We start from the raw sequence: 144179 nt of genomic DNA on the forward strand, positions 1-144179 counted from the left end.
TGTAAATAGACAGTGCCAGGAGCCAATGGGAAAGATGTATTTGTTTGCTGCAGAACATTTAGCACTGCCACTTTACTGAAAGTGTTTGTAATAATTCAAGAAAAATCTTTTAAAATCTTTTTTAGTGTTTTTTAATGGAAACTTCAATGAAAAATTGTGGACATTTATTGTTTTTCCCCCGAATTGAAGATAGTTTACCTTAATTTTATATATATATTTTTGCCAGCCATTGTTTTTGGCAGTTTTTTTTTACAGTGTAGTGAAATTTACAGCTGTGAAATTTACCCTAGAATTACAATGAAAAAAAAACTTTCAGTGTTAGTACAGACACAAGCTTTTATACAATTATCTGCATGTTTAATTATGGATACTCTTTTAAAAAAAGAGAGATAAATATACTGTGTAATTCTTGGCATAAAACTTAAAATAACAGTTGGATTGTTCATTTACAGAGAATACATGTTTTTTACATTCACATGATTTTGTAAACAAATATAAATGATTGAAAACTACTTTTGAATACTACTTAAAATTTTTGAGTTCCATTTTTTTACAGTGTACAGGTTTAGCGGCCCAGGAAACACTCAGACCAATTGCATGAATTGTACATATCACATGTGGCACTGTAGCCAATCAAATCTACATTATGAGGCTTGACCTACCTTCCTTTAAGATCCATGGAAGACAAGCATCCAGGCCTTTTTTCTTTCAGGGTCCTGTAGTGGTGGAGCAAACATTTGCTGGGTGGCTGAACGACTGAATTACTTGCTGTCCTCAAATGTTGCCTGAAGAGCTGCTTCTTGTAGTGTATGTAGAGTATCGTGGTCTCCATACTGACTTTTGTATTTAGTAGCGTCCAAAGATTAGGGAACCTTTGGATACTAACATATACAAAGTAGCTATGGGTGTTTTTTAAGTAAACAGCAAAGCACTTTTGTAAGACCCTTTGGATAAGAGTATCTGCTAACCATCATAAATGTAAATGTAAAAAGGTGGAGCACAAAACCCTCATACCCTCATACACGGAAATCCAAACAGGACAGACTTATTAAAATAAAAAATATATATTTTTTAGAGTCTTTATTTATAAATATTTCGATAATTTAGAATGATATATAATTCATCAAATTCAGTCAAAAATGGAAAATAAATATTGACATGTATTGACAAGTGTTGATATAGCTTCTACTTCAGTATACAGGCTATGGCACTGAATCATAATGCTAATGTAACATTAGACATTATAATGTTCTGGACCTTGGCTTGAGTAAATTTTCTCGGACTGGGCCTTATTAAATTTTAATTAAATACCCTTTGTCTAGACATATTAACAATTTGCATAATATACACCAAAAAATGCATCGCCATAAAAATGTCACATTGCTATTTTGTCGACCCCTACACTGTAAAAGGGGGAAATGCCAATATAGATTTGAAGTGTTTCTGAGGTTTGAATCCTGCTAGATGTAGAATACTGCTTGCTAAACAACAAATTTGGGAATTAATTTAAGTTAAATGAAACCATTTAATGTTTAAAAATGACAAACCATTTTTTCCCAGCATATTACAGCTATTAAAAGGTGGCCAGTCACTGTCTACTGAAGCATCCATGTTAAATCACTAGGCTACTTATAAAAAAGCTTGTTTGACCACTGTCCACCTAAAGTAAAAAAGGCAGAATTGGCTCGCTTAAAGCTGTTAATATCCCTGCATTACGGATTCATCACAGTTCAGACTCTGGTTAACACATTTCTCTTAGAGACATATGCGCACAGAGGGTAGTTCTCAAAATAAGCCCTTGTGGAGGGCCTAAGCACTGTAATTTATAGTAAGGCTAATTAGTGAGTAGTGGGTCTTGTCTCCATAAACAGAGGTAATTACTCATGAATTTGTGTGGAGATGTCCACTGAGAGAGCAGCTGCTAAACATCTATCAGAGATGAATTAGCCTCCACGCAATGTAAACTTCTCAAACTGCTTTTGGACGCCACTTGCTATCCTTTTGTCATGACACAGCACTTGGATCTGTTCTACCAGGTGAAACACTGCATGCTGTCCCATTGTGCCACATGGGCTACATATCCACGTGCCTTGACTGCTTTAGGATGTGTTTTGGTTCTGTCGGAATGATAAATCCCTCAGCTGTTTCTGACTAACCTTGCCTTTTGTTTATCCAGAAGCTGCTGTGCTGTCGGATTCTCACCTTCACAGCCAAGTTTCCCACTGCCAAGGGACCAGTCTCATGTATGTTAATTAAGGTTTAAGCAGAAGGCTACAGTAGTTTCTGAGAATGTGGTGATGGTGAAAAAAAGAGCTGTTACTATGCCAAGGTGTGACAATGCTTTGTAGGAGCCCTACTCATAATTACATATATTCATTCTGTTGTCCTGCAGCCTTCATTGTTATAGCCATATTTCACTTACGGGAAAGGACCTGGTTGATGCCTATCACAAAGAAAAGTGCTTATCTTCATTTTCGTGTTCTATTCAGATCAAAATCACCCTTGTTCACTGTGTTTGTATCTAATACAAAAGAAGGTTATTTTACAGAGTGCTCTGGCATTGGAAGGATCTTACCTTGTGCTTATGGAAAGGCAGTTTTCACTCTGGTAATGATACAGTGCACTGAATGACCTGCGTGTTATACAGTTCAACACTGAATTCTAATGTAGTCCTCACTGGTTGGCCTTATACCTGTAACAGGATTATGTAATAGTATAGTTATGATGATAGCAAATATTAGGGGGGGTCTTACTCTCATTTAGAACTAATCACATGATCAAACTCTTTTTGCTTCATTAGTAAGCCCAGCAATTTGTTTATTAATTGCAAAAAAATTAAAATAGCATTTGGCTGTTTACAGAAAGTCAATAACTACTAGCATTATTATTATTATTATTATTTATTATTATTATTATTATTATTATTATTATTATTACTGTTATTAAATACTGAGAACATCCAGTCAAGCATTAAACATCATATAGAAGTGTGCCTAAGTGAAGGTAGCCCTAGGGAAGAAACACTTTGACGGTGAGTGGGTGAGTGTCATTGACACACCCTGTATGTAAGCAGATGGTGCGAGGAGCCAATGGGGAAGGTGTATTTGTTTAGGGGATGTCTGATTAAAAAAAAAAAAAAAAAAAACATCTGTAAAATCGGTGGTTTTGTTTTGCAGGCATTTGTTTTTATATACAACTAATGAAATTTACTCTAAAATGACAAATAATTAAATTACAAATTAATTAATAAATAATTTGTAATAATTGACTGTAATTTAAGAAAAATACTGTATAAATAATGTAATTTGTAATTATTGGCATAATACTTAAAATTAAAATCAGTAGAATTTGGACAGTGTACACTTCTCAACTGTAAGGCGAGCCGAGAAGCAAGAAATGCCAATTTTTCATAGTATTGCTTTAGCAAGCTATAAAACAGCATCCATCAATATGTCACTACTGACATGCTACTATTAATGCGCTGCTTTTAGCATGCTACTATTTTCATGCTATTAACAAGCTACTTCATATGCTACACTATTTTCTATTAACATTAATGCTAACGTTACCATTAACACAAAACTGACCTCCCACAGGCTTAAAGAATCAGTTAAAAGAGATGAGTCCAGCCTGTAGGACATCACATCAAGGAAAATCAGTATAATGGGTGCATTGAAGTCCTGCTTTCTCTTATCAGCCCTCCACAAACAAAGGCTGGAATTGATATGTGGCTGCTTAGGTGTTGCTGCAGAGATATTGGCCTTCTCCTGAAGGATTTGTCTAGCTAAGCTCATGAAACATTAAGCAATGACAGTTTCATAAGATCAATAGCGAGCACAAACACTGATACCTTTACAACACTCCTCCACTTTCCTCACCATTTGTGATTCAGACATGGTCTCACAATTGCAGCCTGATCACGTTCATTTTATTTGCTTTTATATTGCCAGTTGTTATTATAAAAATACACATTAGAGTATAGCATGTAGCTCACTCAAAGGTGCCTTCAAGAAAAGATGGAACAAGTGGACTAGATTAATAAAGATTGAAATGTCCTGTAAGTAGAGGTGAGCAGTGGCTAGTTTAATATATTTAGTTAGATGGAACCTGAGCAAATGTAACATATGGGTGGGCTTCTACTCACCATTTTAACCATTAATATTTAGTTGAATTTTAATTCAATTCATTTCAGTTCAATTTCGATTCTAAAGTGCTTTTCACAATGAATGTTGTCACAAAGCAGGATCCGGGTCCGAGCAAAGCCAAAGGCGACAGTGGCAAGGTAAAACACCCTCAGATCGAGAGGAAGAAACCTTGAGAGGAACCAAGACTCAAACGGGGAACCCATCCTCCTCCATCCTGTGGAACATGTGACATCAAGCCAGAAATTATGAAAATGTGAGAGAAATGTGAAAGTCCATGCAGGTAAACAGTCATAGCAGTGGGCAGCAGGATGGAGGAGAGCCAGGTTATATGACCACATCTGTACTGTTTTGCAACTGGTTTCCTTTCTCATCTCACCAAGAACTCTCCAAACCTTCAAAAAGATGGAGCCTAACAAACATCAACTCCTGTGCTGATAGATGCTGAATGTGTGAAGGATCAGTCTAGCACTGCAGTTACTCAGAGCTTAAGTAGATTTTAGACTTGCTGTGAGTTTAAGCTGCTCTACCCACCTCCTGTTGTAACAAATACACCCAAATCATGTTGATTGCTGTCTTTCCTGAGGTGAGTTCTGTGTGTGTTATCTATTGCATTATTGCTGGCTGGGTCACATTAGGAGGACCTTGTATTTACAGTAGTGTGAGAAAATGTTGCATTAGCCTGCTTAGGAAATAGCAATGCAGCACATTATGTAATATGCATTCTTTGTTTTACAGTAACAATCCTGATGAACAGCACTGTCTTCTGCATCTCTCCATTCATTCTCTGTTGTAAGGCAGCACGGGTGCGCCTGATTCGACAGTTCAGATGCTGATTTATTGACTCAGGTGTGTCAGTGCTGTGTTAGAGCAAAGCAAAATCTGCAGTGTACAGTCTCACATAGACTCTCAAAATGCATGACTGTAGGCCTATATGACTTTTGCTTGTGCAGCATGTGGTACATATCGTGTGTACATTTTCTCACCCCAAGGAACAATAGTCATCATTGCCACACCATAAAGCCACAGTTCTGTTCTGTAAATGGAGGAACAGCTCTAGAATACATTAAAACGGCTTTGTATGAAGCATAGCGTGGCGTCCCCTGACAGTCCGGATTATACACAAAGCAGTCCGTTCAGAGTCGGCTGGTTTTGGGTTGGGCTCCCTGAACTCATCTCCTGAAATTACATCACTTTATTGGCCTCATCAGAGCTAAACGAGGCGTGCTGGCCAAAATCGATGCCCCTCCCGAGACGGTGTACTGCAGAGGAATTGATGATAGTCCCCATGAATAAAGGATCAATACATCTTGTATCGTTGGACAGACAGAAGGTGAGGGCCCTCCTGCCCTAAGAGAAGGGGTCCGCTGGCCCCTGCTGAGCTCAGGCCTTTTAAAACAAGATCCTTGTTTGTGTTGGCTAATCATGTATCGACTGAGACGAAGCGACAGAGGCAAATAAGGACTTCCAAAAGCTCTGTCCAACCCAACTAATACATGTAGACCCTAAGGGATGGTGTGGACAGTACAGCAGCCTGATATGTCTCTGTGGTCATGAACTTTTTATACAACAAATCAGATACACATGAATTAGCCTTGCATTTGTGAGCTCTACAGCAGGATTATAGGGCATTTCATGCAGTTGTTAGAATGGTTCATATATAGTGCAGTTTCACTGCTGTAGTAATAAATGTATAAGGATTTTAAAAATAAATTAATAATAAATAAAGGAAACAATATGATTGATATGTTCTTCTGTCTCTTCTGAGTCACTCTCATTTATTGTCTATCACCAATATGCACTTCTATGATCTCTGTTGGAAGGCTCTAATTTATCAACCATAACAGAAACCACTGTCAATAAAACCACTGTCACTATTCTGAACAAGATAACTGCAGCCTTCCAAATAAAATGTATTTTTCAGAGCCAAACCAGGGCAGTCTGGGCAGTCTGGGCAGTAGATCATTAAAGGTTCTGTAGAATTAAAACCTTTTTAACACATAAATATGTAAAGAAAAATCTAATCAAACCAGATTCTGCAGTACTAAACAGTATGTACAAAAGCAGGCCTACGCTACCATTAAACGTGCATTCATTAAAATAATACAGTATAGAAGTATATGGTTTTTCTCACAGTCTGGGTCTGGATTTGTGAATGCCGTATGTTTGCTTAGTCGCAAACTATAATAAAAAAAAAATATGTCATGGACCTGACTTTAGAGGACCTCACCAAAATCCTCCAAACAAACTGAATGAGCAAGATTTGTCAAATGGGGTTAGACTGTGTTGGTCAGGGTTGACTACTTTTTAAGAAGCAGGTGTTGCTAATGTGTTGCTACCATGTCTAAAAGGTATCTTCCTACACATTATCTACATTTCTGCCACTTGGCTGGCACTCCAGAGTGACTTACACAGTTGCCTAGCCAATCTAGAAAGTCTTGACTAGGGACTCCTAAGGTGCATTCCAATCACCCCAGCAGTTCCCTGTGAAGTGGATATTTTAAGTGAGATCCCAAACCATAGGGAATGAAAGCGTTCAGTTCAAAGGGAACTTCAGGACTCATCACTACAGGAAGTCAACAGTAATCAGTAAGTTAACCCATCCATCATTGTGTGTCTTGGGGGTCAAAACAGCTGGTGCATCATCTGAGAGCATCACAAGCAATATAACACAATGTGAACACAACATAAGCCTGTTTTCTGCCCATACAATCACATTTAGTCCCATATTACATACATAATATGATACATGGCTGCAGTTAATTAATTAATTCATAATTAATAAATAGATTGCTGTCAATGTAACGTGTTGGCTCTTACATGATCAGGTCATTCAAAATAAATGGCTTTAAAACAGTACAGTGTTAACTGGCATTTCTTGCTCCTGGTCTTCTACTGCAGTTGTGAAGTGTAATATTGCACTTTGCATAAGACGTGGGTTACACAGTTCTTGCAAGCATTGTCCAGCCTGCTTCTCCAAAGACGTATCAATGACAGTGACGCTATGCCCCCATATTACAGGTCAGTGGAGCTTTGCAATGATTCTGAAGTCATTTTAAGGTCAAAATGCTACATAGTCAGCTTTTGCCAAATGAAGTTCTCCTAGCCTATATCACATGATCAGTGCATAGGGAATACAAGCGCACTGCTTAAGGACCCTGTCGTGTTGCCCACTGTGCTACACCCACATCATGGATGAATTTAGCAATATTCATATTTCAGCTTCCACAAAAAAAACCCCTCATAATTGATACAGTGCCAGTGCCAGGGTTTGGAACAATTTTGCTAACCAGAGGATGCAAAACCAGCGATTTCTCAAAACTTACTTCATTTCTATACAGAAATCCACACGATGACGCAGTACAGAGGTATAAAATCCTAAAATGAAACATAAAACTATGTCTAGCATTACTCTACTTTCCTCATAATCACACATTTTACCCCACTCTCCAACCTGGATGTCATGAGCATATGACAGATTACACCATGTTAGCCAGCGCTAGCTTATCTGGACCAGCTCTCATTTAGCGGCCTAGATTAATGTGATCATTTCTAGGTCCTGTGAAATAAAGTAGGATCTATAAAGAACACAGTGCCACTATTTCTGCAGCATGTTTTATGTGACTGAAAAATGCCAATTATTGCAAAAATGGCTTAATAACAATTTCTAATCAACAAAAAAAAATCCTGAAGCAGTTTGACATCACCATCTCTGACACAGAAAGGGCCGGGGATAAATCCACTCAAATTACTCGGTGGAAAGAATAACATTGGCATTGCCAGTGGTGAGACCAAGCCCGTGGAGACACTGTTCCTACATTAATAAAACATTCGTAAAGATGCTCAGCTGATAAATAAGTAATTAAATAGATTTGTCTGGTGGCTGATGCAGCACTGACGCACCACACAGTTCGGATGGAGCTGCTGCGCCACCCGGTGGCTCCAAATATAACTGCAGGCTCATTTCAGCTCGCTCTGCAGCCTGTCTGAAGGCGTGTGCTCCTCTATAAACATTCACTTATTCAAAGACAAGCTCTGCGTTTAAGCTGATAGATGTATAGGTGAACAGTCGATGGGCTGCTTAATGTATTCCAAAGGGCTTATAATAGAAATCCACAGGAGTATGAAGGACACGTAGTTGCGGCCAAATGAAGATGTCACTACTGCAACACATCCCTGCTTTATGAGGCGACAGTGAGAAATAAGTCTTCGACTGGTGTCCAACAGGAGCTGCCGGACCCTCCGTCCGGGGACTCTCAGTTTAATGCTGCTCTCATCAAATTCACCCTGAACCTATAATAGCGTGATAAACACACAAAGCATTGTGCTGACTGCAGGAGAACCGGGCACTGTTAAGGCGTTAACAAATCTCAGCAAATTTCAGCTGGCCAGGGGGAAATACTTGTGGACTCTTGGAATCCTGAATGTGCTGGTAGCTCTTTTGTCTTTCTCTAAAGTGAAACTAATAATAATAATAATAACAAAAATACCCTTTCTGAAGACCTACATTATCCCACTAACTAACTCACTGACAACCTTACTCATTCAATACACAAATAAACCTTATGTATGCATATGGCCACACCATATGTCCAAATATTTGTGGACACCCCTTATAATGAATGCATTTAGCTACTTTAGGTTGCACCAATTGCTGACACAGATGTATATATATATATATATATATATATATATATATATATTTACACACACACACACACACACACACACACAGCTTGCCTAGTCATTGTAATATCTGGAGCAGGTAAACATGAACCTATTGGCACCATGCCCAATGCCAGGTGTGGGCTAGAGGGGTTTAAAGGCCCCCAGGATTTAGCTGTGGAGCAGATTTTGGGATGAGTTGGGGATGAAGAGGGGTGGCGATCATCCAACATCCTGACCTCGCTAACGCTCTTGTCGCAGAATGCAGTCAGATCCACAGTCGAGTAGAAAGCCTTCTTCCCTGGACAGTAGAGTTACTCCAGCAAAAGCAGGATAAACTATTTTTAATGCCTTTGATTTCAGGAGAAACAGAAAATGAGCAGATGTCCCAATACTTTTGTGTATAAAGTGTTTGCATATGCCTGGCCTCAAAGATCCAGTCTCTTCTGACATGCAGCAGCAACATGTTCTGTAGCATGCATTGAGTTTAGTGAAATGGTTAAATGTAAGGGGTTTACCTTCTGAATCTTCCATGAAGGTTGTGGAAACCACAGGCTGGCTGCCTTATGCCTTATGGGCATTGATTACTATATTTTTAAATGTTAGGACAGTTGTTTGAGGAAGCCCATGCTTTTTGGATGTCAGCACAAGGTTTGAAGGCGTCAGACAATTTATACAGTTTGGGATTTTGATTCAGCTCACAGTTCCTAAATACTTATTAAGGAGACCTTGTCAAAACAAATCTGAGCCAAGGCTTAGGGTGTCCTAAGCTTTTGCCCAGGCCACATTGATTATTTAAATGTCTTTGTTTTTTTTTTACTAATCCGTGAACGATAGAATTTAAGTGCAAAATGATTTGCTGAAAAGGTGCCCAAAATTATAATTATAATGTAAAATAAGAATGGACAATTAGCAAAGATAAAATAAGCACATTGTAAAACATGTATATACATTTTATTATGTATGTTGGTTTCCTTTATTAGTTTTCAATTTTTTTTTTTAACAAAAAGGCTGTCCCCTACTTTACTAATTTTAGTTTTATTTTATTGTAGTATTCAAACATAGAAAATCAATAAATAATAATATAATGTTATCTAACTATACATTTCAAATTCAGCAGGTCGCTTAACCTTGTAAAGTGACAGGAAACAACTGAGAGTCTAATAAACTACATTTCCCAGAAGCCGCAGCTCTCTCTGATTGGCTAATCTAAAGCACGAGGCAACGTCCAGCCAATAGGCCGGAGCTTAAGTCGGAAGTTGTTTTCGGGGCAGCATGTATGTCCTGAAACCTAGGAAAGAGATATCTGGAGTTTTATTTAGTTTGTAATCCTGGATTAACGACAGTGAATTTACCTTTTATTCTCATGACGAGTTACTGACTCCCACTGAGCGCTACAATGCTAATAAGCACGTTAACGTTATTCCGCAGAGCTGCTTCTGCATCATGGTTGTGTCCGTGTGTCATTGGCAGTAAACAGCACTACTGCAGCTCTGCTAGGAAAATTAGGATCCGGGATGCTCTGTCCAGCCTGGAAACTGGCTCTAACATCAGAATACAGGTAAGAACGTGTTAACAGAGCTGTCTGAGGATTGAACTTCATCGATAAATCAGCTGATGTTGTATTTTCATTGAATGGTTGGTCTCTTTAGGGCTGGGTTCGTTCTGTCAGATCACAGAAGAACCATCTCTTTCTACACGTGAGTGATGGAAGCTCCTTGACACCTCTCCAAGTAGTAGCCAACTCAGACCTAAATACTAGGTAAGAGATCTCCCTACCCATTCAGTTCACTATGCATGTTCTGAACTGCTAGACTCCAGTAGCAAGTCCTCTTCAGCCTGGAGCTGGATTTAATTGGTTTCTGTGTCTTTCCATGTTAAGAGGACTTACATTTGGCTGTGCTGTTGACATTACTGGGAGCTTGGAAAAGAGCCCCAGACAAAACCAGAGTGTGGAGTTACAAGCCAGGCACGTTGAAGTGGTCGGGGAGTGCAATCCTGTGGCAAGTTATATATGTTGATCACTTTCAGTGAATTGTCCAAAGAAGTAACTGCTGGAGCTAATGGTGACCCGTAATCGGGATACTGACACAATTGTAAACACATGACTCGCATAAAGATGAGCAATTCTAATGTTAGTGGTTCCAGTTAATTAATTTATCCAGATATGCATCATTTTATATGACTATTCTCCAACTTCTCTTTACTCCTTTGGTTAAACAGACTGATTTTGTTGCTGTGCATTTAAGACTGATATGGGTAAATGATATCTGTTCTGATTGGTTACCCTGAGTGTATTTTGTCTCATTCAAAACCAGTCTAGATCTTGCTGGTTGGCTGTGTGTTTCTTAAATTAATGCAGTGACTAGACTGCTGTATTGCCTTCCTCATGGCAGACTAGGGTTTGATTCTCTGGCCAAGCAAGCTCCCCTCACTGTCCTAATAAGTGTCCTTGGGCAAGACACCTAACGCTAAATTTGTCTACCTGTGTAACGTGATTCAAATGTAAGTAGCTCTGGATAGTTGTGGCATGTAAATGCCATGAATTTAATAAAATGCTAAATATGACGCATAATTATTGTGATTCAAACAGGTAGTCGAAACACAAAGGTTTAGGTGAGGTTTGAAGTGAGTGAAAGCAAAATAGATTTGAATTTCTTTATTCATAGAAACCCAATTATTTAAAAGAGGGCCTAACTTTGATATTGCAGTTAAGGCAGGGTGTAACACAGCTTCTTTTGCAGGACTTTCCTTTTAAGATCAAGGAACGCCATTCTCTGGAGTACATCAGACAGTTTCCTCACCTGAGGTGCCGAACCAATGCTTTCAGCTCCCTACTCAGGATACGCAGTGAAGCCGCTGCTGCCGTCCACTCATACTTCAGGGTAAAGTTTTAGTCAGTTATTTCTTAAGATGCCTGTTTCAATGGCTGCAGGTATTCCTCCTGTACTGAATATCATCATGCTTTTTGTTGCAGGACAATGGCTTTGTGCAGATCCACACGCCTATAATTACTTCAAATGACTGCGAAGGAGCAGGAGAACTCTTCCAGGTTGAAGTAAGTCTTCTTCTGTACTGCCGTTCCCGTCACTGGTCTGATGCACAAAAAACTCATAACTAAAGATAGACCAATCAGTGTTTTTCAAAGCCGAGTTCTTTCAGCTCAGTCAGCCGATCGAGTGCTGCATGCCTCATTAACAGGCATTACTTATTAATGCATCATTGTGCAGAGCTTCTGTAATCTTTTGAGCATTGTCTCTTTACTTTTTTGCAATCAAACACATTTAAACGCTGTTGAACTCTGAGCACTCGCTGCGAGAGTCTGCAAGTCCCAAGTGGAACTGCACTGTGCAGCCCAGTGTGGTTAGCTGTGTTTGCTAGCTCTACTGATACTCACTATACTGGGCTTGATGCTGTACTCTTGTGAGGTGTATCCGATTAGGGGCGAATTTCTACTCTGGATTTAATGGTTGTCTGCAGCCTGAGTGTATGAGAGTCCATCTTTCCATCTCGCAGTTGAATGAGGAGCTGCAGGGTCCAGTGACCCTGGGCATCATGTAGAACTGCAGAGACTCTTATGAATCATATAATCTGACCAGCTCTCAGGATTGGCCAAATTATCCGATCAGCAATTTTGTAATTTGGTTGAATATCGGCCGATACTTCTCTACTCATACCTCATAATGCAGTTACATAGTTTGTGCTTGTGATTATATGCTAGGGACAGCGGCTCAGTGGTTAGAGCACTGGGTTATTGATGGCAGGGTTGTGGGTTTGACTTCTGGGTTTGCCCGGGTGAGCAAGTGCCCACAGTGGAGGCTGCTCTGGGCACGTTTGCACACTAGTGTGTATGCGCGTGTGTGTGTTCATTGCACAGATGGGTTAAAGATGGAAGTCCAATTCCATCTGTGTCCGACAGTACTTTAATTGTTACTTTTATGGCTGTAACAGCAGTTATGTAGCCAATAACTGACCACTAAAGGCCTTTAAGATGGCCAACAGTGGCAGTAGATGAATTGGATTAGTAAGCATAGTGAATCTATAATGTAAATGAACCTCATAAGGTAGTCCTTAGCCATGATCTCCTACCTTCTAAAGAAGTATGAGTTACGTAACAGTTTCTGAAGGTAATCACATTGTGTGTGTGTGTGTGTGCTAGGGATAAAGCTTATTGTCAATGAAACCTCAAAGAAAGAAGCACTATGGTTGAAAGGAGAGGATGGCATATTCTCAAGCAAGAAAAGGCACATCAGAAAGGCTTTGTGATCCATGGTCTGCACTGCGGTTCTTTATGATTTTAGGCCCTGGATGTATTTTTCTTTGCCTCCATCTGTCTAGCATGACAGTGAGCCTGTCCTTCTTGATGAATGGCCCAATTTTTTTCAAGAAATGATTTAGAAGGTGTAGAGCTTTTCTTCCTAGAACCCTTGAAGCTGCTATGAGGACAAAATGCAGTTCTTTTTGCTAATAGATAGATCTATTCCTCTTTACTGATTCTGTATATTGCCTGGTATTTCTATGATGTTATCTATCGTCTTAACTGTCCTCTACTCACTCTAAGCTGAACATTTTATCTGTTCTCTTGGTAGCCTGCAGGCAACGAACACAGCTTGGATAAAGAAAATCCTCATTTTTTCTCGGTGCCCTCCTATCTCACTGTCTCTGGGCAGCTGCACCTGGAAGTAATGACAGGGTAAGGATTATTAGACTTCAAAGTTTTACTTAGGGTTGTATCAGTAGAAGAAGGATAGACCAGGCAAAAACTGAAAAAGACCATAACAATAAAATGATTGGACGCTGTTGGCTGTTCAAACTACTGTCCATCATCAAAACTACACGGGTAAGTACATAAGTCTAACATGGAACTTTATTTATTGATCATGGATGCTCATTAATTTATCAATAGGTTTTTGGCAAACATTGTCTAATGTAGTCTTCTGAAGGTGCTTTATTTTTTTAATGAGCTACAGTTGTAGTGAAACTGGATATTTGGCTTCAGAACAATAGCCTTATAATTCAGAAACCCAGAGCAGCAGAACAGCTGGTTAATGGAAATTGCTGTTTTCCATGAAATATAGATGAACAAAATCCTGGATTTGACTTGTCAGGCATCTTAATTACTCCATTCATTGAAAAATTAAGATGTTTTTGTCTTTCTCTTATATTTGCCATTTTGGAGATGTGAGGATTTTGCTCTTCTTGATCTTGTAGTGGTTCAAGTGTTTTGTTTTTAATATTTTTTTAGTCTATCAAATAGACAAATAGTTTGGACATGAGAAGATAAAAATTAGGGATGTCCTGATCCCATCCAGGCATATTTTAATAAATCGAGTATCGACTATTTTAAGTTAATTCTGTTACCATGGTGGTCAGAGCATCATCTTGTGTTCTTGATGCACCGTTAACAGACATTATTGTCCAGCTGGCAGCAGTGTGGACATTCTCAGAAGATAAATGAAAGAGTTGAGAGTTGGCAGTGTGGAACTATTTTACAGTGGAAGATGAAAACAGACCATAATATCTGAAACTTTATAAAACTATCACTGAATCGCTCTGTTTTAATGACGGGAGAACCACTTGCCTTTCTCTGCTTTTAAACCAGCACTGAACAACGCGTTCAGAACCGTGTGGAGGCTAGCACTAATGCTAATACACACACGCTATAGAAACCCCAATCACATCACATTCACCATCTACATTCACAAAGCCACTTGCAGTGTTTTAAAGGAACTGGGAGCTGATTGGTCAGGGATGTGCATCAGACTGGGCTATGAAATATTAAACATTTTAAGAGAAGTTTCTACTAAACTAAATCAATCAGTCCAGAATGTCTCATTATAGAAACTTCTAGTAAAAATAAAGGGATTTTACTGAATGTATTAATCAGCAGCTCATCTTATCTTACCGGATCGGTAATGATCGCATCTCTAATGAAAATGTCATTCTAGATGAAGATTCCCTTTTAATTTATCTAGTCCACTGAACTTCACAGAAATTCACACTACATGGGCAGTCCAACAAAATTAAATAAGAGGTTCAAAATAATTAAGAGTTTCAGCTAAAAAAAATCTTGTGATTAATGTTGATAGGAAGTTTAAAGTTTAGTATTTAAATGTACAAGTACATCTCTGTTCTCATTGTTGTTACTGTTCATTTCACTCTTGAATACCGCAGAGCTTTTCCGTCTGTCTACACGTTTGGCCCAACATTTCGAGCAGAGAATTCCCAGAGCAGGAGGCACCTGGCCGAGTTTTATATGGTGGAGGCAGAAATCTCCTTCACAGAGTCCCTGGAGGACCTTATAAAGGTCAGCCACTGAGCCTTACTCAAGTCTTAGTGAATAAACAACACCATTACAAGACTTTGGTGTGAACTTTACCAGCTTATAAGGAAATATTAAACATTAAAGGCCAATAGGACTAAAAATTAATAATAGCTACTGTGGGCTAGTTAGCATTTCATCTGCATAATGCTAACTGGCCTCTAGTACCTCCCATCAATTATTAGCAATGTTAACGTTTTTTTAGGTATTCTCGAGCTATTATTCATTTTCTGTTTTATATTCCCTTGGAAGGTTCTTGCAAGTGCTTACTCTGTGTTGGGTTTGTGGTTGCTATTATATAGTTTGAATGTGCAGTGTTGTAAATGTACTGTGGGTTTTAAAGGGCTACTCTGTTTCATAGCTCATGGAGGATCTGTTCAAGACTAGCACAGAGCATCTGCTTTCTCACTGTGCAGAGGATGTGGAGCTATTTCACAAATACGTCTCACCTGGTCACAGGGTAAGACACGCGGCTCTTGTGAGATGACATGTAATGGTTTTGAAATAGAAGAAAAGTGTTTTAACTTTGTCTCTTGTCTGCAGGAAAAAGTGGACCTCATTCTGAAAAGAAACTTTCATGTGTATGTATAGTTCTCCTTACCCATATTCATATTCATGATCGGGTCAAGTCAAGAGGCTTTTATTGGCATTTCACCTGTGTACAAGTAGGAACGGAAAAGTCACTTAGGCCCTGTCCACACCTTTCCCGATATGTTTTGTCTGCGCGTTTGCCTCACGTCCATAAAAAGGACAAAGTCAAGATTTTTAAAAACTCATACATTCATACATGTTTCTGGCTGAATCTCAAAGACCTCCTTACTCCCTATATAGTAAACTACATAAGTAATAAAACTCCAACATTTACACACAGATTTCAGATTTCCACATATGAATAAATGTAAAATCTGTTCTATTACAAATATATAATTATTTAAAATCTGTAATTTCGTGATATATAAAAATATTTGGATATGTGTGAATTGGGCCTTAGTCAGCTAATTGTTAAGGCCTTCATAATTTGAATATGACTTACATATGACAATAAATTTTTTTGTTGTTGCTGTTTTTTTTAATGTGACTTATATCTGACATGTCATGCTCCTAAAATGACACACATGCACAAAAGAGCAGTGTTCCTTTGTTTTATTTATGAAATATACAATATTTATAATAATATAATAATAATGATGATTATATATTATTAAATATATTATTATTATTATTATTATTATTATTATTGAATATGCCTGATATGTCTGTTACCTCCCTCAGTGCAGTTTTCCCTTCTCCTCCACATCCATTTTTGACAAATGTTGATTGTCACATGAATTCCGATCTGGCTGTTCAGACTAAGATTTCAATATCACATATAAAAGAGTCCCAAATCTGAACTGGAAATTCAGATTCAGTGTGTTTTTTTTGCTGTTAAAAGAAAAAAAAGATTGGATTTGGGCCACTTTTACCTGCTGTGTGGACATTTTTCCCCCATGTCAAATCTCTGAAAAGTCAGTAACATAGCTATGGTTTCAGATCTTGAAAAATATGAAAACTAGGCTTTAGAATATTGTCAGGCAATATCCTAGATCTTTATTGGCCAGTGGAATTTAGGAAACAATTGCTGATGACTCTTATTACAGTGTTTAAATGCTATTTGATGTTAATGGTTGATAATTGCTTTGTGTTCCGTAGCATTTCTTATACAGAGGCAATAGACATTCTGACTCGCAGTTCCCAGCAGTTTATCTTCAAACCAGAGGCAAGTAAATCATAAATGGTTTCCTTTTACTGAAAGCTCTTTTCTTACTTCTCCTGACATAGTAAAGTGCATATCTCATGCTCTCTCTTGTTTTTTTTCTCAATAGTGGGGCAGTGATCTTCAAACAGAGCATGAGAAGTTCCTAGTTAAGCATTGTGGGGAGGTTCCAGTCTTTGTAACTGATTACCCCTATGATCTGAAGCCTTTTTACGCAAGAGACAACCAGGACGAACCTCAACACACGGTAACATTGACCGAAGAGCTACATTTACCATCAAAACTGGAAAAAAAGTGTCTTTGTACTGGCCAAAATTATGTGAACATCCTAGCTGAGCTTGTTGCACGTCCCATTCCAAAAGTATTAGGCATGTTTGCGGCTCTAACCGCCTCTGTTCATTTTAGAAGGCTTTTTACAAAGTTTTGAAATATGTCTGCGGGAAGTGCTGGCTTGCAGTTGAATGTCTGGATTGCAAGTGAATTCATCCCAAAGGTGTTCAGTATGGTTGAGGTCAGGGCTCCCTGCAGGTTCACAGAGCTCCTCGGGTTCTCCTCCACACTAAACTCTTCATGAACTCGTTTTGTGCACAGAGGCGCAGTCTTGCTGGCAGAGTAAAGGGCCTTCCCCAGACGTCCATTGAAAGTGCATACTTGTCAAAATGTTTTTGTCTGCTGAAGCATCAACATTAACCCCTCACTGGAACTGGAGTCCCAATTCTGAAAAACAGCTCTAGACCATTATCCCAGACCATTATCCCTCCTCCACCATGCTTTACTGTTGGCACTATACTGGTAGGTAGCATTCTCCTGGTCTCTGCCAAACCTAGATTAGTCCATCAGACTGGCAGATTGTGAAGTAGATTCATCATTGTAACACATTTTCACAGCACAAGAGAGTCCACAGTCGTGCCTTACACCACCCCACCCAATGCTTGGAGTGTGCATAGTGACCTTAGGCTTGTGTGCAGCTGTGGAAACCCATTTAATGAAGCTTCTAACTCACAATTCTTCCATGTCGGTTTGCTCTGTGTAACTCTAAAGTACAATTATGCAAAATGCATGCAAAGGAATCTGTGCATATTAGTGGAGCTCCCAGTAAGGGTGGGTTGTAAAGTTCTATTTAAAGGGCAAGGTGTCCACTGTGATTAATAAGGACCACAGGTCTGAGGAAAATGCTGTTAGCATGTCTAGTTGTGCTCACTTCGGTAATACTAAGTCTTCTACCAGAAGGCAGTGGTTCAAAGAATTGATATCCAAAGTGAGTGCTTGACCCTGTTGTTATTAATGTCCTAAATGGCAGAGTATACCTGATTATGTGCTGGAGTTGGCTTGTTCTTGTGAGATGGACAATCAAAACCAAATGTTTTTGCATGATGTGTGGATGAACTGAGTGATCACTGTATAGAACTGGATCTTTAGGCCCTGTGGTGTGTTGGATTTCTTCAGTTGCTCTCTAGGTTATCAAGATTAACTTGATAACTCCCTGTATATCTATAGAATCTGGCTCAAACTCATATGTTTGTAGACTGCATAAAACTAGCATGCCTCACGGGGAAGCAGAGTAAAGCCTTTTAACACCACTAACTCTTTAGAGAACACACGTGGACAAAATTGAAAATAGTCCAATGTTTTTCAATGTTCAATGTTTTGGTCACATTATTTTCAGGGGTACCATCATTTTTATCCAGGCCTGTTTAATTAGTTTACTTTTTAAAAAATATTTCTTTTGAAGCATGGTTCAAAATCAATGTCGGACTTTCATTTGTTCATTTTCATAGAATTTTTATTCATTATTACTTTTGTCAGATTCAAGTTATTTCTGTGACCAATGTTGGGTTTTTCTTTCATTAACCGAGGGGTACCAACAATTTTGTCCATGTGTGTACATTACTCAATCCAGTACAGTGAGTATCAGAACGCTGCAGAAAAGCTTAGCTGAGAGATGATCTGAGATTGATATCGGCCTCAAACACCGGTCCATTTCTACTGGATATGGTGGGGCAGTATATGATGCTCCACAGTATAAATCCCTAAGCCATTAATGTTGATGTTGAGGATGTAGAGAGGGGGTGTCTGCTGAACCAGGACACTAGCTGCTCAACATCCTGGCTGTAGATAACCAATTTCAGGATCTTCACACTTCACATTAAAGTCACTGGTCTTAAGACCAGGTCTGTTTTCCTAGCTACACCTTTCCTCACTGTTTGACCTGCAGAAGCTCTGTCGCGACAGAGTTAAAAGCCAAGCTGAAGTTGGCAAACTGAACTTTAGCGTTGGTCAAGTGTTGGACTGTCAAGGTGCTGTAGCATGAACTGCAGGGCAACATTCACACCCTGACTGACAGCCCTGCCGGCTCTGTATGCAAACTGAAGGGGTCCAGCAGAGGGTCTGTAATGACTTTCCAGTGGGTTAGAACCAGGTGCTCAATGCTTGGTTGACTTGAAATATGTGGTAACAGAGTAAAGTTCCAGTGATTTGTTAAAATGGAAATGCTTTTATTTTACAGTACTAACACTTTCAGGTCACTGGGCTGATGTAACAGGCCAAATATTTCATGAACTGACAGAAGTGGACTGTGGACTCTGTGACTGTGCCATGGTTACACTGGCTGAGGTTTTTAACACGACCCAGGGACATGTCATGCAGCCAGGTGTCGCCAGTTCAAGAGAAACAATGTTTGAAGAGCTAAAAGTCTGATGACAATGCACACTTGATTCCATCTGTACCTGGTAACATGAATTGAATATCATTATGTATGTACAGTATATGGACAAATATATTGGGACACTTGCTTATTCATTGTTTTTTCCAAAAGGTTTAAAGAATAAAAAATGAAGAGTGTATCCTTCCTTTGTTGGAGTAACTGTCCAGGGAAGGCTTTTTTGAAGCATTGCTGTGAAGATTTAATTGCATTCAGTGACCCACCTCACCCTCAACTCCCTGTCTTAACCCACATGCCAAAAGTATTGGATGGAGCACTATCATTCCAGACAGCATAGTTCCTCTGCTCCACAGTTCAGTGCTAGGAGGCTTTATACCTCTCTAGCCTATGCATAGCATTAGACATGGTGCTTATAGGTTCATGTTTTATTCTTTTGCCAATACTACTCTAAAGGGACTGGACAAGCTGTGTGTGCATCTGTATATCTGTGTCAGCAATGGGTGCGTTCGTTTAAAATGCATTCAGCTGAATGCATTCATTAAAAGGGGTGTCCACAAACATTTGGCCATATAATGTATATTACAAGTTTATTAGATTTATTGGTAATTGCAACTGTGTTCTCATGAAACACTCATAGGACTACTACATTTTTGCCATAATCAGATCACCTATCCTGTTTGCTTTACCTGACCATTTAATTCAAGCAGTTATTTCTGATAATTTTGTTCTCAGGCAGCTGCTGTAGACCTCTTGGTGCCCGTTGTGGGGGAGCTGTGTGGTGGTTCTCTCAGAGAGGAAAGACCAGAGCTATTAAAGACTCGGCTAGCTCGGTAAGAGAAATGCAGGTTGCTGTGTAATGATTCAGATGGAGAGGTATAGCTGTTACCTATCTCAGTTATTTGTAGTATCACTGCACAAAAGGGTTGGATGCTGTATAGAACCATAAACAAAAGTTTTTTTTTTACCAATATAAAAAACTTTTAACCTGGCAAAGTTAGTCAGTTAAGCATTTGAATGGTTCTTTTGAATTGTCAAGGCCTTTTGTAGAACCATTGCCTTTGCTAAAGAATGCTTGAAGAATCAATTTATCCTTTTTAATTCAGGATAAATAAGGTTGCCTAACTTGATGTATTATTTTATATAATCTATAAATTTGCAGTTAATGACCGTGCATCTTTAAAATGGTATGATTTAATAACTGTTAATGACTTAACACTGCTGTTTCTAATAATGACAAATGGTTTGAGTGCCACTTAGCTTTGTAAGCTGGATCCCAGCTGTGTTTAAAAGCATAATAGGTGATGGGCAAAAGTATTGGGACACCTGCTCATTCATTGTTTTCCTGAAATCAAGGGTAAAGTAACTTTCTCTACTGTCCAGGGAAAAAGGCTTTCTACTAGATTTTGAAACATTGCAGTGAGAATTTGATAGCATTCAGCGCCAAGAGCATTGGTAAGGTCAGGATGTTAGATGATCTCACCCCCCCCACAGTTCCACCGCTCCACATGCTGGGGGGCATTATACCCCTTTAGTCTACGCCTGGCATGAGGCATGGTGCCAATAGATTGATTTTGATCTGTTACTGACAGTCCTATTCTATTTTGATTCATGTAATTTAGCAAAACACACAGGCAACTGCTAGAAGTACAGACCAAAGTCTGTTGTACAAAATGCAAATCAAGTATACAACAATAAATAAATAATAAATAAATAAATACAGTAAAATAACAATAGCTTTTGACTTCTATGGCTTAATTGTTTGTGTACCATGTTTGCAATATTTTTATACACTGCTCACACTCACTAATTAAAATGGTTTACTCTTCTTCTGTGTTTCTTCAGGGCTGGACTGGAGGACACATATGCATGGTAGGGTCATGTTTAGGTCCGAATACATTTCAGAGCTCAGTATGAACCACATGTCCCACTACGCACTTTGTCTTTTCAATGTTTTTTTTTTTTTGTTTCTTTGTTTGTTTAGGTATTTGCAGCTGAGACAGTTCGGCTCAGTCCCTCATGGTGGCTTTGGGATGGGCTTCGAGAGGTACCTGCAGTGTGTTTTAGGAGTCGACAACATCAAAGACACTATTCCATTTGCACGCTCTTCACGCTCCTGCCTTCTATGAAGGAGCCTGGAAGAAAATTGTGATAAAATGATGGAACGGATTTGTTATTGTTGCATATGTCCGAATAGTGTGACTAATGTGGCCAAATGGTGAGGCAGAATCACGTGTCTTGAATAATGCCTTCTTAATGCATAGAAGCAGATGGTGAGAGATAGTAAATTATTTCGGATTTCATTAAGAATTTTGTGGTGGTTTATTTTAATGAGAACATTCAGGCTCCTTGACAAATCTTTTAATATGCAATAAACACCATCTCTTGTAAAAATGAGAAAATATGGAACCTATGGAATCTGTGGGGCTGAAACGATCAACGTCTACATCACAAAGCATATTTCCTAACTCAGCAGTGCGCAGTCAAGACGAGCATTTTCACAAGCTATGCAGATTTTTACCACATTTGCCACAACTTCAACCTATTATAGGGTTGCTAGAGAGCCTGAAAACACCTAACTTTAAATTCGAGGTCAACCGGACAAAGTACATTTAGTGCAGATGTTCTGCTCAGCTTTGAGGATGATCATTTAATTATATCTACAGATATCAGTGTTCCCGTTCAACCTTTCAGTCATATTGAATTTGGGAGAGAACATCTCTGGTTGCAAGAGGAAGAGAGCATAAGCACCAGAAAGTGGAGTTCCCAGCACACTGTTTATCGCATGATCAAAGGTGTGGATCTGTTTTTATTTGCAAAGCAGGAGGTGAATTCCTGAAAGCTGTTTTGTGCCATTTGTGGTCCATAATGTGAACACAACTACAGCATGCAAGTATACACTGTTGGAGCATAGATCCATTAGTGAACTCAGCTGCTTTAAGGTGCACCCATGGCTGACACTGGCTTTCAGTTTTCCACCCACAAAGCTTGTACAGTATAATCTTTTTTAAAGAGCATTTTCAATAGAACGGCATGGCCTGGAGCTGCCATACATGAGCCTCCCCAGCCAACATGTGGGGTTCACGTGGGTGGTACGTGGGTGGCTAGGTGACCCTGACCCTGGTGGGCATCCATTTATGGGGCTAACATAGAACCTGAGGACAAAGCATTTTGGTTCCCAGTTGGACTATCCATACAGGGCCCACATGGATATGTTAGCTGGGTATGGTCATCAAGCCAAGTGCCGAGCATTGCATAAAGGCCCCAGGCATCGGGTAGTGGAGCAGAACTGTTTTCTCTGGAGTGATGGAGCTCCATTCAGTAAGTTTGGGAGGGGTTTGAGTATGATGATGTATAATTAATGATCCAGCAATCCAGCATCAGTCAGTACCCGACATCACTAATGCTCTCGTGTCTGAATAAAGTAAAATCCTCACAGCAATGTTCTGACATCTAGTGTGAAGCAAAGGAAGGACAACATTCCTGATTAATACCCTTGATTTTGAAATAAATGCATGTAGTGCAGGCGCATGTACTAGAGCCAGTATGGGCTTCAGTTTGTTTATTGTTAAACCTATAGTAGAGATTTCTTCTTGAGGGAACAACAGATTGTCAACAACTTGTCAGAAACAGGGTAGACATACTCAAGCCACACTACTCTAGTTGACCACTAGATGGTGGCTTTTTCTAACCATCTGCTCTGTAGTTTTTTATTACAGTTCATTGGTAACCTATTTGCATACTACATGTTTACCTTCATTTTAATACTACACTATAAATTCCCACATGGCTTATCTGATTAGCTTGAAACACTAAAAATAAATGCTCTGCAGTGATTCCCTCCTCACAAGTTCATACTGAGGATGGAAATGAGCAGGTGAAAGTTATAAAAAGGTTAAAGATATTACATTTATAAAAAAAATTAGTAACAATTAAGGCTACTTTAACTTGAATACTTTCTTGCCATATTAACCTCGAGGGCGCTATGAGTTTGCTATAACACAAAAAGCAACATTAAAACCAAGGTAAATGTGCATTAAAAAATAACTAAAAATAGTTAGGATATATAATATAAATATTTGTTTAAAACGGTGCAATTTCTTAATTGCGTCAGTATTTAATTCCCTCTTAAACTCTGGGACATGATGCCACACCTCTCGTAATCCAGGTCGTCCCTTCACTTCGCTGGGCGTGGTGTGACGGGGGAAAACCAACGTGCGCCCACTTTGTTTCACACCCGTTTTCCGCATAGCCCCGCCTCCGCGCGCTGTGATTGGCCAGTAGTTCATATTAATAAGAAGTTGGACCGCTGGTGAGTTGGAACTATTAGCCAATTGGATGGCAAGGAGGGGTGAGGAGGGTCAGAAAACGGGTGTGAAACAAAAAACAAAAATAACGCCTTTTCACGCCGCTTTCCACACACAGCCCAGCTCGAGCTACGCGCCCGTCAACCGTCCCTGGTTTCCCGAAGCGGAGAGCGTTACTGGCCCAGCGACTTTAGCGGCAAGTTCAGGGAACAAATGGCCCTTGGTCCTGCTCGTCTGGCACTCTCGGGGCATCACTGAACGAGGCAGCAGATGGCTCTCCCTAAACGGCACCGCATCGTCTGATGAGGATACTAGTAGTTGTGCCCGTGTGAGAGAACCGTAGCCATCAGTTGTTGCCGAACATGAGTGGCGGAGAGATCATCTGCCAGGGCTGGCTGAGGAAGTCTCCACCGGAGAAGAAACTTCGACGATATGTAAGATATCATTTTTTTCGTTTCTCCATCGTGTTTTCCTCACTTTCTGTCACTGAGTATTTAGCTACAGTGACAGAGACGCTGGTTTCAACTGTTGCTCGAAATCTTATTAAGATTAGCTGAAGTGATTGCAGTGGTCTTTTAAACGTCTGAGGTGTCCCTTTGCTTTCAGCACCAGCAGGTGCGCCCTGCTGTCCTCCACTCTTGCTCTGCCCCCTAGTCCCAACTCCCATAAACAAGCTGCTTCCCTGTCCTGAGCGAATGGACACACTAGTGAGGATAAGTTCGGTGTTATTATCTGGATTTAAGGGTGTCAGTGCTGGAGCTGGGTGTGTAGCACAACAGGGTTTAAAGATGCCATGGAGCCACCGTCTGTCCCCTAATTCTGTTTGGGACAGCTGGCCTCACAACTGTTCCTGTTAAGGAAGCAGGATCTGATGTAGTAATGCTGGTAATGGTGAGGTGCATGCAGGCTGTGGACCATTCTGCCTTCCATCCTGCCATGGTGTCTGGACACTGGGGACTAACTGACTGTTAGTGCTTTCCGGTTTGCCGGAGCAGATAATGTTTTTTTTTTTTTTCCCTCTTTGTTCTTTCTTACTTTTGGTTTTTTTTTGGTTGCAAAAGCAAGGAAAGGCCTGCAGCTCCCGCTCTCATAAATACAGCTGTCCGGTGTTTATCTACAGGGTTACGTTACAGAATCTCTCCATCCTCCTGCCTAACTTTGCCATGATGTCATCCCTCCCTCTCTCTCCTCTCTCTTTCTCTCTCTTGCTCTCTCCTCTTTTTACTTTCTTCCTCTTTGTTGGTTTCATTGGGAAGAAGCCTGTATCTTCACATCTTCACAGATGACTAGGTCATTTCCTCATTGTCTTCCATGTAAAGCTTCCTTGTCTAGTGTGTAGCTGCTCAGGAACTGCTCATGTCAAAACAAACAGGCCAGCTGCAGTCAAGAGGAGGAAAGCTGTATGACAACGCCATAGAGCTAAACGCCAGCACCACCGGTCCCCCCTCACAGCCTTGCAAAAGCTGCGGGACAGCGGAGGTACAGTACACTCGTAAAAATAGAGGACAATTTTCAACTCATTCACTTCGCAAAAGACAACAACAGAGCAGAAAGCAGATGCGGAGACAGAGCCTGGCAACATCGTCTGCAGTAATCGTCCCATCGCAAAATTCCTCCCACTTAAATGGGCTTGGATGGCTAGTGGTGGACAATGCAGGCCATTTAGCAAACGGGATTGCTGTCATCTGACATTGCTGACATCCTAATGTAGAGAGATATTTTAAGCAGCTGTGGACTTCGGCTTTCCACCGCTGAGGTATCAGCGTATCGGCTAAAGCAAGGCTCTGTGTTGCCTACATTCCTCCGACAATATTAAGAAATATATCTGTGACCCACGGGTAGTGATTTTAGTGTGATGTACAGGTTGTAGTATCACTTTATTTACATCCAGTGTCTCGTTAAACAGGGATGCACGATGAGACCAGAATCACATCAGTGTGGGCAGATAATTGCTTCAACATATTACTGATATCAGACAGATGTTTTGAGTTCACAGATATTTCAAACCAGTATTTGATTTGATGTTTCTGTGATGTTCGGCTACTGTTCTAAAATATCTGCAATAGTTTTTTTTTTCTTTTTTAGCACATTTGTAACCCTACAGAAATACCTGGAAATCAACTGTTTATGTATTGGTTACGAATGCTCTTAGACAAAGAGGTTCTAGTAGTATTAAAGAAATAGATCAATGAAAAATCAATCTTCCAGCTAACGTTTCAGGAACATTCAGCAATGTTTTTAAAAGGGTTCAGGAAGGCTAGTCTGTAGCGTTACAGAAATAATGTTCCAGGAATGTTCTGAAAACACTGGATGTAAAAATGGTTTCATCACAACGTTATTAGAACATTTCTTACACAGCAATCCCAGGTAGACAAAAACGAACATAACTTGCCAAAAATTACAAAAAACTACAATAAATAAAATACAATACAATAAAAGCATTTGATGAAACTGATACATAATCACAGTTATATTACACTGATACATAAGCACACTGATAAAAATAATAATATTTAATGAATCTGTCATGAATTTTAGCATTTATATAAACATAGAACAGAATATTTTCTAAATTTACACTTTACGTTTAAATGATGGGCATGCATTAATTTTTGAAATATGGCTACCAAATGTGAAAAGCCCATATTTATAATCAGTTATATTAAGTGAGAATAAACAAATGCATTTTCTAGGAACGTCCTGAAAACTTCACAGATTGGTCGAGATCTGAAGTTTGCTTCTTTAGTTTAGAATGGGAGAGACTCATCTCATCTGTTGAAAAGAAAGTAAAATGACTAACAATTAGGCTACAATTGGTGATGCCTTATAATCTGCATAACGTCCTGCTTTGTATTATTCCACTTATTCTGCAGTGCATGGAATAATACAACATATTTGCTAAATCTATTTTCGGACTCGAGGCATCAGGTCTCACAGACTCTCACAGACATATGTTCTGTGACCTGTGGTTGCAGTGATATAAAAAGGGGCCAAAGAATGGGGACTTTGCTAGTTCCATGATTTTTTGTTTTTGTTCATGTCCCCAGTACCATGATGGGGTTATTCCTTAGTATTCCAAGCAGCCTTTCTGGAACTTCACATAAAATCTGCATTACACCCTTTACAGGCCCAAGACATTTATGAGATAAGTTAGCAACATTAGCCTAGCATCTCCCATTCTAAACAAATGAAGCAAATGTCAGATACCAAATATTTTGTGTCTTGGCTCATCACCTGCATCTGGCGTACATGGTAATACATAATGATTCATGTTAAATTTATATTTCACCAAATGTATCCTTTAAAAACTCTCAAGTGCACAATGCACTTGTCACAGCAGTGGAACCACATACAGTAGGTGTTCTGTCATAGAAAAGACCCATTTAAGCTAAGTGCTGTATATCACGCTTCTACTTTAATGAAAGAAACCATGAAGAAACTCCCATGTTTTTAAATGGTCAGCGTTTGTCTGCTGTGTTTTAGGGCTTGTACAGAAATGTGCTTTGTAGCTCCACGAATACAGACACTCACCGTTAACTGGCTCCGTCTGATTTGTTCATTAGCACCCTCTGTATCTGTTTGAAGTATTCTTTTAGGGCACTGCCATGCTTCATTTTGGTCTACTGGGTACAATCAATACGACCTCATTGTTTTTATACTGAGTCTAGAAACTGACTTGTTTTTTTTGGCTTGTGCTGGAGATCCACTATATCTCCAGCCTTTACCGTCTCAGTGCTGTTGATGGGTATCAGGAACAATCCCTATTTGTAACTCATGCACGTCAAGAGCATGTTTTCTTCTCTACAGTCCAAAGCACTCTTTATGGGGCAGCCATACGTGAAGTAAGCCCACACGTCATGTCACGTCGTATTTCACAAGGTATCACCTGAACCTTAGTCATGCCATGCAAACGGCATGCAAATCTACAGCACAAACACTTTTGGCAGTTAGTGCCCTGTAGCAACCGCTTGAAAAAAATGGAGGAATGTGTTGTCTTGAGAAGCAAGACTGTTTGCTAAAGGAACACTTCACTTAAATATGCTAACAGTGAATGACAGTTAGGCATATCTCAGTTAGCATGACCTCACTTGCCTTATTTTGAGCATGGCCCGTATTCATGGCATTTATTACAGGCCGTGCTAGCATTTTTGGGTGAAACACAGGAGGCTCCTCCTGCATGTTGTAACTACAGAAGATGACAGTGGGCTAAGGTGATGCATGCGTTGTGGTTGTGCGTATAACGTATGGCTAACCAATTGATTGTGCTTGATGTCAGAGGGGGAAATGTTGAGTGTTGGCATCAGCAGCGATCTGTGGAAACATGAAAATAGATGACTAATCCCGTGGCATCCCATTCCATGGCATCAGAGGAATTTACTCATCAGTGATGGGTCTGGAATCATTCCTCAGAGGCCTGTGACCAGCAGCACCCCCACTATGGTTATTAGAAGGAACATGCCATAACGTCTGGGTCTAAACAGTAGTTTGTGGTGGTGATTTCAGAGGAAACATATTTGTAGGATTATTTAGTGTTAGTACTTAAGATTGCCACAGGCCACTTCCATGAAATCAAATTTCTCCCTCCCACATATATGCATGACATCACACAGGTGATTCATTGTGTTACCCTTTACTTTGTTCTGTTCCTATGTAGCAAGATATGAAGATTTTGTGATCATATTCCATTACTAATACAGTCATATCGACATATCATGCCACACAGACAATGAATGCTGCTGGCCCTGTTGATGTGCAGCATGCACTCCTAAAGGTGATTTGAATTTTTTGAGTATTTGAGTATTTAAGTTGTTATTGATATAAATAAATAGTACATATGTGAGTCAGTTTTGGTTTAACAAGCCTAGCCTAGCATTGTTTAGTAGCATAGACCTGTACTAAGAAATTGGAAGTATGTTTTTTGTAATTAATCCTGAGTCATCCTCGGTAGTGTTGCTGTCCTCTCTGGATCCTCTCAGTGTCCAGACGGTCCAGTGTGTGATTAGGTATCGAAGAGATTTTAGTAGAGTCTGAAAGGGTTAGCTTTAAGCCGAGCACCTGGCACATACCTGGCCAGCACTTATTCTGGTTGGCAATTCTCCGAGCAGTGCTTCCCCCGGATGCCTAGCTTTTGCTTGTTGCCTTTTTAGCCTCACTTCCCCTGCTCTCCTGCGACTGTTATGAGGATACTTGCAGCACCGCTTCCTCCGCTCGGATATTCTCAGAGTGGACCTTCACCCAGTCAACTAGCATTAGCTTTTAGCCTTTTTAGGCAGATTTCCATATTCTCCCGATTTTGCTGTTGCATTTAGTCTCAAAAGGGCCGTAAATAAAACGAATCAAGACTGTTACTTAATTGGTCTGTTTTACTGTGCTGTTTCACTGGGTTTTGCTTTTGAAAGGGTACACAACAGTGTTTGAGATTCATGGTATGTTCCTTCCATGTGCCAAACTCTCATTGTTCAGCTATGCCAAGTTAAATACAGTGTTCCATTCTAGGGCCCCTTTAAACAGTATCTGTTGATTCCCTCTGCTCAGAGGTTGAATCTGTGAAGCTGTGCCACGGACAGCGCCGCTGCCACACTAGCTATAATAAAACCAGAGATCGGAAGTGGAGGGACAGTCCTGGCATTTCCCACAACAACAGCTCTCCATTTCCTCTTCCTAACCCCATTGTCGCTTTACACCCTGCCCTGTCCAGTGAGAAAGCAGTTATCATTTTGCAGCTGTTGATGAATGTGATCGTAAGATCTAAAAATACAAAAAATTTAAAATACAAAAATAATGTGAAACTGTTAAAATGAATATAAAAGGTTACATGAGATGAATTTAAAATCTGCACCATATAAATACAACATATCACTATTTTTTTTGTGTTGCTGAAAGGCTTTTAAAGCTACGCTCTTAAATTGTTCAAGAGCTTCTTTTTGTGGCTCTGAAAACGAATCATCCAGTCTCAGCCGTTCCTGATGGGTCTCTAAGAGAAGTCTCTAATGTATTTCTGAACTAGCAGGCGGTGAAAGTGTGTAACCTGAGTACCCAGCAGCAGCACTAGTGTTAGCGGCTGCCGCCCACTCTCCTGGTTCTTCTACTGACATCACTTCACAAACACGTCTGTTTGCGTAATTCATCACAGCATTCCAGACTGATCATATCGGGGGCAAGGTGAATGCAGCCCATCTTCTCTCTGCTTTGTGCTATAAATGTGTCCTTCCAGAGTGCTGGCGCAGCATATATGTGTGTGTGAGTGTGTGTGTGTATGGCAGTGTAATGTCTCACTGGGGTTAGTGTGCAGAGGAAGTTGTGTTTGAGTGCAGGCGTACTTTCATCCAGGGCTGCTTTTGTGCTTGGGGTTGTGTGTCTGCACATAGAGGTGGGCAATGGGATGATGTGTTCTCACAGTATGCTTGAGCACATCGTGAAAAGTGATCAGTGGGATTTGTAGAACAGTGGCAATTACATGCTTCAAATTACATGCGCTCTGCCCACAAATGCTTTCATCGCAACTGTTGCTGGGGGAATATGGTGTTGTTGATACTAGAGAACAGCACATCATCACCAGACTCTGCTAGATATGGGAATATGGGTTGCTATGCGAACCAGACCTCCTGATTTTTTGCTGGCTTTTCCTGTGCCAGTGTCCACAGAAGGGGAGCTCAAACTTGGCCTATAACGAAGTGATCAACACCAGTGTGTGTGTTCACAAAAATGCTTTTTGGGACATGTTGTTATATCATAGCCACAGTTCCACTAGCATACTGTAGCTTTATTTTTTGTTAGTGTTGTTGTAAGTGGCGCCACTTCTACCTATTGGCATGGATGGACACACACATACGAAATCAAAGTATTATTCTTTTTTTCTGAGGCTGAGTTGAGGGCCACAGTTTCTCATCAGGTTGAATGAGATTTTTGTCAGTGTTCTGTCATGCCTGTCCAAGCTGGCAGCAGTTGCCACACAAGAATGTATTTGTGGGTGCAGCATGGATAGGTCAGCTGTAGAGAGCCTGTGGACAGTGGGAAAGCCTATGCTGCTTTAGTACATTTTGTTAGTAAAAAACGAAACATGTGATGTGTTTTGTGGATCATAAAGTCTTGAAGTATGCCAATATTACGTTTTTGCAGTGTCACCCCCCACCCTTTTGTGTACATACTTGTGTCTGGGTGGGGGTCAGAGAGTTTCGACAGCGAGCAGAAGCAGGGCTGTCCGTGGCAGCTGCCGCCTGCGCTCTTGTTTTGCTGAGGGTCGCTGGGAAGGTCTTACCCCTGGAGGTCAGCAGTGAACACCTCCCAGTTCCTGCTTTGACAGACAACATCGCGCTAACACAGACGTTTTCCTTGTTCTACTTCATCAGAGAAGCCAAGGATTTGCTCCGGTTCCTGAGACTGCACAGACACAGTGCTGTGTTGGTGAGCACTGTGAAAAAATCAAAGCACTTTCATTCCTCAAGCATCTTTTCTGAGCAAACTTCAGTGATCAGCATTTAGAGTGTGTGTGTTTAAATATGTAAATATTAATTCTGTTTAAAATCTGTTAATATGAGGCCTTTTATACAATACAGTCAACTAAGAAATAAAAACATATATAAATATATAACATTATAAATCTATATTTATATTTATAAATATTATAAATCTGTATTTATATTATTTTAAGACTTAATAGACTCATTTAAGTCTATTAAGTATGTAATAATTGACCTTTTACCCGTTTTATTTATTATGCCATAAGGAAAAGCATCCTCAACTGGGCCTCTGACCTGACACAGTTTCTCCCTGACCCCACTCCAACCAGGATGTTACAGCAGACATGTTTGATCTTTATATAGCATGGAGTCTGTCCTTCAGCGCGTCCTGCGGCCGTACCTGTTTGTGTGGCTGCCCGAAGCTGAACTGCAGCGGTAGCAGGCTCCAGACTTCCTCTGGATGGCACCTACAGGAAACACTGCACCGCAGTGCTTTCAGAGGGAGGAAAACGAGCGAAAACGTGTTCACAGGGTTCCTAGCAGTCGTAGTTCTATTCTCACTGTTTGTTCATTTGGAATCTCTGAAACGAGGGCTTTTAATTGTAGGAAATGAGCTCCTCATCGGTGGCCGCTCTCGTGATTCAGAACAGAAAGCAAGGCTGTGGCCTGGCTTGAACTCCTATCATCACATTCACATTAGGAAGGCGGAAACTTGCCTTTGAGAAGGAGCGTCCGATCGTAATTGAAAATGCTGTTTAAGCGGTCATTCTTCTTTTTGTAGCAGCAGTATGAACATGGAAATAGATTGTTATGGCACATAAAACTGGCAGAGTGTTGCTTTGAGCTGTGCTAGTGCTTTTTTTAGGAGCTAATTTACAACTGGGTGGCGTTCATTTAACACATGGGAAGGTCTCCAGAGAATGCTGTCTCCAAATTTGTTAGGTATGCTGACTCATTATGGAGCCATTGAGCTAAATTAAGTGCACTAGGTGTTTTATTATTAAGCTCACAGATTTGGAGCAAATTGGTACAAAACAATATTTGTTCCACGTTGCTGCTATAAACGGCAGGCGGTAAATTTGATTATGCCAGAGCAGATGGGTATTTGGTGGACGGTTCCCTACATTGAGCTCATGACACTCATCTAAATTGGGTCACGACCTCAGATGCCCTTAGCTCTTTGCACACTATATCAAAATCTATCAGTAACATGGTGGAAGCAGGGCAGGATGCTTGAAGGAATGCGTACAAGAACAAGCCCTCAAGCGCTCCCATGCTTTGTTAACTACATTTTTGGGGGGAAAATATTTCTTTGAAGATGATCATCTGACACAGCATTTTTGTTTCTTCTCAGATATGGGATCACTCTTAATGCAGTATGATGTCACATCACCCTGACCACTTTTATACAACCGATTGCTAAATAAATCTCACATTCAAGCAGGGGTCTCAAGATCTGAGCTCATGCTTCAGTGGCTGTTTGCATCATAAAAGTAGTCCAGGGAGATTACTCAGAATGGTTATGTGCAAAGTCTTGGATTTTTCGCAAGTCAAACATTTTCATCCTTCACCAGAAACAGTCTTGTACTCGCTGAACTTCCTGGGAGCAGAGCATGTCTCTTATTAAAAATGGGAAATGCAGTAGCATATTATGCTGAAAAACCTTTAAAATGCCTTTGTCCGTCAGTTCCTACGTGCATACTGTGGGTCTCTAGCAACAGGTAATCTTTTATCAGATATGTGACAGAGTATCAAAACACTACAAGCTGCCATTTATAGTATTTTGTTCTTGGCAACAGAATGTTTTTACAGTTTTACACAGTCGTGGCTAGTTGTAGTTTACAGACCAGGTTGCATTCCAGATAAATTGGGCTATATGATGATGTTTTATTGTTATTGTGATAAATGTCAGTACTGGGATACACAATAAGGGTGTAATGGTAAACAGATGTTCTGGTTTAGTTCACACCACGATTTGAACATGAAGTCCAGCATATATATATATATATATATATATATATATATATATTACCCTGATATGCAAATGCAAAAGCTTTCTTGTCATGTGTTTTGAACAGAGAGTAGTGCAGGTTACAGTTTGTTCCACCTAGTATCATGTAGCCCAACTTGAGGTCGTTTGTACAGCCTGTAGTGTGCAGTGATATGTAAACAGTGAACATACACTGTCATTCAGGTCATACTTTTCTGTAGAGCTGATAAAAAAACAAAAGACACACAATTGGCTACAAAACTGAAAAGCTTTTCTCACGTTATAAAATAAAAAGAATCACAAATTGCATTAGGAGGAGCAGTGTTTTCCTGGATGAGCAGTGCTTCAGTTTGCACCAGGCTGAAGAAAAAATCAAAGTGTTTTGATCAATGTTTGTAATAGAGGTCTGAGTATGAAGAACCTTTCTTTAAAAGGTTCATTACACTCACACATCACCGTTACAAATATGGTTCTTTTTGGAACTGAAAGTGGTTCTTCTACGGCATTGCTCAAAGAAATACGTGTAGCACCTTTATTTTTAGGAGTGTAGATCATAGGTGTCGATTTGTGCTCGCCATAGTCAGGCATCAATCATCTTGAGCTAGGCTTAACATGGCATGTTGCTAACTGATTACAGCTTAAGGTATAATTGTTTGTGAAATTTGGTTCAACATCTCTCTCTCTCACACACACACACACACACACACACACACACACACACACACACACACATGTAAAGAATACTGATTAACTGATTAACAGATTTCATTACAAAAAAAGTCAGCCCTATTTAATTGAATGAAGTGCTGTGTATTTTGAGTAAAAATCACAGTACTTAGTGTGGGAGAGTAAAAATATCTTTAAATAGTGTGATGTTTACCATGTCGCCCAGCTCTATTCTCAATAATGAAAAAAAGAACAACATCAACAAATACCTGGTTATTTAGATAAAGGGTTTAAATACTATTCAGCAAAATGCCTCAATATTATTTTTGTGATACTACGCAGGCAGGCCACTGGAGTGAATTAGCCAGTTGAGCTAAGAGGTGCCCTACCGCTCTCAAAGAACATGCATAATGAGGGCGAACGTCATAAGATTTGTTGGCCTGTTTTGACAGCCGAGGGCTCTATTACAGGTGATGTCATCTTGAGCCTGTTATATGGTATTGGACAAGCCCAGATGTGTGTGCGCAAGTAGGATCAGGCGCATGCGCGTAAATACGTGCACAGCAGATGACTGAGGTCACATGGTAGACAGATTGTTAAGCAGGAGGGCCTTGCTTGATTAAAAGTGCTTCATGCTGTTTCTTCATGATGAGAGGCAGAGCAAGCCTTGGCTTAGCTCCATCCCTCCCTGAGCCTGATGTCCAAGACAAAGCCCCATCTTCCTTCAGGCACTTATCTCAGGCCGGTGTGAAATATTACCTTCCCAAGCAAATGACTTCAGCTCGACCACAGCTTTAAAAGGGTGTGAGCAATCCAGGGAATGGTTTGCGTTTGATTATGGTCATTATAATTATGAGGAGTTTCTCAGTAATGGAGCAAAACAGATTATAACAAGAGCATCAAACCACATGTATAAATACATACCTTCTAAAGCTATGAAGGCCAAACCTCTGGAGCTGCGTTGTTACAAATTATTCTCACTGAGCTCGTAATGATTTTTCACATTAAGCTGTTGTTTCTCCATTGCACGATTGTGTTGTATGTGTTTAGGACTGGACTTGTATATTTAGGAATTGAGAATTGTATTGAAGTCATTCAGGGACAATACACACTGCTAAAGGCTGATCCTAATGTGTGCACATGTCAACAAGTGAAAACACAGCAGGATGAACCCAGTGCACTCGAAAGTTGTTGATGGGTGTTCTGGATTTCAGTGTATCTGTTACCATACAGTGATAATGTCTCCATGCATAGTAGCACTGATTTACACTCCATAAAAAATATAGTTTTTAAATTTCATTTCTCAGCTAAAGCTGCAGAAATTAGTTGCCAATTTGAAGGACAGTTGCCTACTAAAGAGAGCAGCAGTGGGATGTAGTTGCATGCATGTATTTGCCACATTTTTTGGAATCTTCAAGACAACACATAGTTTGCTATTGTTCATTTGAGTCTGTTATTACTGTATAACCATATAACCAAATGTTCAGGTTGCCAAATAATCATAGTGCACCAAAAAAATGTTACATGATACAGAGCAGAGTTTAATATTGTTAATAATTAAAGGTGCCATAGAATGGAAAACTGTACTTAACCTTGGTATAGTGAAATAATAAGAGTTTGATACATGGAAATGACACTGTGTCACTGATACAGTCAACCTTAAACACTGTTGTTTTTCATTGAACCAACAAAGCCAAACCAAAAAAGGTCTGTAAAACAAGTTAATTTTAAAACCCCAAAACTGTGACATAACAGTCTTGCCTTGTTATATTTGCAAACAACTAGCTCAAGCCTTTTGATGCTAAACCAGTGGATACTTAAGGAGAATATGAAGGCAAGGCTAAAAAAAGGCTACAAGCTTATGCTAAATTGACTAAAGAAGCGAAATTTGGACGACCTGAAGGAATTGTTGCTTCAGGGAGCAGTCCCAAGGCCAACCAGAGATTGAAAAGGGGTCGACCAGAGGAAGCCAGAGAAGCAAGGCTAAAAGCTAATGCTAGGACACCAAGAAGACAGCAGTTTATCCAGTAAGACTTATTTATGGATTTACTACAAAGAATATTTAGCCTACAGATTTCTTGCTACAGTTCTAGGCTATGCTAGGCCATGGTCCTGTGGGCTGGGCTGTCACAGTGACGGAAAGCAGCCAGTAAAAGCAGAACTCATCATTTTTATTCATGAGGCCACCATAAAAGAGCAAATAGTAAGTAGACTTGTAAAATTGTGCCTTTTTTTTTTGCTAAAACCCAAGTCACACATTTACTGCTTATACATCAACTATACATTGTATAACAACTGGAAATCATCAACAGATGCACTCTTTGCAACATCACCTTTAGAGAAAACTGTTATTGCGGTGAGAAAAGGATATGGCATTATTTCCTAGTTGAAGCAGTGTTTAGAAAGTGGTTAGAAGAACCGTTGAAGGTTCACTGTAAATCCTGAAACAGTGGACATCTTTTTGATCTGACATAGGAAGGTTTGCTAATAAAGACCCTCAATTGTATGATGCTTTTATTACATCTGAATACATTGCTGTGGCAGCAGGGATCCCTGTCTGGCATATGTTTATTTTTTTTTTCATTTTCAGAATCACCTGCCTGTTTAAAAATGCAGATGTTTGGTGACATTTCTTTAAAGCAGACGTTCTAAACTCACTCATGCATTTGTCATCAGTGGAAGATCCTGCTGAACTTGTGTTTGTAAATCCTCTCCATGTGTGAAGGAGTGAGTGAACATAGACACCAGATGGAGGAGGCCTCAGAAAAAAGGGGCTTTGTGGTTCAGAATGCTGTGAACACATTTTTAGGGTAATTGAATAACTCGGCACGTCAGACATACCAACGAGAAAGTAAGTGAGTGTGTAAAACATGGCTTTCATACGGCTGGTAGACTCATAATATTGTTCCATAAAGTGGCATGTTGTAACACTGCTGTTTGAGTATGCTCAACGTGAGGGTCTGTTAGGACTGTTAAATCTCATGTAAGACTGTGTGGCTTTTAAAAGCATGGAGTGTTGAAAGCTAGGAGATACAGACTGTGGTAATAACTCTTTGTGGCTGAAAGCGATACTGGGTTATTTTAACTATGGCACTGACACATAGCTATGTAAGATAGCTTGGTAACACAGTCTTGGTTAATTCCTTGCCTAATGTTCTCCTGTAGTGTATACAGTTTATACTATGTACTCACAAGAGCATGATGAACCTGAGTAGAACCAAAAACCTTGTTTGTAATAGAGACTTGTGAGAACCTTTACTTGATTACTTATTTGAAGGTTCTTTACATTCATACATCTGTTTTGTAAACATGGTTTATTACGAAACCGAAAGATTATTCTATGACATCGCTTGTGGCGCCTTCATTTTTGAGAGTGCAGGAGAAGATTAAAAAGGTTCTTGACTTGAAGGTACAGCCAATGTAATGAGATGTTATTTCAAGTCATTTCTTTGGACCATTTGTATTTTCCATCTGTTATGAAATATTCAGACCCTCTTCAGACCCTGTTTTCAACTAGTATCAAAGGAAAGAAGACATGGAGATGTGAGGTTCTGGTCTGACAATAGCAATAAGCTATTCTATCTACAAAGGGTTCTATAGCGATACAATAAGAGAGCCATTTTTGTACAACAGATGTGAGCTTGAAGAACCTTAATGTTGATAAAGAACCTTTACACTGAGTTCTTTAAAGCTTTAACAGGTTCTTCACACATAGCTCTTTTACAAAAAATGCTTCTTCATGAAACCAAAAATGGTTCTCCTATTCACTCAAAGAATCCTTTGTAGCACCTGTTAGAAATCTGGCATACAGGAGGCAGATTCAGGAGTCAGGAGACTGGATCTTTAGCGTTGGGAGTTTATTCACGTGCAAAAGGGGCATATTTTCTCTCACACCTTTCATTTAAAAAGTGAAGTTATAGACGAAATTCATGGTTCCTACAAGCTTCTATTTGCTGGAATTCTTTTTGATATAACTACATGTTAATAGTCTATTGTATACGTGTGTTTGCATCAGTGTATGTGTGTGTGTATGTGTGAGAGAGAGAGAGAGAGAGAGAGAGAGAGGGAGGGAGAAAGAGAGAGAAAGGGGAAAAACCTGCTGTTTGATCCCATCTCCCATTCGTCAAAGTCAGAATCACTGACATTCACTCCCAGTCCCCCCACTGATTCCAGTACAGTTTTAGAACAAAAACGCAGCGGCAGCACAGATGGCAGGGTGGCATAGGAAGCGGCACAAAGAGTCGTGATTAACCAGAATGCCGTGCTGTCACTCATAGCGCTAGCCTGAGCGGCTTTATGAATGAACGCGAGAGCCCATTCACAGCTACGCTCCTTTTCTCTTTGTGGAAGTGGCTGCCTGCAAAATAGGTCTGATTGGACTCAACTCTCAGCATTTGGCTGCATCATTCCAAGCCATTCATCAAGCCAAGAGAACAAGACTCAGATCTGGTGCATTTAATTCCAGCCTTTCTCTCCATGTCTCTCACTCTCGCTCTCTCTCTCTCTTCCTCTCTTCCATCTCAGAAGATTCACTCACCCTTTACTGCCTTTGCTTTGCCCACATCCCCTCCATTCCCCCACTCCCCACAGTCTGATACAAAAGCCTTTCCTAAGGTATTCACTGCAGTGAGTCGCTATATGGAGTTAGCTGATATTCAGCATACTCTGCATGCTTCATACTCTGCACTGAAGCACTCTGTATACAGCTGGCATACTAATAAAAACCCATGATGGCCTTGCCATGCAAACAGTTGTGTGTGAGCGACCCGCTATTATGTGTGTGTGTAAGGCTGTGTGTATTTTGTGTGCCTATACAGTATATGTCATTACAGAGTGCCGTTGCAAACTGTTCATCAAGCCAAGAGAACAAAAAGACTAAAAGAACTAAAAGACTAGTCCATATATATGACTAGGTTTCACATGCAGGCAGCATAACCTCATGTTGTCTGACTGTCTGAAATGTCCCTTTGTTTATCCACATGTGAGTTTTCTACTTTTCACAAAGGTGTGTTTCATTTATTACTTGTAAATGTCTTAATATCTCATTAAAGTGAAGTGTCTCTTCCTCCCTACACAAGCACTTGCTTTTTCTTCTTTTCTCACTCGTTTGTTTCAGTGTCATAAACCTGTCATCACTTGTAGGGTATTGCGGGAAGCAATGATATGAAATTATATATATTTACAATATCATTAAACAGCCCAAATTCCCATGTCCAAAAATATTTCATAGAGCTTTTGAAAGGTTTTAGAGTCAACTTTGATTCCACACAATTTTTTCAAAGATTACATGATAAGAAAGGGGATCTGACAATATAAAAAGTACAATAGCAATTACATACATACTGCAGTATTGGAATTGATAGTATGAATGAACTGAAAGTATGACTTGCATATTAATTTAAGATGATCCTATATTAGTTGTTCCTCAAAATAAAATAAAAAAAGTAGTAGGTGTGTTGCATTTTTCCAGCAGTAGATCTGTCTGCTGACATATTCCAATATTTCATTTTATACCATTCTAGAATAGATTGTTTTAAAATATCTAATGTTATATAGTTATAAAATAGATGTTTTTTGAAATTGTCTCCCAGTTTTATTGTCTTATAGTTAGGGCTAGAGATTAAATTTTTGCCTTCCAGTACCAATACCTAGTCCTCAAGTATACCAATAAGAACTCTGCACCCCCCCCCCCCCCCTCCCCGACTAGATGCATCAATATCAGCATTGATATTGAGGCAGCATTGTAATCGGTGCAACACTTGTTAAGTCAATATAGGCCACATATTTAGTAACACAGAAATCATCTTTAGACCTTATTCGGACACTGATAGTTGAACCATGCTGTTCATTTACATTTCTTTACCATTTGGCTGACGCTCTTATCCAGAACAACTTACATCTGAATCATGTTACACAGGTATAGGAATGTAGCGTTAGGAGATTTGCTCAAGGACCGGACATTGAAGGCTGTGTTGTTACCCACTACACCAACCACTTATATGATCATACACTATATGGACAAAAGTATTGAGACACCTGCTTATTACATTTACAGGAGCTTTCATGACAACTAATTCTAACTTCACAAGCATTAATATGGAGTTGGTCCCCCTTCGCAGCTCTAACAGCAGGTTTGGAACTCTGCAGTTATTGAGTTAGCAGAGCATTGGTCACTCTTATGCACTATGTGTTTGAGCTCAGCACTCAGCGAGCCTCCTCTGTAACTTTTAGTGATCTGACACCTAATGGCTGAGTTGCTGTGGTTCCTAAACGCTGCCACTTTTCAACAATACCACTCACACTTGATGGTGGAATATCTAGGAGGGAGGATATTTCACCGACTGACTTGTTGCAACGATGGCATCCTATTACATGCAGTACCTGTTTCTTAAGGTCTTCACTGCAGTGTGTCGCTGTGTGGAGTCGCCTCATATTCTGCATACTCTACATGCTTCATACTCTGCACTAAAGCAACAGGCTCCTATGTACAGCTGGCATCCTTGTAAAAGCCCATGATAGCTTCACCATGTGAAGCCTGTTATGTGTGGGACACACTGTGTGTTGATACATGTGTGTATGTGTGTGTGTATGTGAGTGTGTACGTGTGTGGGGTGGTTAGCACTTTATATCCTCACGTCAAACAACACACAGCTGCTGCTCTTCCCAAAGCTCTGTTTTGACTATTGGGGAAGCAGAGGGGTTTAATGGGAGCTGCAGTGGGACTCTAATGCATCCGCCCCAGCGAATACTCTCCGTCCCTGTTCTCTCCACCGCTCTGTGTAATCTCTTCTCCTGTTTATTTCCTGGGCTACGTGAGATGGAACACTGCCATTACCAACCAGAGCGGCTCTGGATCTTTTCAAGGCAGCAGGAGGATTACACACGAGAGCTGTAAAACCAGAGAGAGCGATGAAGCCGGTTTGTTGGCCCACTGTTTGTCTGAGCGACAATGATGCAATTAATTCATTGAGAAGTGTGTGTGTGTGTGTGTGTATTTGTGTGTCTGTCATAAAGCATGGCTACAAGGGGTTGTCTGCTCAGCCACACACAAATATAGGCTACACACCATTATATATCTGGACTATATATAAACTATTTGCCTTCTTTACACTGAACACACTCACGTCCAATAGGTGCAGAGTTTATTTAACCTCCTGATGACATAAACCCATGTCACTTATGTAAACATAGATAGATGACACCTGCTCCATATGCAGGAACCAGCCCAGCAGACACTGGATCAGTTCTGCACAGCTACGTGTGTGCGAGAGAGAATTCAGCATATTGGAAAACATTATAAAACATATCTAAACTGCAGTAATATGTATTTAACATTTAAAAAATCAACAGCATGCCCAAACTTTGAGTAGAATAATGATACAGTCTGCCAAAGCTTAGGCACCCCTGCTCAACATGTGTTTTTTAATGTGTATATAAGTTCACATCCTTTAAAAGACACTTCTGCACATTTAAAAGCAAAAATACAGTTTACATGACTAATTTAACATTGTAACATTGCACAAATAAAACTTTTAAATGTGGTGTGTGTAAAAATCGCACATATATATATATATATTTTTTCCTTCTGTGTTAAATTCACAAAAGAGAAGAAATTGTCTTTCCTGTAGTCTTTATTTATTATCAACTAGAAAATGAAAAGGGAATTTTTTTATGGCACTGTTTGGGTATCACACAAAAACCTTCCATCTCTTCTATCATCCTTACAGGAGAAGGTAAAAACCTAATATAAAATATATACAATTATGTAATATATACAATGTATTACAATTGATACAACCCTAAATAACATTCGTTAAATAGTCAAATACTTCAGAGAAAAAATAACTAGATCATGGCTGCTATGTGAAGGCTCATAAATCAAATGAAGTGAAAACAAGTAATAATAGAAATTATATAGTCTTTCAATTGGTTCCATTATTTTTTTCCCCTAGCTGTTATTTGCAGCATTCTAATCCCTATTAACCTGCCGGTCTGTCTGCTAATTTAGAGTGATCTCAGTCTCAGACTTGTTTTGCTTAACAATTTCTTGAGAACAGGAACACTAAAAATAGACTACTCATAAGATAACCTACATCTGTTTCTAATCGTTTACCGTTTGGTAGGTATCATAACCACTGCTGGGAACCAAAGAATCTGCCACAGCAAGTATTTAAGTGGCTTTTTATTTTTTATATTATTTCTCTCTCTCTCTCTCTCTCTCTCTCTCTCTCTTGTTTTTGTAAAGTGTGTGACTGTCTGTAAATGTTCTCTCCTGCATCTTATTTTGTCAGCGAGATCTGTTCATATGAGCAGTCCAACATAGAAACGTGGGCTCTCACCACTGACAGGAACTCTATTTAAACACAGAATGTGCACATTGCGCATTTAGCCCAGATGTTGTTGTGACCGAGTCACGATACACATCTGTCATCTCTGATGAATCAGAAAGTTTAAGGGCAAGCAGGCTGAGTAAGCTGAACTAAAATTAGTTGGACATCATTTGTTGAATAAACAACTAAAGGCAGTGTGTCTTATTTAAAAAAAAAAGTGCAATACACTACATGTCCAAATGCTGCTGTTGCTGAATGCAATCAAGTCCTCACAGCAATTACACCAAAAACTATTAGAAAGCCTCTCCTGGACAGTAGAGAGTTACTACAAAAAAAGAACCAAGGATAAACCCTTTTAATACACTTGATTTCAGATAAATCAATGAATGAGTGGGTGTCCCAATACTTTGTCCATATAGTCCATGTTATAAAGTTTTTAGAATTAGCAGAACTAGAGCACAACACTTGCTGATCTATTGTTCAAATATTTATATCATCATTTATATGATAATATATGTAAAAATATATATAAATATATGAATAAATTTTTTATATGAAAATGACATTTAAAGGGTCCCAAATCAGGGAAAACCAAAATGTAATTGACTGTCATACTGTGTTATAAACCACAATGATATGTTTCTGTGAACTATGTCTCTGTTAATGCACTTTAAGTGGGTTTAGAGATATAATTGGGCATTTGTTTACATTAAAATATGGTATTGGTGACAGTCTAATTCCAGTGTTTGTTAGCAGTGCTAGCCTAGCATCACCCATTCTAAACAAAAGAAGAAAACCTTACATTTCAAGCCTGTCTTGGCTGGTCGACTGCATCTGGGGTAAGTGATAAATCATGTTAATGAGATTTTATGCCAAACTGTTCCTTTAAGGTGCCACACATTAAGCAATACGTCATCAACTGATTTGGAAAGTGATGCAAATTCTGAATGTACTTGAATTGCTTTTCCTGAGCTGGATCTATAAGAATCGTTACAGCCTCGAGGCTCTGTGTGAAACTGCTCAAAACCAGAACGTTTAATCTGTGTAATGGCAACTGCTTGGGCTGTAATCCAGTGAAATCTTGTACCTTCATTGTTTTTCAAAACCCGAAACACAAGCAACCAAATGCCTCATACGTCTCGCCCGCTGCAGCGAGGCCTAATCTACATACAACAGGCTTTGTTACAGGACAGAGCAGGTAGATAAATAGGAGGGGTCTGGACACCCAGCTTAACCTCAGCTTGCAATTGTGTTTGCTCAGCTGTATGCGTGTGTATGTTTGTACAAAGCAGGTAGTGTGTGTGTGTGTGTGTGTGTGTCTGTGTGGGTGGGGGGTTAAGTACAACCTGAATCATGTTCCTCTCTTTAAGAGTGGCTATAGTGTTTATACACAAGCACACTGACTGTGAAGACTGTGCTCTTTAAGACACGCACATCACTGTTTGAGTAGCGTATTTGTTCAATGTGCATGCAAAAACATGCTGACTGATCTCCCCGCTGTTTACAGCGCGGCTCTCCATTTTTGTTGCAGGCTATAACTGCCGTCGACTAATTCAAACCAAATGAAGGTAAAGGGTAATGGTTTGTTCATTTTAGCTCTGCTACAATGTACATTTCTCAATGTTAAGAAGGACCAGACACAAGAAAACCATGCAGTGCTAATGTGCACATAAAAAATTACTGGAGAACAGTCAAACTATCCATAGATCAAGGATCTGTATAGTCACGTAAACCATCTTTCCATTGCTGGAGCACTGTAATGTGTGGGCACATGTAGACTACTTCAGGAACATAAGCTTTACTAATGTTCCTTTGGGTGTTCTTTAGTAAAGGTAATGGTTCTAAATAGAATCAAGACAAGTCCAAGAACCACTTAAATGTTGAGACTTTGGAGCTCTTTGCCTAGTTAAATGGTTCTTCTCTATGATGGAAAACATTGTGTTTGCTGTTTTAATATGCTAAAGAGACTCACATTTTATGGCATAGGTGAACTTTATTTAATTAAAAACATGTCATCTTGGCCCATGCTTCAAGGCTGTCATCAGATGGTACATCTATAGATCACACACACACACACACACACACACACACACACACACACACACACACACACACACAGATCTAATGAAGGCCTTAAAGCACAGGCCGTAACGCCATGTTTTAAATGAAATAAAAAGTATGACTTTCTTTAGCCTGTAGAAAAACAAGGGGATGCAACCAAAATAAGTTGGAGCCAGGAATGATACACATATGTGACGTGTTCCAGTTATACATTCCAGTAATTGTATACTATTTCAAAACATTTCCAAAAACATATGAAGCATCACATATTTTATAGATTCAGTACAGAGTCAAGCCAAGCCTGTTTAAATGGTTCTTTGCCTGGTTCTTTATGATGGAAAACATCATAGCTGTGTCCAAAACTGTGCCTTATGTATTGTATTCACTGTACACTAAACACACATGGCATACTCATAATCCATTGCGTTATTTGGCTTAAAGATTCACGTCCAACTTCTCTGAGGAAGACTGACCATCAGATTATTTATGTCATGCAATCTACTGTCACACAGGTCTGGTTTACAAATGCTTCTATATAACATCTAAAAGGGTTCCACTATGGTTATGAGTGAGAGAACCCTTTCAGTACTCTATTGAACCTTTTTTGCTCGCATTGTAGGTTGTTTTTAAACTGTATATAAGTCAAATGTATAGCATTACACTACATTTGGTTACTAAACTACTTAAAAAGACCAATTTAAAAGAAAAGTAAGAATTTAAGTAAGAAGAAAAAGACCAGCTCTTGTCTGAGGGCCACATTTTAGCGGGCACTGCATTAAACTGACTGAGAAAAAGAGGAAAAGACAAATTACTGCAGTAGTAGAAATGCTCTCCTGTTCATTCCGAGTATTTTCTCTTTATAAATAGTGGCAAACTGCATTTATCCCACCTGTATAAAGTGATATCTGCTTGTGATCTAGGCCTATGGTTTGCAGAACCAGCTGCCCTGTATTCTGTCCTCCTCTTTAGATGCCCTGAAGGAGTTCATCCCTTTGTTGTTTGTTGCTCTTCCATTATTGTTTGTGCTTTCTAAGAATAGGACTTGTGTTGACTTTTCAACATAAGAGAGTCAAAAGGCTTCAGCCAGAGAAAGAGCAACAACGTCTAATTATAGAAGTCGATTCCTTCCAAACAATTTTAGTCTCCTTTGTCCTCACATGGTTTCCTCGTCTGAAATAGATGTTGTTGTTGTCAGTTGTGATGGTTCATGTGTCAGTATGGTTTGGTTGCTAGACATAAACTGGGTTTGACTGACTACTTCACAAAATACACTAATATTGCTTATGCAAGACAAAGGAAATCATTAAGCATTACGGAAATGAAATCATATTAGTCTACAGTAGCTTACAGTGGCATTCAGATGTTTGGGCACGCCTGGTCAAAATGTCTCTTGCTGTGAATAGCGAGTAAAATGTTGATTTCCAAAATGCAAAAAGTTCTAATATTTCAAAATAACAAAAAGGGAAAAACGACCAAAGCAAACGTCTGGACATCCTGCATGGTCAGTACTTAAAACCACCCCTTTTGGCAGGTATCACAGCTTGTAATCACTTTTTGAGCTCTATTCACAGATTTTCAGTGATGATTAGGCCAGGGGTAATTGTGAGGCGACTGTGAGGGGACTTTGCACTACTCCTTGCACTGAAGGATAATGGATGGATAATGGATAATTAGTCTGCTGTAGAAGCCATCCTCTTTTTATTTTCAGCGTTTTCAGCACAGTGTGGTGTTTCCAACATTTGCTTGTATTTAATGGAATCCTTCCATTCCTCTAACAGTGCCACTGGCTGCAACACAAGCACAATCGACCCCCCTGTGTGTAACAGCTGGAGAGAAGCCCATGGCTGCTTGAGACAAGGGTTAAGGAGTGTTTTGTAAAGCTTTGAAATTTGCATCACCAGACCTTTCCTAACAATGGTCATGAACAAACCCTAGCCCTAACAAGCTAATTGCGGTCTGAGACCTTGGTAAATGTTATCTGAGACCTCTTAAATCTCTTGGGATGCCCAAATGTTTCCTTTTCCCCTGTGCAATTATACCAGACTAAATAAATACACGAATGGTTGCTTTTAATATTTAAATGAATATATCATCTTTAACTTTATCTCTTTTAGAAATCAGTTCATTATCTACTCACTTAACAGGGGGTCCAAACCTTTGTACACCACTTGGCTCTGCTAACAGCTTGGGAAGAAGGATTTATCTTGGAAAACAACAGAGTAAGGATAAAGAAGAGGGATTTGTGAGTACATGCTCCTAACTAGTGATGAGAATGCATGGTCTTACCTCTTCTAAGCTCATTAGTTTCAGGTTTGGCATCAGCTGACAGTTCATCCATTCCTCCCATATTGCTGTGAGGAGGAGTGCTTTATCAGAGGCGAGGGGTAGAATTCATGTAATTCAATTTCACAGAGTTTAGCACCATGGTCCTGAATATAATGTCTGTTTAAGGATTATGGATGGATGGTCTTTGTGGTGGGAGTATGGTTTTCTAAAGGACTGTATGATGGATGAGGTGAAAGGAAAGTTATATTTCAAAATGCTGATAACAACTATGTTTTGTAGAACCTGCAGAAGGAATCAGTTCCAAGCTCTAGCTGGGAATAAAAGCATGTGGCTATTATTGATGACTGCTGAATAGCTTTGTTTCTAATGACTATGAAGAGCATGCTTTTAGGCCCAAAACTAAAAACAACTGAGCTTTACTGATTTAATGGAATCTGCTGTGATGTAAAGTTTATGCAACAAAAGAGCTAATAGTGAATGAATCAGTAGGATTTGATCTGCATACTAAGAGCTTAATTCTTCCAATTAGCTTTTGTACATGAAGATCAAGGCTAGCCTTTGGGTGAGCTATTTCCTTTAAGACAAAACGAAAAGCAACAGAAAAATTCGACCCTGTCTGCCAGGGGCTTATCTCAAAGGGAAAAAATTAACAGCAATAGAATAGTACCTTACATGGGATGTTGGGTCTCTTTGGAAGACTTTGGAGCTCTTTGGAATGCTTTGTCCCTCAGAGCATTACTACCTTGACAAATGCTGAATGTCCTCTCATCAGGTTTCTTGCCCCCAGTGCCCAGGAACTCCCATGGGCGGCTAGCAAAGCCCAAGGACATGCGGGGGCAGTCAGAGCTCAATTTCAGACCTTTACTTCACTCTTCTCTCTGCCTGGCTGACTTTGATGGATGAATCTGGGGTGAGGAGGAGGATTAGCTTGTTTGTTGTCCGTTTTGTTGATCCAGACCTGGGTCTCACGAGGGCTTTAGAGGGAGAGGGCGAACAAAGGCAGACTCCAAGCTCAGGTCTGAGTGAACTTCATCGGTCAGCTGGACACAATTCCTGCCATAGACCTGGGACATTTGAGTGGTGCGTGTATTTTGAACTTATGTAAGATAAAGGAAGCTAAATAAGAAAGCAAATATCATGGCAAAAACTTTCCTTTCTCTGAAATGCTGAATTTATAGCAGGTTCTTTTGTATAAAAAAGGAAAAATGCAGTCACAAGGTTGCTTGTTACAAACCAGCATTAATTGGTTTTGATTTCTACATTGATTGGTTATCAAAATGCTCAATACCAAACAGTACTTTGGAGAAAAAGGGCTGGTTTTCTGGACATTAGTTAACCCCCAGGAGAGTTTTGCAAATTTTCTTAAATTCACAAAGTTTAAAAAGTAGTGGTCCAAGTAGTGGCAGTTGCATATAAGATAATACCCACATTTTTACACACACCTAGAGCACTGTGTGAAGAGATACTCTGTCAGATTTTTAGAAATTCTTCATATTTCCTGTGAAAACGTCTTTACTTGTGTGGATGTCATTTCGGTCTTTGAAATGGGTCTTAGGTACAGAAAAGTAGTGGAATATATGAATAGAATAGTGTCTAAATGGTGAGAGGCAGACTGATACACAAATCCACCTATTACATATGAGAAGCCGGTGGCTGACACACAAATCCACCAGTTAGACGTGGTGAGGTGGAAAAAAAAATGAAAAAAAAAGTAAGCAAGTGCTTTAGTTCTTTACTCTCATAACTACAATACTGTCTTAATTAACATCAGATTCATAAGGCCCAAAATCAAGCTCTGTGAGACTCCACAAGATTAGCCAAACTGTTACCAAATAATTTGCAATAGTTTTGCATTAGGAATAATAACTGAATAATAATCCAAGGGCTCAAGGGGTTAAATAACCTTGTTAATAATAGAGATGTGGAAGTGTTCTTCAAACGTCCGTGTCTCTATTAAAAAAATGATTCTTTTTGGGACTAAAAGTGGTTCTTCTACAGCATCACTCAAATAACCATTTTCTACCTCAATTTGTATAAGTGTATTGAAGGTTAGCGTGTTGAATTGCTTGCTAATTTGCAGTAATGAAAAGTCATTTGTGCAGCTCTAACAGCGACCATATGAAGGTGCACGCCAGTGCTGGAGTTTCTGGAATGTTACATGTTAAAGTAGAACTTTCTTTCCTGCTTTCTTTCCAAGTCTAATCTAAAGCATCCAGGGCTGCTCTGATGTTGGCTGGGTGGTGATGGTAGTGGTTAGTGCAGCAGGAATGAGCCAACACGGGTCATGGTGACCTCCGTCCACTCAACTGGGCACTGCTCCAAGTCTCATTAAGTCATGTTCCAGCTGTGAGACTGCCATATACTATTTCAATGAGAGATGGGAACAGTAAAGTGATTGCCTCCACCCCGTCCCCGTCCCTCTCTATCTCTCTCTCCCCCTGTTTCATTTTCTTGTTTTATAGTGAAGACCTAGATCAAATCGAGGCTGCTTGCTTGCCTGTCGTTTAAGGCTGTGTGTGGATGTGTGTGTGTGCGAGTGGGCTGTTTGTGTTATCATGTCTGTGTGTTTGCAGTGCGTACATGGTGGCGGTTTAGAGTGGGAGTGGACGCTCTGAGGTGGGGCTTCGGAAGTCGCCAGGCCACAAAGCACAAACAAGGATCCACCACGGATGCATTTAGACAACAAAACCCCTGTGACCAACGTACTTACTGTAGTTACTGAACTCAGCTGATATACTGTATATTATGTCATACCGCTTCTGAGGTTCTAAAGTCCAGAACACCACAATAACCACAATAACAGATACAGCAGTATATTTACAGAGCGTCTACACCAGCCATGAAGGAGTCCTGTACAATCTGGCACCAAGAGTTAGCAGCAGATCCTTTAGGCCCTGTAAGTTAGTAAGTGAGGTGGGGCTTGCATGGATCGCATCAATGAGCCTTGTGGGGCCATAACCCTCTCGATGGTTAACCAGTTGTCCTTCCTTGGACCATTTTTGGTAGGTGCTGACCACTGCATGGCAAAAACAGTCCACATACCTGTATAGTGCTTTGGACATACACGGTCATCTGACCATCACAGCTTGGCCCTTAGGTCCTTATACTTGCTCATTTTTCCTGCTTCCAACACATCAACTTCAAGAACTGACAGTTCACTTGCTGCCCAATATACAGTATATCACAGGTGCCATGGTAACCAGATAATCAGTGTTATTCACTTCACCTCTCGGTGGTTTTAATGTTATGGCTGATCAGTGTATGGTAACTTACACAATTAAGTTCCTGGATGTTTCAACTAATTAAATAACCCTTCCTGAGTTGAAGTGGAAAGGGATTAAGGCTAGTCTGAGACTAAACTGCAATGTCAATGGTGTTTCATCATTAAAATCCCATTTAATCCAGGCTTAGGCTTAACCTGAGGTGAGCAACCCAGCCCTTAGACATTTGAAATGCTTGAATGCACAAATCTGGTTCATATCTCACAATACACAGAATGGCAAATTACAGTAACTCTGTTCCGGGGACAGTAATTATGGGTTTTAGATGTGTGTATTTCATTAGGAATGCTATGTAGTTATTCAAAGGCAAAGTGACGTCTGGCCTGGATCTGAAAGGCTTTTAAGCTCCGACTGCTGTTTAATTACTGAGAGGAATTTGCTGTCATTGCTGCTGCAGTGCTAAAGGGAACAGTGGGGTTTGGTTTTGTCAGCAGTGATAAAATGTTGCTTCACTCCCCGTCCTCGGTCCATCAGCGGCGCGCACAGCCTCTAGTAGCTGTCATTTATCAGTCGGGCAGAAACTAAAATGAGAAACATCCTGGCAGGCTGCTGTAGGAACGCATAGATGCTATTACTTAGCTTCGAGCTTCTTCTTCTTCTTCTTCTGGCTGTTTGGCAGCTGGTACAGAAGGAATTGCTGCATCCAGTAAAGATGCTTTTTCAGTTTATCTATTCAAAGTATTTAAAAGCTACTGTTTAAAGTAGACAACAGTCAGTAGCTGCCAAGCACTCTGAAAATTAAAATACTTGATGCCCACAAAGCAGGAGAAGGCTAGAAGAAGATAGCAGGACATGTTCAGCTGGTTGAAATGTCAGTTTCTTAATGATTAATTGAGACAAACAGAAAAACTGAACAGAACACCCTGCTGACCTCCATTTAGGATGTTTTGTGTTTGTGTCTGTTGGTGTTTCATTGACTGACCTAATTAACACACAGTTAGACACTGTGTCAGTCAGGTCTGAAGATATGGGTCAATGTGGAGCACCACTTTCTATGAATATCCAGAATCACTTACTATCAGAAAGCATATAGGTGAATCACAGTAGATCATTTTGATCAAGCCCTCTCTGTCATGTTTAGGATTCTAGGGCTGCACAATAGGCACTAAATGACTTTAGTATACAGTGGCATTCAAAAGTTAGGGCACCCTAGTCAAAATACCAGTTACTGTGAGTAGTCAAGTAAATAGAAGATTAACTGATGTTAGTTAAATACTTACAATAGTCTAGTCTAGTCTGGTCTAGTCTGGTCTAGTCTAGTCTAGTCAAGTCAAATTATTTGTATAGTGCTTGTGGACAGTGGTGGCTCAGTGGTTAGAGCACCGGGCTATCGATAACAGGGTTGTAGGTTTGATTCCCGGGCTTGGCACGCTGCCACTGTTGGGCCCTTGAGCAAGGCCCGTTACCCTTTCTGCTCCCTGGGCGCTGGAGTTGGCTGCCCACTGCTCTGGGTGTGTGTGTACTCACTGTCCCAAGTTCACTACCATAGATGGGTTATAGGATTTTTGAGTATTTGGTGAAGATAAAAGTGATGAGGTTAAGTGTACTTAAATATCCAAGATACATACTCAGCAGGTATTATTAAAAAATGGAGAATAACAATGCAAGTGCAGCGGCAGCTGCAGCTGGAGAGTTTGCAGTGATGTATGTTGGCATAGCAACGCCTCAGCACTTCCTGTTAGTACAAAACCAGTTAGTATGTTAATATTTTGTGTACTGACCTGCCAAACATGCACTAATAAGGAATTAGGACGCAGCCTCTGACTCCTCAAACCTTCAATCAGCAATCAGCAGCCAGGGGCTCCTCTAAGCAGCTGCCTAGCACTCTGACAATTCAAACAATTGATGCCCTCAAAGCTGGAGAAGGCTATCAGAAGATAGAAGATTCACATCTCTTAAATCATGCAAATACATGAGTTCATCCAAACCTCTACAGAAACGTCAAAGATTTGCTTAAGGGCAACCGCAGCATGCAACAAAGCCCGTAGTGATTAGTTAGAAGCTCATTTGCATATTGCAACCTGCTGTGATATCAGTGTAGTGAAGGGTGATGTCAAGATAATGGAACACAGGCAGTGCATTGTGGAGATGTTGGTTCTTGTTTTGCACAGTAAGACAGTTAACCCATCTCTGCTGCTTGGAATCACTTGATAATGGACTTATTGTGACAGTGCGGGCAGGAGCGGGGTGTGAGAACAGCGATTGAAGGGGAGGTCAACAGCAGGCTTGAGAAAACACAGGATGTGCAGCGGGATCCGTTTTTCCGCTTCCTGCCGGCCGGACAGTGGGACTGAACGAAGGAAGGGGAAGAGAGGGGGCGTCCGTGTGTATGTGTGTGTGCCGAGGGGTGGGGGGGTCAGTGGAAAGAGTGTCCTTGGTTCCCTGTTTTTTGGTGACGGAGGTCCCTGTGTGTGTGTGTGTTGATGGAGGCTGGGGCCTGCAGGATCCTGTGTCAGAAGTGTGTATGTATTTATGTGTGTGTGTGTGTGTGTGTGTGTGACACAGATAGAAAGAAAGAGAGAGAGAGAGAGAGAGAGCGACTGGACGGAAGTGGATTGCTGGCAGTGGGCCAGAAAGTGTCTCTCCATCATCTAGCCGTCTGTCTCTCCCTCCCTCCCTCTCTCCACTGCAGAAAACATTCCTCCCTCGCCCAGTGTCAGACACTACTCCCCACACCAGGCATCTCAAACATTCAAATATTTAAGTCTGCGCAAAAGCTGTGTTAACCTTCGGACTCTGCGGCCTTTTCTGCTTCCCACAAGCGCTGTTAATGTAAGATTAGCTTGCTTAAGATCTGGAAAAAAAATAGATTATATAATCTGCTCACGTACGCGTTCTTTAACAGCAACTGTTGCAAGGCTGTTGAGCAGGCTTTGCAGAATGCTGGCAAGCATCCCTAAAGAGAAATTGTAGATTTGTGTACAGTATTGTGTAGACATTTTAGGCACCTGTAAAAAATAGTCTGGAAAAGCTCCTGATCTGGCTAGTAGGTGTTTATTTACTCTACTAATATTAGAATAAATACGATTAACGCTCACTGTGTTCATTGGCCCATCTCCAAAACTCTCCTCATGGGAGTTTATTCATAGTTCTATTATTCATAGTTCTCATCCAACACCTGGTTTGGTAAATCAGTGCTTAATGATGGTAAATCAGGTGAGCTGGTGATGGAATTAAACACATAAACACTGTGCTGGCTGGGGGCGTTCAGGAGAAACCTGCAACCAAGCTTAGCCCACATCATATCACCTACTTTCTTCAAACAGGAGATGCTATGCTAACCTTTAACTAACAAACACTGGACTGTCAACACATTTGGCTTCGTAAATACAAGCTCAAATCTTCATTTATTTGCTTCAACATATGTGAGAAAGCTTCATAAACAAATCTCTAAGTGGCTCCGCAGGTCTAATGTGCTACCACTATGGTCCAGGAGTCATGAGTTCGAATCCTGAGCCATCCCGCTCTGCCATCAGCAGCCAGAGAAAAAGGGAAAAAATGATAGCAGACAGAGAAATGATAGAGAAATTCTTGCTACTTTTTACTGGATGTATGTTTACCTACATCTGTTCTAATGTAATGTTTACATGCAATAACTCTCTCAATGACATGATGGGTGCCTAAAACGTCTGCTCCGATCTGAAATAGTTAAGATAGATAAAGTGAGGGGGGAACAGGTCAGGGAAAAATCTAATTAACATAATATGTCAATTGCTCCAGATGTAGCCGAGCTGCCAAGACATGGTTGGTGTATGGTTTATCCATGCTATCAGTTTTTTCCCTGGCTTCTGATGACAAAGCGGCATGGCTCAGGATTCCAACTCACGACCTCCAGACCATAGCGGTAGCACATTAGACATTAGACCTGCGGAGCCACTTAGAGACCCCCTTATTTATAAAGCTTTCTGACTTGTTTTGTTGAAGCAAATAAATGAAGATTTGAGCTTGTATTTATGAAGCCAAATTTGGTGACAGTCTGAGTTCAGTGTTTGTTAGCGATGCTAGCATAACATCTCCTGTTCTAAAACTAAGAAACAAACTTCAGATATGAAATTTCTTGGCTGATGGACAGCATCTGGGCTAAATGACAAATCATGTTAGTTTGATTATTACTCCTGAACTACTCCTTTAATGTTAGCATGGTGGCAAATGCATCTATGTTGTTTCCAGCCTGGGTCCAGTTTTGTGGCAGAGAGACAGTATTCAGTGGGATGCTTGCTTAACCAATGAAGGATCAACTTTGGGCTAAGGTGCTTTCAGGAAACCCAGCCCTGCCTTGTTTTGGTAAAAAACTACAAACAATGTGGTCCTGTTTGGTAGCGTAGCAGTTTAAACTGGCAGCTCAGGAGTGAGTAGCAAATAGAAACTGCAACTTAAGCCTATTAAGTTAAATGTGAACCAACTTTGCGACAAAAGAAAGTATTAATGGGTGGGGCACGGATAAGTCAATTGATCCTTCACGTTTTGTTTCTTAAGGCTTACTGGGTGTGTGTGCCACACTGGTTTTACTAATCATATTTATAATTATATGGATGTCTTACTCTTTGACAGTAAGGTGTGGATTTGTCAGATGTGGTGGGTGCATCTGTTTATTTACATTAGAACTAATGTCCCCCCCACCCCCACCCCTCCCATCATTCGACCAAATCCAACGTATTCGTCTGTGTTGCTGAGCGCATGATTACTACAAACACAATCTGATTGGCTCACAGTCAGACTGTAACCTCGCAGGTGTGTTTACCGGGGAAGCAGTTGCCATGGCGGTGTGGCGTGTGTTTGTGTGTGTGTATGCGCGTGTGCCTGCGCGTGTCTATGTCTGTTTGTAGTGTGTGTTTACCTCCTCTTCAGCTATATCTGAACAGGAAACAATATGGGGGAGTAACACCTGTCTCAGATAAGCCACATGCAGTGTGTAACACACATACACGCACTTCTACACATTTCCTTAGAACTTAATCTAGGTTTCCATCAATGTGATCTACACACTAACTGAAGTCTTTCTTATTATGAAGTCTTGTTTATTTTTACTTCTTTTTCACTTTGCTGAAAAGCAGCTACAGTTTCAATGTTTCAAAACTTTCTTCTGAAAAGTTTAAATGAATTATTGCCACTTATTTATCTGTTAAGATTGTTTATTAACCTTAGATTATTTTTTAAAATTATGTTTATGTGATGCTAAATTAATGAAATGTGGTGATATCCCAAACGTTTGACTACAACATGTTTGAAATATTAAAGTTAAAGCGTTGTTCAGCGAAAAATCAGATTAACACCATTTATAATTGACCTCAGATACAGTCTATCAGCCAAGATATATTTGAAATCTCACTTGTGCTTCTTTGGTTTAGAACGAGAGATGCTAGGCTAATGTCGCTAACAAACACTGGATTTAGATTGTCACCGGTTGGCATAAATATATGCTAAAATACATTTGTTGAAAAGCTGTGTAAATATTTATTTAGTATTTATTATTTATTTTATTATTTAGCAACACAGTATAAATATTCCTTCAAAACATTTAAGCTAAATTGGAATTACATAATCATCAGCATAACATCCCTTTTTGTACTATTATTTATTATTTAGTATATTAATATATACTAGTATATAGTATATTTAGTATATTTAGTTCAAACGTGCCAGGAATTATAACATATTTTTCTGAAGCAAAAGTGATTTCAGTTACTCAAAATGTGCAGAGCAGAGCAGAGAGGGTTTTTTATAGACAAAGGTCATACTGTATTCTAAAACACATTGATTTATCTGAGAGGTGTTTTTGGGAGTGTATTTATAGAAATGAGATTGGTGATGGTCTAAGTACAGTGTTTGTTAGTAGCGTCAGCCTAGCATCTCTGTTCTAAACCAAAGAAGCAAACTTGAGATGTTGAGGCTGATCTTCTGTATTTGATGCAAGTACAACAATGGTACAAAAAAAAAAATTGGGACTGTTAGGATCTCTGTTTATTTTATTTTCATTTGAACAGAACGTTGTGTAAGATACCGTCTATCCCATCTAGTGCTGTGTAGTTCCCGCTGAGGTAGTTAATACAGCCTGTAGTGTGTTAATTATGCAGTGCAAACATTAGCATGTTCAATGTGTTTCCACTCAGACACACACAATTCCCCAACACATTGTCCTCGTCCAGTCCACCATGATTTCATGAGTTGGAATAAGATGTTTAACCCAGAATTTCTTTGAAATACTTGTTTATGTTGTAGTCGTTTCAAATTCCGAAGGTGAAAACAGTGAGGGATAAAGAACAAAGAGAGATATTGAGTGTAAAAGTCAGTCTCTCTACACGTGGCAGCAAGAGGGGGAGAGACGAGAGAGAGAAGGAAAAAGGTTGGGTCGGGGGGGGGGGGGGGGGGGGGGGGGGGGGGGCAAACAAGACTACAGTTACCATAGTGATACTCCTAAACCACTACAGCTCCTGTACCAATACTGTGCAAATCTAACATCTCCGGGTCCGGGTGGCACGCACACCTGGGAAAGCACTGTATATAACCTGATGGTGTGTATGTATTTTGTCCATGAACCCCCTTACCGTGACAGTTCAGTATAATTGCACATACTGTTACACAGTTATTTGAATGTCCATTTCATTTCCTCTGATATTAACAGATTGTCTGTTCTTTGTGTCAGTGTCCCGTCACATATTATATACAACTGTTCATCTTCTTGTTTACTCATGTTTAAATGTGTCGTTACATTTACATTTACATTACATTAACCTTTAGTTCAGTCTTAGAAGCACTTTGAAGCACTGAGAGTCTGCATACGTAGACGGTCCTGTGAAGGTGGAGTTATTGGCATCAGCATTGTTGTTCTCCTCTAATCTGGTGTTATCGTGTTCTTCAGGCCTGGAAGAAGCGCTGGTTCATCCTCCGCAGTGGACGCATGAGTGGAGACCCAGATGTGCTGGAGTACTACAAGAGTGACCATGCCAAAAAGCCCATCCGCATCATAGATCTGCACTGCTGCGAGCAAGTGGATGCTGGCCTTACTTTCAAACGTAAGGAATTTCAGGACAGCTTTGTGTTCGATATCAAAACAGCTGAAAGAACCTTCTACCTGGTGGCAGAGACGGAGGAGGAGATGAACCGTTGGGTTCGTTCTATCTGTCAGCTCTGCGGATTCAACCAGTCTGAGGACAACCATGGTAAGCAAGCCATTTATGAGAACTTCACAAGATTCAGACTGTGCAGCTCATGGTTGCTTTTCAGAGTAAATATGATATTGCAATGTCAGTAACTACTGCAAAATCATTAAATGGTATCTTTGGGGGTACAGTATGATTCAATATAGGCGGCAAGTCTGTGGAAAAGCTCTTAAAATGAAAGGAGCCAGTGGTATTGTTTCTGGGATTTATCTTTTATTTGATTTATTTATATTATTTTCAGGGTTCAAAATACTATCACTTGATGACCTGTCCCTGAGTGATCACTTAAATAGTCTTTAATGACCAACAACACAACAAATAATGGCCTACTTTCCTGTTACATTATAACTCTTATTGATGCTGTTCTTGCATTGTTCTATTAGACCTTCCAATATTTGGGCTTTATTTGAAATTGTGAGATGAATTACACTATATGTCCAAATGTTTATGAATACTCCTCCTAATAAATACATTCGGCTGCTTTAAGTGCACCTATTCCTGACACAGATGTAGAGAAGCATAAGAAAGGCAAAAGAATAGTACTCTCTGTAGTAGATAAACATGAACGTGTTGGCACCATGACTAATGCCAGGCATGGACTGAAAGGGTATAAACCCCCCAGCATTAAGCTGTGGAGCAGTGAAACTGTGTTCTCTGGAATATGGTTGGTACTGCATCCAATACTTTTGGGATGAGTTGGGGAGTTGGGGATGTTCGGGATGTTCTTGTCATGGACTGCATCATTTAGTAGAACACCTTCCCTGGGTAGTACAGTCAATTGCTCCAACAAAAACAGGATGAACTTAATAGACATGATTTCGGAAGAAACAATGAATGAGCAGGTGTCCCAATACTTTTGTCCATAGTGTATTTCTGCTGTAGAGTGGATTAGTTCCTTACTGAAAACTGCAAAGGTTTCTCTGTGTGCATATTTGAACTGCTGCTAGTAGGGGCTTTTCTATGGCTATGAAGGTGTGTTCATGACTGGAACATTAACTGGCCAATGGACTGGAACTGTTCTTTTGTGTAATGTATCACAAGGTCATGAGAAATTTCTGCTCAGGTCAAAAATCTCTTCACTACTGTATACAAGCCATTAAACTGGGCATGTTGTCTCACCGTCTGGAAGGGTTATTTTGTGGTTCACTGGGGTTTTGCTCTAGTTAAATCATGTTGTCTTCTTATTGTTAGAGCTCTCATAATGAATCAGTTAGACTTGATTATTTGCTTATAAAATCACAGATTCTAATTTATCTTCACAATTAATTGGCAGTGATATAATATTTTTGGAGAGTTTGGTAGACACATGCATTACATGCATTTTTTTTGCCACAGTTTGTATACTGTCAAAAACCTTCTAACTCCAAAATGGCAACTTTACAGGAGGATAAAAAGCCATCTTTACTTGTAATGGAAGACAATAAAACTTCTATTCTGAGTAAATTTGGAACCTTTTTTTATTTCCATTTCTTTCATCATGTAAGTTTGACAGGTTTTAAAGGACAGCTGCCAGATTCAGATTATGTTTAAATGTGGAAAGAAACAGCAGAAATACAGATACAAGGTTTTTGTGACAGTCATAGTATGCTTATATAAACACTATCTGGCAAATAATGTGTATAATGCATATAAATGGTATATCTTGTTTAAAGGATGATTTTATATGATGGAAAAGAATCATTTCCTGCCAAGCCCATATATGAAAACTAATCTGCAAAACCAATTTTAAAGCACTCAATTAGGACAGAGATCATTTACAGGAGATGAAGAGGTTGTAAAATCAACCTGTAAAATGAAGCAGGTATAGCCTGTGAGTGGTTTGTTATTGCTCCGTTAAGTCTATTTCTTTTGTTTGACCTTATTTAAAATGTCTGTAAAAAATACCCAGTAGATTACTTCAAAGAAGTCTTTTCTTCTTTTTGATTGGTTAGGTTTATAAGGACAACGAGATCCATCATTATAAGAGCAGAGCTATGAACAGTTCTGCAGTTTAAAAACACATCCTTAATCTGATGTAGACATTTAGGACTTTTCTCTAGAACAAATGTAAGTAAATTCATAGGAAGATACTGGTGTGTGAGGGCCATTGTTGTTAAATTAGTTCTAAAAAAATAAATAAATAAAAAAGATTCTCTTAAAAACATGTTTTTTAGTGTTTATGTAGTAATTTGTAGTCTATCCTTTTATCCTGCATCTTACTATAAATGTGAAACACATTTTCCATTTTCATTATTCAGTTAAATCCATAAAAAGTATGAAAATCTGAATCAAACCATACATGCAAAATCTTTCCATAAATAAGAGCAGGAACAGCAGGAAACTAATCCTCCTTGAAATATGTAATACATTTTTTTTTCTTATATAGACACTGACAGCACTTTAAGAACAATCTTGTTCAGCTAGACATTAGTTGTAGTAATTCAGCTATTTAAACTGAACTCTTATCTTCTGGTACCTTCTGAAAGGAAGATTTTATGATAAATAACATTGTATCATAATTTTGCTTTTGTATAAAGAATTCCTGATTTGGGTGATGGTCCTTTGAATAGAGTTAGAGCGTTTTTTTTTTTTAAACTGTAGAAAGGAACATATTTTTGCATTACTGTTTCTGTGCTTCTGTTCACCAGAGAAAGGCAACACCCTTAATGAAAGTGTTGTTTTCCTAGTCACATCTAATCTATAGATATGTTAAGGTGTTAAAGTAGTATGGAATTTGCATGTATTCCGGAGTTTAATAGGTACATTCCCTGGCCTAGAGGTCCATGCTAATGTTCTCTCTGAATTGATGAAAAAGTCAGATAAAATGCACTAGAAGGAAACATGATATCATGGTGTATTGCGTTCATTATCCCCCCCAATGCTCCTCATCTCTGTTATTTGAGAAAGTTGGGCTGGATTGAGCGTGCTAAATGGATGCAGCATCTGAAAGGTTTATTGATTTTTTTTTGCCTCTCTCTCCTTTGTTTTGTTAAAGAAAGGGAGTGATTGCTGCCCATCAAATCTGGCACAATGGCAGTGCTTATATAGAAGACAGTCTTTAACGCTGCCTCTGGGAGGAATAAAGAGAACTTTGTGTTGTAGCGTTTGTGACAGCTCGCATATTTCAGCCTGCACTCTCAGATGTGTGCGGAATGAACAAATCTGCGTGGTCTGAGGAGGACAGGGTTTTTTCCTGGTCATTAGGTGTAGCACCAAGGTTGATACACAGTGGAGCCTATATTACAAGAAACGTATTAGATAAGTTCATTAAAACTACACTTTGGGTCTAGACAGGCGTTGACTGTAGGACAGAAATATTAGATAATATTATTTAATAACTATCAAAACCTCTTTGCATCGCTGTGACGAAATTCGGTATTCGAATACAGCCTCCGAAGGATGCAGCCCCTGAATTGGGACACATCTAGAGAGGACAGTAACACTACCTAGTTTTGGGAAGATTGGGAAGAAGGAATAATTACAAAATATGATGACTGTGTTTTTGTTATAGTGTTGAAAACTGTGCTTTGTTATGCAGCTGCTGTAATCCATCACAGCACCGTAAAGCAGCCAAAGAAGCAGAGCTTATCGGTTATTAAAAAAAACAACAACAACAACAAAATAATAGGCTTGTAATGCTAACTGAGTGGCTATTACCATCTCGTCTCCCCAAAGTCCACTCTGAGCATTTATCGTCCTTAAAAACTGAATAAATGCATTTTATGGCACCTTTTGCCTTAAATTTACTGTGTTTGAATGTTCCTAATTAGACTCTTTTATTATGCTATAATGAAACATCCAGTTGGTGTTTATTTTAGAACTGACAGTATTTACAGTATAATTAGGGGAGTCTTTTTTTCACAATAACAGAATGTATTATGATATTAATAAAATACTGTCATATTGCCCATATTTATTTGTGATGTACATATAATTAGCCTATGTACCTGCTGTGTACCAGTTTTTAATTACTGGGGTTCACATATCTGTCTTGAATAATGATTCAAGAGTATCAAGTAAGTATTTTCTCACTGTCACACAAAAACCTCATGTCTTTAAAATGCCAACTTTACAGAAGAAAGAAAGACCCTTTATAACTTTCAGTGAAAGTCACTGTAAAAAGCTTTTATTCCAAGTCATTTGGAGCATTTCTATTGACCCATTCATCATGAAATTTTGACACAATGAAAGGAACAACTGCCAAAACAACAACACTGGAGATACAAGTTTTTGCTTGACTTTTTTGTAACTGATGTTTGCTTGTAAAAATGTTTTTTCCCCACACATTTTAGGAAGGCTCTGCATGTTTTTGATGGCAGCTGATAATGTGTGATTTAATACTAGATATAGCAAATCCAGATGTTTTCAGAACACACACATGCACATACCTAAAAAAGGCCCCACATTGCTTCATTTTGCCTTGAAATGGGGGATGGATGATTTGTACATCTTTGCTGTGTTAGCTAATGTCAGGGCTGGGTGGCTGTCTCTTGTATGGTTTGTGGAGTTGAACACTCTGAGTGTGGAAAAAAGGGTTTTACTGACGGATGTATTTGGCACTTTGATCACACATAAAATCATGGGTGGTCCCTCAAGTGAAGTTTACTTCCTTAACCGCTTTCGTAACAGTAGCCGAACTGCAATTATTTTTTTTAAATAGTCCCAAATTGCTCTTCAGATATCCTTACTCGCCTTACTTAATTCCATGTGCCGTGATACAGGGAGAGCTGACACAGTCTATGAATCACACACAGCAAGAACATCACACTTCTAATGTTGCTCTGTGAATCAGTCAAACCGCTCAGCCTAGAGCTATGGCTGTGATCTACAGGCCTCATGTGTAATGTATGTTTTAACTACAGAAGAGGCATTTGTATTGTCTGTGTCCCCTTCATTCCTTTAGGTGATGTCTTTTCAGCTAAAGTCACTGGTAACATGACCTCTGAAATGGTTGGGAAGTGGGATTCACACTTTGAGCCATCACTAATAGACACATTTTTTTCTGGAAGAGCTGAGAGATACAGGACCATCACTGAAAGTGAAAGAAGCATGTTGACTGAGGTGGTAGAATAAACCACACATATGTGGGTTACACAGTGTTACACAGTTATCCTGCCAGATTCTCCAAAGTTGCATACTACAGTTAGCCAAGTAGCAATGACAGCCACGGTTAAAATGCTACATATTGTTGCTGTAATGCATGTTAGTGTTATAGCATGTAGTAAGTATAGACCAGCTGGCATTAAAAAAATGAGAAGAGTTTTAGAATACATGGCGGGTATGTAGTACTGTGCTATAGTCATATCTATAGATGATTAGAAGATGCAGAGAAAAATGGGACGCCTAACACCCACTCTAGATTTGGAGGAATATCAGATAAATAGCACTTAAAGTTTTGAGAGAAATACAAAAATCAAGCTCTACTCTCACTTACATTTACATTTACATGTAAGGCATCTTGCAGACACTCTTATCCAGAGTGACTTACAAAAGTGCTTTGCTATTTACCCAAGAATAACCTCTTTTGCATAGACTAAAAATTCAAAGATCCCTCTAAGCTTAGACACTACTAAACACAAGTCAGTATGGAACAGGTGTTACTGTAAAGGGTGTAAAGATTCACACAATTCTTGTGTTATTCTTGTTAATTCTTGTGTTCTTGTGTTATTGTTATTATTAATTCGTGTGTGTTATTTGACATCATACATTTTAAGATACAGCAGAAAACAGAAGTGTCTGGCATGTTGCCGTATGTTTGCGATTCTATTTTTAGAAACAAAACCTGTGAATTTATTCTGTTTTAACACTCACAACAGTCACAAACTACTATGTTAGAGCCAAATTAACATGCTAGTTATAATACAAATGTGATATATTGTATACAGTGATGGATGGTATTATCAGATTCATCCTTCCACTTTGGGAATAACTGGACACTGTGGGTCTAAGAGGTTGTTAAGCTGATCAAAAAAAAAAAAAAAAAAGAAGCTTTACAAATCACCTCTTAGTTTTTCATAGATTTCTGAGTTTGATTAAGTGTAACAATGTTAACAAGCTAACTGAGCTGAGGTGTAGAGTGCCAGGTTAGTATGAACAGAATGTTCTTCCAGGTCGTCAAAAGGGAGGAGCCAGAAAGCAATATTACAACAAGGGTGAGAACATCGTTTTTCACAGCTTCCAAGACTGAACTTTGGTATATTTGAAAAACTGAGCGCAATTCTCTCTGAAAGAATGATAATTTTTGCTTGGAAATTAAAGTATAAAGACGTATGACCTCTGATTTCACACAGCACTGTGTAATTGGCACTACTTCAAATATTATTTATCATTGCTATTGTAACATTCACCTCTGAAATATGCAAACAAATAGCAGAGGTATGCTAATTAGAGCTCTAAAAAGGACAGAACCGAGGTTTTATGAGCACTCAGGCATATGAAAGTGTTCACTCAGTCTAACAAATGTGCCTTATTTCATTAAAAAAACACCCAGCCCTGTCTTAATTATACCGCAGCATGGGTCCGGCAGCTTCATCACATTGCATTAGCATACTGTATCGCAATGAAAATGTGTATGAGATGTATGAGATGTTGTCCATGTTGTGCCGTTATTTGCAGTTTTATGACGCTCAAATGACTTGAGTGGGTTTTTACAGCATCCTTTTACTGAAAGAGCTTTAAGAAAGCCATTCACTTGCTTTTTCACCTCCCAATACAAACCTGTCCCGATGACCTCCCCAGGCTGATTCCGTAACTTAAAGCAGAGCTGTTGTTTTTTATAAGCTGCAGTCCTCGCCTTCTCTAGAGAATAAAACACACATAGAGCGGGACTGCAATGTAGATCAGAGCAGCTCTCTCGCTCCCACTCCCTCTCCAGATGAATGCTGTGGTTGACCTCTCATTTCCCCCAGCTAGTATCAAGTTGTCAGCGGCACTGTACGGCATGAAAAATGGGACAGAGCAGTTTGCCTCTGAGGGACAGCACTGATAGTTGCTCACCCGTCTACCTATAGTATATACTGTGTACACAGGACATTTTAAGGGATTTCGGTGGTGAAGTCTTGGACATGTATGTTTTAGAGGTTGTCACTATTGATTTAACAAGGAAGCAGGTATTCTACCGATTATTTTGATGGGTAATAGATGATTGCTTAATAGGTCAAGCAACACAAACTTACCTGAACATTAACAAGCCTACAAAACAAGCTTACAAAACGTTGACATTGCTCTAATATCTAATATCTACATATGTACTAAACTTTTTCAAGGGAATGACCTATACCTGACGTTAAAAAACCCCTGAAAAAAGTAGATTTGGGCCACTTTACCTGCTGTGCATACATAGCCTTACTGATGTGGGATAAAATAGTGGGTTTTAATGTACTTAACATAATAGGTTTTAATGTAACAAATGCAGAAACAGATACATTCATATTCAAGTAGAACGTGCGTCTTCTTTACTTCTTTACGTCTTCTTTATATATATATACACACACATTATTTGCCAATTTTGACAGCAAACAAGAAGATATTTCTCAATATTATCATCATGTGAAGGCCATCAGATATAGTTGTCTATAGCAAATGTCTATAGAGTAGTTGTGTGTCAAAGACGTGGCTGTGGTCAGATGCTGCTCCATCCCATGAGGTGAGGTGGTGATAATCCAGCATCCTGACTTCACTAACACTCTTGTTGCAGAATGCAATCAACTCCTCACATTTACATGTACTGGTTCTTGCTTTAAAAAAAAAACATACAAATCTTGCTCAAATGTTCCTAAAAGTATTCTTCAAAAACATAAGCACTAGGTTGTGTTTGACAGTTTTGCATATAAAGATGTTTGGAAACAATAAGGGTTGTTGCTAAACATTTTTATTCCATTAATTATTATGATGTTAGTCTTAATATAACAAATATCATGATATCAGATCATACACAGAAACCTGACTTACTTTAAATCACTTAACATCAGAGTCAAGCTGTGAAGTTAGTGTTATGTCTTTCAGTCTAGTTTCGTCTGTAGATGTGTCATTGTAAGCAAACAAAGATGCGTTGTCTAGACTTCAACTGTAATCATAGTCAGACATCTGTTGGGAAAACAAACAACAACAACATACTCAACACTAGTGATTAATGCACCTGTTTTCGGGGGGGTTTGGTTTAGCTCCAGCGACTCTACATAGTACCGAAAAGAATTTTGGCCCCACCAGTCGCACAGCTGCGGGGGGATTCCAGGGATGACAAAGCTTGTAGATGATTTCGTTTTTATTTTTGAGGGCCCAGACAGTTCAGATGGAGGGCACCACTCTGCGTCAAGCATAGTAAAAACAATGATTCACAGCAAAGATTTTAAAAGTCTGACTGGCCTCCTGTCTGTCTGAGCTTTCGGCCCCTCGCTTAAACACTGAATCAGGTACTTCTTTCTCAGAGTGCAGCCAGAAGAGCGCACGTCATCTTTGTGAGTGAATCCTTATGCATACTTCTTTTTACTGCATACTTACTCTGTAACTGTGTGCTGTGTGATGGAGGGAGGGGGCTTTTTAGGACTTCGTTTTCAGGGAAAGCGTGTGTGTTTGTGGTGTGTAATAGAAGCACGGTGGGGGATGGTGTGTGGCAGCAGCAGCAGGCTGGTATCGATGCTCTGATCTGTCTGTTATACTCACTGTGCAAGGTTAGGCTGCATGAGGAAGGGAGGGGGCGAGCTACTCCTGGGACACACACCAAGGTTATGCAAGGGCAACCTAGACAAACCCCCCTGTACCCGCTCCAAACGCACATACACACTCTCGCTCACACACACACACGCAAAGTGCCCTTCACATCCATCGATTTTGTTTGAAATAACGAGACGCCATGGTGCTGGGGGGTCAAATTGCTGATGCCACTCAGCTGTCTGCCTCGGACTGCTGCTGCTAAAACATCCCAGAATACCCAAACACATCACCACGGCAGCGCACACCCTGCAGCACTGGGCCAGTAAACTTATATTGCCTTTTCTTATCTCGCACCCTTTAGAAATATTGCCTTTATTGAAAAATTGGCAGCTTAATAAAAGTCCATGTTGGAATGTTTCTGACGGTAGTTCAAATGTTAGTCTGTCCTGAAAGACCTTTTTTATGAGGTTTTTCACCGTTTTCAGTGTGATCAGAGATTAAAGGAGCATGCAGAACCTTTTCTGAGAAATAAGCTGTACTCTAACAGGAGCATTTGTTAAAAAATAGGCCACATAGCCCAGATATCACTTTCATGACACAGATGGTATGAAAAGAAAGTGTTACTGGGCTAATTGATTAGCATTCATGTTCTCATGTTCCCATGGTTCACCACCACAACCCTGCAGGCTGAGTTGAACGGCAAGAAGGTTGTGTTGCTTTTAAAACAGGGAAACAATATAAATCATTAAAATTTGGTGCTGAAAAACATTAAATATGTTGTTTTTCATGTGTTTGCTTTTTTATGGCAAAATCAAAAACAGGGAAAAAAAAACAGATAGCCCAAGATTAGATTACCCAACCCACTCATTAGTACTCTCCCCCATCACATGTACACACATGTAATGCTCCCCGACACTGGGAGGGTGAGGACTGACACATGCTCAACCAGCCACCACCTCTTTTCAAATGGCTAACATAATTATACTGCAGTAATGTGAGGAGAGAGAGAGAGCCATCTGCCCACCCAGCAAGAGCAAGGCCAATTGTGCTCTCTCAGGCTCTGGCTGCTGATGGCAGGAAGCATGACCCGGGATTTGAACCAGCAATCCTCGGGTCATAGTGGCCGCACCTTAGGCTGCAAAACTAAACAGATTAAATATGAAAATCAATCAATTCAGTCCCTGGTTATTATTTTTTTTGGATTCTTAATTAAGTATATATATATTTTTTATATATTTTATTTGTTCAGTTTGTGTGACCCCTGACATTTCTGAATTCTTCATGTTTTACGCTTAAGCAGTATTCTTATGAGTAATTTGGTATGGACACTATGTCTGTGCACCTTGTAATTCACCCTTACTATGAGATCCAAAAGGCTAAAATGTCTGTCGTAGCAATTATGGCTGCATTGCTTCTATTGGTGATACAGAGACTGGGACAATCTTTATAATGTAAACAGTGAGGGAAGGCGGGTAAAATAATGCAAGTCTGTGCTATTTTACAGAATAGCGTCATCCCAGATTAAAGATGAAAATCAGGTTTGGCCCCTGGTCAGTTTTTTCATTTTCTATTTTAAGCATTAAATCATAAGCATGAAAACTAGTGATACTCAGATTTATATCGGCATTACATCAAGGGTATTGTTTATGATACAGCAGTTTTACCCATCAGCACTGATGGATATCTACACTGTCAGGAAAAGAGGATATTTCACAGATATGCAGGTACATAATGTCTCCAAAGATAAAAGCAATGTAAAAGTACAATTGTAGCTGCTTTACTTCCCAGTAGTTTTTCATTACTTGAACAGTAAGTTAAACAGTAAGTTAAAGCATATAATAGCATACGAAGTTCTTAAAAATGTATAGGTACTATCCTGATTTAAGCCTGAACAATCAGATTTGATTCCACACAACCCCCAGTGCTCGAATTTCATCCAAACCAGGCCTGACTGCGAATCATCTTGGCTGAAATTGGGACTAGTTTGTATCCAGTCCCAGTAGACCAGGGATGCCTACCCCCCTCCTGGAAGCATGCCTACAGAGATTACTTCCAATCCTAATCTAACACATCTGATGCAGCTAATCAAAGTCTTCAGGACTTGGATATTAATGCAGGGTGTGTCATATTACTAGCTGGAATGCCCTGCTGTAGAAGAACAGGCTTCCATTTGCAAGCCATTTTAAGGTTCTTCTACCAGGTTTTAAATGTTCCAGTATGCTTTCATTTTTGTGTCAGCATATGACTGATTTTGCTTTTTTACTTCAAGGCTGAATATTGTTTTTCATATTTCATATGGCTTTCATATATAAGCAACTGGCCTTATTATATGTGTAGCATCTGCTTAATCACTTACATGCAGTAGTCCATTTTAGTGATGTTTCAGTCTGTTACCTTGATGCTGAGTATCGGCCTGATCAGATCTAATCTCCATGTTTCTAATATATAATCTAAATAATAATGCAGCCACACAATTTAGGTAAGTTGTCCTTGATAACTAATACTGAAGTAAAATTTCTCTGTTTTTAGTAAACAGGTTACTTAATGTGACACTCTGTAATGATGTACACTATATGGACAAAAGTATTGAGACACCTGCTCATTCGTCATTTATTCCGGAATCAAGGGTACTAAAAAGAGTTTATCCTGCTTTGTTGGAATAACTGTCTCTACTGTCCAGGGAAGAAGGCTTTCTAGATTTTGAAGCATTGCTGTGAGGATCTGATTGCAGTTAGTGACTTTTAATTGCATTCAGCAACATCATCCCAGAAGTATTGGATTGAGCACCACCATTCCAGAAAACATAGTTTCACGGCTCCACAGCTCAATCCTGGGGGGCTTTATACCCCTCTAGCCCAGGCCTGGCATTAGGCATGGTGCCAGTAGTTTATTTATCTGCTTCAGAGAGTCCTATTGTATTGGCAATGCTTCTCTACAGGGACAGGGACAAGCTGTGTGTGTGTGCATTTACAAATCTGTGTCAAAATGACCATTTTATAGTGTGTTTAATATCTTACAATCCAGTTTGACTGACCTGCCTGTTCGTTGAATGCGCTGCAGTGAAACCACTTCCTGTTAGATATGTGTGTACAGTGGTTTGTCGACTACTAGTGTAAAGTGTAAAGTTTTATGGTCTGATGAATGCTCTATGATTTGGTTTTCTGTAGCGAGTGCATTAGTCTACTCCTCTCGATTCTGAACATGCTGATCAGTGCTGTTCTAAAACTAAAGAAAGTTCCTCTGCTGGTTCAAAACGGATCATGTCCACAAGAGTTTCATTTCTAATCAGCCATGATCAGGAGAAATGGTGGGATACTGCAGCCAAAGCACTAGAACTAGAAATTACATTACTATTTCATTTATCACTGTAAAATAGTTAAACACTACAGACTATAAACTGCTCTGTTAGTTTCTAAAAACACTCTTATACTTATACACTCTCACATATAGGCTGTGAATAATGTCCGTTAATTAAACCTAGAGAACACTAGAGGGTGCTGAGCTAGAGTGGTAAAAACAAAGGATTGGAACTGGATCTGGCTTCAAATAGCCAATACCAGATCCTTTAAAACATGCATAGATTGGGATCAGGGATTAGACTGAGACATTTTTAAACCATTTCATTGCTCAGCTGGGCTTATTGGTGACATATCATCAGGCTGAATAAAGGCAGTCCTGTGTTTTCCCCATTTCTGGTTATCATGGCTATCTTTGTATGCTAGATGTTCCATTGATCCATAGTTCTATTTAACTCCTATGTAGACACAGGCAGGTCTGCTGAAGATGTGCCACCTCTCTAATGTTCTGCTTCTAAAATACTAATGATGTTCATAACATGAGCTATTAGGCTATACTCATGAGGTCTAGAATCATGAGATCATCTAGACACCCCTCTTGAGTCAAGCAGTTGATAGACTGTGGTTAAACTGTGGTTCAGCCTTGTCAAGCATTACACACTATCATTCCAGTCCCTGCTTTTCTCAGAAAAATCTGTGCATAATATGGTTTTGGTTATCAATACCATAAAAGGATTCATTCTCTTAAGCATATATTTGCTTATTGTTAGCTACAGCCTGTGGACAAAAGTATTGGGACACATACACTTTACACCTACAGGAGCTTTTATGACAACCCATTCTAAATCCATAGGCATTAATATAGAGTTGGTCCCCCTTTGTAGCTCTAACAGCAGGTCTGGAACTCTGCAGTTATTAAGTCAGCAGGGCATTGGTCACTTTTATACACTATGCCCCTCAGCACTCAGCAAGCCCCCTCTATAACTTTACAGGGTCTTCCACTCCACACAAGCCTGAGTTGCTGTGGTTCCTAAATGCTTCCACTTTTTTAATAATACCAATCACAGTTGATGGTGGTAGCATCTTATATACAGTGACACACTGGAATTCAGTGAGCTGTTTAGGACGACCCATTCTTTCACTACTGTTTGTATAGGCAGACTGCATGGCCTGATTGTGTACACTTGTGGCAACAGGACTGAATGAAACACTTAGGTTCAATGATTAAGAGGGGTGTCCCAATACATTTGTGTATGTGCATGTGTATGTTTGAACTGTTCCTTAAATACACTAATTCCTCATTTCATCTTAACTGGAGTTCAACCTATGGCACACTGGAGTTAGCACCCAAGACTTTTCAGTCAAACTTTATCTAATTACGACACGTCATCAGATCAGTTCAGTCTTAAAATTATTTTCTAAATAGTTCTTTGGTGCTGTAGATCTAAGGTTTTGTGGAAAAAAACATTAATTGCTAGGAAATGTTTAGGGTTCTTATCAAATTTAAAAGGATCTTCACAGAAAAACTGTCCTCAGAAAGGTTCTTTAGAGCAGTGATCTTCAGTTGATCCTTAGGGACACCCAAGTGGTCCAGAGCTTTGCTTCAACTGAACTCACAACACAAAGGGATAGAGTAAAAACATGGACCATCTGGTGGGACCAGTGTGAGAACCAGTGCTTTAAGGAAGCAAAATTGGTTCTTTTATGGTCCTTCTCCAAAAAACATTCTATGTCGCCTTTGATTGTTCTCTGTAGGACCATGGCCTTAATAATTCTATATTTTCTGTCCATTGTTCTATAATAACCATACATTTTTCTCATCCACACCCTTGGCTGAATGAGCAGATGCACTCTATTCCAGGTATTACTCTCATTTTTTCCACTGAGAAACTGAAATGCGATCCGCCGATCCTCCACAGTGAACTCATCCCCCTCATGCCTTTTTTCTCTCTTTGACTTTGCTCCTCCCTGATTATTGATGATCAACTGTGTACAGCTTTGCAGCACTGCCTGCTTTTTGCAACATCGTTGGGATCCTGGATGTAGACTAACAGGAGCAGTGCTAACCTTCCCTTCCTTTCCCTTCCGAACGATTGAAATCAACCAAAACAGGGTGATTCATTGGTCCTGACAAAGCAGGGCTTTCTCGCAGATTGATCAGTCCAAGCTGCTGAGGCTAATTGATGTTGCTGTGTGGTCGCAGGGAGTGCTCACATGATGTAGGCTATGGAGAAGGGCGTTGTGCGTAATGTGATCAGAGGGCGGCTCCAGGGACATGGCCCTCATCGTGCTGTGTCACTCTGCTAATTACTTAGCGTTCTTAAGCATCTCAGCTCAGAGGCTTTTTAATTCAGCGTAGACAAATCTGTGCTGGGCTGGGTTTCCTGAAAGCATCTTAGCACAAAGATGATTGTTATATGGTCAAGCCAGCATCACACTGAATACTCTCTCTCTCTACAAGTTAAGATTATCATACTGCTCAGAGGTGTTTGGGGAAACTGGGCCCTGATGAGTCAGGCTGATGTTCTACTCTGTTCCAGAGTTCACCAAAATAACTAAAAATAAAAAGCAATAAGGCTACTATCTTTTAACCCTTTTGTTAGTAAGTTCTGGCTACCCGTAATGGTTTGCTCGGGCCAAGTTTTATGGTTTCTGACTGCCTGCCATGGTTTGAGTTTTTTTAGCACATGTGCTGCTGCAGTTCAGTAGCATTCTGTAACATCTGGCCCATTTATGGTGGAATATGCCTTGTAAGGATGCACTGTATGTTGTGGAAAGACTAATCAGTGGAAGGATTTGATTATTTTGTTGAATTAAATCAGAATGTTACGTCATAGTTACATATTTATATATTTGAGAAAGGGTTAAATTACTAAGTGCGCAGTAAATTTGTTTTCATGGATAACTTTCATCCATCCATACCAGTCCATCGCAGGGTACCACACTAACCCCTGAGCTATGCATCACACACACCACCTGCTTCCCCATATGAGTTTTGTTAAGGAGGTGTTTTTTTATCATTATAATAAAGAAAGCAGACCCAAGAACACCCAGGAATACACAACAACAGATTTGGTAATAACACCACCACTGTTGTCCTCTGACTAGCCCCTAGAGTAGCCCTGGAATGGCCAGAGATGTCATTATCTACTGACGTCAGTCTCATTAAGGCAAATGGAGTCTCCCAACTGCAGGAACGCAAATGCCTTCTGGCATGCCATTTGGGATACACCATTATCTTTGTGCGGGTGTTAGCTGTGGGAGTGTAGGGACCCAGGAGACAAAAGCATTTTGTCCTGTCTGACTGGGCTGGAGTCTGCTATAAGAGAGAGAGAGAGCGAGTGAGAGAGGCAAGTCAATTTCTCTGAGCCTGAAGGCACTTTTCCATAAGCACTACCTCTTCTTTGTTTTCCTGAAACTGTTAAGGAAATTACTTTAAACTAGCCAGCTATGAAAACTTGCCACAGGAAGAGCAACAGCAGGTTCTTTACAAGGTGTTCTGATGTCAGTTGTTCTGAAATGAGAGGGATTTTCCCACAGAAATGTGCTGTTAATAAACATTAGCAGAATGACTGTTAGCACCTGATATTAAGCAGTGTTCAGAGGACTATTCAGAGGAATTGCATGGTACCTATAGACTACTAGTTCTTTTTTCTTCTTCCTTTTCTTTTATACACATTAATCTGATTAAACCATTTGGTCATTCCATATTCCTATTGTGGTATGAATCACATTATACTCTGTCCTTGGATGACTTTCTAAATGTAGGGAGGAAATGAGGTCTTGATAAAAGACCTCCTTATCCCTTTCTCCACACCGGGCCTACTAATTTTGGACTCCTGAGACCCAACAGTCTAATTTTATTAGATGATAGCAGCTTTGCCAGTGAGACAGTAGGTAATGCATCATTGGCTGTAATAGGAACATTACAGCATGGACTGATATGCTCTTTGACCTCACACCTGCATGTGTTACAGTGCTGGCAAGTCCCAGCTATTTAAGTATTTTACCTCATGGTATGGGAGATGAACTAAAGGGTTTCTTCCAACAATAACAATTGCATTAGGCCTACTTTCCTGTATGTAATGCTTAGGTATTCCTATGGTAACTCACCAAAACATGCCTATGGAGGAGGATTGGTTGTTGAGATTCAATTCAATTCAATTCATTGTTTATTTATATAGCGCCTTTCACAATAAATGTTGTCACAAAGCGCTTTACAGAGATCCAGGTCCACACCTCTTAGGAGCAAGCACCACAATGGAGTGGTAGCGACAGTGGCAAGAGAGATAATAAAAGGCTAGAGCTAATGTAGGAACAGGTTATAAAGTATGAGTGTGAGTAGGTGCTGGACATATGCTCAATGTTAATGTTAAAGTCCCTGCTGATTAAGTATGTGTATGTATAGCAATGGAGTGTGGTAGCACTGGATCATTGAAGAACTCAGAGCAGAACCGTAACACAGCAGCAGATCTTTTATGTCATTTGTCTATGCTTTATTTCTTATTAGGGCTGTTAATGGAATTGTTCCATCAAACAAAGCTGATTTTTCTAACAATAAATGAAAACTAATAGCCCCCAGTTACCATAATGCACATGACCTCATGCTAATTAGTGACTAATAGCTTCCATTCGCTGTTTAGCATCCATGTTAGCATGTTTGGTCCAGCTATTCTTAGCTAGACATCTAAGATCTATGCACAGTCCAGGAGACATTTAATGGAAATTTCCATTAATCTCTGGTCGAATCAGTCATTTATTTGGATTGTCAAGTGCTTGCTTTTTTTAATAACCGTTGGTTTCTCTGCTCTGTACAAATCACTTTACTGTAGTAGGCCTATTGATCACACATCCAATTAGTGTCAATGATGAGCCATCAGGGCTGCTCCCTGGGCTGGGTCGCCTCATCGCTGCCATGTCATGCATTCTCCTATTTTGAATCGTGACAGTCAGCCCTACGCAGTACAGAACAGTGGTGAAATTGTTCACATACAGAGCCACTGCAAAGCTTTGAGGGATATTTACACCTCCATGTAGCCCAGTGCCAGCAGGCTCTGTAACAAATGTGAAATCTTACTTGTGTTCAGCTCTACTAGTGTATCTTCTCTCCTGGGTGGGGGAGGAGCCTGCTCCTGCTCAGTAAATCAATACATGTATGCCTGTTAGTGAGCCTGGAGCTCACAGGCATGGCTGAGAGCATTCGTACAGTGCTCAGAGCCTGCTGCAAGAGTGCTTGCTTAACTAGCCTTAGGAGAGGTAGTGTATCCTCAGAACAATGGACTAATTGAAGGCCAGTACTGAACCCCTTGACACTGTGGCCTGGGCAGTTACTGTTGTCCAAGTGGACAGGAAAAGTGAGGAACATCTCTTTGTCTCTCTCTCTCTCTCTCTCTCTCTCTGTCTCTCTCTAAGCCTGAGGCGATGTATATGACCTCATACACCCCCGCCTCCCTTTACTCCCTGTTCTGAGTGATTGTAATACCCATCACTCAAACATAGCAGTCATCACTTTATCTCATCATTAGGGATGCACCCAATTTTTAGGCCAAAATCAAACAAACAAATAAACAAAAATGCAATGGATTTTCAGAGAAGTGTGAAAATCAAACAATTCACAAATCATTTGAAAGGTATGCCTCTGCTGTTCCACACCGGTTAGCACAGACCTGTTTGAACAGTTTTCCACAAGGAACATTACATAAGCGATCTGAAATCACCATTTATGCCAAGTATCGAGGGGATACAACACCCAAGAACTTCCACTACAGGTCTGGTAACAGTTTGATGATCATTGTAAATATGACATCATGTTTGAGATGCAGAAAAAAAAGCAGCAGAAATAGGAAGGAAAGTCCCTGCAAGTAGCTGAAGTCATCTGTAGCCACAGATACAGGGTTTGTTTTGAAATGATCAAAATAAATAAATAAATAAGTTACAGTGTAAAAGTGCAGTGTATGCTGAAAAGAAATGATAGCATTACTTTATTTACTTTATTTATAGGTACATTCTATATCCTACATAAGTAATATTTTTATACTAGTTTTATTTCTTGTCTGCTCACTTTGTCACATTGACTAAAACTAGTCTTTCCTCTTGTCAGAAATAGGTGCAACTTATGTTGTCATGTCATGTCATGTCATGTAGCTGATTGCATTTATTAGAATGGGTGTCCACAAACATTTGGGTGTATTTTAGGACAAAAAGATCGATTCAAAAACCTATTCAGATCTAATGTTTTACAAGATCGTTAGTAGTGTAGCTCTGGCATAGGTTGCTGTAATTTAATATTTTTTTATAATATATTTTCTGTATTTTTTAACATAACATTTTGTGAGATATATTTGTAATGTAATGTAATTATATTAGTGCTGTCTGATTCCATTTTAAATGTGTCATGTTATTGTATTCAGCTCTTGTTTATGATTCCTTGTTACATTGCCCATCTTTAATAGGTAGCTTTGTTAAACCACTCTGCATATATGGAGAGTCTAACTCTGCCTCCCACTGCAGCCTACTGAACACAAAATGCAGCAGTGTAGGTCCTGTGGAGTAGCATAGTAACCCTACTACTCTCCGCCCACTCTCCCGCTCACTCTCTCTCTCTCACTCTCGGTCTCTCTCTATCTCTTTCTGCCAAGCTTGTTGAGCATGAGGAGGATGATGGGTGGTGGGAAAAAGGGGTCATATGCACTTCCTGGTGTTTGGCTCCCTGCCCAGTCTATTTTGAGTTCCGTGGCCTGAGATTTGCATCCACTCGGCAGACCCATGCTGCAGGAATCGGAGATGTCACGGAGAAACAACCCAAAAGCAAAGGCCATGATGTTCACACAGCTCTGTGTTAAGACAGATCGGAGTTAGGCGGCTCGATGCTGTAGCTCTGCGATTTCTACGCTCGTTGTTGAAGCTGCAGTGAGAGAGTGCTGTAAAAAATGACCTTTGGCTGAAGACAAAGAGCTCTAAAGATTCCCTCTTTTGTTATCCCCCTCCCAACCTCAAAGACGGATGGGTCATCTCCAGTGATTGAGTTTGAGCACACACTGAAAGCTATTGAATACGAGCCGCCGACATGGATGTTACGGCTTAAAGTGCTCAATTGAATTTTCCCTGTCCTTTGACTTCATTGATCACGGCGGGAAAAGACAAGTTGCCGCTGTTCTCCGGCTTTGTTTACGCAGACATGCAAAAAGGGGGCTGTATCACTTAAGGTCAATAAATCTAAAATTGTGAGGCCACTGAAGTGAACTGCTTTCTATAGTATTCAGGACGTCCTGCTTCCTGCTACCTGTGATTTGTGATGGCTTTGGTTTTATATCCACTCGCCGATCAAGTCCGGGGACTCCCTCATATTGAAAATGAAAGTTGTGTGTGCTACTGTAGATGACGTTGTTTGTTTGCTGTCTGTCTCTCAAAGTCTTCCATCTTTTCTTTTTTCCTATTTCCCAACGCTGCAGACGAGAGGCCGGCCACTACCCACATGCTGCGCTCCATAGCTGGGGACCTTGGAGGCTCTCTGGCTCCTCTGATTGGTGAACGCAAATCTTCTGCGCCCTCCCACTCCAGCCAGCCAATGCTGTTCACCTTTGACATGCCTGTACGCCACTCCCACGGCCCCCTGTCCAACAGCGCCCCCCAGGACTACCTCCTTCTACACCAATGCATGAGCCGGAAAAGCGAGAGCGCGCGGTAAGGGTCGTAACCCCTGGAGGCACCCATGGTGGGCTTCCTGTAGTCTTCAAACACCCCCCTTCAGATGCTGTAGGCCACACACAGTAATGCTGGTATAGGCCTTGCCTACCCATTCATTTCTAAAGTCATTATGTTTACGTCAGCTTTATGGTGTAATTTCCCTAAAGACAATTCCACTTAGGTGCTTCAACACAACTGTACTAGCCTGTAATGAACCATAAGAGCTTTTCCTTTTGTTTTGTGTAAACAGTGAAGATGTGAACAAGGCTATTAAACATCAAAATGTGTTTCTTCAGGATACTGAAAGAGCATTCATGCACTTAGGCATTTGCCTCTACCTTATCTTCCTACATCTTCTTCTTGAAAAGCATTGTTTTTCAAAAGAAGGAAGTGGAATAGGTTGGAGAGTGCAGAAACCCTTTCAATAGAGAAGTTATTTCATATTATTCTAAATTATGAGCACACATAGAATATTTAGCAGATACAGAATAATATATATCTCAGAGGTTAGAGGTCACTAATAAGCAAACCTAAATTTGGACCTTTATTTTAGACTGTGTTTCTTCTAGCCTTTACACTACAGGTTTAGTGGCCCAGAAAACTCACAAAACCATTTACATGCGTTATACAAATAACAAGTGACACTGCAAAGCAAATCAGATCTGTGCCTTTTAATGAGTGACTGACACATACAGGAGCGTGAAAACCGAAGTTATTAAGCTCTTTATTTTAAGTGAAAAAAAACATGAATTTAAACATTTAATTTAAATTAAATTAAAGTTAGACAAGGTTTCAAACAAAGGTTTTGTTTTCCAGCTGGACCTTTAATAAATAAATAAATGAATTGATGAATTAATAATGTCCAATCCACACCTTTTTACCATAAATCTGCATTATAATCAGAGAGTTTTATCTTTATTTAGTACATGGACTGTTTCATGCATAACTGAGTTTGTGAAATTTAAACTCTAAAGTCTAAAGTCTGATTGAGTCAGCACATCGTGTGCCCACAGGGGTGCAACATGCTCTCAAACAGGATCCGTGTCAGGCCTGCCAACATACTGGTTACACCATCTTTATTACTCATGAACGCCCAACCTTGTTCACACCCAAAGTTTCTTCTATAGCATCCAAGAAACCTTTAAAGGCCTTTATTTTTAAGATTGTAGCCATTGAACATCTTTGCATAGCTTATATGAAACCAGCCCCACCTGCTGCTGGAAACTTAACACACATTTTAGCCCCTTCACCCCTTCAGGGTCTAGAATCATAACCTTATAGGACAAAACCACAACCATGTAAGAAAGGAACTGAGTTGTGTGCAGGTGAAAGGTGACCCTTTGATCTCAGTAGAAGAAGCTAGCAAAGAAGAGTTGACTGTTCGTAACAGATAGTGGCCTACACTCAACACACACAGCGGTGTACTCACTCTCTCCCTCTCTCTCAGTACCCTGGTTCTGGTTGTTTTCTATGTAAAACATGATTTTTAAGCTTTTCTATCTAAGGGAGCAGACAAAAATGAACTGAAGCTGACAGTTTCATGGGGTTCTCCTAGAATCAGCAGCAGGTTTGACTACAGCAGTGTACTCTCACTGCACTGGGTCAGGTCTTACAAAGCCTTTTGGACATCTCGGCTTATGCAGGCCTAGATATTTCTGTCACCAACTCCTCTTCCAACGTTTTCATCCACATTGCTTACTGACGCCTCATCCATCAAGTCAAAATGAGGCTGGAGATTTATCATGGATTGATAAATGATCTTCAGAGGGCAGCGCATGGATCAGGGGTGCATAATGAATATTGTTTGACATATCGATTCATCATTACCCTGTGAAGGATTTGCTGAAGAAGCAGAGTTTAGGGCAGACACTTTTGTGTGAGCACAGCAAACTAAAGGCAGCATATAAAAGACATTGATCTTACTTAGAGAAGCTTTTTCGTGAAAAATGATCGTAAGATGTGTAAAAAAAAATTGCACTATTGGCTTATAGTAGTCAAAATGCCAGCGTGGAGACATTCCACTGCTGCACTGAGCAGACATTAGGTCATACTTAGTGCAGTGTACAGATAATAACTTCAGATTACGTCCATAGATAATGTTTTCAGGTTGAATATGTTTTGCTTAAACAAACTCCTAAGAAAGCTTCACGAACACCCTGGCATGAGCATGATGTAAAGTGATGTTTGCAAAGGGATCCACATACAGGATGTGCGCAGCACCCATCCGTATTTAATCTCATTCATCCTTTTGTCTCACATTCTCTTCTCCAAACTCTATTAAAGGGCCAGTATCCTACCTTTTTTTTGTATGTTATGGTGTTTTTCCCTCAGACATCCAATTTGAACATTTATGAGGTTTTATGACCACTTTCCAGGCTCTCTTTATCCCTTAAAAATATATGTTTGTATTACTACGCCTTGAAGACTAATATATAAATAAAATAAAATATTCAGTACTATAAATGATTTAATAACAACTACAGATTATTACTCAGTAATTGCTCATTATTTATAACTAATAGACATTATTAAGAACTATTATTTAAATATACTGTAACTGCTAATTGTTCATTACTAGAAATTATTTAGTATAATATATTTTATTTAATATCTACAGTAAATCAATCAGTATCTACTCTAAATAATTTAATATATACTCTAAATTATTTACTAACTACTATAAAGTATTCTGTATCTACTACAAATCATTCAGTGTCTGCTATAAAATTTTCAGTTTCCCATCTAAATTATTCAGTAACTGCTATTGTTTTGGAAACTATGAGAACTTATTCTGAAATTCTGAGTATTCTGAGTAACTGTGAATTATCTGGTAACAACTATAATTCATTCACTACCTAATATAAAACTGCTATAAATTAATTAGTAAATATGTAACTAAATATTGTATATAGTAAATATATATTGTTTGAGGATGAGCAACTGAAGTGTGGGCCTACGTACAGGCCTTTAGGGATTACATTACATTTACATTTAAGGCATTTAGCAGACACTCTTATCCAGAGCGACTTACAAAAGTGCTTTGCTATTAACCCGAAAATAACAGTAGTTTATAATAGTTTGGATAGGCAAAAATTTCAAAAAGATACCTTTTAGACACTACTAAACACAAGTCAATAAGGTGACCACTCTGCTATTCGCCCAAGTATTCTCAGAAGAGGAGGGTCATCAGTCTGCGTTTGAAGACAGCGAGCGACTCTTCCGCTGGACACCCAGGGAAAGTTCGTTCCACCACTTTGGTGCCAGGACAGAAAAAGCCTGGACGCTTGTCTTCCGTAGATTTTGAGGGATGGCGGGTCGTGCCGAGACGTACTTGGGCTCTTGGCGTGGATTGGCTTTTGACCATTGCCATCAAGTACGGAGGGGCTGGTCCATTCTGGGCTTTGTAGCACCTTTAAGTCCAGTAAGTTGTGAGTTGTGGCTTCCATGGATCACATCAGTGAAACTTGGATGCCCATGACCTTGTCACTGGTTCACCTGTTGTCCTTTCTTAGACCACTTTTGGTAGATTCTAACCACTGCATACCAGGAAAAACCCACAAGACCTGCCTGACTTTGTCTAGCCATCACAATTTGGGCCTTGTCAAAGTGGCTTCTTATGCTTGTCACCTTCAAGAACTGATTGTTCACTTGCTGCCTAATATATACCACAGTAGAGGAATGGTAATCAATGTTTTTTTACTTGACCTCTCAGTGGTGCTACTGTTGACGTGGAGTATGCTTAATAAAAAAAGAACTTGGCCAAGAATGTATGAACGCTATTACAGACCTCTACAGAATCGTTTTGTTCTGTTTCATGCTAGTCGACTTTGGCTTCTGCAACACACTGACTCAGAGACAAAAATAAACTATACGATCCTGAGAGTATAACTTGTTAGTTGAAGTAATACAGAGGAGTGTAAGCAAACTGACCCAGTCAGGTCCCATGGGTGCAGGCACTGCCCATTTTACTGTGGGAAACTTCTTGCACCCACTCTTCAGCATGGATGCAGGCTTCAACTCCTTTTCCTGCTACCGAGCCATATGTCACAGCCACCAGACTGCCTGACTGGTGCTGAATATCAGTCACATCTATCTTAATATCTTATTAATGTAATGTATTATTATGTGTGTGTTTGCTCTGGTTGGGAAGAATGGAGGAGAATTTGGGGAAAAGACATTTTCCATATCCCTTTAAATTGAACTGGAAAGGTAAACACTGCCCCTTGTGGCCAATAAGAAACATTACTTTATAAGTTAATTGTACATATTACTGTACATAATACTGTACATTTAAGTAGTGTAGCATTTGCAGCAGCATATGTGGTTCCAAGCCTGTAGTTCCAACACACCTTTTACAGCTATTTAAAGTTCTCTGAGGACAGGTGTGTTGTTAAGCTGGGGTTGAAACTAATTAGAACTAGGGTTGGGCGCTTCTCTGCATTCCTCAAATAATTATCTCCAGGAAATTACACTATATGTCCAAATGTTTGTGGACACCTCTTCTAATGAATGCATGCAACTACTTTAAGTTGCACCCATTGTTGACACAGACATGCAAATGCACACACAGTTTGTCTAGTCCCTGTAGAGAAGTATGGTCACAAGAATAGGACTCTCTGGAGCAGATAAACATAAACCAATTGGCACCATGCCTAATGCCAAATAATGCACTGCATTACACACAAACCACACCTTGTACTGGTGCAGTCAGCATTTGAAAATGGCTAAATGACTTTTCAATGTCAGGAAACCTGGCATTTTCTTTTTAATGATGTCAGTACACAGTTGTGTGTGAATGTTTACACCCATTGTATATTTTCTCCACCAGGAGTGCCAGCTTCTCCCAGGCCTCGCGTGGTAGCCTGCTGGTGGGCAGTGACTCAGCTGTTCAGCGCCTCACTCACGGTATCTCACACTGCCTGAACGGGACAGGCACTCAGCTGCACGGCTCTTACAGTCTGCCCAAACCCAGCAAGCACCAACAGCTAGGATCCCCCCGGGACGGCTGCTACGTTCTGCCCCGCGGCTACAGCTCAGAGGGGGCTTCCGAGCTGGAAGCTGACGAAGTCTACACCTATAAGACACCCTGTAATGCCCTGGCCACCTCGCACTTCAATGAGCAGCGCGCTCCAGACAACTATGACCTGCCCACCACACCCGGGTCATTCTATCAGATCCCCCGCACGTTCGATAGGAACCACAACGCTTTGACGCCGTCCAGCGCAGACTCGACCGGTGGCCCGCCACCGAGACCACCCAAGCCCAGCCAGAGCTCAGAGACACGCTGGGGCAGCCCTCAGTCCCTCGGGGGTCAGAACGGTGAAGTGGCCAATGTGTCTGTCATACCAAGGAGGAACACCCTTCCAGCTGTGGAGAACATCAGGCTTCATAGAGGTACTGTACACAATTTCTTTTTTTTCCTGAGAATTCATGGAAAACCTCTGATTTTCCCACTTCATTCCGCTATTCCATTAAACTATTTACTTCGTATTATCTCAGACTTTCTTCAATGCTTGCATGGTTTTGTCATGGGTCTGCTCCTTTCTCTTTTCTCCTGCGTTTGTAGCTCACTCTCTCTCTCTCTCTGTATCTCTCTCTCTCTTTCACTCTCTCTCTCTCAGTTCTTCCCCTCCTCTCTTGAATGCTTGCATCAGATTTGAAACAAAGAGGCAATCTGGCATGGCCTGCTCTGATCTGCTGGGAGGCTAATGAAATTCAAACCATGCAGGCAGTCCCAGAGTGGCTCGTTCCGGCCTGATAAGCAGTGAAAAAAAAGCAAAAAACAGATGAGCAGGCTCCATTCTGGGCCTCCATGGTGGCTCTGTGCTCAGTCAGGCCAGGCCAGCATGTCTGGAGTAACAGGAAGTGACCTTTTGACCCTGCTGGCTCAGTCACAGTCTGTTCGTGCACCTGTGCTTGGCAGCCATATTCCCAGAAACGCTAATCGGAAAGCAATGGAGTGTATGATGGAATAGTTACATGCATTTGCCTGCTCTTAAAAAGCTTTAGTCCTCTTTGGAAATTTATGCAGGAATGGGTGCCCTTCAAATACTGCAGCCCAGGAGTCACATTCACATTAAAAGACTTGCAGAACATGTTTTTTTGTTCTACCTGAGATTAAGTTTTATTTGTATCTCGATCTGAAAGAAGTGTTTTAATTGATGTAGGATCTTCATTCCTTTTCTCTCCCACTCTCAGGATCCTCGTTCGAGACCAGCACTCATCAACGCCCCATCTATTTCAATAACTCTGGTCAATCAGTAGAGTCTGTTAACGATGGCTTCAGCTCCTACCTGGTAAAGCATTTTGTTTAACTACATAGTTACTTTACTTCTTCCTGTAGCATTTATTAACTTAAAAACAGACATACAGTGACAGCCATATTATCTCCACTTTGCACTAGTAGCAATAACCCCCTGATGACTCTTTTGGCAGAGAGCGAAAGCGCCGTTGACCCGCTCAGACAGTGGCAATTCTGACGATAACTATGTACCCATGAACCCTGGCTCCTCCTCCTCCCCTCTCAACGCTGCCCTGGCAGACAGTCCCAAAAACAACTACATTCCTATGAGTCCTGGCCCACATCATTTTGATTTCCCAGGATTCTCTGCCACACTGCCAGCTAGAAAAGGCAGCACGGCATCACTGTGCCACCGACCGGGCCGCCTGAGTGACGTCACGCCGCCACCAATCAACCGCAACCTTAAACCCAACAGAAAAGGTGAAGGGACAGGTTTTGATGGTTGAATGTGTGCTTTGGGATTCTTTACTTATGCTGTTTTCATCTCATTTATGGCTGTAATGTGTCATCATACTAAAGCATGTTAAAAAAAGTCACAGTAAGAGCTTAAAGAACAGCCTCCACACAATGAGGTTAGTTGTAGCAGTGTTCCAACTGAGCCTCCCCAGTCATACAAAAAGAGAGTAGTCCATATCCTCCATAGAACGTCAGATGAATTAACTGTTTGGAAGTTTTTATCGACAGATTCATCAGAAACATTCATTAGATGTCATGTAAATAAAACACATTTCCAGTTTATGATGCAAATATTCTATTTTGTGGTGAAATACAAATGTACCAGTGTTTCACACAGCCTTTTTTCACTAATCATAGTCAATTGGATTTATGTATTTTTCTTCTATTTATTGTCAAACAACATAGAATTATATCTTCCTGGATAGGGCCTTTAAAAGCTGATTGCCGATCCATTAAAAATGTCTGGATCGGGACATGCCTAGTTAAAATAATAAACTTATGTGCTCTTCAGCGGGATGCTGTTAGCTGTGTTTTTTTTTACGATACAGTTGGATCGATTAAACGTTCAAAGTTACATATTCAGTCCTTAATCTAATGTTACTTGTTCTTTACTTCTCATTCATAGCAAAGCCAACACCTCTGGACCTGAGGAACAATGGTATCATTGATGAGCTTCCTTTCAAAAGTCCTGTTACCTTATCCTGGACCAGACCCATGTGAGTGTCAACTTGACCCGCAGTTTATTATACTCAAACACTGTATTTCTGTTGATGATGAGTTTCTAGGCATTCTCATACTGTTTATGTATGGATTTGTTGGTTTTGAAAGATAGTAAATGAGTACAGTGAGTATTTCTTAACTTCTTACAGATGAGCCTGTATTCCATTCATGGGGAAGTGGTTCAGTATGCATGCCTATAAGTAGAAGGGTTCTGTGTAGGAACTGCTGAATACCATGTACTCTGTTGTGTTAATAAAAACAGCACTTAGAAGAGGGTTATTTATATTGGTATTTCTGTGCAGGCCTGTTATGAACTCCATTTCCTCGCAACACTGTCGACCCATTTCCACCCAGAGCATCACCAGCACTGATTCCGCAGACAGCGAGGAGAACTATGTGGCAATGGTGAGGAATACTGTCATTTAAAAATGTCTAATGTTGCTAATAAGAAAGAAAAGGTTCCCAGTGTGGCTCTGGACCTCCACTTGCTTTCATTTACTTTCAGTTGCAACAGCAGAGATTTTCCACAACTATACTACATCCTGTGCAGAATGACATAATGTTTTTATTTTTCATGAAGATGAGAAATGCAGGCTTTGGCCCTGTACAGACAGGAGTAAATGTACATGGGGTTCTAGGGTTACTCTCTCTCTCTCTTTTACAGGAACTATTCTGTGATTGCCCATGTTTTTTTCCCTCTTTTTGTGAGACAATTACAGGCTGAATTACCTACTTCACCTACTTTTTCACTGAACTCAGTGAGGGTAGTTGTAAGGGAGTTGTTTCCTTGTGTTACAATAGTGCACATATAGAGCAAAAACTTTCTGAACCCCAAAATTTCCAACTTACTAAATGAAAATTAAATCTTACTTGTTGCTGAAACTTTGCTTCATCTCAAGCTGAATGTAAATGTTGTTGTGAATGTGGTTATGTAACCCTGTAATGCAAATAATCGAATACTAGAAACTTGCTTGTCCAAACACAGTGGTTTTGATGGCATCTTAATCAAATCAAAATTTAAAAATCTTTTTTAAATTAAATGTATACACTATATTTCCAAATGTTTGTGGACCCCCCTCTAATGAATTCTTAATGAATTTGACACTGATGTGCAAATGCACATGTACAGCTTGTCTAGTCCCTGTAGAGAAGTATTGCCGATAGACTCTCTGGAGCAGATAAATATGAACCTGTTGGCACCATGCCTAACACCAGGCCTGGGCTAGAAGGGTTTAAAGCTCCAGCCTTGAGCTGTGGAGCAGTGGAACTGTGCTCTCTGGAATGATGGTGCTTTATCTAATACTTTTGGGGTTGGGGAATTGGGGATAAGGTTAAGTGGTTATTATCCAACATCCTGACCTCACTAATGCTCTTGGCACTGAATGCAATCAAATCTATACAGCAGCACTCCAAAATCCAAAGTAGAGAAAGTTACTCCAACAAAAGCAAGATAAACTCTTTTTAAATACCCTTGATTTCGGAAGAAACAGTCAATGAGCAGGTGTCCCAATACGTTTGTCCATATAATGTAAGTGGTACGACCAGTATTAATAAACGTTCATGTTTAAAACTGAATAAAAATGTATTGTCAGGTAAAATTGTTGTCATTTGTTTAAAAGAGATTTTGCTTGTGCCTATCTTTAGCAAAACCCAGCATCTACCTCGCCGGCAGTGAGTGGTACCAGCAGCCCAGCTCCTAGGAAATGTGGGAATGTCGACTATTTGGCTCTGGATTTCCAGTCTGGCTCCCCTGGTCCACACAGAAAGGTAGCTCTAATGAATTCTTCCAGTCAAAGGTGGCACACAAGCTGAAATGGCAGTTTGTTGTTATTGCTTGTGCCCCGATGATGATGATCACTGTTAATCTCTCCTCAATATTCCCACAGCCCTCCACCTCTTCAGCTACATCGGATGAGAAGGTGGACTACGTCCAGGTAGACAAGGAGAAGACCCAGGCCCTTCAGAACACCATGCAGGAGTGGACGGACGTGCGGCAGTCCAGCGAGCCAACCAAGGGCATCAAGTCCTGACAGAACGATGGCATGCTAACGTGCTAATGCTGGCAGCGAGACGACACGCACTGCATGTGGGCCTCATCACCTCCTTTCCCATTAGACCGGTGTGCCATGATATTCAGGGGCCGACTGATTCAAAACTGAAGGACAGAGGAAACAGCAGAACGTTTCTATGGAACAGCGTTGCAAGATGGAACCCAAAGCCATAACAAACACTTGGTCTTCTGAAGAGAATAAAACAGCCATTAATCATCATAGACTTGCCTTGCCTGGTAACTGGCATCTCAGCATTAAATGTGTTAATGTGATTTCATTAGTGCAGAATCTCTCTGTGAGCTGATTGCCTCTTTTTGAAAGCAAAAAAACACAAAAGGATGAATCTTAATTAGCGCACTTGCGTGAGAACAGCTTGATTTCAGAGTTTCTCTGATTTCGGACGTGTCTCTAAGATCATCGACTCGTGGAAAGTCATCTTCAGTGCGGTGTCGTTAATATTGACAAATGGGCGTTGCAGCAAATTTAAAGGCCCGTGTTCTTTTCAGACTTGAGTGAGTTCACAATGACAACTTGCCAGTCACACTGAGTTGCAGTCTGACTTGTATCGATTGTGAGGGGAAAGAATGCTGAATAAGATTAGCATCGGTTCACCAAACAGGAGACTCAAAACCATTTGTGTTTAGGATGAAGAACAAGCCTTTTCGATTCATTTAACTATAGTCGAGCGTTTCAGCTGAGCTTGCGCGTTGAAAGGTTCCTCTCCATGCAGATACCCATGCAGTTTTAGCTTAGCTGTGCATGTTTGTTGGGGAAGACTATAAAGACATTAGAGCTGAAGCATTCCCTCTCTATAGGTTCAGCAATAAATTTAAATGTTTCTTGTCCTTGCCAAAAGGTTTGCTTATGGACAAAATGATCTTGGATTACAATATAGAAAAGACCCAGCTAATATTAAAATGGTTCTTAAGCATGTGGTGCCCTGATAATGCCTATTTCCTTCCACCTAAATGGGCCATCTATTAACCTGGATGCTAGGCCATACTGGTAATCCTTTGTCATTGTGTGCAAAGAAAGGACAGAAGAGGACTAAATTGACAAGACAAGCATATTTTTTTCTTTTGTAAAATATTACACACAATATTTATTTTCATTGGAAGTCACAAGTTCAAATGCAAATGTTTCTCTGTCACTGTAACTGTACTGGACCGAAAGTAAAGCCATACTGACCTACTTCTCATTCCAATCAATCACTTTTGGTGCAGCTCTATGTAAACTCTAATGCTTTATGTCTAACCAGAAGATTGAGAGGTCAAGACTGTGTGTGGCTTCAATTCGTGGTAGCTCTGCTAATAAAATGTCCAAAATCAGAAGAATCAGGCAGGTTGGTTCTGGTTGCTTTGTGTTTTTGAATGCCTTTAGAGGCTGAAGATTGAGAATCCCTTAAATTATAGTTCAACTTCTGTATATTTAGAGAACATTTTGAGTCTGAGTCACTTGTCAGAACTTTGTGGACAATTGAATGTCTTTTTTTAATCCAAGAGAATACAGAGAGCCGTGCCAATTATATGTAATTTCTGTATTAGCATGCATTTGCATTCTCTTTAAAGACATTCTGCTTAAAAGCTCTAATCATACAGTAGTGCCTATATTAAAACTGCTGTTGTAAAACCCTCTGCGTGAGCTCAGGCTGGAGCAAGAAGGATATGGATTGCTACAATCACATATGACGCACGATGAGTGTCAATTCCAGTTTTTTTTTCAGTCAGGAAAATACTGTCATTACAGTACAGAAAATACTGTCATTTCAGTCAGGTTGATTTTTTTAATGGTAGGCTGGGACCTCCGAAATATGCATTTGTATTCTTTTGAGAACCGTTTCTGTCTTAAGACGTTATTTATGCCTTTGAAAGATGCCATTACATGCTCACAATATTCATAGCCATGTTCTATTTATTATTTGTTGGCTTTGGATTATTGACCACTTCATGTGAAGGAGATGAGGGAGGTGGTGTCTGATCCACAGTCGCCCTGTGATGCAGGTCCTCCCTAAGCTTACGTCTATATATGGATCAGAAGCAGTTGTCAGTGTGGATTTACGGAACGCTTATTTTTGGAACTTTTGGGGATGATCTGTGGCAACATTGCACTGGCATTGCCCTGGTTGAACTGTGATTCTGCTGAACGGCTAAATGACTGAAATAGGGGTTATTTCCATGCCTTTGTCTATGATGAATATGAAACGTGATGTGCTGTGCTAGGAGAGTATTTGTAAGTGAATTGAATATCTGTGTTGTGGTAGAGTGTATGCTGTAGTGTGTTGAAAGACCTGTTGTTTGAGAAACTGATAGAAAAAGACTCCACTTTTGAGTAATGTACATTTTGTCTTCTTTCTACTACTGTAAAACATTTCTATTTCTGAGCGCTTGTGAATTAATTTATTAATTTATTATGTGTTCACAGGAAGAAAACCTGTAAAGATGACGGTTTGTGGCTCTACTAACATTAATTTATGCCATGTGTCTGGATTTTGTGAAGCAATATGCCAAGTAAAGCCAGTAAAATGGTCAAATGTGGTACTTTTGGGATACAAAAACACAATTTGTTATTCCATGATATTATATACTCGAAATGTTGACAGAAATAAACGGCAGTGCAAAACCAACACTTTCAGAGACTGTCTTGTGAAGTGAAATAAGATTTTACCAAGTCTTCATTAATCCAGAGTGATGTTGCCATGCTCTCTGCAAACATAATAAAAAAAATGTTTTAATTGTCAATCAAATGCACATTAATTAACACATTAATACTTAGATTTATACTGGTATAGTTCATCTCTGTTGCACAAAAACATTGTTTTTACATCATTTGAATCCGGCAGTTAAGGCAATAGATATGCTCCAAAATGATGTGAAGGAAAATATTTCTACATTGCCCATTGAAAGTTAAGGTTCTGGAGATACAAGGTTTTGCATGACATTAACAATTGACTTCTGCTTTAAAGTAGGTACTGAATTGAAAGAGTAAATTCACTGATTTCTCAGAATTTCTGTGTTTAAAGCAACACTATGTATTATGTATATCTTAAAATAACAACTTCAATATCACTGTGATGCTCCACTGACTCTAATAGGGAGAATAGTGTCACTGCCATCGCTACTCTGGGCTTGGCATGCTGCTAATTGCAGTATGTAATTTTGAAGAAGTGAGCAGAATAAGGCTTGCAAGAACTGTGTAACACTGCATAACCCTAGTCAAATGTGTGTAAAGTCTGGAAGTTGTACTATACGGCCTCAGTGCACATGCTGCTTTTACTTTCAGCAGAGGTTCTGTAGCTTTCAGACTGTCCAGAAAAGCATTTGCTTTAGTTGAGGCTCAAAGCACAATTAGACTCCCTGACTGTAGAGGGAACCTATATATTCATCTTTACAGATTTATTTTGCATAGTAAATAAAACAAGTACATTTGCATTACCAGAAACCATACACATTCTCCTGCAAATGTACTTGTGTTACATGGGGGATGTATCCTGAGTGTAATGACTACACACTAATGGTAAGTGAGAGGGGAAAGACATAGCCAGTATGCAAATAAGTAGTGCCAGGAGCCAATGGGAAAGTTGTGAGTTTTACTCAAATAGGTTGTATTCTTCACACAAACCCATTGTATACTCTTGAACCAGCACAGCTGATTCAGTTGCTGGACTTGTTGAGAAACATCAATATGGGAGAAATGATTAAATCCATCATCAGTGCAGTTTATTTTTATGTGTGCCATTTTTACACTTGCATGGGCCAATTACTGTCCATTTACCAATGGCAAACAAATAAATCCAATTATAATTATAAGTTGATTCAACTTATAATTAGATCAAAAAAAGATCAGTTGGACAATATGTAGGATATATCTAGTGTTACATACGACAGACTTGATTTTTTATGGAAAAGCAACTTTTGAGATTACATACATCTACATAATTTTATGTGACATTTTAGGGGTGCCTGAAGTGAATTACTGTAAAAGTTGTTTTTAATTCACTTTGCAAAAATGTACAAGTCTATTTCAGTGCAAGTATTTAAGAAGTATATTAAATTACATTTGAACTAAAAGTACTTTATAGTAATGTATTTATAAAATCCACTATGTGTGATCAAGTTTTGCTTTTGATGAAAGCATAATAATACTATTTTAAACCGTTTAAATACATACAAACATTTGCTAGCATATGTACAGCATACATACTACTACAAATCTCAGCATGTTTTAAATACAATCAAGCATATGTGTATATATCATATATTTCAAATATCATATATTTTACTCAGGGATACTTTTGGAAAATGGGTGGACTTCCCCTTTACAGTCAGAATAACAGATATCCTAATAATTAAAATTACACTGTAAATCACACCTAACTCTATTAGCCTTAAAGTGGCTTTACGATCTCCTTCATTTTTGATATTTACTGACTTATTTGTTTAAACGTGCCAACTTTTAGCAAAGATACCAAACACCTGACAGGGACCAATGACTGCATCTGGTCTTTTTCCACTGATCCCGCTTGTGGATGCAGAGACTGAGGTAAACACACACTCCTTCTCCATGATGGTGCAGATAGCGGTGGGCCACTCCCTGTCTGAACAAGATCGCTGGCCCCCCACTGACCTCTTCTGGCAGCCGCAGCCATGACTCAGTCTGTCCTACAAAACATCTCCCTGTTCTCTGACTCAGTCCTTCATAGTGTCAACATGTTTTCACCAGAATACGCTTTTGTTCACTTCTGCCGGTCAGCGCTGACGAGGCTCTGTTTTACGGACACGCTCAGCTGAGGCGTGTACGAAGCCACGGGCTTAGCAGGCCGCCAAGCAAAATGACCACATTACAAGCACGCGCGCACAGGGAGAGATAGCGATCAATTAATTATTGATTTCCAATACAAAACAAATAATGTATGACTAAATGGACATCGATCAATGAAATTTATCGGGTCTGCAGTGAGGTACAAAGAGACAGAAAATACAGGAAACAGGCCTTCTGCCAGTGTTGTCTTTAAATGATTTAAGTGATTGAAATCACAAGAACATGATTGATCAGTGACCCTGATTGAATCAGTGTTTGGTATCTGAAGGTTTTCTGCGTCAGTTTAACATCGCTAGCCAGCTAGCTAGCTAACATGCTCAGAACTTTGGCATTTCGGGAAATACACGCTCAAAATATCTCTTAATCCGCTGAAAACTCAAATACATGTGGTGTAGAACATAGCATGGCCTACTTTACTGTGTAAAAGCTAAATAAATAAATAGATAGATAGATAAACTCCACATTGTTAGCTAGCTAGCTAAAGTTTAGAGAAGCCCTCCTGAGAAACCGGAAGCACGTTTTACGTCGGAGAAATCAGCAGTGACTCCACCCTGTTACAGTCCAGTTTAAAAGCAGAATAATGACACTATGCAGATGATAATGTTATTCGGTTGTAAATGCAATGTTTAAATAAGGTCTAAATGCTTTTTTACTTCTATTTAAATTGTTTTTATAGGGTGGCTAGGGACACACGGGCATCCGTCCTGGTTGGGATGTTGTGGCTGGGGGAGGCTGTAGGACTGTGGCATGGTGGGTGTGTGGGTTTGTGAGGGCAGGAGGGAGTTAAATATCGCTAAAAATATATATATGCAACTATGTTAATACTAAATATGTTAATGTTAAATTTTAATACATCAACATTCATTAATAAATAAATAGCCTATATTGCTAAATCGTTCCTTATATTTAAATTTCTATGTCTTAAAACCACCTTTCCCCCCCTAAATATTCGCCCATATAAAACCAAATATTAATAAATGCACCAATAAAATAATAAATAATACTTTTTTAAAGGTCAGGTAAGTCAGGTAAGGCCGAATTGGCTGATATTTTAAAGCCGGTCAATGGGCCGTGGTGAGAAGCAGTAGCATCAACCAATGGTTGTCGATGCAGGCATTTGTAAACCAATAGTGGCGAAGAGGAGGCGGGACTTAAACGTTCGCGGAAAATCATTGGACAATTTCCGGGCATTTTACACAATTTGGAAATCCCGGCCTGGGCGCATTTTCGCAGCCCAAAAGGAGGGCGTATGTTCGCTCCAGCTTTAAGCACGTAAGACAAGCTTTAAAACGAAGCATTTCACTAAAGATGAAACGCAGACTGTCAAACTGCTCAGACCACTACCCCACAGAGAGAAACACATCACATCTCTCACAGTGTGAGTGCGTGATATTCCAGGCTGGATCTGTTACAGACTAATCCCTTTTCTCCTCTGGTATCTAATGCAGCATTTCTGCTGACTTCATTACAATATGGATACCTGGTGTCAGATGTGCATAAAAGAAAGCTCTGCAGGCTTTGCAGTTTTGCAGACGGCCTCAAGGTGGACCCCTGTTCTTCGTTGCCAATACTGTGCTTGTGCTTTTTGGTGTCAGCAGGTGGCGCTGGGGAGCTGTGATTGCTTTTAAATAGTACAGAAAGCTTTGCCAGGAGAAAATATTTGAAACTTAGGACAGATTGCTGAAACTGTAGACCTATATATATGGAATTGAATATATATATATATATATATATATATATATTCAATTCCAGTCAAAGAGAAACACACCTCATTCCACTTGCCTAATCCGTTACTCTCAGTCTTTAAATGGGTGACAAAGGTTTTATATAGAACCATAAAAATCATTTGATAGTAAAGTAAAGACACCCGAGCAGTTCTCTCTGAATTGGACCAAACTTGTTTAATTCTATGACCATCCTGACCATCCTCTAAACTCCCTGTTTTTAAAAAGCTGTATAAATGCTTATACATACATGCATATATAATGAGACCACAAGTTAACAGAGTTTTTAAAAATATATTATTATTATTATTATTATTATATTTTCACCTCCCTTGTGGGAAATACACATTGTCCAGGCCTATATCTTAGCCTGGTTGGCACTATGATGGTGATCAAAGCTTCCCAAAAACATCCACCCATCCACATAACCAAAAACAACATAAAAAGGCAATGCTTAACTAAACTTATATTAATAGTATTTAGGTTTTTACATTTGGAGCACCATCGTTCCAGAGGACACAGTTCCACCGCTCCATAGCTCAATGCTGGGGGGCTTTATACCCCTCTAACCCAGTTCTGGCCTGGTGTTATAGGCACGGTGCCATTAGGTCCATGTGTATCTTTTCCGAAGAGTCCTATTTTGTTCGCCATACTCCTCTACAGGAACTACACAAGTATACAAGGAGATCTCTATCAGCAACAGGTGCAACTCATAGGCACTGCACACGTTGATTAGAGAAAGTGTCTATACACAGCTGCTTACACAGAATATACAAACTACACATGTGTAACAAACATACATACATACACAACAAGCCCTGTGAAGAAAACAGTCCCAAGCTTATATCTCAGCCTGGTTGACTCTAGGATGGCAATTACTCAAAACCACCCACCCAACCACATCACAACATCCCTGAGACCACAAAACACCACAACATGGCCCAAAAAGCCCTTCTCATTATATATTGTATAAACAAACCCCAAAGGGACTGCCAGGGCATCATGGGAGGGCTTCTGGTGGTATGAAGCTCTGCTCTGTCCTGGGCTGATTTCAGAGCTGCAGTCCGTCTAGTGCCTCTCAGCACCGCTAGAGCGCGCGACGCGACCGCTGAAGCTAAACGCCGAGGAATGTGAAGCGCTCGCGCTCGCGCTCGCGCGCTCTCGCTCTCGCTCTCGCGCCCTGATGGACTTGCTCGCGCGAACAGGCTTTGGACAGTGCGAGCGCGAGTGCCAGAGAGTCCCGCGAGCAGAAGCGGCAGCAGCAGCGGCAGCGCGCACAGAACGGGCGGAGCGCGTGCGTTCCCAGGCTAGAGCGAGCTGTTTTCTTCGGGTTTTGAGTCTCTTATGTTCGTCTTTTCGTGGTTTGGAGACGTGAGGCGAGCCGGAGGACGGAATGAGAACACGCTGGCGGTTTGGGAAGGATGTGGAGCTTGTTCTGGACTCGGGTGGACTGTAAACGGACTGTGAAAGACGCTCGGTAACGTTAGCAGTAGTTGGCACGAGAGGTCGGGAGCACCTTGAGGCTGGAGGAGGTGGTGTTGTGGTCTGCACTTGTGGCCGTCATGCTGAACTTCGTCTGATTACGTCTTAATTGGTCAGTGTTTGCTGAAGTCCGTGGTCAGGGATGAAGACGCGTTGATGCTGGATGTGTTATGAGCGCGTGAAGTTTCGAGGTGCTGTACGGAATGGGTGAGGCGGCTCCGGGTCACGCCGCCGCCAGGCCCGCTGCTTTCCCGATGCTGGGCGCCGGTATGGTGGGCCCTGGGCCACCCGTTGCCCCGGGCAGGACGTCTGCAACGGCGGCGGCGGCGGTCCCTCCGCTGCACAGCGCCATCGTGGAGCGGCTGCGCGCGCGCATCGAGCTGTGCCGGCGCCACCACTCCACGTGCGAACGACGTTACGAGCGCGGCCGCGCGGAGAGCTCGGAGCGCGAGCGCGAGAGCACCCTGCAGCTGTTAAGCCTCGTGCAGCAGGGCGGTGCGGCCCGGAGGGGTAAGAGCGGCCGCGCGCTGGACCAGAGCAGGGCCAACAACGAGCACAAGGGCCAGAGCGGTGGAGGGGAGTCGGAGAGCAAAGCCAACACCAGGATCGCTGTAAGTTCTACCACACACACACACACACACACACCACTGTTTTCACAGACTAGTCTGGTCTGTGCATGGTCTTTAATCAGCCAGCTCCTAAACCATTAACGAGCCCTTCACCAGCTGAAGTGTGTGTGAGGGTGTGTTAGCACTGAAATCTGTAGGACAGGGGGTTTCTCTAGGACCACTGAGAACACCCAGTTTTTGTTTCACTTGGTTAGTAACCCAGTAACCAAAAGTAACTTTCCAAGAAATGAAAGATAAGTAAAGACAAGATATTCATAACATTCTATGAAAGATACAATATATGTCCAAATGTTTGTGGACACCCTTTCTAACGTGTTCAGCTACTTCAACTTGCACCCATTGCTGACACGCATTTGCAAATGCACACACTCACAGCTTGTCTAGTCCCTGTAGAGAAGTTAAGCCAATAGCATAGGACACTAGGAGTGGGTTACATGGGTAAAAAGCCCCCCCCCCCCCCCCCCCCCCAGCACTGAGCTGTGGAGCAGTTGAACTACGTCCTGTGGAATGATGGTGCTTCATCCAATACTTTTGGGATGAGTTCGGGAGTTGAAGATGTGGTGGGGTGGTGATCATCCAACATCCTGACCTCACTAATGCTCTTGTTGCTAAATGCAATCAAACCCTCACAGCAATGCTCCAAAATCTAGCAGAAGACCTTCCGAGGACAGTAGAGACAGTTACTTCAACAAAAGCAGGATACACTCTTTCCAATACCCTTGAATTCGAAGGAAATAAACAATGAATGAGCAGGTGTCCCAATACTTTTGTCCATATAATGTATATAGGCTAATTCATATTAACGGCTGACCTAAAGCACTGTGCAAATAGATATTAGGCCTTGCTATAGATAGTGGAAACATTGTAAGCTTAACTGTAAGATTTTATTTAGCATAGAAGCATATTGGCACTGTCATGCAGAAACCTAGCATCTCCAAAACTGCAACTTTACAGGAGAAGGAAAAACCCATATTGGCTTTCAGTGAAAATCAGAGTAAAATATTTGAGTCCAAATCAGTCGTTTTCTTTTTTTACTGTTTCAGTAAAGCAGAAGTTTATTTATTTTACCACATATAAGAACTATAAGAACTTGAGGAAACCCTTGAGGTCAATAGGGCAGGCTTTTGTTTGCTGGGTTTGTATTTCACACACTAATTGAATTGAGTAGTGTTGTGTCTCATGTTATTAACCCTATCAAACCTTGAAGAGGTAAAAGAAACCGTATGTTCAGAGTCTTTGGCTTGTCGCCTTCTAACTTCACACTGGCTGTAGTCAGACGGATTATCACATGGAATTGGAGGTTTCTGTGAACTACTGTATTTCATGCATACAAGAAGCATGATGCTGTCTTTATTGTTGGTTGGACTTTGATAGTTTCTCTGTGGGTACAAGGGCTCATTCAGAAAAGAAATCAGATTTCGAGTCTTTTTTTATTGATTTCTTAATTACCAAAACTATGAGAACTTAAGGAAACCCTTGAGGTCAAAAGGGCAATGCTTGGCTTTGGTTCACTGTGCATATATTTCCCACACTCCTCTTCGTGTTTGACACCTTTCAAAGCTGGAACCTCAGTTATATACTGGGTCACTGGTATGGTTGGGCACGGTCGAGCATATACTCAGTGTTCCACTAAGAAGCTCAGTTAAGATAGATACCTTTTGTTTGTTTCCGTGTTTCATAAAAGACATACATAGCCCTCATAAAAGACATAAGCAGTGACCTCAGGATGTTGCAGTTCAGCAAACACAGGACTAAATGGCCTTGTCCTGTGCCATCCATTGTCATGGTCTATTATCAGCGCTTGACCAAACTGCTCTCAAAGCACCTTCTTGAATGATGCTCTGCCCATAAAACAGTTTGAAGCACGCGCCCCCGCGCATACATGTTTAGAGCTATTGAACACATTTCCTGGCTGTGTTTACTGTGCCTAACTCAAGTCAAACAGGCCTTGAAAGCTCAATTGTTGGGGGGGGTGCGCCCAGTGATTAAGCGCCCTGGGCATCGGGATGATTTTGTTATTTCCTAATTTCAGGGTAGTGACAGATCTGGGAACAGAGGGAGGGAGGGGCATACGGAGCACGCTCTCACGGAAGGAGACCGGCAGTGCTGTGAACAGTTTGTGTTTGCTCATCCAAAACCTGATAAGCAGATAGGGCTCAGATAGGAGACTACAGACACTTTAACTACATTCAGCAATCCCCTTGGATTAGCCGCTGGAAACGATGCCTCAACAAGTCTGGCATTTCAGACACATCCATCTCACAGAGTAGACCCATTAGCGCTTGGTCGTACAAAGGTTTTTAAAACTTTTAAAGCCGCTTTGCTGTGTAAACATGAACGGGAGTAGTCTGTGCTTCTGTAAAACGTCGAATCCTTCCATGAGATGTTTAGAATATAACAAAATGACTGGCTCTAATTAAGCCTAACATGGCAAGTATGAACATAATATGAGGAAGGAGGAAATGCCTAAGTGTTTGGTGGCGCTTCTTGGCTTTGGAGCCGTACGAGAGCAAGCTGGAGCTCGGCCCGACCCTGGATAAACTCTCCCGTGGCGTGAAGCAATCAGTCCAAGTCCTGAGAGGCCACCCTCAATCCAGAACCAAGCTAGGGTTCTCAGAGTGGATCCCAAGAACGCTCTCACGGTTGACTTTCATCTTAACATGGAATAACATTAGTCTTAAATGGAGCACCATTCAGCCTTGGAAGAACGCCAGACTTCCTATTCCGCTAGTAACCCAGAGCAGAGGCTTCTTTATCTCTCTGACTAAAGTTCATTTTTCCTTTGCTCCAGGAAACATGTCAGCTGCCTGCAAAGAACCATACACCACATGCTTCCATCTCATTTTCCTCACCGTCTTTTAGTGCTTCTCCTCCAAACTTACCCACCCTAAAGATACAAATTGAACCATGAAAAAAAGGTTTTAGTCAGAAACAGGAGTAAAGCTGAAAAAAGTGGAGGAAAGTTAGCTAAGGAACGAGTACGTGCATAAGGGGAGTTTGGTGGAAAACTCCAGCAGGATTGTTCGCGCTGCCGAAATCAAAGGCATTCCGGTCTCATCTGTGCTAGCTCTCCTAGCGGCATCTTTGTGAGGCGCCCCCTGTGTACGCCTCATGTTTTATTCACAGTCTGTGAGATGGCTGAGGCTTTGAAGAGCACTGAAACTGTTCAGCATATACATCCCTTGCTTCCATTTGCACAGCATAATGGCTCCAGGTCGAGATTCCCTACCTCAATCTGATTCAGGACCAGCTCTCCCTGCAAAATCCAAACCTCGATTGTTACGAGAGGAATGATAAAACCGGACCCAGATAAGAATTAGAGTCCGATTCCTTCCAGCTCCACACAATGGAAAGCAATCATTGGGACGTGAGCTCTCAGAAGCACAGACTGTCCGTCTCGTATGGGCTGGAGCGGCACTGTCGTCCATTTCGTCCAAAAGCATGTGGCTCGACTTGAATACCAGTCGTGTTTTGAGGGCTTAGATTTATCCCGAGGACATCTGGTAGCTATCCTTGATTCAGGTCCAAGAGTTTCAACTGTGCCATAGTTACCTTTGGTCCAGCTTATTGAGAATGCAAAAAGGGAAAACCAACGCAAAAGGCTTTGGCCTTTGAAGCCTGCATACTGATGTGTGTCATTTCTGAAGCTTTATTAATGCATTGGACCAGTAGTACATAGTTTATGGTTTGTTTCTGGTCATTGGATTGTGCAGGTATTGTCGATATGAGAGACTTTGTTTAATTGAACCAAGTAGTGTTGTGTCTCATGTTATTAACTTTAGTAAAAGATCATATGAGTCTTTGGCTTGTCACCTTTCAACTCTTTGGCCTGTCGCTTTCAACCTTTACACTGGTTGTAGTAACGTGGAATTTGAGGTTTCTGTGAGCTGCTGTATTTCATGCATACAATAAGCACCATTCACCATTCGTAGTTGACTTTTTTTATCAAAGTAACAAAGATTTGATGCAAAGTTGTTCAGCATTAATAGATCATGTTAGTTTCTTATCAAAAATAAACAGCACCTTTTAAATAAAAGAGTGAAACACCGGCAAAAAAGGGCGTTTCAGTGTTAGGTTTGTAATTTTTTAAAGGTACTATGGTCTGTTTTTCACTGTAAAATAGTTCCACACTGCAGACACTCAACTCCTTTTTGTACCTTCTGAGAGTGTCCTCACTGCCTGCTGATAAATATGGTCCGTTAATGGCGCCTCAAAGGCACTAGATGGAGCTCTAAACTGGATTGGGATTAAAATAGCCGATACCCGATCCAATAAAACCACCTTCCTAATAAAAAATAAGCTTTCCTTTTACTCGGATTGTATGTACATGTTACAAAGAAGAACACAATGAAGTTATAAAGAATGTTTCAGTCTGGACGACTTAATGAGGCAACATATAGGACAGCCAATCTGCACTGTGGTCAGTTACATATATCAGGGTGAATGGCAGGCCAAAACAGTCCATTTAATTACAAAGGTTAAAGAGAGGTCGGAAAACAGTTGTGTACTGATTATGTATTTCCTTTAAGGGAGAAGAATATTTGAAACAACAGTGTGTGTGTGTGTTTGTGTGTAAAAATTAGAAGGTTCAAATGGTGGAAAATCTGATAGGACTGTGGTTGACAGTTGGCCAGAGCTGTGGACAGCAGCAGGAATGTGCTGAGGTCTGATCCTAACAATAAGCTGGAGTGTAGTCATTGAACAGTTCTCTCATTTAGTTGATCAACTGCATTCCAAAACCACCACTATACTGATACAGACCGTTTAGGAATCATGTGAGCTTCTCAGACATAGTTTTGCAACCAGTTTCATAGTGCTTGGAATTCTGAATGCCGTCAAACATTTGAAGCCATTGAATTAGCTTATCTTAGGAACATAGCCTCCCTTGTCTTAGGACAGCACTGTAATATTCATGTGAAGCTGTGAATGTAAAGGGGAAAAGGACCACACTTAATGTTTCAGTATGTCAGCCCGGGAAAAGGGAGCTGCAAAGCTATCCATTCATGCCTGCTATGATTTCTCAAGCACAGAGAGTGCTCTGAGGTCCGTCAGGGTTTTTCCTGCTTGACTAAATAGGATGGATTGGAGGAAGGAGTGCGAAAAAAGGGATGAAGAGCGGGAAAAGAGGGTTTGGCTCACTGTGTCCTCCGACAAGCAGGGCGCTTTGTCGGACTTAACAGAAATCCGACCCCTGTGGGAAACTTCAGGTGTGTATGTGTTCACGCATGCCTGATAGAATCTCTGAATCTCGGTTCAGGAGAGCTAGTGTCAATCTCGAACTTATCTTCATGTAAACACAAACAAATAAACTGCAGCAAATCTGGGTAATCATCCTTTACTTTTGGTAATGGTCCTTCCTTTGATCTTGTGTTACTCAAGAACTTGATACAGGTTTGTATCAGCTGTTAGAAGTACAGTATTGATTATTTTAAAGAGACCAAACCATTGAAAATGGACATAAATGGACATTATCAGTCCAGACTTCTAGATTCAGATACTAGTATACTAGTGTACTGGGAGAAGATGAGCCAGGAGGACAGTAGAAGACTAAAATATGCATATCATTATCATTCAAATGGAAAACTAATCATTGCTGATTTATTAAGAAGATAAATAGATGATTTTTGAAAATGTCAATAATGAATTGTCAAATGTCAATTCAAATCAAATGTAATTCTGCAAATCTCAATTTTGAATATAAAAAAATACTGCAAATCCTGTTGATCTGTGCTGGTTGAACTTCCTCAGTGCCATAGGCAGATACACGATATGGACAAAAGTATTGGGAAATTCAGCGACACGAGTGTGGTAGTGAGGTCAGGATGTTGGATGATCACCACCCCACCACATAACCAACTCCCCTTCCTACCAAAATGAAAATGTTGTGTGACAGTCACATTTAAGTTCTATAACTAAATTAATTATGCTTTTGTGGCCAAATTAGAAATGACAGTAAACTACATACACACATCCTGTCCTGGCTTATGCTTTTATATGACCTAGCTGTAACTTGTAGCTGTTTGCTTGTGTGGTTGCTTTAGTGTTCGGGACCATCCACAAATAATATAAAAATAAATGTCATGATTATTAGTAATAGAGGTAGTAGTAGTATATCTGTCTCTATTTCAGGTAAAGTATCTCAGGTAAAAGTATACGGTATGTATACTGTATAATCCCAATAACTAGAAGATTTAGGAAACTTGAACTTTTCCAAATGTTGAGTGACAGCAAACGTGGATGAGGGACTGAGCGGAAAGGGGATAATTTGGGGGACTTATGGGTCATGATCCTTTGCCAGGAAATGAGAAAGTGGGCTCCTGATGTCAATGGTGGACCCCTGGGTGGGAATGCCGGGTCACATTGGGGGCTTCTGGCTAGATCAGAGTTCATCACTGTTTACACTACAACTCAGGATATTTCTCGCAGCCTGGCCAAACGGCTCGGCGTTCCCAGGCTCTGCAACTCTCAGTCCTGCAGAGCCCTGAAAAGGAGCACAAGCACTCTCTTTTTCTCTCTTTCCCTCTTCTCTTGTTCCCCTCCCTCCCTCTCTCCCTCTTTCCTCATTCTCTCCCTCCCCCTCTCCTTTGAGGTCAAAGTCATTTGTGTTGTAGTTATTTTTCCTCTCTTTGGTGCAGGCAGCCTTGGGAGTAAGAAGTTATTAACTGTACACTCAAGGAACTACGATCAAGCTTTCAGATTCTGATTCTACTCTGAGAGAAACCCTTCTCTTTTTTTGGTCCAGAAACAGAAGAGTGTCAGTGTGTGGTGGGACTGGTGTGTGCAGAGTTTAACAATGAGTTTCAAAGAACTGCGTGCAAGAGAGATTTGATTGGGGATCTTCAAACTGAACCACGTTGTGAGCTATTTCAAAACCACAGCATGGACATTATCAGTCCAGACATCATGGAGGTCCATAAATTTACATGAGTTGCTAAGGGAACCTGGTTCATGTTGACATTTGAGCTGTTGCAATAGGCGTCCTGCAAGGGCTGCCACGATTACTCGATTAAACTCAGTCACTTCATTGGAGTAAGCAATTAAACAATATACATCATGAGGAATAACAATTATTAGACGGTGGTTTGCTTGATGATAATCCAGGATTGTTAATTCCTCCTCTAGTCTCTCACCCTGCGTGCACATTGCAGGTGATAAAGTCGCTCACCATCACCTGTGCAGCAGGTGGTAAGTCGCTGGCGTGCGTGTCCACCTCCAGGCAGCATGTTGCACGGTATTGCGTCTTCATACAAACCAGGAGGTTTGTATGAAGGAACAGTGAGCAGTATAAACAAACAAAGCATCTGTAGGCTTCCTTTATTCGCTAAATGGTACATGTGAATTTACTCAGAATCTGCTGATGTGTTTAACAAATAAGCAGCACTCCCTCTGAAAATGTTTGAAGTGAAATTGACCTGTAAAATCACTGTACATTTCTCAAAAGTATTATCCCTCTATGGATACACGAGAGATTGTCTAGCTGACTGCTGGTGCACTTTAACTTTGGTGAAAACATCATTACCTCAATTTTAAGAACCTGTTTTCTGATTGGTAGTCGTTGCCACGTCACTGCTCATTTGCATAATGTTAAGCAGAGATCAGAATTGGTATTCAAAAGTTTACTGACCCCTGGTCCTATTAAATGTTGCTGATGTCCTAAGTGAAAACATTTCCAAAGTTTATCTACAGAGAAAACAGCTGCACATTTTAATGCACAGTTACAGTTTAATTGCTTCACTTATTAATATATAGATATTAATATATATTAATATTAATATATTACATAATTTGTGGAAAAAATACTTAAAATGTTGTATTTACAAAAATATGGCATATTTATTATAAAAAATATTACATATTTTAGTTTTTTCCAATGTATTAAATTCAGAAATAAACAGAAATTGTACTTTAAAAATGTGTGGATAATACCATAGATCATTACAAAGAAGATAAAAAAACATGTGTCCGATCTTTCACATATAACTATATATTAAGTTTTAAATTTAATTTTCATTATCCAGTGTAGTATTTTAAATATATATAGATGTATAGTTTTGTTCAGTAATGGTCTCTCTTTTAAATAGTCAAAATAATTGGTAGACTGTGATTCCTTAAATAATATATGACCATGTTCTTTCATCAGATTAATTCCATAGAGCAACATTAATTTTTTTTTCTTTACATAAATTGTATTTCAGCTTTATTACATCTAAACAGTCACTGTTGCTAGATGCCCCGGAGCATGATGTGCTATATGTATACACACAAAGAAATATCTGAATGTTTTTGACTCCACTGTTTACAAATAACGATAGTGTAAACAAAGCAACTGGAGTGTGTGTTATCAGGTTACAAGGTTTCCTGTTTAGCGCTGTAGAAAATGACAACATGCTCTCCATTCTCTATTATAGACCTCTGGGCCGTGCTTTCCCTTGTTTGTATTGTTTGGTCATCAGTCACACAGGCTGCTGTTCTTTGGTCCAGCTATTGAGTTTCTCAGCAGTGAGTCTGTGTCATTTGACCCCGGGTTGCTGCTCTGCTGTCCAGGATTGACCTCTTTTTGTCTTGTGTTGTTGTTCTTGCAGTTAAGAAAATAAGTCCCACATTTATTCCTGTTTGCACTGTTTAATCAAATGTTTTTAGACAACGTGCTTAAGAAAGCTCAGAACATGTGTGGTGTAGAGTATAATGCAGATACAGAAGAACAAGAAGCAAGCCTTCTCACAGAAAAATTGTAAGCATTGAGTCAAGTACACAAGTAGATGGCTTTGTTCACAGCATATATTTACTGCATTGCTGTAAAAAATAATTACTCTCTGTAAGTATAGGGGGAGCCAGTTCATTATACTTTTTGTTATATTAAGAATTTCTTTAAATAACTATAACTAGGCTAATATGCTAAAACAATATAGTTTATTGTAGAGGTGGCTTATATTGTAAAAATATTATATTACATTTTTAGGATGCACTATATATATATATATATATATATATATATATATATATATATATATTATTAATATATATATATATATATATATATATATATATTAATTATTATATAATATTATTGTAATACATGTAATCGCAGCCAAAATGTGTCAGTAGAGACAGATAAAAAAAACACTATTTAAAAAAATTACTTAAAACAGTGAAATTTATTGCACTTTATCCAATTTTAACAGTGTAACTAATTACACTGTTTGTAATAAAACATGCAGTTATTCAGTGTTTATTGGTATTTATTATGCATATACTCTATGAAAAGCATATTGTGCATCACAATAACATATTGTTTTTTCACAATACAATAAAATATTGTCATATTGCCCAGCTCTAGTTTACAGTTTATTTACATTTAAGGCATTTAGAGCGACTTACTCAGAAAATACCCTTAGCTAGTTTATATAACCTAGGATCCGAAGATACCTCTTAAGCCTAGATACTACAAAACACAAAAGTCAACATGGAGACCATAATACTTGACACTACACTTCGTCCAAGTACTCTCGGAAAAGGTGAGTTTTCAGTCGGCGTTTGAAAACAGTGGGAAAATTCACTCCACCACTTCAGTGCCAGGACAGAAAAAAGCCTGGATGCTTGTCTTTTTCGTGGACCTTGAGGGATTGTGGGTCAAGCCGAGCCATACTTGAAGCTCGAAAGGCTCTTGGTACTGACCAGCTTTTGACCATTCTCACAGAATAAACTATTCGTCCATTAAAAAACAGTCTTGAGCTTTGAATTTCAGTTTTCCTCCGTGCAATATAAAAAGCAAAAAACAGGTTTCTTATATGTCTTACCAAGTTCAAATATCTGTGGTTTGGCTGGATCTACCTTCAGTAGTTTTACTCAGGTTGGATTTGAAATTGACTGTGTATGAAATGTTATGAAATATTGTCCTTTGACCATGTGGCTGAATCTCATACACATGTCTAAAATATTAAGCATTGTTTGAGTATATATATATATATATATATATATATATATATATATATATATATATATATATATATAAACATTGTCATATGTCCACATACACCACTAATGCATGCACTCAGCGCCCATTGCTGACACAGCTTGTCTTGTTCCTGTAAAGTATTGCCAATAGAATAGGAATCTCTGGAACAGATAAACATGAACCTGCTGGCACCATGCTTAATGCCAGGACTGGGCTAAAGGGGTAAAAAGCCTTAGCATTGAGCTGTGGAACAGTGGAACTATGTTCCCTGGAAGAATGTAAGACTTTTGGGAGTTGGGGATGAGTGATGAGTGATCAAACATCCTGATCTTGTCACTGAATGCAATCAGATCATCACAGCAATTCTCCTATTCTCTCTTATCTAGTAGAAAACCTTTTCTGGATAGTAGATACAGCTACTCCAACAGAAGCAGGATTTTTAATATCCTTGATTTCAGAAGAAACAGAAGTCCTAATAGTTTTGTGCCTATAGTGTATTTCCATTGCTATATGCTATGTGTTTGGTATACTTGGAACAAACAAACACACTGTACCTGCTGCCCTGGCAGGTCTGAATTATTTCTATAGTACTGACGGTATTATATTATATTATATTATATTTAATATATTCATCTTTTGTTAAATACAGTCCTTCAAATTAACAATACAATACAAATTGTTTCCAGGAGTAGTTTCTCTATGTCTGTGCTCAGTGGGACTGTTTTCTAATAATATTTTGGCATTTTTAATAATTTCATGTATCACTGAGGGAAGAGGTTATGCTCACAGAGATGTGCACCAGTCTGCCAGTGTGTTTATCAAATCAATCTAAGAATTAGGACAGGACTGGTAAAAGGATCGGGCCTCCTGTGCTTTTGAACAGAGAACTGCGTTTTTGCATATTGGGATGATATTTATTTATTTCATGACAGAGAGGGAAGCTGATGCCTTCTTGTAGAGGAATGGGGTCACAGTGAGGTCAACTTTGTTATGACAGACATGCCTCTCTATCTGGATACCCTATCAAAGCATTCAGCTCTGTGAGTTTCACTGCACTTAAACGTGGGATGAGAAGACGCTGAGGGAGTGTTTGTTTTGCACTTCTCTGTATGCAGTGTTTTGCTCTTTTTAGAAGCTATGGCTCCACAGAAGCAGTCTTCCTTCGCAGTTTACAACCAGATACCAGTCTGTCTGTCTAGCCTTTTATCTGTTGTGTAGTCTTACCTGTTACAGTGCACTGTAAGACTAAAAATGCTGTGTTATGGTAAAATGGAAAATGATTGGGTTGATTCATTTTAATCTGTAGAAGTCACAGTTATTGCTGGTGTTAACAAAACTATGCTGTAAACTGATATGAGTGATACCAAAAGTACTGTGTGGAGCACCATCATTCCAGAGAACACCAGCGACACAGTTCCACAGATCAATGCTGGGGGCTTTATACCCCCATTAGGCATTATGTGCCTATAGGTTCATGTTTATCTCAAATCAAATTTTATTTGTCACATACATAGTACATAGTACATACATTATCTGCTCCAGGGTGACCTATTCTATTGGCAGTGCTTCTCTACACAGACTAGACAATCTTTGTCAGCAATGAATGTAACCTAAAATAGCTCAATGAATTCATTGGAAGGAGTGTTCACGAACATATAGTGTACTCATATCTTTTGGGCAAATGTAAATTTTTACATTCAATCACTGTTTTGTTTACAGTATACTACTAAAAACTTGAAAATTCATAGTGCCACAAAATGTTGACAGTTCTCTAAATATTAAGGGAATAATTCTGTTAAAAACATAGTGCAAGAATATTTAACATTACAACAATTATTAATTCCAGAAAAAAGATGGAAAACTCGTGTTTTGGCTAATATATGGCATTTCACTGTTACAGTGGTTTAACAGTATTTCACTGCGAAATGTACAGACATTTTTTACAGCATACACAATAATCCCACAAGTTGTTTGTAGAGTCAGCTGTGCTGGTTTAATAATATACAGTGGGTTTCTGTGTGCAAAACAACCTGAGTAAAAGTCACACCTTCCTCATTGGTTCCTGGCACTATATATTTGCATAATGGAGGTGTCTTCCCCCTCACTCAGCATCTCACCATCATTCCCTCTAGGCTACTATCTCTTGGGTATGCAGCTTCATTTTATGTCATGTTTATATAATAGTTCTAGCCTCAGTGTTGTAGGCTGTAAGAGTAAGTCCTGCATTATCACAAAATTATGTGGTTGGTGTTCTTGACAAGTTCAAATTAATCAATTAAGGAACGGCTTAAGTATTTAAAAAATGCATGGTTGTTCATCCTTTGCATTGAGATTTTGGGTTAGTTCAAGTTTCAATTAAAGTGTTAAGACGTTATAACCTAATGTGCATCTAACATGCAATGTTTAGCATAGCGTAAACTTTTAACAATGTTAAAATTTGTTAAAATTTGTTTAACAATGTTTACCTTAAATACTTTGAGGCAACTCTTTGCTTTTAATAAATATAAAGGATAATAAATATAAAGTACATTAATATTGCTTTAAATAAATAAATAAAAATGATATCTGGGTGTACAGTGCATCATCAATGGTTTTATATTATTGAAGAAGGTGATTGCAAATGTTTTGATAATCATGTGAATCATGTCATTGTGTAATTTACTATGCAATTAAAAGATTACATATGAATAGTAGAGCAGGACTTTTGGAGGTTCCTTGAAGGTTCCTCAAAGCACCTTAAGAGGCACCTATTCAGTTTCAAACTGAAGTTCCTCAATGATCTAATACTTTCTACTTCTGTAAAAGTATACTTTCTAATTCTAAGGGGTTAATATAACTAATTTAGCAGCTAAACTAATTAAAGTCTTAACTGAAACAAGTTTGGAGCTGTCCACAAATCCTATGAGTGAACACAACAAATCAACTTTTTTAGCATGGTAGTTATGTGGCTTATGCTGAGTTGCTCATGATTTATTCACACCTGATCTTAAGCCACTGGCTTGACTTTTTTTGGGATGTTGGCATATAGGGTAAGTCTAAACTCTGTATAAAATAACATTTTCTAATGGAATCTTTCCATTGCAGTGTGACATTTGAGTGGCTGTGTTAATATAAATTACATACTTTGAACACATGCTTATGTTTAAGTGTAGGTACAGCACAAGGCCACTGTGAACTCTGCCCTAAGAAAAAAGAAAACAAGGAAACCCCCCTGGTAGGAGAAAATTATAGCTAGCTTGGACAAGGGCCACTTAGTGCTATAGTCGGCCCCTTTGTAAAATAACAAACCATTAAATCTATCACAGTAAACGCTACTATTACTTTTGGAACCAGGGGAGAACTTAATGGTGTTAAACAGTGGGATGGAGATTCCAGCCTATGTTTAGCTCAGGTGTAAACTTGACTTTTTGATGTCACCTAATGACTGCATTTTTACTAAATGAAAACATATCTACAGATATAGGTAAAACTGCCCCACTTAAAGCTTCTCAGGATCAAGAAGATCACTTTAAAGAAGACAAAATAACAACTGTAATTCTATTTACAAAATAATACTGTGGTTATGTATCACAGTAGTCTACTGTGTATACTTGTAGAAGACTACTGGCAGCCAAATACTGTACATTTACAGCAGTCTTCCTGTTAACAGAGAAGTATTACTCACATTGATGATTAGCTCTTCCTAGCTTTTTAGTCAGCAGTGTGACCACGCTGGAAACCAGAACAGCAACAACTGTTTGGAAAGCATGAGTTACACTAAAGACAGTCAGGTTTTAAAGGTGCTCTGTCAGAAGTAGGTGAAATAGGCAAGTGTAAGAATCTTAAGTGCAAGAGTGTCTTTGACAAGACTTGTGGGGACTTTGACAAGGTCCTGTGGGGTACTCCAGTGGTCAGTACCTACCAAAGGACAACCGGTGAACTGGCAACAGGGCCATGAACCCCCAGGGCTCATTGATGTGCGTGGGGAGTAAAGACTAGCCCATCTGGTCCAATCCCACAAGGAGCTACTTTGGCCTGTAGACAAACTGCTGGAAAGGTTAATGCTGGCTTGTGGAGTTTGTGACCAGATGGGTGAGATCTGTTTTGTGGTACCAGTGGGACCTGCACAACTTTAGGAATGTGTTTTTTAATGTAATGATTGATCGGCGTACAGTTGTGCTGATATTTTAAATTGGAAAGCTGACAGTAAGGCTGTGTGTTGTACTTCCAAAATAAAACACTATCATGGTTGGATGAACAACACTTTGTTCGAACACAATGAACACAATGTGTTCAAGCTTGGGATTTTTAACGGGATGCTAGAAAGTCTCACCCCAGTGCTATAATATTCAGAGACAGGCTGCACAAGACTCCACAAAGCCCCACCTTTGTAGCATGCTGCAAATAACACCCAACTGATGTAAAATCCAGCTTTTTTAACCTCTTTGGTAAGAAGCTTAACCTTCTTCTCCTGGAATAGACCATATTACAGAAACCTGCTGTATTTTAGATTGATGCAGAATTTCTGCTGTGAATTTACAGCAATTTCAGTGTTTTATATCATGGCAATTTATCTTATTCATAGACACTGATATGGAGTTGGTCCCTCTTTGCAGCTCTAACAGCAGGTTGGAGCTCTGCAGTGATTGAGTCAGCAGAGCTTTGGGGACTTTTATGCACTATGCGCCTCAGCACTCAGCGACCCCAACCTATAACTTTACAAGGTCTGCTGCCACTTCATGGCTGAGTTGCTGTGGTTCCTAAACACTTCTACCTTTCAATATTACCATTCACAGTTGATGGTGGAATATCTAAGAAGGAATAAATTTCACCAACTGACTTGTTGCAGCTGTGCCATCCTATTACATACAGTACCACACTGGAATTTGGTGAGCACTTTAATACCACCCATTCATTCACAAGTGTTTATGAAGGCAGACTGCATGGCTAGACGCTTGATTTTATACACATGTGGCAAAAGGACTGAATAAAACACCTAGATGCAATGATTAAGAGGTTTGTCCCAAAACTTTTGTCCATATAGTATATGACCATACTGTGTGTGTGTATATATATATATATATATATATATATATATATATATATATATATATATATATATATATATACACACACACACACACACAGTTGGCCTCACTCTGTCTCTGACTAGGTAGGATGCTTCCCTCTGCCCCTCACCCCCCCACTTCACTCACAAACTGGATTTGAAAAGAGAGGCAGTGGCTCGGTTCGGAGTGTAAGGGGAGTCCCCGTTTTTGGGTGGGAACTGGTAATGACTAAGACATTTTAAGAAAGAAAAGTATGGATTGCCAAGGCATCAACAGATCTGCTTCACAAAATGTTGGTGGTTAATCTATATGCTGAATTTTCCTGACGACTGTCTAGGGAGTTTTAGCTACCTCACAACATCTCTACAAGTCTTTTCCAGTTTTTTTAAATGACCTAATTAAAGAGGGAAGGGGAAAACTGCACTGAGTAGTCTATATAGAAAGTCACTGATGTTGCACAACCTTCTTTCTAGCGTTAAAACCACATTCATCAGTGTTCCTCATCTGACCACTTCAGACCACGTCTTGTCACAGAGCCAGTATGAACGTCTCACTAGTTCAAAGTGAGGCAGACACTTTTTTTTCTGCACAAGCCTGTGAACACAAGTGGTCTTATTCAGGGAACTGAGGAAGTCAGGAGGTGGTGGGAAGAAAGGACGAGTACAGGCTGCGGGAATTCTTCACTCAGAAATACTAACATTAACAGTAGGAGCCATTTCACAGTTTTAAACACTGTCAATCATATTAGCTTGTGTCTTGCACGTGAAGGCGCAGCTTTATTTCAAATATTGTAGGTTATTTTACAATGCGACGTCTAATGCTGTTCATTAGGTAAATCGAGGTAGGTATTAGGTATTCTACAAACATCAGTAATAGAATATTGTAAGGCACATTTTTAGCCACTCCTTATTTTTACAATATCAAATAAATGTATCAAATCAAGACGCTATCCAGTTGTATCAGATCAAATTCAGAATTTTTGAATCGTTGCACTCTAGTATGTACAATTGGTCTCAAAGTAGTTATTAATTGAGCCAGATATTACTGCTGTCTGCCAAAAAGCTTGTATCTCTAAAGTGGCAACTTTACAAGAAAGAGGAAAAAACCTCAAATGGTCATTTTGGAGCATTTATATTGGCCCATTCTTTAAGACATTCTGACACAATATAAATTATATTATGTGAAAAAGTCAAAAACGGCAAAAGAAGAGAAGGTTTTGTCAGACAGAGACAAAATGTCACATAAAAAAGTGAGTAATTAATATAATTTGCTTTTGATTTCCGTTCTGTATCGACAGGTTCAAGTCTACAACTTCAAATTACTGCATGAGTTCTAAGGCTTAAGGGGTTAAGATGAAGGGATAATAAAAGATGACTGAGGACTAGAAGCTGGAATACTCTGTCTGTGTGTGTGTGTGGGTGTGTGTGTGAGTGAGTGAGTGTGTGTATGCATGCACGTGTGTTTGAGGTGACTTCGCTGGCTCCTGGGAGGCATGAGCTTTGGCGCCTGCTGCCCTCACAAACCCGCCGCTGTTCTACCTCTCTCTCTCTCTCTCTCTCTCTCTCTCTCTCTCTCTCTCTCTCTCTCTCTCTCTCTTCTCTCTTTCTTTCCCTCTCTCACTTTGCCGCTCTTCCATCCCGTACCCTCGCCACAGATGAACTTACATTCTTGTTGCTCATAGGTTCATATTCCCTCCCACAAGATACAGTGTCAGAACATTTAGTATTTTACAAATAAAATTATGAACTCAAAGCAATTGTGTGGCCAAAATTACTGGCCAAACATGTGTAACTCGACTCAACTCAAATGCAGTCAGTCAGCAAATACAACAAATATGTTTGGTGTTTTCTTCCTGGAGTTTTGTACTAAAGTCTAAAAGCTAAAGTAGCTAACAATAATGAAAGCTTATTCAGCAGTTACCATTGTGCAAGTTGGTTTAAGACATCACACATTCCTCTCAGTACCTCTAAATTACTTAGAGGTAGTAATTACTAAATTACTACCTCTTAATTAAACTGTAAGACCCTAGTCAACATTTCTGCCCCTTTCTAACAAATGCATAAAATCAAGTATACAGCCATGTACTCTCCACAGAAAAACACTGGCAGTGGAATGTATCATACTTAACAATTTTAACATGTCAGTCTAACACATTTCTGCTTTGAAAGAGCTACCACAGTCAACAGTAAGTGATGTTATTGTGAAGTGGACAAGTCCACTGCCTCTGGAAACAAAATCAGTACAAGAACTTGGTTTTCATAGCCAAACAGCCACACACAAGCCAAAGATCACTTGGCATATCCTAGCTGGGAAGTGCCAGATGTTGGCTGGAGTTGTGTAACCCACATTACCAAACTACATTAACTCCTGATGAGTCATGCGTCATATCTGGCAAAACATAGATTTGGTGGATGTAGGAGAACACTGCCTTCCAACAGCATAATTTTGTAGAAAAGGATTGATGATCCTGGGCTGTTTTGAATGGTTCGGGCCTTTTGAAGATAGAACCTACCTAATTCAGGGACATTCCAGGGAATTGTGTACTTTTGTGGAAGCAGTTAGGAGAAGGCCCTTTCCTGTTCCAGCACGACTAAGCGGTCCATAGAAATTTGCCTAGTTTCTTAGATGAGAAAACTGTTCAAACCTTTTAGTCAATATTGCCTGATGTGATTTCATCAGACAGAGGTACAGGTAGAGAGGATAGGTCTACAGATATATATATATATATATATATATATATATATATATATATATATATATATATATATATATATATATAGTTAAAAATGTGGAAACCTCTTTTTTGTGGCTCCGCAACAGAACGTATGAGCCTTGTCATCCAAGTCACCCAGTACTCTTGTTTGTTCAGGTACACTGTGTATCAGTAGCAGCACAGTGGCTTGCCTGGGAGCGAACAGCAGCAGGCAGTGCGTTTTGTGATAAACGAGTGTGCCCTCAGCTCAAGCCCCAGCGTCAGTTTGACTTGTTGACTCATCAAAAAAAAGAACTTGTTCTGTCTAGTAGCTGTCAGACCTGTAACGGATGGGGGGCTGGAGCCAGGAGTCTGCAGGCAGCCCAGTGAGACTACACTGCTGCGGTTTGCCTGCACTAGTGTGAATGTCCCCCTCAGCAAGCTGAATGTTGGCTAAATGAATCATTAGAAACTCAATCAGGCCTTAACTGCAATTGAACATACAAGGAATTTGTCTTCGGTTGCAGAGCAGCTGGGAGTACTCAGCAGCCCACAATAACATTTTTATGAACTTACTCCCTACTTTAATTTCCTCCCATCAAGTCCACCTTTGACTTTGACCCTGTTTACACCTGGTCACTTTATCCATCTTGAGTATTAGGATTATATCTGAATAAGGCCAAACCACATAAAAATACAAGTGTAAACGCACCCAAAACTCATTTAACACAGATACAAATCCAATTACTCAAACAACTTTAGGAGGTGGTCTGAGACGCATTCGAGTCACGTTATGTCTAATGTGAACGCATCCGTCTCTCCAAATGCATTTGACAATTATCCATATTTTGTCCCACATAAGTCGAATTTCACTCTAATCAAAGATGCGTTTTACTACTGAGTGTAAATGCAAAACGCTAAAATTGTATAAGGATACACTCCAGATACTAGTCACATGAAGTGACCAGGTTGATTATTTTCTCATTTTTATCTGTAATATTTTATTAATGTACCCCTAAGACATGATATGTGTAAATACCCTCGGTTTTGATTGCCTGCCCTCTATTGTACCTTATTTAAGAAGCAGCCCCGGTTGAAATGCTCCTCTTGTAAATTCTTTTTCTTTGTGACATTACAAAAACATTTGATCTTTTATTTATTTAAAATAATTGATTTCTAGTTATACCCAGTTTTCTACCCAATTTAGAAGGCCAATTACCCAATCCTCATTCATGTGGAGATTCACTATCACTAGCAATGCCCCCAACACTAGGAGGGTAAAGACTAGCATGTGTCTTCTGATACAAGTCAGCCACCTCCTTTTTTCGAACAGCCACTAATGCAGCATTGCGGGGTAGCTTCGATGCTACAACAGCTGACAGACGCCTGTACTGACCAACATCACACTAGGAGTGATGTGGGAAGGAAGTGCCGTCAACCCACCCGTTAAAGAACAAGGCCAGTTGTGCTCTCCCAGACCCAGGCTATGGATGGCAAGCAGCATGGACCGGGATTGGAACCATCGATTCCTGAGTCATAGTGGCAGTGCCTAAACAGGCTATTTTTAAGCTTAGTTTCTATTTATGAGCTGAATTCTACTTTTGGAAACATACACATTGTTTACACTCATCTTTAAAAAAGCAACAAACTCTATCACATTTCTTTAAGCTTGCTCTGTGCTGATGTCCATGTAACCCCCCGTTCAGTGAATAATTGTGATGTTGCATTCCTTTCATAACTGTTGTAAGGCATAGTGTGTGTTTGTGTGTGTGTGTGTGTAAGTGTTTGTATGAGTGTAAACGAGTGAAAAGGGAACATTCCTTTCTCACTCCCACTCCAGTTCTCCCCCTCAGCTCGTCGCTGCCACCCCACCCCCTGTTTCCTTCCTGTTCTTATTTTAGCATCTGTTGGATGTTTTTTTCCCCACATCCGGCAACAAAGAGAGGCTTGTGCCATATCCTAACTACATGCTCTTCCGTGGCAAGGCTGCAGGGGCATGATCAAATATTTTTATAAAACAGCTGAATGTTCCTCTGCTTGCCCTCTCTCACTCTAACCTGTCTAATGTAGTTAGCGCTGAGATAGATGGGCCTCTGTAACGGGGTATACCCTTGCTGTTATCTCTTCGTAATGGGATTTTCTCAGTTAACAATGTCTCTCATGTTTATCTTTGCAAATAGCTGTTGTTTTTGAGCGATAATGGCCATTTAAACCCTGTGGTCAGAACCAGGCATTAATTCATCAATATTTAATATTCGGAGATTGGCATAGGCCAGGATTCGTAAATATTTAATGCCCGCTATTGCAAAGAGAGGAGGACTTGCAAGTCTTCTTTTTAATATAACTGACATCAAGGCCACAGTAGCTCAGATAACCCCTCTGTACAATTGTGGTGAGAAGAAAAGCATCTCCGAATGCATAAAACGTTAAACCTTGAGGCAGATGAGCTGACCATGTTGGGTTCGACTTCTGTCAGCCAAGAACAGAAAGCTGAGGGTGCAGTGGGCACAGACTCAACAAAACTGGACAGGTGAAGACTGAAAAAATGTTTTGCCCAGTCTGATGACTCTGGATTTCTGAGGCACACAGATGATAGGGTCATAATTGGGCACCAAAAGCTTGAATCCATGGACCCAACCTGGCTTGTGTCAACAGTCCAGCCTGGTGGAGGTGGTGCGGGGAATGTTGTCTTGGCACACTTTGGGCTCATTAGTACCAGTTAGTCATTGATTCCACAGAATGCCACAGCCTATTTCCAATATACTGTGAACTCTATGCCATGTAGAATTGAAGTACTTAAATTGCAAACATTGTGCGAAATCATTTGCAGCAGTATTTAGACAGCTGTGCTGCCCTTTGTGCATGAAATGACACCATGAATATGGAGGATAAAGTGCATAAATATAGAGGTTAAAACTAAGTTACTTATAAGCTTATATTAATAGGATTTAGATGATCTGCTGTGCTGCTGCTCCTAATTAGCTGTGGTCATACAGTCTCTTGCAAACATTTGTGCACCCTTGGCTTAATAAAGCTATCTGTCATTTAGTTAATTTATTAAGTAGTAAACACAGCCTCTGTAGATGATCAAATGTAAAACCCAATATTTATAATCATTCATAATGTAGTTACTGTTGTACATAGCATAAAATCAACATTGTGAAGGCTGTAGACTGGGACCTCCACCTGAGAGATTTGAAACTTGTATAAATTTAAAATAACAATGAAATATAAGAAGATTTGATGTGGCTTTTAAAAACAAGCCTTTAATCTGAAACTAATATTCAGTCTGACATGACTGAAGTTCTGCATTACAGTGCAACATGAGCCTCAATTCTACATTCTCAGGACTTTACTTCAAAGACTCAAGACCTGTCTCAGACTTCGACCTTAAAGACACAAGTCTTGACTTAGACATCTACATCAGAAATTTGAGACCCCAAAGACTGGATATTTGTCTCAGACTTCGACCTTAAAGATTCAGCATTTAAATCTGACTTCCACCTTGACCAAGACTTGCATAAATCAGCGTGCTAATTGCACTCAGTGTCAAATTTTCAGTTTCAAATAATGGCCAAATGTAAAGCAATAACCTTTCTTTATTTTTAAATAATAATAAAAACTCTAATTCCTTTGACTTTTAAAGGGGACATTTTATGAAAAAATCTACTTTTTTGTGCTTGTGCACATACATTTTTGTGTCTGGAGCCTCTTCCAAACCACAGGCTGTAAAATAAAACAAGCCTGTCGGTTTTTGTGGGCTGCCTAGGTCAGAAAACGGAGGATCCAACAAGGTGTTCAGATTTGGCTCCCCTTCTCGCCTCCATATGAGTATCTCTCCATGACTTGTACAATATAAAAAAAATGGCACGCCATTTCTTTTTCCACCGAACACCAGAGCTGCTACTATCATGTCAAAGCTAACCTAAATGCGGGTTGGCTGCACAGACTAGCACAAATCACTTCATAGCCCCCCAGCTTTATATTTGATGTTTATTTTTGATGGCAACGTCTCAGCTAACGTCGGCAAAAACCTGTGTCCTAACTGGTTCGCCAAAAGTACCATCTTGGGCTGGCTTTTTGCCCTGAGCTGTGCCGGCTCTGTGCATCTTTTTAGCATTAAAATTAGTACTAGCAATGGCTTTCTAGCTAATGTTCTGGAGGACACTAACATCAACCTGTTGCCGACGTGTTTTTGGCTTTGCACCAAGCTTATTTCACATGCTTTCAGCCTTTGCTTAGCCTGATGTGCTGTGTTAGTGTTAGCTGAAGTTGACTCACCCTACCAGTAAGATGATGAAGCTGTCATGTCTTTTCTGCTTACTTTTTCCGCATTGTCCGGAGAAGTCTTTAGATTTTGAGCAGAAAAGAAATCTGATGTACCCTGAAGTTCTTGATTCTAACACTATGACTGCAAAGTTTCTAATGAAAATGGAATAACGTTTTCTATATTATTCGTCTGCTTTGACTCCAGCAAACCGTTTGGGTGGGGGTTGAAGGTAGCAGTGGCCTTTTACCATTAAAAGGAACAGACACTCTCAGTGGCTATTCTATACAGGGCTGTTTTAGACAGGTTGAGAAAAGTAGTGTGGTGCTCAATCTTTGTGGTATTTTGACCAAACCATGTCACAGACATTTCATGAAGACCCCAGGAAACTGTGCTAACTTTTGAAGAAGGGCTATTATCATCTTTAAGGATTGGGAAACGTTAAAAAAGTGACAACACGGTTTCATGGGGAGTTTTGGACTGAACAGTCATACTGAACACTGCCCTCAGTACGATCACATGATTTCTCTCACTCTGTGTCCCCCCCCCACACCCCACCCCCACAGCCCCCCTGTCTCTCTCTCTCTCTCTCTCTCTCTCTCTCTCTCTCTCACTCTGGTTCACATGAAGCCCACACGCAACCACCCGTCCGCCTGCCGGGGAAGGGGGAGGGCAGTGCCACATGCACAAACACGCTCTGATAAACTGCTGCAACCTTGAACTCTCGGTGCCACTGTCAGAACCTCCCTTGGCACAGTGTAAACACAGCTGTACAAAACCGACAAACACCACTAATAGCAAGCGTGCACTAATAGAGTAAGAAGAGCCCTGAAATCTAGTACTACAGTACTGTCTTCACTATATAAGCCCTTTGTAACTTGTCACAGTCATGAGACTACATACAGTGCAACATTACATTACTTTCTTTTTTTTCATTCCAATCCCTCATTGGAGGCCATACGCTCCAGTCACAGGCCAGTCACACTCTGGGTTTGTCAAAGAAAAAGCAAGCCAACAATCCTGTGTGCCACAATGACGACAGTTCACAAACATTGGAGCACTCTAAACACAATATCCTTCAGTTGTTCGGCTTGCTTAATGCTGGTAAATGTCACCAGGTTGATGGATGATTGGGTTAGGAGTTGTTTTGTGAGCGCGTCTCTTATTTTCCCATGTTCTTGGCTGGATTCGGTGGGACCTCCACCACGGCCTGCGCATGTGGCTGCCAATATTGGTCTACAGCCCTTATTCGGAATGTAAGAAGTGTGTGGGAGTTGACTGGGGTTCAATTCCTACAGCTCCCTCCCTTCTCCATATTGTGAAATCATCTCATAATGCGTCCCTTTGTGTCCTATTCAGAATTAGCCCATATAGCTTGTATTGTAAGCATTATTGTGGCTCTCCTGAAGTCAGTGAATTGGATTTAGTCGTCGCTGTGTTGGGAAACAAGCCAAAGGGGAGCTGAGAGCTGACTCCACTGTAAACTTGAGTATTACGAGCGTAAGCATTTTTACCAGTATTGAGAACAAGCTTGGAAGAGGTTTTTATGGCTGAAAATTGCTCAGAGGTAACTCGCTAGGACTCGTGTGTATAAGCGTCTGCCTGCATTCACAAATCATGAAAGCTTTCTCTTTAAATTTATACATAAAACATGCAGACCAGACTTGAATGCTCATCTCTCCCCTGCAGTTCGTTGTGTCTTTTTTTTTTTCTTTTTCTTTTTTTCTTTTTTGTCAAAACAAGTTTTTGGAGCTCACAAGACATAAACAACAGAGCCTGAGCCAAGTATTAACCCCCATGAGTGCCGTTCCCACAGGAGACTTACCGCACACAGATTTGCATGGAGCATTACAGCAAGTGTGCAATTACAGGCACATTAGCGGAATCACCTTAGCTATTGAGATGGGACTAAAATGTATCAGGACGCATTTTTCACATATCCCATAATATCATAACACCAGTTTAGTCTCTGGGGCTGCCATTGCCAGCATTTACATTCTGTGCTGATTTTTTCTGTTACTTGACTAAATGACAGCTAAGCCAGTCAAGTCAAGTACTCATTTATGTTTCAGATTGTGCTTAGTTTAGATGTAATGTGTAATTGATCTGTTCATGCTCCACCCACAAATATGTCCATTCCTAGCAACTGTTGCCATGTTGGATTAGTTTTAGACGTTCTATTCAACCTTTTGCCAAAATATGCAAATTGTTCAAGTTGGGCCGCTGTAGTTTGTTAAGGGTGCTACATAACAGTTTAAAGTTTATAGTGCTGTGCTACTCATACAGAACAATCACAACATTCACAGTTGAAAAATCACACGTATTTCTTTATTTTTTTATCATGATTTATTTATTGAAATTTTCACATGCCATTTTGTGGTCACGTGATCACGCTACACATTATGACATGAATGATCATCATGTGAAATGCCATGTGATATTATATAAATAATATTACATAATAAAAATAATTTTAAAAATAATAACAATCACATATGATCACAATTCATATGACATGATCACAATTCATGATTCATGATATTACATGATCACAATTTACACAATTGCATATTATAACATTATTACTCATGGTCACCTGTTTATATGCCACATAATCACATTATTCACATGATTTGTGGTCACATAATCACATGATGTCACATGATCACATACAATAACATTATTCTAATATATCCGTCTATTCTAGTCACATTTTCACATGATTAATCACACAATGATATTTCTTAAAAATTACTAATAGTTTTAGTGTCTCTCTGGATTGAAAAGGATTTTCCTTGACCAGCCTTCCACAAAAGACTGCATGTGTTGTTGGACTATAGATGGGTCAGTTAAGGCAGTCAGTGTTAACTTTAAAATAAATCTTTAGTACAAAATGACTAGATCAGTCCCAGGCAGGCTGAGGCTATGAAACCAGGGTCTTACAACTTTGGACTGTGGCACGGTTAAAGCATGGTTAAATCTGACTATAGGACACAGCTGCACTCTTGGAAGAAAGCCAGATGTTGGTGAAACTAGAGAGTAAGAGAGAGAGAGAGAGCTAGAGTGAGCACAGGAAGTAGCTCGGCATGCCATAGGAGTCGTCTTTGAAAACAGGAAGGCAGCTTCCCTGCTTATGGACTTTTTCCCGTGGCAGGGAGTTTGGGGGGCAGTGGGCTTTTGACGTCTGCTGGGAAAAGGTGCTTTTCCCCGTTGAACTGGAAATGACCATGTATGGGCAGACAGGCTACCGGAACTGGTGTTTGGTGGCAGTTATTTGATACAATAGCAAATTATAAAGTGGTGTTGATCACGAATTATGGAATATATAACAAAGCATAACATCATAATACTTGAAGACATATTCATGATAACTGTAATGAAGCTTTCATAATATCAGTAAACATAGTGACTCATTTAGAAAGGGGTATTAAAACTATTTGTACAAGAAATAAGCGCTATAAAACAGGTAAAATGGCAGTTCAGAGTGTTTTAAAGTTAAATAAAGGTGTGAAATAATGATAATAATGGTTAAGCCTAAAATATACAGTGTACTAGTTTGATATCCAGTGAGCGATTTGTTACTTTGCAATTTAGTTTGCAGTAACTTTACACTTGTTATTTTTATTTACAGCTGGTCTGTACTATGATCAGCCATAACATTAGCATCACTGAATTTATCTACAGTAGCATCTGCTAAGGGGTGGATATATTAGGCAGCTTGAAGGTGATGTGTTACAAGCAGAAAAAAATGGGCAAGCCTAAGGATCTGAGATACTTTGACAAGGTCAAATAGTGATGGCTAGATGACTGGATAAGAACACCTCCAAAACATCAGCAGATCTTGTGGGGAAAACCCCCAAAAGTGGTCTAAGGAAGGATAACTATTGAACTGGCAACAGTAAAATGACCACCTAAGGGCTCACTGATATGATTCATGGAGGCCCCCTGGACTTATAGGATCTGCTGTAGAAAAGCGTGCCGTGATGTAATTTCTCACACTGAAGGCAACATATTTTTCACATTTCCCACCCCAAATAGTAACACTTCTTGTTTTGGTTTTATCACACATTTTTCCTGGAAGTTCACACGTTTCTCAATGAATATCCGGCACTCTTGAATAATCAACAATGGAGTTTTGTTTGGTTGTTTCTCACAGCACAGTTTAAAGGCACATTTCATTGGGATATTGTGTTTTATTTAGGTTATTTGCGGTTGTAGCTGGCAGCTATAATCCTCATTTGTATGAATGGTCTACAGTCAGTGTATTGCAGAAAATCAGTGCTCAATGTTGAGAAACCGTTTCACCGCTCTGGGCACACTGACCCCTGCTGGTTTCCCACATGGAAGGAGCTGGGGGTTTAATCCAGTAATCTGTTACACACTCTGTCAGTGTGCTGGTAAAAATATGATTTGCATTCCCCCCTCCCACACTCTCAAGCTGTCTCAGCTAGAAAACTCACACACACACCTGCTTCACAGAACTTCTTCCCGCTTATACACAGTTCTTCGTAAAGCCCTGGTTTGACTTCTTTTTCACACGTTTGTCGGAGTAGAGTTTGCTGTGATTAATGCAGAGGGGAAGGGATTACGCCCCGCTCTCAAAGCCTGCTGAGATGCCTTCAGGAAAACGTCTCTATTAGAGTAAAACCTGTTCCGCAGTTTGTAAGCCAGTACAGCTTGGGTCTGATCAACTCAAGAACATCAGCTCAGAGTCTGTGGAATAGTGGGAGGTCTTTCTTTTCTTGCCTTTCTTTCTTTCTGTCTGTCCTTTTCAGCTAATCCTGTTCTTCAGCATGAATGAGAGAGAGGAGGACAGGGGGGGAAGAGAGAGAGACTCGAAGAGACACAGAGATAGACTTTAGTTGGATATATACTCTTAAAAATAGAGATTCTTTAAAAAGTACTTTTGAGTGATGCTGTAGAAGAACCGCTTAGGTTCCTTAAAGAACCATGTTTGTAGAATCTTGCAATGGTCTGAAGAACCTTCACCTGATTTATACGTTCTTTACCAGTTTAAATTTCCTCTATTACAAACATAGTTCTTAATGGAAGCCAAAGTGGTTCATTTGTAGCATCACTTAACAAACCCTTTTAAAGAACATTTATTTTTAAGAGCGTAGCTAGAAAGAAAGGCAGAAAGCGGGAGAGAGACACAGATATAAAGGCAAAGAGCAGGAGAAAGAGATGCAGAGAGAAGTAGAAAGGAAAAAGAATAATGTAAAGAGATGTAGAGCTAAAGTGAGACAAGAAAGGAGACAAACAGAAATGTAGATAGACAAAGATAGTTCAAGGGAGTTAGAGAGAAACATAGAGAAAGATATATATATATATATATATATATATATATATATATATATATATATATATATATATATATATATATATACAGAGAGAGAGCAAGACAGACAAAGGTTGGCTCTGTGGAAATGGCGTCCGTTGTCTGTGAGAGGAAACAATGAAACGAAACACCGGGGCAGCGCGAGAGAGAGCGAGTGCAGGAACTGCCCACTAAGCTTGGAGAACACTACCCTTTTGTGGCAGGCATTGTAAAGGAGATACCATGGGGCCTTGTGTGCAAAGGTGCTGTCTACCAGTTCCCCCACATTAGAGAGCATTTAGGAGCCAATGGAGCGCTACATTTCAGATATACCACACCAGCTCATTCTCCTTTGAAGACTCCACCCCACAGTTCTGAGACTGAAGCCTAATCTTTAAGGGATGTAATTTGATTACGATTTGATTATCACGAAAATGTAACTACACAAACTGTTTACACAGTAATGTGACTAATGTGACATAGTAAGGCTATGAGTAAGGTAAGGATTTGATTGCATTAAAACAGGAGCATTAGTGAGGTCAGGATGTTGATAATCACCACCCCAACTCATCCAAAGTATTGGATGGAGCACCATCATTCCAAAGAACACAGTTCTACTGCTCCACAGCTCACTGCTGGGGGGGCTTTGTACCTCTCTAGCCCATGTCTGGCATTAGGCATGGTGCCAGAAGGTTAATGTCCAGAGAGTCCTATTCTATTGGCAATCTTCTCCACAGGGACTAGACAAACTGTGTGTGTGTGTGTGCATGCATTTGCACATCTGTGCCAGTAATGGGTGCAACTTAAAGTAGCTGAATGCATTAATTAGAAGCAGTGTCCACAAACATTTGGACATGCAGTGTATTGCTGCAGTTACTGACTGCAATTATATCTCTAAATAAACCCAGGAGGCACCAGACATCAATTTGACATCAAAAAAACATTGGACTCTAACATCGGACAGACGTTGAATTTTAGACATTGAAAATGAAAATCTGGTTGACGTCAAAACCATTTGGGTTGACATCAGTATCCAACATTTTCAGTGTCTAACAGTGTTAGAGTTGAACATGGTGTGGACTTTAATGTTAATGTTTAAGGATTTTGGTCACCGTATCTCATTATTTCACATCATTATGACATTGCCATCATTGACATTTTACAGCTATGCTGCTTTTATGTCAGCTGAATACTGTTACTTTTGGGAGAGGAATGAATCAGCTAAGCGATAGGTGCTTTGAACATATTTATCCACTGTGACCCACAGTGGGGGCTGTGCTGTGTTGTTCGGTTTGCCATGGGGGGATTTCACATTGACTGTCTGTGTGGTTGAGAGTGACATGTGGATTGAGGATGACAGCAGTGTCATATTCAGAGGCGGTGGGAGAAGCATAGAGACGCTCATGGAAAGTGACAGTCTGTCAAGGCTAGGCTGGTCTCCTCTATGACTAGCGTATGTATGCGTGTGTCTGTAGCCAGTGCCCTGGACAAACCTGTGTCATTTAGCATGAAACTTCTCACAGGTTTGTTTATATGTGAGCTCCTGAAGATGAGAACTTGCCCTTGTCCTTTAGCTTCTCAACAAGCTTCTCAGAAGCAGCATTTCTTCAGCTTTCCCACAGCTGTTCTTGCATTTCATGCTATTGCTCACATCTGTTGATTTGACCAACCATTAGATGTTTATAGCAATGTGTGAGATGGTTGTGCTCATCAGATGTGTGCTCCTTTTCCCAATGCTTTTTTCTCCAGCTTTTCTTTTTCCATATTCTCTGAAGAGTGAAGCAGTGTTATGCAACATTTTTTCTTAGAATTCAAAATCATGTATCCACTGACTTGTAATAGGGAGAATAGCGCCGCTATCGTTGCTACCTGGATCTCAGTATGTCTCTTAATACTCTGTGTAACTTGTGCAATGCTATTTGTGCCAAATCCTGTGATACTACTCAGTTTCTGTCACCTTGTAAAATGTTTGTGAAAAGCATGTCCTTTAGTGGTGGCTCAAAGTGCAAATTCCACTTCCTGGCAGTAGGGGGAGACTAGGAAAAAGAAATGGCAGTTCTCACATAATGCTCCTTTAACTGACGGTGATTTTCCTACAAACAGTTGCTTTTACAAAATAAGCATGGGTGATAAAACGAAATCAATGCAGTGTGATTACCTCTACCAATTCATGAAGATTTGTCAAATGTGACTGCGACTACATTTACCTCATTTAGCATTGTTGGGGGTTGCAAATGCAGTAAAATGAATAAATGCTGATATTTTAGTGCGGGATCCAACACCATCTAAATATTTTGTTCTTCTGAAGAAGAACAAATACATAAAATATCAGCTTGAATTACTAGCCAAATCTAAACATCTGGCTCTCCTTCTACCCCCATCACTATGCTGGAGAAGCTAGCCAGTATGGCCGTCTGTTAGCTGATGTAATAGAATTGGCAGTTTAAACACAGAATTCGCCTCCAACATTGAGCTGTTCAGTGGCATTGAGCACTAGCACATGCTTCTTTCTAGTCATGAATAAGAGGGAGAAAATGTGCATCAGGGATCTCTGTGTGGTGTTGATGGATCTAGCTAGTGAAGTATGTTGGTAAGAACTTTCAGTGAATCATGGGTGTGAAATTGTGTCAGTATCTGGCACCAAGACACTAGCAGCAGATCCTTTACTTACTGTTGTGAGGTGGGGCCTCCGTGGGTCGCATCAATAAGCCTTAGGTGCCCATGACCCTTTTGCCAGTTCACTGGTTGCCTTTTTTTGGAACACTTCTGGTCGGTACTGACCATTGCATACCAGGAATACCCCTCAAGACCTGCCTGATGTTTTGCAAATGCTCGTCGTATAGTCATCACAATTTGTGGAAACAATCATCTTAAACCAGCATTAAGCAAGAATTGCATTTCTTTCTCCTGGGCTCCCCCTACAGCCAGGAAGTACAGTACAGACCTTCTTTACACAAGCATTTCTGGACAAGCTGAGAGGTTCAGAACCGTCACTGAAAGGAAAAGAAGCATGTGGACTGAGGCGGTAGAGTAATTGTACGGGATTTTTCACAAATATGACTCATCTTACATAGTTCTCGAGAGTGTTGTCCTGACTGCTTCTTGAAAGTTACGTAATGCATTTAGTAGCTTGCCAGGAGTAGCAACAATCGAGACACTGTTCTCCATATTACAAATCAGAGGAGCAGCAACATGATTTTGAAGCTGTTATTTTAAGGTAAGAATGCTACATAATGTTACTTTAACTGAAGGTTTACTTCAGTTAAAGTAAAAACTTAATTTAAAAATAAAATAAAATAAAACAGCTTATCAAAAGAGCCTATTTAAGCTGAATAACCCAATCCAAATGCTTGTTACTACTAATTCTTTTAAGTTACTATTTTTACTCTGTACATATTGAGCACAAGCTCTTGTCAAAGGTCACAAACATCAGAAAGTTAATGGCTGTATTTCTGAGAAACTCCTCTAATGCAGTTAACAAAGTGTTTCTCTGTTCAAACACACCTGATTCAACTCACAACTGGCTTGATCATTTGCTTATGAGGTCAACCATTTTTTTATACAGGTAAAAATATTACATTTAAATGAGCTGAGCAAGGTTATCCCAGGACTACTGCTCGAAACCAACATTGTACACCATCCCCTGAAACCATCACATTCCTTCTGAGGGTTTATCTGCATTAAGAACAGTACTTTTTTCTTAACTTGTGAGGCCCTTGCATCCACACATTTCCTTCTCTTTATCTTCTCTCCTTAGTCTGTGCATGGTTATTTGGCCTAGCCTGGAACAAAAGGGACTGAGAATACACACACACACACACACACACACACACACACATACGCACACAGAGAGTGGTGTTGTTTGCTCCCGGCTCAGTGAATACGTTGAGCTAAGCTGTGAATTCAGGTCCAGTTGGAGAGAGGCTTGGTATTGTCAGAGCGGGCTCATCTCTCTGCTGAGGGAAGGAAGTTACAGTTTAATAATGTGCGCCAGTAAACGTAATGGATGCTTGGCATCTTCAAAGAGCTTGTCTCTCTCCCTCTCTCTCTCTCTCTCTCTCTCTCTCTCTCTCTCTCTCTCTCTCCTTGTTCCCTGTAGGGCTCCTATGATGCAGCTGTGTGTGTCTCCTCTCCTCACTTGTACGTTTTTTTTTTTATGCGCTGCTGATCTTTCTATTCTGTTCCTCATCTCGTTCTCTCCGCTCCCTAGGGTGCTGCTAGAGACTCCAGGAAAGAGAGTGAGAGCGAGAGAGTGAGAGAAAGCTGAGAAAGACGATGATACCTGTGCTCCTGCCATGAGCTGCAATGCACTTTGCTATTAATAAAAAGTGCACATCACTTTTATTAGCAATTCAATAGTGTATCACACACATTCTCACACACTCGCACATACTGGTACGACCAGAGAACAGAAACAATGGGGAAGCACACACACAGAGCACCGGGACAATTAGCTAACTCAGCATGATGCTTGCGGTTCCACCAACTCTAAAATTGGACTGATATTTTAAATGGTACCGTTGTCCTACATCTCGGCAGACGGTCGTGCTGGGCCCAAAGCGCTCCCTCTCAGACTGTTTTTTCCAACACAGTCTGAAAGATGAATTACAGGCATATAGGATTTGATAGACTGTGTGGTGTCTTTTGGTGTGGGTGAAATAAAATCAAAAGTGAAAAGCGTAGTAAAATCAGTTGTTTTTTCTGTTGATGCCAAGGCATTCTAAGCAGCATGAAAACAGGGTTGTTTATGGTTCAGTCATACCAAAAAGTGAGTAAATCCTTTTCTAACTCTCTACGGTTCAGTGCCTGTTTAGCCTGATCTCTACTTTAGACAGTTCTGTTTCACTCTGTGACAGATGAAGCAGGTGTTTGTTACAGCATCAGTTATTTACTCTAATACCATGCAGACATTTTTGGAACATTGTAAGATCAGTAAAGACATCCTTTAACCATACACTGTATGAGCAAAAGTATTGGGACACTTGCTCACTTACTGTTTCTTCAGAAATCAAGGGTATTAAAAATAGTATGGATAACAGGGTTGTGGGTTTGATTCCCGGGCTCGGCAAGCTGCCATTGTTGGGCCCATGAGCAAGGCCCTTTACCCTCTTTGCTCCCCGTGCGCTGGAGTTGGCTGCCCACCGCTCTGGGTGTGTGTGTGTACTCACCGCCCCTAGTTCACTAGTGTGTGTTTTCACCACCACAGATGGGTTAAATGCAGAGGACACATTTAGCTGTTCAGTGTACATAGTACAGTGACAAATACGTGCACCTTTACTTACTTTACATTTACCTTTTAGTTGGTTCTGCTTTTCTTGGAGTAATTGTCTCTACTGTTCAGGAAAAGGATTTCTACCAATTTGTGGAACACAAGAGTGTTAGGTTAGGTCGGGATGTTTGGTGATCACCACCCCACCTCATCCCTATCTCCCCAGGTCCCCAACTAATCTCAAAAGTATTGGATGGAACACCATCATTTCAGAGAACAATGTTCACAGCTCAACACTGGGGGGCTTTATACCCCTCTAGCCCATGTCTGGCATTAGGCATGGTGGTAATAGGTTCATGTTTATCTGCTCCAGAGTTCTGTATAACCCCCCAACATTGAGCTGTGGAGCAGTGGAATGATGGAGCTCCATCCAATACTGCTGGAGATGCGGTGGGGTGGTGATCATTCGACATTCTGACCTCACAAATGCTCTTGAAGATCAATGTAATCAAATCTTCACATCAATGCACCAAAATCTAGTAGAATGCCTTCTCTGGACAGTAAAGACAGTCACTCCAACAAAAGCAGGATAAACTCTTTTTAATACCATTGATTGCAGAAAACACAATGAACGAGCAGATGTCCCAATAATTCTGTCCATTTTCTGTGGTGGAAATTTAATGAGAGGTTGTTTTTACCTGCTAGATGACTAATGAAGAGGAAACGTTACTTATAGGAAGCTGAAAAATATGTCGGTATTCATTAGCTTCTATATCCGTGACTACACTGTCAGTCAGGATTGTTTTCCTTGCCGTGCAGGGAATTCTGCATTGCTGTGTGACGTATTTGCATAATGTATGCTAGGGATTGTAGTGAGAGAAATGACAACTATATTCATTCATTCATCTTCTTATCTGCGTTTTCCTGGTCAGAGTCACAGTGTCTAGGTGCAGATCCTACCTAGAATCAGTGGGTGCAAGGCAGGAATACCCCATGGACAAGGCACTAGTGCAATGCAGTGAAAATATGTAAAATCATCTGAGTCTGACCGATTTAAATGCTAATTTTGAGCCAGAATTCCTTTTCTGAGCTGTCTGGTTATTTATAAGGCAGTGTCTCTTACAGCTACAGTGACGGTTGACAAAGATGATTTGTTACTGACAAGATTGACTAAAAAATGTAACGTAAATTATGGCGACATTATGATGGGTGAAAAGTGAGTGAAAATAGTGTAAGGCATAATTTAGTTTGTATAGCTGAAGGATTGAATTATAGTCAATAGATTACAGAAATATTTGATAACACTTTTCTGCTCGGCTGATAAAAGATCTGGGACCTCCAAGTGGCTCAGTGGTCTAATTCACTACCACTATGGTCACAAGTTCAAACCCTGAGCCATGCCGCTTTGCCATCAGCGGCCGGAGTCCACCAGGGCACAATAGGCTGTGCTCTATCCTGGTGGGTAGATGGCGTTCTCTCCTCTTATCACTCATATGCGATGTTGGCCAGCACAGGTGTTTGTTATTTGGTGCAGTGGAGCTGGGGACCCGGTGCTTTCTTCCAAACGTGTCGGCTGCCTGGCGATGCCGCATCAGTGGCAGAAAAGAGGTGGTGGCTGGCTTTGCATTTATCAGAGGAGACGTGTTAAGTCCTTACCCTCCTAATGTCGGGAGCATTGCTAGTGCTATGGGGAGTTGCGAATGGTTGGGTTAATTGGCAGTATCAAATTGGGAGAAATATCTGACAAAAATAAAAGACAGAACCTTGTTAGTGTTTTGTTGCAGTGACTCCTCATGTTAGCTAAAGATGGCAGATCATTAAAATGTACACTCTTCCAGAGAATTTACACTTAAAGCCTTTGCATAGTCCATATTTCCATATTCCAGTGAAAGATACTGAGCTAAGAAAATAAAAACCCAGTGTTTATTGTATCAGCATGTGTGGGGACAAAAGCCATCAGCAGAGCGTGTTTTACCCTGTTTATCAGTGTGATAAGTGCTCTCTCTCTCTCTCCCTCTCTCTCTCTGCATTCAGAGGCTGAATGTAATTAGTTCACATAGAGAGAGGTTCTATGAGGCTCGGGGCTCAGAGCTCTAGGTTTTCGCTCCGATTGAAATTCCACCTCGTGGCACCCGTGCAACCGTACAAATATTATGTCTCCCTAGGAACACAATAGGGGTATTTATTTCTTTATTTTGAACATGTTGTTTTTGGAGGTCGGATTTTCTGAGAGAAGGCTTCTGATTCTCACAGGAGTGAGTTACAACATTTCTGAAGGGTCTGCACAGTAGATTAAAGGGAGTAGGAGTCCTTCACACACATACATATACACACACAAACACACACACACACTCCTGCACATAAAGCTGCTTTGCTTTTTTTCAAACTCTATGCACCAATGATCCATGAACTATATGGTTAAAAATAGCACACATTAGAATGCATATAGGAAACATCAGAGCTTATTTATTTACCTTTATTAATATAAATAAAGCTTTTAATTGTCTAAATTTGAGGTGACAATTTACAATGCAAAGGATGTCCCCCTTTGGACAAAAAGGAAAGCTGAGTTCAAATGTACGCCTAGATCAAACCTTATTAAATAGCCCTTTTCTTGGCTGTATTGTGATGTCTAATGACATGTTGTTGTTGCCGTTGTTGTTGTTTTGAGCAGCTGAGGGGCCTTGAGCATAAAATGATGAAATGTCTTGCGGAAGACTGCTGTTGTCAGAAACTGTGTATAGTATAGAGTTTCAAGTAGGGGCCTGGAGAGTTGCTGAATGCTAGGAGAAATTCAGTCATTCTTTGTTTTTATAAATAATGAAAAAGACACTCACTGCCTGTCTTGCTGTATTATCTTTAGTTGCGCAATGTCATACATTGCCTTAGCAGTAGGGATGTAACTGATTTGTGATTTGAGATTTGTCATCTTCAGAAAAATCCAGCTGTTAATCCCATGCTAATGCCATGTATAGAAACAAAATCATAGAAAATGCATTTGCATTTTAAAGCAGGTAACATCTGACCTAAACGTATTCATTAACCTTAAATGTGAATTCACAGATTTCAGTTTTTTACCTAGTATTGTGGTTGTAATGAATGGGTAGCTTTTGCATACACTGACAAGGTTCAGAACCTAGTAGAAACCACAGAGACCTTTCAAAGAACAACACGGCTGTGTCTTAAACATTATAAACGCTGCCTGCTCAGGAAGCTACCGAGATATGTCCAAATTAAATGTTTATATAAAATGCTGCCTGCTAAGTAGGAATGTGCTGATTAGGTTATTTTAATATGTCCGGTTCAGATTATTTTGCAGCCTGATTCAAGCTGCAAGTTTCAGCCAATTCCAGTCCATATGTATAAATAACATAGTCACACAGTGTAGATCAGATGAGCTACTGTTTAATACTGAAGTAAAATCCCTATTTTAGTAGCAGTTTCAATAATGAGACATTCTGGACTGAGTTCTTTCTGAACACTGTGGTTAAAACAAAGCTCCGGAACTGGACCCGATCACAATCCACTGGGTCAGATTGGGACATCCCTACTGCTAAGGCATTTTCATCTTGCCAGTTTGTGAAGGAAGAGAAATTGTTCAGTTCAGTAGCTGACCTTTGACAGTTTATGTCTAACGATTTTTATTAGTTATGTCACCAGCTGACAGCTGTTGTCTGTATCCTGGCAACATCATTACTTATTGATGCCATCGAAGTGCATCCTAAACGCAATTCGGGTGTAAGTACCTTCATCACAATTCTGCCTCCCAAGGTATTGACTAAGGTACTGACACAGCATAGGTAGCAAGGCCTCAAACAGGTGCCGAACATTTCGAACACAACCTACAACTGAGGTGTCTATAAAGTGTCCTTGTTAGTTCCAGCATGAGTCTGAGCTGAGGCTGGTGAGTGCATACAGGTGTGGGGCGGAGCCCTTTGGCTGTGTCTGAAACGTAGAAAATGCTGTTTACTCAGACAGAATTCTGAAGCAGGAGGTCCTAGTTTAAGGTTTGCAATCTAGACTTCTATTACTTCTACTTCTAACACTTATGAGATACATGGGTAGCAAGGCATCAGGTCAGCTAGCTTTAGTTTTAGTCAGGGAAAAAGGAGAAAAATGAATGAAGGAAGGCATTCTCTTTGCCCAAAGGGATTGTTTAGCCTGATTGCCCCCCTAGTGGTAATAACGTTTAATTGCTAAAAGGTGATCAGTGCTGCTTGAGTGCTGTGGTTAACTGCAATTATTTCATGGTCCTACGAGTAGTGCCTCGCATCAGTGACACCCTGATATAAGACATTCTTTTAGATGTCTCTGTTTTCATTTTGAGCTCAGGAACATCTGATCAAACTCCATTCAGCTCAGATGCTATGCAGTAGGTGTTGTAGTGATCTAATATTGTGGTCTTCCAAAGAAAGGCATGCAGCATATCATCAGTATCAGACAGAAAATGCATGTTGCTGTGGGACAAAAACCTTGTAGTGTCCAATATCAACAGATTGCATGTTTTTTTCACTAAATATCAGTGGAGTCCAGATTTAAATACCCGTCGTCATTTTAACAGCAACTGCTTTGCTGTTTCTGCTGTTGTTCAGCAATAAAGAGCGACGATAGTTAAACTGCTCGGCTGGAGACTAATAGAGGACAGCTGAGAGCAAGGGGGAGAGGGTAGTGACGTCACTACCACAGTTTTCTTCCATATAGGGAGCTGAAAAGGGTGGAGCTACTAGCTTCTTTTTGGTCTCACAGACTCGGATCGGTGCATACCTATAAAAAAAACAACTGCCAGATTTAAGATTTTTGCAATAAAAGGTTTTTGTATGACAATTTCCAGAATGTAAACTTTAAGATTGTCGTTATTAATCAACTATATTCTATTCAAATCCCACACAGTATAATCTTTTGAGCGAGTGTGAACAAATTTCAGGCTTAATGTCAAGTCTCATATTTCCCTAAGAGAGTCATGTAGCATGATGCATTCACAGACACCCGTATACGTGTTAAAAGCCATTTCCTTTCCTCTTCACCAGGAGTCACTTTCACAGAGATCCTGAGCTTCTGAGCTCATTAAAGCTTAATCAGAAAATCTATTTTCAGATCACTTGTAGATCCGTCAGGAGGATTTCCCATGAATAGAGGCCACTGTTTCTGCACGACCTCTCTGCCAAAATGAACACACTGGAATTATTTCATATGTGGTTAGCACACCAGTGGAGCACAGTTTCTCCAGCTTTAGCAAAGGCAGTCATTTCTCCTTCAGATTGGATGCCCAATCTTGAAGTGTCTGTTCTTCTATATATCTGTGCCTTTCCATTTGAATATTTGATCTGCATGGTTACTTTAAAAGGGAAAATGGCGCTGGCAGACCAGTTCAAGCCCATTCAGTGTAGTTCTTCTAGCTGTTGTGGGAAAAGGCTTGCCTGAGAATTTACTGTGTATTTCTGAAACACCCACAATCCCACATCCACAAAAAAAGTGGTGTTGAGAGCATTTAGGTACCAGTTCAAGTGCAGCATAGATTGTGGTCTGCTCTAGACACTGGACAGAAGTTGGTATGCTGTGTTTTTGCATTAGGAGGCGTGAAAATGCTTTGCTTCTCTCAGAAGAATGTGTAAGAATACAGAGGAAACTTGCTTACTGCAGAGCTGAATGGAAGTGTTATGAGTGCACCAGGAACAGGAGCATTTTAGCATGCAATCCGTGTCACTGCAATGGTGGTCAGAGACAGAGCACTGATAAAGACCTAGAGGGGGGTGGTAATACTGCTTAGCATAATGGATCTATAAGTTGATGGTGTCTTATAAAGTGGGTAGTGAGTGTACAGTGAAAGTAAACATTCCAGTGTAAAACTAGTGTATAAGATTGTTTAAGAGCCATTCATCACATTACCCAATATGTGTTATACCAATAGGTCATACAGCCATTGGGAATCCCTACAGTTTGCAAATAGGTCACTGATTAACTGGTTTTAAGTGCTATAGCTGAACTTACTGTTTTCTTTAGTTACACATTTTTGTTGAGTTAGTGCATAAAGTCATCAACATTCTGCTGACTCAATAACTGCAGTTCCAAACCTGCTGTTAGGGATGCAAAAGGGGACCAACGCCATATTACTGACTATGGATTTAGAATTGCATGTCGTAAAAGCTTCTGTAGGTGTAATGGGTATGTGTCCAAATACTTATATGTATTTGTCCATGTAGTGTATTAGTTAATGTTTATAGGTAGGAAATTAGGCTTTTTGGTGGACAAATTAACTTTCAGTAGGGGACAGATCCACTTAATGGTATTCATATAAGGAAATGATTTGATTTTACTGCAGCTATTGATATCACAGCCATCACTTACTAATTCCTATCAGTATTAGGCAGTATTGGATTGTTTTCCTAAAATTCATAAAATTACGTGAAACACAAAGGTTGCCTCTGACAACTACTTGCACAGATAATCTCACCCACATGCATAATTTGCCCTTGAAATATCAAATTCAGCTGGAAAGTGCTTACTTTTAATTTATCATTGGACCAGTTTGTAAATTATACAACTTACTTGTAAGATCATACTTTTGTTTGTATACACCATCATGGTTCAGCAGTTAGAGCTCACTTACAGAACCTAAAGGATCTTATGTCTTGGTGCCAGATACCACAAGATGACAGAGGTGTTGTGGAGTCCATGCCTTGAATGCTTAGATTTGTTGTGTTGGCACAAGGGGGATCTATTCAATATTAGGCATGTGGTAATAATGTTATGGCTGATCAGTGTATGAGGGGTGATTTTTTTTTTTTTTACCAATTAATTTTTGCATTATTTCTTTTGGTCCAGTCATCATGATGTTTTGACAAAGTTTATAAAGAGCAACTCATATAAAAAAAATGGAGATACAAGGTTGTTTTCCAACACTGACAATATGTTCACTCTACACTGTCTTTAGAAGTGCTTTTAAAGGTGCCATTATATATTGCCTTACTATATTCCAGTGAACCTGTTTGGCACTATTAGTCATCTCTAACCTGATGAATCAGACAGTGGGAAGATGATTAGACATGTGTGTGTGTGAGTGAGAGAAAGAGAGAACAGTGCTCACTCCCAACCCTGAAGGCATGAATCATCCTGCCACCACGTGTAATATTTCCAGTAAATGTAAAAGCCTCCAATTTGCCACTACACTGAACTGTGTCTCTGTTACCCCATCCCTGCACAAATATTAATGTTGTATCCAACACATTATCTCTCCCTGGGTAATAATGTCAGGCTGCATTTGAATAATTACGCACTTCCATGTGCGGGTAAAATTGCAGCTGGACTGAAATAATGCTGCTCGGATCATTTTTCTATTTCCACAGTACTTCTAGCACATTCTCGATACAATGCCAATGAAGTTATTCAGTCCATAAAAAAACCCATACTGGACTAGAAGTTACTCTGATGGTGTCCTCGACTACAGTTCGCAATGCTTCCGTCTTTAAATGGGACTTATGAGTCATTGTTCTGGTCTCATTTACATAAATTAAAAAAACGAGAGACAAAGAGAACAGTCTCGCACACAAAGGAGTATGCAGCTATCTTTACAGTGAGCCAACAGGGGGGGAAATATAATTCATGCAAATGAGCCAAACAGATAAAGGCTTTCTTTGTCTTGCTGCTCTGTCTATCTGATGGCTAAATTTATCTGCTCAGCTAATGCAGGGGTTTCAAATCTGATTTTCTGTTGTTGTTAATGTTAAACCTCAACTGTTCCAGCGTGTTCTTGACAGTAAGTGATACCTGTGAGCAGTCTTACTGTAATAAAATGGAGGATTAACTGTGATTTCTTGCATTTTACTGGAGTAAATCTATATGGCATAAGATTATACAATACAATACAATACAAATAAGATTATCACATGCAGGTCCCAGGTGTACTGTTTCTCTATAAGATGCAACCTATACCGGCAAATCGGTATCCAGCTTCTCAGGCTTGAAGGAAATTCATAAACACAATTCCTAATCATCTTATCATCTTATCCTTTCATCCAAAATGGTCAAGTGAACAGACATCTGGCAGCAAATTACAAAATTGGATCAATTTACATAAAGATCATTTATTCTTGGGCCTTTTTTTTTTCTTTTTTTTATATGCTGCTATTTAGAACTATCATAATTTTAATTGGTTTGCAACATCAAAGAGTCTTTTGATAAGAGTTCATTAATTACACAGTGAAGGTCTTGTTACATTATGTGCATTTTTCTTCAGGCATCAGAAAAAAAGGCTCGTTTGGGCCTAAGTGGAAAGAACTAGACCAAAAGCTTTTGAAGAATTCCTCACTATTCGCTATTCCACTGTATAGATGTTTAAAAATCTTTGTAGGAAGAGCTATTTTGTTAGACAAAATTCCTTATTAACACTTCATCTTGTGTCTTTACAGCTCCAGGGTTCACTTAGAAGAAAAATTGAGGGGCAGCCTCCTGCTTACACTCCTAAGCAGAATGGCCTCTCCTGCGTGGGCGCAGCACCAGACTTCAAGCGTCTTCGTATGGACCCTGGCTCCCTTCGACCTGGACATTGTGCCATGGACTCAGTGCAGTCTCCAGGCTTAGCTCTGAGCCACACACTTCGGAGGAAAGACCCATTTGCGATGCCTCATGGTGTAGGAAGTGATCTCTTCAACATTACTCTCAGAGACATGAAGAAAGAACCTATCGATGTTCAGCCCTGCAGCCAGTCATCAATAGATCCTGCAATGATGGTGTTCGACTTCAAAGATGAGGGAGGGGGACAGATTGACCCTGAACTTCAGGATCTGTTCGATGAGCTTACCAAGTCAGTGCCACCTCTCCATGACCTAGAACTGGAGAAGATGCTGAAGCAGGACGAAGACTTTGGTTTAGATCTCGGACGTCCAAGCTCAGCTGGTGCAGCCCATCCCTGCCCACACTTGGATAAACCAATCAAGACAGAGTACTCACCTGATTTTGGCCAGGCATCAGGAAGCTCTCCTCAGCTTAGGCCAGCATCTGCTGGACCTTCATTCTCCTTGGCCAACACTGCTTTATCAACATCTCCCATTGGGCAGATGGCCCACAGTCATGTGTCGCAGACCCCAGGAACGCCTTCTAGGGGACTGCCACCCTGGCCTGAAATGTCCCATGCTGAGCAGCTGAAGCAAATGGCAGCCAACCAACAGCAGCCCAATTCTCTCCTCCACCACCAGCAACAACAGAGCCAGGCTGGAGGGGTGAGAAACTGGTCCACTGCCATGGGTGGGCACCCCAATCCCAGCTCCTTTGGTCAAGAACCAATCACCAGCTCCGGTTCCCTCAGCCAGTCAAGAATCAGTCCTCAGAGTGCTGGTCAGGGTAAAGGAATGCCCAACTGCCTCTTCAAGCCTGGTGGATACAACCCAGCTAATCCCCCTGACATGAAGGTTCTCAGCAGTAAACCCATGCTGCATTTCACCCCGAAAGCTGCCTCTTCCACCACAAGCCAACAAATGCCCCACATGGCTGGGTCACAGAGCAAGCAGACCACCCAACAGCAGCAGTCCACTGGAGGCCAGAACATGCAATTCCAGTTGTCTATGCAGTCGTCATCATGTCTACAGCCCAAACCTCTGAGCCAAAGGCCTCCTCTCAACCAGCATGGTCCAGGAGTTCATTTTAAAATGGCTCAACAAAGACAGGTAAGAAACATTTTTCATGCTTTTTTTTTTCATTGCATGCTATGTTTTTATTTTAGAGCCATTTCAGATACCCTATAAGGCCTTCCCAGGACAGTAGAGACAGTTACTCCAACAAAAGCTAATAGATAAACTCTTTTAATACTCTTGATTTTTGAAGAAACAATGAATGAGCAGGTGCCCCAGTACTTTTGTCCATCTAGTGTACGTATTTCATTTTAAACAACTTAAAATATTACCTTGTTGACATGTTAACCAGTCAAGTACACAAATGCTGAAAAATCTGTGGAAATCCCCTTTTTAATAACCCAACTCTAGAAATGAATAATGGCATTTTTGTAGGTGATCTGTAATGATCGCTGCTTTAGTAGCTGTCAGAAGAATCAGCCTGTCTTGAGCACACTGGGGCCTTTAGGCTAGCTCCTCCTCTACTGTTTATTTTTGTAGGTTGTCTCAAGGGATGAAGCAAACATGATTAAATTGCTAATGTTAATTGAAGACTGTATAACAGAATCGGTTGCATTTCAAGTAACGCCAACATACTGTCATGGGACCACCTAATTATTCCCAATATCCAGAATAGTTCCTCCCGTGGTTTTAAGATCTAGCGTATGCACTGATTAAACACGATCCATCTGCTTTTTTCAATTAACCTGTATCATTCATGAGGGGGGAACAAGATTTTTTTGGCTGCATATGTTGGATTTGCAGCGGCCACACAGCTCATCCTTCACTCTGAGCCAGATTCCTCTGCTAGCTGTTAACAGCCTGCGTTCTGGCATTAACTCGGAGCCGCTCCAGCTTGCTGTTAGCCTGTTGTTTCTGCCACGATTGTTGTTTGTATGTCAGCCTTCGCAAGCCATCGTGAATATGTATATCCCCTCAAAGCAATTTGACGAAGGCCCTGGTTTGCTAGAGTGTGGTGGATTAACATGCAAGACTTCTAATTTCTCCGCCTGTCACAGTCGCTCAGCACCAGGGCATAGATGTGCACAGCGGGATTTGCTAATTGGAGGTTGTTAGCTGCGAGGGACAAGTTGTGGAAAATGACAGTAATCTGCTTAGCCTGGTGCCGGAGGTTGAACCACTGATTTGTTATGATTGGGGAGCTTTAGAACATCCCCCTTTTCAGTTTAGTACAAACAGTATCTCTCGCTCGGCTTTGTGTGAAACGATAACATGAGCCACACAAGAGGGGTTCTCGCAACCCACTTTCAAAAGCAGACAGTGAGCATGCAGCTGCTAGTAACAACTTTTTTGTTCACATGCTTACCATTCCTTACTATTCCTCAGCAAGTTACCACATCTTCCATGCATTATCCTTCTACTAGGCACTGAGTTATTTAGATTTTTGCTCTCGCCTTTTTTTTGTTGTTATATGGGAGAGCTTTCAGTCATTTTGTATGTTTATCAGCTGATATATTAGGTGGTTTATTGCTTAGAATAAACACATTTTCTTAGGCATTCAGAATATTTCTTGAGGACCAAACATCAAAAATCCACTGGGCCTTTTTACTTCAGCAGTGGATTGATAAACTATGTATTTGTTTGCAGTTTATATGCCATGTCAGTAATCAGAGCAGTAGAGGAAAATCATTCACAAGCCTAGTCTTGGACTACAGAGCATTATGATTAGTGATTCTCTATTGAAATGAACATTTAGTCTAGGACTAGGCTTAATTACCAGCCCTATGTGTTTAAATGTTTGGATACCCTTCTTATGAACACATTCCACTACCTTAAGTTGCACAAATTGCTGACATGCGTAAATGCACATACACAGCACTTCTAGCTTTTGGTATGAGTTAAAGATGAGGTGGGTAGTAATCATTCCACATTCCCACCTTACTAATGTTCTCATTGCCACCCTCCAAAATGTAGTAGACAATTATTAGGAAGGAAAGTTATCTATAGTGTAACAAAGTGTTCTCCACCACGCCACCTTTCTCAAGCCTCAATTTTTATTCATGTTAGGAGGCCAGCTAACATCCTCAAAGGGTTTTTAGGAGGGTTAATACTGATTGCAAGGACAACCCTCTTGACTAATGTTTATAACTAGCTCATGTTACAACCTCACCTTCACTCAAGGGTGCTGTGGGATCAACATACGGCATTTCCTTGTTCAGGCCGATGACAACAGGGGAAACAAACAAAGAAGAGGTACAAGAGCTTAAGACAAAAGTTGAATAAAAAGATTAAACGAAACAGCTGTATGTTACATCATATTGGATGTATCTAGTTCTGTTGACCTTAGATATAATCTTGATACCCAAGACAGATGAAGTGATCAGATGGAAATAAAAAAAAAGGGTGGCACCCACCCTCTACCCCAGGGAACTAAATAGAGCAGAGTTGTACCAGGGGTGCACCCAGAGGATCTCCAGAAAAAATTGCTAGTTACCCTGCTCACACCTGATTTAAAGCTTTCCAAACAAACACACCTCCAACATAACAAATATCTCATGTAAAACTACATTAAGACTGTACTGGCAAATTGCTCAAAGTAAAGCACACACCAGTACAAGATAGTGCCAAAGTTAATCCACTGGCAAAACACCTATAACTGAAACACCTCTAATACAAAGTTCCAAAGGTAAAATACTAAAGTAGTCCCAACACAAGTGCTTAAAAGACACACAACATCACATCGTGTTTCATAGTAGGCTCATTTTTTAGTCAGCTTGGCTCCTGGTAGGCTTTTCCCCCAACTACTCCAGCCAGGATTCTCATTGGTCGTTGGTCCCCATGTGATTCATATGGTTAAGCAGCGTCAGTCTAACAGAGACAGCCGCGCAAATGCTAAACCTACGTGCTTGTACGGAAAAGTTCAATGAGATTAAAACTGAACATTTGCACTTTATAAAAGCTTTGACTTTTATAGTCTACTTTACAAATAGTTAGGAATTCATATTTTACTAGAGCGATTCTCATTAAGCTCTTCTCTGAAACTTCAGAAGGTAAATATTTCTATTCTTTGAGAAACTGTAATTAATTAATCTGAGGAAAATGAGGCTGGTGGCAGACATGATTCAGCACTGACGGAGTTAATTATGCTGTTGAAGTGGAAACAAAGGCACAGCTTCTGCTACAATGAGGAAAAAAATGGGAGAGCTGAAACTCTTCCCACAGTCAACTGAATTAGTAATGCCATGGAAATAAAGGTCCCGAATTGGTGCCACGATCCCTGTGGAACCCTCACGAGCAGCGCTGAACTTCCTCCCACCGGGAGCAGCTCGCAAAATGCCTCTAAAGAGACCGAGATGTGGGTTCTGTTTCTTGTTTTCTTGTTCTCACAGCCTGGTGATCGGTCGTCAGCTTAAGTATGTCAAAACCGGGATCCATATTTTCTGTGGTATTCAGGCCTATCGTGGAAATCGAATGGAAATCTTTGGAGTCCTGGGGGAAAGCAGTGTGCTTCATTCTCTGCTTGGGAAACTATACTGACAGTGTGATGTATTACATGGAGAGTCCAGCTTGACCTAAAAACTTCAATGAGTTTTTTTAAGGCAAGACGTCTGATTTTGATTAAAGCTGTGTTATGCTGACTAGTCAGTATCTAAGTGAGTGTTTCATGTGCTTGCGGATTGAGATGGGAGAGGACTTGCTGCCTGGGTGAAACGTCTGATAAAAAGACATGGCTCTGGGCGAGCTTCAGCTGCACCTTTTAATGGATTAAACTGGCGTGGCACTAATCTGACTGAAATATGCTGTTTGTCAAAATCAAATGAACTGACAGCCAAACGATTAATATACCAATCAATTTACAGCAATTTAGATTGAAAAGAGAAGCAGAGCAGTGGGATTTAGTTTTTGTGATCTGAAAGGACAGAAAAGGCTAATCTTAATTATCCTAAAGGGCCCTCTTTTAGATGAGAACTAGGGCTATTGAAAGTCTCAGGGTAGCAGTGCTGATCTAGCATTTTCTCTGCTTTATCTCGGTCACAAAAAAACAGACCCTCCATCAGCACTCTTGCTCGGGGAATACTGGTCTGGATCAGCTTCCAGAGTCAGGAAATACTTTTTGTGTGTCTTTTTTTTTTTTTTTTAACCCAATTTCTCTCTAATTTAGCTGAGCCAATTAACCCTTGCAGTGCTCCTAACACTAGGAGGGTGAGGGTGAAGTTATCCACTGTCTTGTTTTAAGCTGCCCCAGTACCGAATCACTAGGCAGCCAACCCACTTAGAGGAAAGCACCAGATCCCCAACTCTGACACATCAGCCGGCAGACACCTGTGCCGGACAGCAAGCTGCCTAATCAAGTGCATTCCCATTTCTGAGTTTTTTTATTGCTTCTTCTTCACAATTATTGCTATGTGAATGAATGTGTCAATCAGGCTCTGTTTCTTAGTATAAAGCTCTATGTGGACAGGATTAGCTTTACATGGGAAGGTGGGGTAATGTAATTATTTTCTCAGTGATTTTAATCACGTCCGAAAGCGCAATGCCGGTAATGTTGACGGACTGCACCTGTAACAGTTCTGTGCATAAAGATGTGGGTAAATACTCCATTATATCCTGTGAAAATTTAGTTTTTTCTGCTTTTCTTTTTGTTAGCGAGTATTGAGGCGCTCGAGGGGGCATTTACTTTTGTTGTGCATGGCACAAAAACCTTGTGGCGAACCTCAGTCAAAATCTAGAAGGCCAGCCAAAGCTGGAAGATTCTGCCTGCTTTAGATAACTCATTCTATAGTGTAGTGTGTAGCCTACATATGTGTAATGAACATGTAGCTGCTAATTTTCAAACCAACATTTCATTAGTACTGTGAGTGGGTTATAAAATAAGTTTTTTGGAGCTGACAGCAGTGCTAGTCCTAATCCAAACAGGTCCTAAGAGAGTATTAAAAAAAATAAAAATATGTAAAATATGCAAAATTCCAGCTAGTTATTGCTGACCCATAAGAGAAGGCATTTTTATCCAGTAATTAATTGTGTTTTTGTGACCTTTGTAAACCTCTGGTTTCTATATTTAAAAATATGTTTTAGGTTCAGAAAAGTCTAAACCTTCCCTCCCTGTAATCTGTTCTCAGTTCACAGGCCACAGCACTCACAGTTCACACTTTGTCATTTTGTAGTTTTCCCATTCATTTTCACTCTCGCCTTTCTGGATTCTCGTCTCAAGTATGTGTGTGTGTGTTGGGGTGTGTGTGTGGGGGGGGGGGGGGGTGCCAGGTTGTTGGAGCTGCACAGCGAGGCAAGGGCTTGTTTCCTGGGAAAGCAATCCGGGGCCAAGTCCAGATGCCGAGCTTTTCCCTGGGGATGGTAGCCCTGCCTCCAGACTGCAGGAAGTATTGTGAGAGAAAGAGAAAGAGAGAGAGACTGACTGAGAGAGGCTTGGGCCTTGGGCTTGGAGCCCTGTCAGCTGCTTGTAATGCGGGGCAGAATGGAAGCCTAAATCACAACCCTCCTTTATGGAGTCCGCGGCCACATGTGGTATTCATTTAACGACGTGCTGAAGAGCGAAGAGGGGAGCAGAGATGGAAAACAGCTTTATGACACATCAGGATGACAAAAGAGCGGATTACAGAGCCGTCCACGCTAACGAAACTCACACTCTTTCTCACTCCCCCACACAACGATACCGGCCATGGAAGCCCAATCCAGTGTAAAATGTAGACACTTTGGATCAGAACTGCTGAGACGACCCATGATTTCCTCACAGTATAACACAACTTCTGTTTAAGCACTTGTGTATTTAGACTGTGTGCTATTGATGAGTCAAAAAAGGCCAGTTTTAGAGTAGTTTGAGCTAAGCATTGCGTAAGACACTGGAATGTGATGAGGTTGTTTAGAATATTATATGGATTATGTCACTGAATACTCAATACATTTTATTTGAAATATGATATGGATTAACTGTTTAAAAGTTAATAAAAAAAGTTTACCAAGAAAAATGTCCAGTATGTGGTGATCTAATGTCGGTTATATTCTAAATAACCTCATCAAATTATTTAACCAGTAATAATGTAGCTGTGCTATTAAGCTCCATTTACTGCCATTGCACAGGACAGTGAGAACACATACCCTTGCCTTGCTCAAGAGCACCTCAGCAGTGGATGCTGGTCCTGGGTATCGAGCCAGTGACCTTCTGGTCACTTCTCTAACTTTTAGGCCACGGCTGCATGCTAAATGAAACTTTTTTTCCAATACTATAAAAAAGAAGTGTAAATGATACTCTTAATAAAGATGGCATATCGGTGTTGATCAGATCAGTACATACAGATATAAACAGAAAATACAAGATCTGATATTGCAGGGGAAAAATTAATCCAGTATGTTCCTGTAACAAATGTAGCCTTAAATACACTTTATGTCCAAATGTTTGCGGACACACTTTCTAATGAATGTATTGAGCTGCTTTAAGTGGCACACTTTGCTAAACACTTTGCTGATTTACAACTGCAAACACACACAGCTTGTCTAGCTTGTCTACAGATTGTCTGTAGGATTGTCTGGAGCAGATAAACATGAACCTGTTTACACCATGCTTAATACCAGGCGTGGACTGGAGTATGTTGCCCCTGGCATTGAGCTGTGGAGAACTCTGTTCATTGGAATAATGGTGCTTAATCTAATACTTTTGGTGTGGTGATAGTCTAACATCCTAACCTTACTAATGCTTTTGTCACTGAATACAATCATATACTCACACTGATCCAAAATGTAGTAGAAATCCTTTCATGAATAGGAAAGACATACAGGATGAAACTATGACAGAACAGGTGTTCCAATACCTGTCCAGAAATTGTAGGACAAAATACTTACTTTTGTGTTGAAAATGCCTTTAGCTCTACATTGATACATCAATATTTTCAGACATATTTAATGATTGAGGAATGCAAAGATATTGTATGTCTGTAAATATTCATTATTCATTATTTAACGTTTGACGTCTTAATGACCTTGATGTTGATGTGAAACCTGTATTCTACTAAAGCAAGGGTGTCCAAGTTTACAAGGTGATCTGCAATGAGCCAATGTGTGGGTTTTCTTTCCAACAAATCAGGAAATCACCTGAAATTCTTTGAATGTTGAGACATACTGATTAAGCAGTTTAATCAGGTGTGCTGTGGCTTGCTTGGAACAAAACCTTGAAGATCTGTTACGAAATTCTATTTATCTCATGTTGACAATGTGGTAGTCGGTGCTTCTCTGAAATTTG

At 40.2% G+C, this 144179-nt stretch overlaps 3 protein-coding genes across 4 annotated transcripts in view; all 3 read left to right on the top strand.

The window, feature by feature from the left end:
- Positions 1-10073: 10073 nt before the first annotated feature.
- Positions 10074-21943, top strand: nars2 (asparaginyl-tRNA synthetase 2, mitochondrial). 2 transcript variants are annotated; one of them, XM_072691825.1, is made up of 14 exons: positions 10074-10368; positions 10460-10569; positions 10690-10810; positions 11552-11692; positions 11785-11865; positions 13397-13500; positions 14982-15114; positions 15491-15589; positions 15673-15710; positions 16819-16885; positions 16992-17129; positions 20277-20374; positions 21387-21413; positions 21526-21943. In XM_072691825.1, exons 1-14 carry the CDS (start codon positions 10207-10209, stop codon positions 21668-21670), a joined length of 1464 nt encoding a protein of 487 aa, XP_072547926.1. In that variant the 5' UTR covers positions 10074-10206; the 3' UTR covers positions 21671-21943. The 2 variants fall into 2 exon arrangements, with proteins under 2 accessions (XP_072547926.1, XP_072547927.1); XM_072691826.1 differs by lacking the exons at positions 21387-21413; positions 21526-21943 and having other exon boundaries at positions 19389-20364.
- A 2033-nt stretch (positions 21944-23976) lies between these two features.
- On the top strand, positions 23977-88899 carry gab2 (GRB2-associated binding protein 2). The gene is made up of 10 exons (XM_072691824.1): positions 23977-24282; positions 56782-57082; positions 76461-76692; positions 81524-82089; positions 82894-82991; positions 83131-83416; positions 84078-84168; positions 84475-84577; positions 85817-85939; positions 86059-88899. The coding sequence occupies exons 1-10, from the start codon at positions 24211-24213 to the stop codon at positions 86200-86202; spliced, it is 2016 nt and encodes a 671-aa protein (XP_072547925.1). The 5' UTR covers positions 23977-24210; the 3' UTR covers positions 86203-88899.
- A 5113-nt stretch (positions 88900-94012) lies between these two features.
- The window catches only part of maml2 (mastermind like transcriptional coactivator 2), a 57626-nt gene continuing 7459 nt past the window's right edge, over positions 94013-144179 (top strand). The window contains exons 1-2 of the mRNA XM_072691823.1: positions 94013-94858; positions 135770-137023. Of these exons, the coding sequence (XP_072547924.1) occupies positions 94451-94858; positions 135770-137023 (1662 nt within the window). The 5' untranslated portion in view covers positions 94013-94450. The remainder of the gene's footprint in view (positions 94859-135769; positions 137024-144179) is intronic.

Source organism: Salminus brasiliensis, chromosome 11, assembly GCF_030463535.1.
Source record: "Salminus brasiliensis chromosome 11, fSalBra1.hap2, whole genome shotgun sequence".
Taxonomy (NCBI): Eukaryota; Metazoa; Chordata; class Actinopteri; order Characiformes; family Bryconidae; genus Salminus; species Salminus brasiliensis.

What these genes read in the sequence shown, in the direction of transcription:
- nars2 (XM_072691825.1), top strand. Translation starts at nt 10,207, where the DNA reads ATGCTAATAAGCACGTTAACGTTATTCCGCAGAGCTGCTTCTGCATCA. An exon ending in TCGGGGAGTGCAATCCTGTG is followed by an intron (nt 10,811 to 11,551) that starts GCAAGTTATATA and finishes CTTCTTTTGCAG; the next exon opens with GACTTTCCTTTTAAGATCAA. An exon ending in CCGTCCACTCATACTTCAGG is followed by an intron (nt 11,693 to 11,784) that starts GTAAAGTTTTAG and finishes TTTTTGTTGCAG; the next exon opens with GACAATGGCTTTGTGCAGAT.
- gab2 (XM_072691824.1), top strand. Translation starts at nt 24,211, where the DNA reads ATGAGTGGCGGAGAGATCATCTGCCAGGGCTGGCTGAGGAAGTCTCCA. An exon ending in AGAAGAAACTTCGACGATAT is followed by an intron (nt 24,283 to 56,781) that starts GTAAGATATCAT and finishes CGTGTTCTTCAG; the next exon opens with GCCTGGAAGAAGCGCTGGTT. An exon ending in CCAGTCTGAGGACAACCATG is followed by an intron (nt 57,083 to 76,460) that starts GTAAGCAAGCCA and finishes CCAACGCTGCAG; the next exon opens with ACGAGAGGCCGGCCACTACC.